This window comes from Vitis vinifera, chromosome 4 (assembly GCF_030704535.1).
Source record: "Vitis vinifera cultivar Pinot Noir 40024 chromosome 4, ASM3070453v1".
Lineage (NCBI taxonomy): Eukaryota > Viridiplantae > Streptophyta > Magnoliopsida > Vitales > Vitaceae > Vitis > Vitis vinifera.
Genome location: NC_081808.1, coordinates 22,064,709 through 22,206,521, shown reverse-complemented (window position 1 = coordinate 22,206,521; position 141,813 = coordinate 22,064,709). Strand labels below are relative to the sequence as shown.

General features: G+C 35.8%; 14 protein-coding genes and 1 long non-coding RNA gene across 26 annotated transcripts in view; 6 read left to right on the top strand and 9 right to left on the bottom strand.

The window, feature by feature from the left end:
* LOC100259157 (thiosulfate sulfurtransferase 16, chloroplastic) overlaps window positions 1-1,837 on the top strand; it is a 2,845-nt gene extending 1,008 nt beyond the window's left edge. Inside the window, exons 5-7 of the mRNA XM_002271037.4 lie at window positions 1,034-1,104; window positions 1,212-1,265; window positions 1,562-1,837. Coding sequence (XP_002271073.4) covers window positions 1,034-1,104; window positions 1,212-1,265; window positions 1,562-1,636 — 200 coding nt within the window. The 3' untranslated portion in view covers window positions 1,637-1,837. The remainder of the gene's footprint in view (window positions 1-1,033; window positions 1,105-1,211; window positions 1,266-1,561) is intronic.
* A 104-nt stretch (window positions 1,838-1,941) lies between these two features.
* Window positions 1,942-3,226, top strand: LOC100854442 (protein IQ-DOMAIN 20). Its single transcript, XM_003635408.4, has 2 exons — window positions 1,942-2,660; window positions 2,756-3,226. The coding sequence occupies exons 1-2, from the start codon at window positions 2,412-2,414 to the stop codon at window positions 2,918-2,920; spliced, it is 414 nt and encodes a 137-aa protein (XP_003635456.1). The 5' UTR covers window positions 1,942-2,411; the 3' UTR covers window positions 2,921-3,226.
* Window positions 3,227-3,743: 517 nt separating this feature from the next.
* Window positions 3,744-41,704, bottom strand: LOC100260791 (serine/threonine-protein kinase STY8). Of its 2 annotated transcripts, XM_059736482.1 has the most exons (17): window positions 41,535-41,704; window positions 41,155-41,361; window positions 40,676-40,790; window positions 39,940-40,040; window positions 39,655-39,774; window positions 38,965-39,019; window positions 37,637-37,747; window positions 36,212-36,262; window positions 28,067-28,248; window positions 27,568-27,675; window positions 9,622-9,695; window positions 9,115-9,290; window positions 7,581-7,676; window positions 4,622-4,702; window positions 4,455-4,508; window positions 4,232-4,366; window positions 3,744-4,149 (listed from the first exon to the last, which is right to left on the bottom strand). In XM_059736482.1, exons 1-17 carry the CDS (start codon window positions 41,675-41,677, stop codon window positions 4,069-4,071), a joined length of 1,890 nt encoding a protein of 629 aa, XP_059592465.1. In that variant the 5' UTR covers window positions 41,678-41,704; the 3' UTR covers window positions 3,744-4,068. The 2 variants fall into 2 exon arrangements, 1 of the variants encoding a protein (XP_059592465.1); XR_009465562.1 differs by lacking the exons at window positions 3,744-4,149; window positions 4,232-4,366; window positions 4,455-4,508 and adding an exon at window positions 7,346-7,453.
* Window positions 41,705-57,936: 16,232 nt separating this feature from the next.
* Window positions 57,937-59,374, bottom strand: LOC109122081 (uncharacterized). Its single transcript, XR_002029518.2, has 2 exons — window positions 58,472-59,374; window positions 57,937-58,376 (listed from the first exon to the last, which is right to left on the bottom strand). It is a non-coding gene; the product is annotated as an uncharacterized LOC109122081 (long non-coding RNA).
* A 14,494-nt stretch (window positions 59,375-73,868) lies between these two features.
* LOC132253595 (ammonium transporter 2 member 3-like) lies at window positions 73,869-75,943 on the top strand. Its single transcript, XM_059736089.1, has 3 exons — window positions 73,869-74,511; window positions 74,657-74,942; window positions 75,038-75,943. Exons 1-3 carry the CDS (start codon window positions 73,909-73,911, stop codon window positions 75,526-75,528), a joined length of 1,380 nt encoding a protein of 459 aa, XP_059592072.1. The 5' UTR covers window positions 73,869-73,908; the 3' UTR covers window positions 75,529-75,943.
* Window positions 75,944-78,483: 2,540 nt separating this feature from the next.
* LOC100259049 (ammonium transporter 2 member 3) lies at window positions 78,484-80,303 on the top strand. The gene is made up of 3 exons (XM_002270470.5): window positions 78,484-79,128; window positions 79,297-79,582; window positions 79,678-80,303. The coding sequence occupies exons 1-3, from the start codon at window positions 78,526-78,528 to the stop codon at window positions 80,193-80,195; spliced, it is 1,407 nt and encodes a 468-aa protein (XP_002270506.5). The 5' UTR covers window positions 78,484-78,525; the 3' UTR covers window positions 80,196-80,303.
* A 171-nt stretch (window positions 80,304-80,474) lies between these two features.
* On the bottom strand, window positions 80,475-85,125 carry LOC100855204 (bifunctional nuclease 2). 4 transcript variants are annotated; one of them, XR_009465561.1, is made up of 10 exons: window positions 84,327-85,124; window positions 83,283-83,495; window positions 83,120-83,172; window positions 82,984-83,040; window positions 82,178-82,243; window positions 82,003-82,074; window positions 81,480-81,589; window positions 81,299-81,390; window positions 80,965-81,108; window positions 80,475-80,873 (listed from the first exon to the last, which is right to left on the bottom strand). XR_009465561.1 is itself a non-coding variant. In XM_059736481.1 (10 exons), the coding sequence occupies exons 1-9, from the start codon at window positions 84,589-84,591 to the stop codon at window positions 81,056-81,058; spliced, it is 981 nt and encodes a 326-aa protein (XP_059592464.1). In that variant the 5' UTR covers window positions 84,592-85,125; the 3' UTR covers window positions 80,475-80,873; window positions 81,037-81,055. The 4 variants fall into 4 exon arrangements, 3 of the variants coding, with proteins under 3 accessions (XP_059592464.1, XP_059592463.1, XP_059592462.1); XM_059736481.1 differs by having other exon boundaries at window positions 81,037-81,108; window positions 84,327-85,125; XM_059736480.1 differs by having other exon boundaries at window positions 81,050-81,108; window positions 84,327-85,123.
* A 1,541-nt stretch (window positions 85,126-86,666) lies between these two features.
* Window positions 86,667-91,431, bottom strand: LOC100241946 (ankyrin repeat domain-containing protein, chloroplastic). Of its 4 annotated transcripts, XM_019218275.2 has the most exons (8): window positions 91,314-91,426; window positions 89,783-90,524; window positions 89,058-89,134; window positions 88,798-88,896; window positions 88,470-88,568; window positions 87,920-88,018; window positions 87,733-87,831; window positions 86,667-86,869 (listed from the first exon to the last, which is right to left on the bottom strand). In XM_019218275.2, exons 2-8 carry the CDS (start codon window positions 90,507-90,509, stop codon window positions 86,735-86,737), a joined length of 1,335 nt encoding a protein of 444 aa, XP_019073820.2. In that variant the 5' UTR covers window positions 90,510-90,524; window positions 91,314-91,426; the 3' UTR covers window positions 86,667-86,734. The 4 variants fall into 4 exon arrangements, with proteins under 4 accessions (XP_019073820.2, XP_019073819.2, XP_059592461.1 ...); XM_019218274.2 differs by having other exon boundaries at window positions 89,783-91,429; XM_059736478.1 differs by lacking the exon at window positions 87,920-88,018 and having other exon boundaries at window positions 91,314-91,428.
* Window positions 91,432-93,168: 1,737 nt separating this feature from the next.
* Window positions 93,169-96,647, bottom strand: LOC109122082 (serine/arginine-rich splicing factor SR45a). Of its 2 annotated transcripts, none has more exons than XM_019218273.2 (7): window positions 96,362-96,647; window positions 96,226-96,245; window positions 95,236-95,364; window positions 94,968-95,067; window positions 94,526-94,675; window positions 93,833-93,902; window positions 93,169-93,726 (listed from the first exon to the last, which is right to left on the bottom strand). In XM_019218273.2, the coding sequence occupies exons 1-7, from the start codon at window positions 96,362-96,364 to the stop codon at window positions 93,512-93,514; spliced, it is 687 nt and encodes a 228-aa protein (XP_019073818.2). In that variant the 5' UTR covers window positions 96,365-96,647; the 3' UTR covers window positions 93,169-93,511. The 2 variants fall into 2 exon arrangements, with proteins under 2 accessions (XP_019073818.2, XP_019073817.2); XM_019218272.2 differs by having other exon boundaries at window positions 93,169-93,762; window positions 96,362-96,580.
* Window positions 96,648-105,237: 8,590 nt separating this feature from the next.
* LOC104878266 (pentatricopeptide repeat-containing protein At3g12770) lies at window positions 105,238-108,177 on the top strand. The gene is made up of 3 exons (XM_010648348.3): window positions 105,238-107,299; window positions 107,393-107,438; window positions 107,715-108,177. Exon 1 carries the CDS (start codon window positions 105,447-105,449, stop codon window positions 107,055-107,057), a length of 1,611 nt encoding a protein of 536 aa, XP_010646650.2. The 5' UTR covers window positions 105,238-105,446; the 3' UTR covers window positions 107,058-107,299; window positions 107,393-107,438; window positions 107,715-108,177.
* A 267-nt stretch (window positions 108,178-108,444) lies between these two features.
* LOC100252422 (phospholipase D delta) lies at window positions 108,445-124,213 on the bottom strand. 4 transcript variants are annotated; one of them, XM_059736474.1, is made up of 11 exons: window positions 123,544-124,213; window positions 122,341-123,360; window positions 121,923-122,039; window positions 115,715-115,909; window positions 114,327-114,632; window positions 114,165-114,233; window positions 113,831-113,981; window positions 113,282-113,430; window positions 112,895-113,065; window positions 109,432-109,632; window positions 108,445-108,995 (listed from the first exon to the last, which is right to left on the bottom strand). In XM_059736474.1, exons 2-11 carry the CDS (start codon window positions 123,304-123,306, stop codon window positions 108,699-108,701), a joined length of 2,622 nt encoding a protein of 873 aa, XP_059592457.1. In that variant the 5' UTR covers window positions 123,307-123,360; window positions 123,544-124,213; the 3' UTR covers window positions 108,445-108,698. The 4 variants fall into 4 exon arrangements, with proteins under 4 accessions (XP_059592457.1, XP_059592459.1, XP_059592458.1 ...); XM_059736476.1 differs by having other exon boundaries at window positions 113,831-113,978; XM_059736475.1 differs by having other exon boundaries at window positions 113,831-113,978; window positions 122,341-124,169.
* Window positions 124,214-125,670: 1,457 nt separating this feature from the next.
* LOC104878268 (phospholipase D delta) lies at window positions 125,671-126,931 on the bottom strand. The gene has a single exon (XM_019218270.2). The coding sequence runs from the start codon at window positions 126,619-126,621 to the stop codon at window positions 125,671-125,673; it is 951 nt and encodes a 316-aa protein (XP_019073815.2). The 5' UTR covers window positions 126,622-126,931.
* A 363-nt stretch (window positions 126,932-127,294) lies between these two features.
* On the bottom strand, window positions 127,295-128,396 carry LOC104878265 (uncharacterized protein At1g76070-like). Its single transcript, XM_010648347.3, has one exon. The coding sequence runs from the start codon at window positions 128,394-128,396 to the stop codon at window positions 127,563-127,565; it is 834 nt and encodes a 277-aa protein (XP_010646649.2). The 3' UTR covers window positions 127,295-127,562.
* Window positions 128,397-128,959: 563 nt separating this feature from the next.
* Window positions 128,960-137,667, bottom strand: LOC104878267 (DNA-directed RNA polymerase II subunit RPB1). The gene is given in 16 exon segments (XM_059736477.1): window positions 128,960-129,069; window positions 129,171-129,224; window positions 129,738-129,809; window positions 129,948-131,660; window positions 131,662-132,937; window positions 133,023-133,223; window positions 133,226-133,278; window positions 133,641-133,927; window positions 134,028-134,363; window positions 134,474-134,615; window positions 134,723-134,943; window positions 135,031-135,198; window positions 135,332-135,493; window positions 135,603-135,902; window positions 136,988-137,251; window positions 137,384-137,667. Coding segments are annotated over 16 exon segments (5,436 nt in total). The 5' UTR covers window positions 137,468-137,667; the 3' UTR covers window positions 128,960-128,966.
* Window positions 137,668-139,942: 2,275 nt separating this feature from the next.
* LOC100250649 (uncharacterized) lies at window positions 139,943-140,628 on the top strand. Its single transcript, XM_002278034.5, has one exon. It carries the CDS (start codon window positions 140,057-140,059, stop codon window positions 140,435-140,437), a length of 381 nt encoding a protein of 126 aa, XP_002278070.1. The 5' UTR covers window positions 139,943-140,056; the 3' UTR covers window positions 140,438-140,628.
* The last annotated feature ends 1,185 nt before the right edge of the window (window positions 140,629-141,813 follow it).

Sequence of the window (141,813 nt, the reverse complement as noted above, 5' to 3'; positions counted from 1 at the left end):
TAGTTACAAAGTTTCACAAAGTTCATTGAGATCTCAATTGCCTTTTCAGATATGAAAAAATTCAGCTATTCAATCTGATTATGGTTTTGTTTGGATAAGAATCATTATAGAAGGGGTGCCTTTTTAGACAAATTCTGATTGGTAGTATTTCTATGATCTTTAGCTATGATTGCTACTCGCCATTGATGTATAGAGACTCGAGGAAGATATATTCCAATACCTTAGTAGGCTTTGCTATGTGATACTTTATAATCTTTTTTTAATTAATTTCTCTTTTTGAGAACCAATTTTTCTTTAATTAAAATTTGTTGTTTCCCATCTTTGATTAATTTTTGTACAAATGGGATAAAGTTGATAAGAAGAAGAATTTATGATCCATGGAATTTCCATGGGATTATTAAATTTCGAGCAATGATAACATGATAAACAAGCTATTCTATCCCGCGATGAAACATCATATTCTATCTCATGCTTGGTTAATAATAGAATAAAAAAAGTTATCCGGTCAAGTCCGTGCTATATTTAATCAATCAAATAAATCCAAAATCTCTTGGCATTTATATTATCTGTCCATTTGGGAAAACAAATTTACCATTCTTTTCAGGATGAATAGCCTCTACTAAAAATTATCTTTTAACTTGGACCTTAGTTCAACTTTGCTACCCAATGGAGTTAACTGCTGCATTAGTAAACCAAATGTTGATAGCAGCAGCTAGTGTAAACATGGTATCCTCAATCTTTCTTCTTTGGGATGGATTCAATAATAGTGGTTGAGTAGGAGTAGAAGGTAAAATCAGCAATTTCAACTGCAATTAACCGCTAATGAAACTGGATGTAGAATTTATCCGAGTCCAATCAGAAACTAAGATTAGGTATAGTATTGCAGTGGATAAGAAGTTTATTTCATTCTTAAGTTGTTGCTTAATATGTTAATATGTTAATATGTGCGTTGGTATTGTGTCAGCGTTTTGCATTGCTTTTAGCGAATTATCATTATTATTTCACTTGTTCATCTCTTGTTTCTTGATCTTAGGGATGGCAAAGAACCCTAAATTTCTGGTGGAAGTTTCATCACATTTCCGGAAAGATGATGAAATCATTGTTGTATGTCTTCAATATCCAAAGTCTTATCGCTCTTATTGACTTGAAATCAACTTTGAGATTTGGCATTTGAGTTCTCTTCCTCATATTCCACTTCCTGCCTTTTACAGGGATGCCAGAAAGGGAAAAGGTCACTCATGGCTGTGAATGATCTTTTGGCTGCTGTAAGCACATTCTTTAAACCTTCAAATTGGTTTTACAGCCCCTATTCCTATAATCTCATTCAGGGCTGCCTCTGATAATTTTTCCATTTTATTATTTATTTTCTTCTGCTTGGTTGGTAGTATTGTAGTAGTGCGTCACCTCAACCTTGAATCTGTCAGTTTGTTTAAAGGTTGTTGAAAGGGTTTCAAAATAAACAAACTTAGTGCTTGTTTGGATACACTCCATATTTTTTTGATTAAAAATAAAAATAGTAGTAATTCATTAATAATAATAGTAGTTCAATTTCTCTCTGCAGGGTTTTACAGCCATTACTGACATAGCTGGTGGGTATGATGCTTGGTCACAGAATGGACTTCCGACAGACTCTTGAACTTGAAGTATGCACATGGGCGCCATACTTGCTGATACCGTAACTGTTCTAGATAATAAGGTTATGTGCAGAAAAGAATTACAAATGTAGTAATAGCAAGGACAAGGTATACAGGGATCTGTAAATAAAAATGTTGCAGAAGCGGGTAAGCTCTGTATCTGTATCTTGCACGCAATAAAAGATCGATGGTTACCTTGCCAACGCTGCCTCTCAGTTCCCATTTTTTTACCTGGTCATTATCTCTTACCAAATTTATTTAATAATTTTATTTCATCCACGTGGAAAATATGTGATTTGTGTAGCCAATTAACCTTAATGTAAGTGATTAAGATAAAATGTCATTTTCTTAAAGGTAAATTATTTAACTTTCAATCGAGGAAAGATCTGTTCAGAGTTAGAGGTGAGTTAATGGGTAAAATGGGTACACCCTTCCATCCATCTGGTGAGGGCTAGGGTAAAGCGAGCAGAAAATCAAGTAGTTGATGGACCGCTTTGATTTATTATTATATTATTGTTAACGAAAAAAAAAGATCTATTTCTGAGTCTGCTTTGGAGAAAGGGGTGGAATGCTTCAAAATAGCAAAGGAATTCATGCTGCCACGTTAGCAATAGCAGTCCTGACAGACACGAGATGAACAAAATCTCTACCTCCAAGCAAACATGGTGCGCACATACCTTCCCTTTACGCCACCTTCTCCAGACCTTTTTATTTGAGTGAAGCAACACATTAAAATCTGAAACAAGAAGCAGGAGACAAGTGAGATAGGCAATATTCATGGGAACGTCTCGGAATTGGTTCGGCATTGTTCGAACAAAGTTCTTCACATCATCCAAAACCATCACTGTTCGCCACATCGCCACCAGCCCCAGCTACAACGAAGAACCAGACGTTACAGAAGGAGGAGCAATATACTCTGAAGAACCCAATGATGGAGCCCCATGCTTGCCATCACCCCGAAAGAAAGATCTCACCAAGGAGGACATCGCGGCCATCAAAATCCAAGCAATTTTCAGGGGTCATCTTGTAATAATCCCAACCCATTCCCCATAATCTCTTTTTTCAACGATTCTCCGCATGGCCAGTGTCTTTTAGCAGTGGTTTAATTGCAACTTTAACAGGCACGACGGGCATATCGAGCGCTCAGGAGCCTTGTGAAGCTACAAGCGTTGGTTCGTGGGGTGTGCGTGAGGAGACAGACACGTATAGCCTTGCATTGCATGCACGCACTTGTCCGGTTACAGGTCAGGGTTCGCACACGCCAGCTGCTCCAGCTGGACTCATGATTCATCAATTGCCATTAACCTCTTCACTAAACCACGCTCGCTCTCATTTTCCATATTTTACTTTACGTATAACATCCAATTCCAGTTTGTGTTACACATTTGGGCTTTCTAGTAACAGCCTACTCTAATTTGAATATTCACCTGGTATGACATTCACTTTAATTGCGCCCATTTAGAGATATTTGGCGGCTTAAAGTCTTAAAAGATAACCAGAAATGAACCTAATCAATTGGTAGCTTTAGTTCCACCAAAACGATAATGGATCCTGTAGGTGACTTTGACGAGTCATACTCATACAGAGTATATGGGAGCCAATGTTGGTAGAAACCATTTCAAATAAGGAGAGGTTGCTCCGTTTTATGTCTCCACCTTCTGGAATTATTATCACACAACCACATTTCTGGATTTCAGCAACCGTATCCCTATATTGAAACAACTAGTTGCTAGTTGCTAGTTGCAGTGGCAGCTGAAAGCCCAATATCTGGTAACAAAATTTTCCTTTCAAGGTTTTCAGTAAAAGCTATCTCGTTTATATTGATCTATCGAATCAGTGATAACTAGCCCTCCGTATGGATTTTAGATTTTAAAACACCAGGCAGAGAATGGGCATATTCCTTGGTCTTGCTTCCGTGCTTTATCCACAATTTCCTAATTATACTTTCACCAGAGATACAAAAGTACCCCCAGTGATCCACCGTTGTCACTGTGTCAGTGCTACTTGGAATTGTGGGCTAAAAGAGCAGGTGCCTGGGACAATTGTTCATAGCCAAGATGTTTGAGACTAAAAAAATCATCCACCCCCTACCCACCCAAAAAAAAGAAAGAAAGAACGAACAGTAATTTAACCAAAACGCAAGGCCACAAGAATTTTGTACCAAGTTGAAGCAGTTCTCCAACCTAGCCCAACACACATATTGCAATCATCAGAGGCAATTATTAGAAAAAAAAAAAACAGCCAAGAAAAATAAACAGGAAGAAGAAAGTTCCCAGTGCACCTGAACCAGAAATCTTCTATGGGGTTAAAATAAAAAAAACTAGAACTCCGCTAATCATGGACAAAGTAATGTACATGGCAATATGTATGATGAAAAATGGCCCACGCGTTGAGATCTACATACATTATGAACAGCATCCTCTCCTCCCCAACCTCAGTGATGACCTCGTCTAAGTGCAGATAAGAATCTGCCAGATGATTTATCCTTGCGCCTACTGTCTCCCTCACCCCCAACCTGTTTCAAATTCACAAAAGTTAAAACCCAACTTGTAGAATTGTTTAATGAGAACAAACTCTGGTTTGAAGCAGTGTCATACCTCATTGGCTAATTGATGCAGGATTTCTAGAATTGTAGAGAAATCAGGTCTCAGAGTTGGGTCTTGCCACCAGCATCTCTCAAGAAGTCCTGCAATCTTTGGATGAGTATGCTTGGGAACAGTAGGACGTAGACCCTGCTTGTCATGTGAGTTGAAGTTAAGTCAGTCACTGAGAAGAAAATTTCATGGTAAAACCTGGTGTTAAAATGGAAAGAAGGAATACCTTTTGGACCACACCAACTGCAGCTTGTAAGGGGGTTAAGAATGAGTATGGAAGCTGGCACATCAACCATGAACATGATGATTGGAGCAGTTACATTTATGCATTATGGCCAAACAGAAGAGACAGAAGAAAGAAAAAGAAAAATTCTTAAGAGAAAACAAGCTTACTTCTCCAGTCAGAAGCTCCCATAGTACTATTCCAAAACTGAAAACATCAGCCTTGTGATTATATGGTCTGTGCTCAATTACCTTCAGAGCATTAAAAACTACTGTAAGAAAATGCTAGGAAATAACAGTCTAGTAGAATGTAGACGGCATGTTAAATGCAAACTATGTTATGAAATGAGATGAATGCATGTTGCTCATAACAAAATGAGAGAAGTGTAAAGCTAATGAATAAACTAAATAATGCATGAACCTTAGAGTTGATTATTAAGCATCATATTATGGCTGTGAAAATTTAGATGGCAATTATTATCGTTGCAACATTGTTCACAGAGAGAGAGAGAGAGAGATGGTGTGTAGCGTGGTTTCTAATTCTCAAAATGCCTTTGTAGAGGGTAGGCAAATACTGGAAGTGGTGCTTCTTGAAAACAAGGTAATAGACTCAAGGTTGAATAGCTCCATAGGCAGAGTAGTCTATAAACTAGATATCAAGAAGGCCTACAACAATATTAATTGGGATTTCCTTTTAGCAGTGTCAGAAAATGAGATTCAACCTAAGGTGGGAGGTTATATTAAATGGTGCATCTCTACAGCTAGGTTCTAGATGCTAGTGAATGGCACTCCTAAAGACTTCTTTTAGAATGCCAGGGGCATGAGGCAAGGAGAGAGCTTCTGTCTCCTTACTTATTTGTCCCAGCAATGGAAGGCACTCAGTCGTATTTTAAAAAGGGCAGAGGAAGGTGGTTTCAGTTCAGGCTTTAAGGTGGGAGAGAGGATAGAAGAATCCAACCTGTTGTTGGCAGCTGACATGTTTTCTGTGATACTTGTGAGGAGCAGTTGAAGTACTTGAGCTGGTCACTCGTGTAGTTTAAGGCAATATTTAGGTTAAAGATTAATTTGAAGAAGAGTGTGTTAATTCCTGTAAGGGGGGTGCCTAATGTGGAGGGGGTGGCGACTTTCTTGAGAAGTGGGCATGGACACTCCTACTACCTACCTTGGACTACCATTGGGGCCCTCTGTGAAGTCAGTGGTGGCTTGGGATGTGATAGAAGAAATGTTTCTACAAAGGCTCACTACGTTGGAGCATCAGGCAGCTTATATTGATCAAAAATCACTTAGTCAAGTTTGCCAATTACTCATGTATTTGTTTGTCATTCCAAAAAAGGTGAGTTGGAAACTTGAGAAGATTCAAAAAGACTTCCTCTGACCAGGTGGAGCCCTCCAGAAAAAGTCTCACTTGGTGAATTAGTCAATTGTGTGCATGAAAAAGAATGAAGGATGGATGGGTATCAGAGACTTATCTACATTAAATAAGGCATTGCTTAGCAAATGGGAAGGAAGGTTTCCTGTTGAAAGGGAGTAGGCAGGTTATGTGCTCCAGCATTGTGAGGGAAGGTTATGGGCTAGGTTGTGGAAGGCTATTAGAGGTTGGAATTTTATAAAAAGTTGGACCAGTTTAGCGGTGGGTGATGGAAAAAAAAAATAGAGTTTTGAAAGGATTGTTGGTGTGGGCATTTTGCCTTGAGTGATGCATTCCCAGCTTTGGATGCCTTAGCCAGTTCAAAGGATGCTTGGGTGGTGGAGGAATGGGAGGACTTAGAAGGGGGAGGTCATTGGGGACCTTTTCTTCATATAGTTCCATGATTGGGAATTGGAAGTGGTTGGAGATTTTCTTACAAGGATCCAAAAGCATCCAATGAAGCAAAATGGAGAGGATAGTCTGGTTTGGAAGGACTCAAAGGAAGGAAACTTTTCAGTTAAATCTTTCTATACTTTTCTTAAGCTGGAGGGAGAAAGGGATTTCTCTATGAAAGTGATTTGGAATTCTTGGATTCCTACAAAAATGAAATTCTTTGCATGGGAGGCAGTATGGGATAGGATTTTGACCTTGAATCATTGAAAAAGGAGTGATGGACTTTGGCAAATCATTGCTTTCTCTACAAAATGGAAGAAGAAACAACTAATCAAATCCTCCTTCATTACATTAAAAGAGGATTTTGTGACACTAGCTATTTTTACTTTTTGGAGCAGAACCCATATTGTCATCTTCAATGAAAGAAACTCTACTAAGTTGGCAAGGGAGGTTTGTGGAGACAATGCAGAGGGAGCTGTGAAGGGCTGCCCCATTGTGCTTATTTGGATCATATGGAAAGAGAAGTTAGTCCTTTGAAAATTGGGAACAGCCCAACCAGGCCCCAAAATGTTGTTTTTGTACTCCCCTATTGTGCGCACTAAAAGGTCCATCAATCTGAATGACATGCCTCTTCTGGATTTAGTTAACCAGTTCGGATCTAGATAAGGTGAAGGAAGATTGTTTGTTTCTTTCTCCTCTATATCACTACAACAGCGTTCAGAGAGAGTAGAATGCGAATAGACATTAGCTTTCTGCACATGAAAACAGATTGGAAAAAAATGCCAGATTGGATCTGAATACCAAATCTTGGGCTAAATATGTTAAAGAGTTTTGACAGCATTCATGACATAACCAAAGAAAAAAAAAGTGGTAAGTGGAATAATAAAGTAACTGACACCCAATCAGATCAGAGAAGTTATAATTGCTGACAACTGGGGCTGTAAGGTGTGATACATACAGCAAAAAAGAAAAAAATAAAAATTAAGTTTGGTAAAGGCATAGCAACATACATGACACCTGATCCAACCAAAGAAGTTACAATTGTAGTCAACTAGGACTGTAAGCCAATAATATATACAGCTATTGGTGCATACCTCAAAATTATGATCTGAACTTGCGCAAAAATAGTACACATACTATCATCACCAAAAGGAAAATGTCACGTATAAAAATTAAAGGTGCACGATTGCTGAGAGGCATAACTACATATCATGGAATAACTTGGCATTAAATTTCTATAAAGGAAGATTTAGTACCACATTTATATTGAAAATTACTGTTATGTAAAGAGAACAACCAAGAAATTAGAAAATACATAAAAATGCACACCTCAGGAGCCATCCAACGGTATGTTCCAGTTTCCGCAGTCATTACTCCAGATTGAGTTTGCACTCTTGCTACTCCAAAATCAGCAACCTTAACAACCTGTCCAGGAAAGTTTTAGAATTTTTAGACAAACTATATATTGTTACAAGCAGCATCCTCCTAACTCCTAAGAGGGTTGAATCTATAATTAGGCAGCATAAATTCAAAAAAAGGATTTCATCAAAAGCTAAGGTTCAATTTAGATACAGTTTTGTATTTACTATTTCTAGACTTAAAATATAAGGATTTTTTCAGTTATGGATTCGATTTTTATAAATATTAAACTCGTGACAATTCTAATTTTGATTTTATGTATTTTATAAATGGAAAAGTGTTTGGCAATCATATAACAAGTCAAAAAAAAAAAAATCTTTTTAGATGATTTAAGTCGTAGCTTGAAATTTTTCATTATAAAATTTATTTAAAAAATTTTGCAAATTAAAAGATTTTTTATATCCCTATTTATTTATCTAGTTTTTAAAAATTGTTGTTATCAAAATGTGAAAACAAAAGGTAAAAACAGATTACCAAACATGATTTTAAAAATTGCTTTCCAATTTTTCATTTTAAAACCAGAAATTGAAAAATAAAAATCAACCAAACATACCCCAAGCAACAGAAGACGGGATTTTGATTAAGAAAACAAATAAGCAAGAAAATAGATATGAATGGCATTGAAAATGGAAAATGCAACTGAACTTTAGGAAGGGAAACAAGCTATGTCTACCAAGCCATACTCAACTAGCTCCAGCCTTATTTATGAAACTATGCCCAATACACTAGTAGGGATAGTCAGTCATCACAATCAAATAAGCAGCCTGGTTTTTTTTCCTCCAAGTGCTATAAAAATCTGTACAAATGTGAGTATCCTACCACAGCTTATATCTGACACTCAGTTATATTAGATACACACCATTAGTGACTGGTTTATAATCTTAATGTTATTTATTTTATTGTGCATTTGAAAAAAAAGAAAATGCCAACATGGATTCAGATTGTGATATAATTACGGATGTTGGACAAATACAGTAGAAATGAAATTATCAATAACTAGGAAGAAAACAACATTGAATAGATTGCTTGAAAATCAAAAGCAGTCAAAGTGGAAATATGAGAGACTATCAAATCAAAGAATTGTGGTTATATAAAGATGGAAATTCAACAAACACCAATACATTGGAAAGAGGGAAGGGGAAAAAAAAACCAAAACAACATGCAAGTACCACAAACTAGAAAAGAATACATTGAAAACATAAAACAGCATCAATAGGCAGTTAGAAATTAAAAATGAAATTATCAAGATGAGAAAGCATCATATCCGCAAAAGGGATAGAATTGTGGTTTTGCATATTATGGGAAATTTTCCAGAGACAAAAATTAAGAAAAACTAAATCAGAAAAGTTAAAAGGTTTAAAGTCACATGGATATTGTATGAAAATATAATTAACAAAGGATAAAAGATCAGACACATATGGTTTTAAAAAGAAATACCACGTACATCATTTTCATCCATCAAAAGATTGGCAGTTTTCAGATCCCTGTGGATTATATTATTCTCGTGCAAATAGTTCATTCCTTTGGCAACATCAATCGCTACTTTGAGTAGAGATGGTAGCTTAAATGCACCCCGTTGTTTATGCAGAAAGTCGTAGACACTTCCTCTAGACATGAACTCTGGTAAAATAGAAACATAACCATCAGAATTAATTATCTTCTTTAAAAAGAGAGCAAATTGATATTACAACGTCCCAAAGGGCCATGTAATCTTACAGAATGATAAATTTGTATAAGAGGATAGTTACCATAAAAACTAAGTTCCTATACTTTCTGTAAATCCCACATATAGCTGCTATATAGGCAGTAGTTCCCTTCTATTAACCTAATGAATTATATGTTACCATGTTGAAAAACAGCACCCAAGCAGCAGCCCAATCTTGAATATAGAAGTAACAAATGTATCTCAAGCATACACTAAAATAGGTATAGAAAATTCATTGGAATTTACCAGTTATAATGCACAAATTTGGAGGTCGGGTACATGCACCTATGAATTGTACAACATTCCTGTGCCGAATTTTTCTACAATGCCAATAAAAATCATATGAGAAAAGATGGGAATGTTAAGAAAGATGCAGAAAGAGATATCTATCCTTCTTACCAAAGGGATGGGCAAGTGGAATAACATTAGTTGACATCAGAAAAAACTCCAATACAAATTATTACATGCACAAAACAAAACATATTGCTAGGACACTGCACTACAGCTTTCTAAAGATACAGTGAATGAAAAATGCACTATAATTTTAATGAGTGACTTGAAACTTTTTTCCTTTTTTTTTTTTTTTTTTTTTTTGTTAGGCAAAAAGAGGGCATGTATTCGAAGCACCTTAGAGAAGATGAAGCAAGCACACACTAAGTGGTACAATCAAAGCCTAGTATAGGCGAAAAGGTAAGGAGCAAAAAGAACTTTTTCCTTACTAAGAACTCAACCAATCTAGAAAATCTAACATAGATAGCGTGTGGTCCTTTGTATACACCTTAACCCAATTCACAAAAGTATATAAAAAGTAGATTTAATCGCTTGGTTTGATTGCTCAACATCATTAAAAGTCCTTTTGTTCCTTTCCTTCCAAATAGTCTACCACAAGCACAAGGGAGCAACCCTCCATGCTTTCTTCCATCTTTTACCCACGAAAGAGTTATGCCAACCCAACAGATTCCCTCTGGAATGTAAAACCCACTCCATTCCAAAAAGGGAGTAAATCAAATTCCACAACATTCTTGTTATGGAGCAAAAAAGAAGCAAGTGACTTGTAGTTTCCTCCTCTCTTTTGCACAAATAGCACCTATTCGGGAGATTCCAACCCCTCTTTTTGAGTCAGTTAAGAGTTAAAATTCTTCCCTAAGATGTTTCCTAGGCAAAAAAATTGACCTTCATTGGAGCCCAGGTCCTCTACACTATACTAAACAGAAAAGGATCTCTAGGTCCCTTAGAAGAGGAACAATAAAGAGATCTAATAGAAAACTTGTCGTTCTTAGTTTCATTCCATCTTAGATTGTCCTCCACATCCCTTTTAACTTCCAAAGGTTGTAGTTTCTAAAACAAAGTTTTCACTTCACCTAGCTCCCAATCATTAAAAATGTCTTGAAAAACAAGGGCTCCAACTGCCCCCTTCCCCATCCTCCTCCCAAGCTTCTGCCATCCATCCATTTTTGTTGGCCACACAAGAAAATAAGTTTGGGAATGCTTCTTCCAAAGTTTGATTCTCACACCATAAGTCTTTCCAAAATTTAGCCCTTCTCCCATTCACAACTAAAAAAGCGAGATCTACTTCTCCTACCCTCCCATTCATTTTTTATGGCCTTTCACACCCCAACTCCATAACCTTCTCTCACTTCTCTCAAACACCACTCCCTTTCCTCTTCTTCATACTTCCTTATTATGAGTTGTGTTGAGCTGTAAATAAAATAGGAGAATTATTTTCCTATTATGTTAGTTTTCTATTTCTGTAAATAGATAGTTTTGTTAGTTTCCTATTTTTGTAAATAGATAGTTTTATTAGTTTCCTATTTCTGTAAATAGATAGTTTTATGATTTAGGAATAAGTTAGTTTCCTATTATGTCTCTTGTTTCCTATTTCTTCTCTCGTAATCTCCTATATAAATTGTGTGTATAATCAATCTAATAGACAATTTATTATTTTTCATCCCATATTTCGTGTCATGGTATCAGAGTTGTAGGTTTTTAAGACCTGGGCATCATTCTAGCCTTCATCGTCATTTTTCTAGCCTTCATAGCTGGATTTTTTTTTTATTCACGTGTTCTTTTACCAGCCTTCATTGCTACTGATTTTTTTGTTTCGCGGTCTACCTTAATTCTAAGAGATCAGGTTTTTTCATGGAAGATGTTGGAAAATTCAGGTACACCTTCACTATCTTTTTACATAAATGCCTTACACAGAGTTTATGATGACTCTTGGATAATAGACTTCGGTGCCACAAACTATATGACCTCCAAATCTCAACTTTTCAATACCTATACCCCAAACCCAAGTAATAAGAAAATTGTAGTGGCCGGTGGCTCTTTAGCTACCGTTGCAGGTTTCGGAGACATATACATCACACCTACCCTTATTCTTAAAAATGTCCTCTATGTATCAAAATTGTCAGCCAACCTTGTTTCCATTCAAAAACTTACCCATGATCTTAAATGTTATGTTATTTTTTTCCCTTCTTATTGTGTTCTTCAAAAACAAGGCCTGGGGAGGAGGATTGGACTTGCTAAGGAAAGGAGCGGTCTTTACCACCTTGAATCATCTCAGAAAACTAGTAATAATTTGTCATTGTCTTTTCTCAGTTTCTCAAATAAAGATACCATTTGGTTGTATCACCTACGTCTAGGTCATCCATCTTTTAAGGTTTTAAAGGTCATGTTTCCTCATTTGTTCCAAGGATTAGATATTTTTGAGTTTCATTGTGAAACTTGTGAATTGGAAAAACATACTCGTGTATCTTTTCCTATTAGCAATAAAAGTAGTTCTCATCCTTTTCATTTGATTCAGTGACATATGGGGTCCTTCGACTATACCTAATGTTTCTGGGGCTCGTTGGTTTGTATCCTTAATTGATGACTACACTCGGGTTACATGAATCTTTCTTCTTAAATAAAAATCTGATGTTAGCATTGTTATACCTAATTTCCACTCAATGGTTCAAAACCAATTTGGGGTTAAAATAAAAAACTTTAGGATAGACAATGCTAGAGATTACTTCAACTAGACTTTGTCACCCTATTTTCAATCACAGGGCATTCTCCATGACTCATCATGTGTTAACACAACCCAACAAAATGGGGTAGCCGAGAGGAAAAATGGGCATTTACTCGCAACAACCCGAGTCTTACTCTTTCAAGGGAATGTTCCTAAGTCCTATTGGGGGGAAGCTGTTCTTACTGCCACATACATGATAAATAGAATTCCTCACGAGTGTTAGACAACAAAAGCCCCGTAGAGATACTTAAGAGTTTCTATCAACACTTCAGAACCTCAAATGGGCTCACTCCTAGGGTATTTGGGCGCATTGCATTTGTTCATGTCCACAGCCAACATAGAGATAAGCTAGACCCTCAAGCCATAAAATGTGTCTTCCTTGGTTACTCATCAACTCAAAAAGGATACAAGTGTTACAATCTTTGCAGATGTCACCTTCACAGAAAATAAACCTTTTTTCCCCAAGTCCTCTCTTCATGGGGATATTTCAATGATAGAAGATAGTCCTTATGAGTCCTTTGAACCTCTTGACCTTCCTCATGTCTCAACCCATGGTGATGAAAAACCTGAGTCATCTGAACCTGAGTCATCCGAGTCAATCACACCTAAGACACCCAATTTTACCACTGAACCCGTGTCATCCCTTGTTCCAGCCAGTGTCACTCGCAATTTTCCACAGGTTCCTAAAGTGTAATTCAAGGGAAAAGGCCATTCCAGAACAAAAACAGGTCCAAGAATCCAACTCAAACCCTGGGAATGAAATCACGGTAAGATCGGACCCACCTTTACATACACAACCTGGTGAACTTCCACTGACTCAAGAGACAACCTAGACCTAGACCTTCCTATTGCTGTTAGAAAAGGCACCAGAGAATGCACTAACCGACCACTCTATCCACTATCACACTGTGTCTCTTAAGCACCTATCACTAGCTTACAAGAATTTTATTGTGAGTCTACCACCACTATCATCCCTAACACTGTTTCTGAGGCATTGACAAAAAGGGAATGGAAGGATGCTATGAGAGAGGAGATGAGTGCATTAGAAAAAAATAAAACATGGGAGATTGTTGAAAGACTGAAAGGGAAAAACATTGTTGATTGCAGGTGGATTTTCACACTGAAATATAAGGTTGATGGATCTCTTGAGAGACATAAAGCAAGATTGGTAGCCAAAGGGTACACTCAAACTTATGGAGTTGATTATCAGAAGACTTTTGCTCCAGTTACAAAAATGAATACTGTAAGAATCCTACTGTCACTGGCTGCCCACTACAATTGGCAACTCCTACAGTATGATGTTAAGAATACATTTCTTCATGGTGATTTAGATGAAGAGATTTACATGAACATCCCACTGGGATTTGAGGGAAACACAGGTAACAAGGTGTGCAAGCTGAAAAAGGCTCTTTATGGGCTAAAACAATCTCCTGAGGCTTAGTTTGAGAGATTTGCAAAAGTTATGAAAGAGTTTGGGTACAAACAAAGCCAAGGTGACCACACTCTCTTCATTAAACACTCGGCTTCAGGGGGAGTAACTGCTCTTCTAGATCATAGTGACTGGAAATGATGAGAGAGAAAAACATGAATTGAAACAGAGATTAGCAACAGATTTGAGATAAAGGAACTAGAAAAACTGAAGTACTTCCTCGGTATTGAGGTGGCATATTCCACACAAGGGATCTTCATCTCTCAACAAAAGTATGTGACTGATTTATTGGCAGAAACAGGGAAGATTGGGTGTAAACTAGTCTCTATCCCAATGGATCCAAACCACAAGTTGGGAGAAGCTACAGAAGAACCAGTGGTGGATAAAAGAATGTACCAGAAGCTGGTTGGTAGGCTCATATACTTTGCTCACACTCGGCTAGACATTGCCTACTCAGTGAGCGTGATCAGTCAATTCATGCATGATCCAAGAGAACCTCATCTTCAAGCTGCTTACAGGGTGCTACATTACTTGAAAGGCAACCCTAGGAAAAGAATTTTGTTCAAGAAGAACAATACTCTTGCTCTAGAAGCATACACCGACGCTGACAATGCAGGTTCCCTAGTGGATTGAAGATCAACTACAGGGTATTGTACTTTTCTTTGAGGTAATCTGGTAACATGGAGAAGTAAAAAAGCAAAATGTGGTAGCAAGGTCGTTTGCAGAATCAGAGTTTAAGGTCATTGCTCAAGGGTTGTGTGAACTACTTTGGCTGAAGATTATTCTAGATGATTTGAGAATCAAGTGGGATGGTCCTATGAAACTCTATTGTGACAACAAGTCAGCTATCAATATTGCTCATAACCCTATACAACACGATAGGACAAAACATATTGAGATTGATAGGCATTTCATCAAAGAAAAATTGGAGGAAGGAATAGTGTGTATGTCCTATGTTCCATCAGAACATCAATTAGCTGATATCCTAACAAAAGGGCTGAACAGTTCAATGTTTCACGATCTTGTATTCAAGCTGGGAATGGAAGACATCTATTCCTCAGCTTGAGGGGGAGTGTTGAGCTGTAAATAAAATAGGAGAATTATTTTCCTATTATGTTAGCTTCCTATTTCTGTAAATAGATAGTTTTATGATTTAGGAATAAGTTAGTTTAGGAATAAGTTAGTTTCCTATTATGTCTCTTGTTTCCTATTTCTTCTCTTGTAATCTCCTGTATAAACTGTGTGTATAATCAATCTAATAGACATAATTTATTATTTTTAATCCCATATTTCGTGTCAGTTTCCATAAAGACTCCCTTCATGTAGCAAATCTCCAACTCCACTTCTCTCAAGCTAAGCTTTGTTTAGGAAAACAAGGTTAAGAATTCCGAGGCCCCCCTCCTTTTTACCTAACCCAAATAGATTCCAATTCACTAAATGAGGTTTTTTCTCTAGTGCACCATCTCTCCATAAAAAATCTATTTGGATATTTTTGAGTCTTGAACTAACCTTTCTTGGGATAACAAATAAAGACATGAAGTAAATCAGGAGACTTGATAAAGTGTTTTTTATCAAAGTAAGTCTCCCACCCTTGGAAAGGTATTATCTTTTCCACATCGCAAATCTATTTCCAAATCTCTCTTCCACTGCATCCCATATCCTGGAAGATTTAAAAGAGACTCCTAAAGGTAAACCAAAATAAGATGTGGCTAGCTTACCTATTCTACATCCCAACACCGATGCTAAAATCTCCACATTAGTTACACCCCCTCCCCAACACCCACACACACACAAACAAGAATAACCTCACTCTTATCCAAATTAATTTTTAGTTGAGAGGTTGCCTTAAACCACATAAACACCCTACTCAAATGTCTCAACTAATCATTGTTGGCCTTGCAAAAAATCAAGGTATCGTCAACAAACAAGAGACAAGACACATCCATCCCCTTTCCACTTCTTCTTCCCACATTAAAACCTAAAATGAAGTCTCCACTCTTAGCTTTGCTTAACAATTGACTAAGAGCTTCCATGGCCAAAATGAAAGGTTAGGGGGATAAAGGATTGCCTTGCCTCAAACCCGAAACTATGAAAAAATCCTGAAGGAGTTTCGTAAATGAGAACAAAAAAGCTTGCCATGGAGATACATCATTTTATCCATCTTATCCACTTTTGCACAAACCCCATTTTAGACAAGACCGTTAATAAGAAATCTCAATTGAAATGATCATAAGTCATCTCAATATCCATCTTTAAGATAAGTCCGAGAGTGTTGCTCTTTAACTTAGAGTCAATGACTTCACTAGCAATGGGCACTGCATCAAGAATCTGTCTACCTTTAATAAAAGCACATTGAAAGTCCGAAACCACCTCTCCCATTACTTCCTTGAGTTTGTTTGCCAAAACTTGAGTTAGCAACTTGAACAAACCCCCAACAACGCTAATGGGTCTAAAGTCTTTCAAATTTCCAGCTCCCCCTTTGTTGGGATCAACAATAAGAAAGTGGTGTTTAAGCTTCTTTGAAAAGTGCCTTGAGTGAAAAACTCCCTAAAAGAACCCATGATCTTGCACTAAATGAAATCCCAACAAAATTACTAGAAGCCATAGTGAAACTGTTTGTGCTTGGAGCTTTATCCCCACAAAGGCTATTGAGAGCTTCAAAAACTTCCTCCTCCAAGGAAGGCTCCTCTAAGCTCTTGGAACGATCTCTCCCCAAAACTTCAAAGCATAATCTCCTTATGATTGGTCTCCAATCCCCCATCTCCGAAAGAAGAGCATGAAAAGCTCTACGCACCATTAACTCACTTTGGTCAACAAGTTCTTTTTACTACAAGCCTTGGCCATTTTGTGGAAAACCCTAATGTTCTTATCTCCCTCCCTTAACTAGATTTCTCTAGACCTTTCTCTCCATGAAGTTTCTTCCATTAAAGCCCACTTTTTAAACTCCTCCAAGGCCATCCTTCTAGCCTTTGTCTCCTCAAGGGAGAGAGGAGAAACTCTCTCTTTAGAGTCCCAAAAGTTAATAAGGGAAAGAGCTTTTGCCTTGTTAAAGGAAACATTACCAAAAGCTACTTTATTCCACACCTTAAGGTCTTTTTTGAGGGCCTTTTACTTCACAGCAAGGCAGTGAGCTAGTTCCACTAACATTATACCTCGTCCACCAATTTCTCAAGAGATCTTTGAAACCATCAACCTTAAACCACATATTCTCAAATTTGAAAGGAGTTTTGCCTTTTTTGATCCTTCCCCCTTCAAGAATGATAGGACAATGGTCTGAAATAGTCTTAGGAATAACAAACAGAGAAAGACCCAAAAAGTAGTCCTTCTACTCATCAGAAACTAAGTAGTCAAGCCTCAAGGCTGACCAAGAGTTCAAGCCACCACACCATGTAAATAGGCGAAGTGGCTTGTAACTTATATAGCAAGGATGACATAGGCGAAGATTAAAACCTAGTTAATATGCTTTGACTAACTAGTACAAAATGGGAATGGGTTAATTCATAAGTAAAATTCTTATTAAAAAAAAAGAAAAAAAAAGCTCAAATGGCAGTTTCAAAGAGGAGAGGTATGATCAAGTTATACAGGGTAAAAGAATGTTGATTGCAGTCATATAATATTTTTATGAGCTACCTCATAAGCACAAATAACAATATAAGAAAATTCACTTAGCTAAAAATTTCTTAATCCACAATCACATTTTAATCAAGTCCATGTTGAGTACAAAGAATTATTCATTATCTAAGGGTTTTTTTTTTATTAATGCTTTGCATGTTACATTTTAAAAAAGGGAGCTTGGATAAAAAATCTTCATGTTCTCAATACTGTTCTTCTAGGCAAGTAGATTTGCCTATAAAAAAGTCTCCATGGAAGAGGGTAATTATAGGAGAGTTTTTCTTTTTAGAGGTGGGGGTTTGCTTTAGTGTACTAAGGGAAGGTTATGCAGTACGATTGTGAAAGGCAATTAGGAACAAATGGGAAGGTTTTAAAAGTAGAATTCACTTTGTTATTGGGGATGAGAGAAGAGTAAATTTTGGTTGGATAGGTGGTATGGTTCCATGATTGGGAGTTAGAGATCGTGGAGCTTTTCTACGAAGACTTCAAAAGCAAAAGTGAGGCAAGATGCATAGGATAGGATGACCCAAATGGATCTAAAGAGTGGAAAAGTTCTCAGTTGAGACTTTCTACTCCTTTTTGGTGCAACTAGGATCAACCCCATTTTTAGTTGATGTCGTTTGGAGTCTATGGACTTCGACAAGAGTGGGTTTTTTTTTTTTACATTGGGAAGCAATGTGCAAAAGAACATTGACCTTGGATCAATTGAAAAGGAGAGACATGTCTTTAAGGAACAAATGTTGCATGTGTAAAAAGGAAAAAGAATCCATTTATTGCATTATACACACAAATTTCTTTTCAAGAAAAACTTATTTGTGGTCAAATTATATTTTTATTGATTTGAAGAATGATGTGGTTATAATCTCTATACTCTAATTCTTCATTTTTCCTAGTTGTTAATCAAGGGCTTGAGGAACCTGGTTATCAAATAGCTTCAACTTAATTTGGGCCTTAACTTGATTTAATTTTGAGAGTTGACTTGACTTGAGTCTTGGCATGATTTGCACCTTGTCTTGACTTGGACCTTGGTGTGATTTGGATTTTGGCTTGACTTGGACTTTGGCGTGAATTAGGTATTGGTGTGACTTGAGCTTTGGCTTGATTGCCTTGACATAACTTGAACAATGCCAATTGAGGGCTTGAGCAACTCAATCCTAGATCGAAAGAGTTTTCTTTTATACATTTTAATCTTGAAGCTTGTAACTCGAGGGTTCAAGGATCTTGACAATTTGAAGAAACTTTGAAAAAATTGAAGATTCATCAAGGTGTTTCCTTTGAAGATTTGGATCTCCCTTGAAGAGTTTGTCTCAAGTCTTGTCTTCTGACTTGCCTTGAGAGCTTTAGAATGAGTCTCATTTATAGAGACTGGAAGTACCAAATTTATTTAGTTTTCTAATTCCTTACAAATTTATTGATGGGACTAAAATTAATATTTAGAAAGATTTTAAAGACCATAATTAGAAGTCTTAACTGTTTAATATATTATTCTTTAATTTAAGAGATCTAAAACAACATATTTGGTAGTCTATAATTTATTTCTTAGTAAGACTTGATAATTACTTTTTCAATTATCGAATTTACCATTTTGTTTATTCTAACAATTATATTTAAGATTTTAAAGACCATAATTAGAAGTCTTAACCGTTTAATATATTATTCTTTAATTTAAAATAATATTTAAGGAAATCTAAAACAACATATTTGGTAGTCTTTAATATATTTCTTAGTAAAACTCGATAATTACTTTTTCAATTATCGAATTTACCATTTTGTTTATTCTAACAATCATATTTTAATTTTTAGAATATATATTTTTCTTATTTAAATGGAAAAGAACTTGTCTTTTCTTTTTATATAGCTCATGCTATAGATGACATTATTCATTAGTAGAAAATTTATGACATGTGACAACTTTGAACATGTGATTTTGTTGTTGGTCCATAATTAACTTAATTTAAGTATATGATAGCTTATAAAGGTTAAATTTTGACCTTATAAACACATTCTCTTATATTGTGCCACAACAAGAATATTGTGGTGGCTTCTCTTTTCCATGTTTAGGATAGCTTGGTTGATCCATTCTTTAACAAGACCGATGTTTTTAAGCTACAATGGGTCCTTTGTTGGGAAAAAGTGGAAAAGAGCCTAGCTGATTTTCCCTTAGTGTTTATTTTGGATCATTTGGAGGGACAAAAGTCAGAAGGAACTCAAAATTGTGAAGTAATAGAAGCAAGTGCTCAAATCTTTTTTTGAGTAATTTTTTTGGAGTGTGTTAGCCATTGTAACAATGTTACAGTGAAAGTGTAACCATACAAAGGGCTCCAAGCAAAAAAAACAAAAAAACAAACAAAACAAAAAAACCTTCCCTCTTCTACTTTGAACATAAAAAATGTTACAACTAACCTATTCCAAAGCTTTCTTTATGATCCCTTTGAAGAGGATCACCATGACCAACTTGCAAACTAAATCTACTCTAGAGCTTTTTCTTCCTTGAGTCAATGGTCCCATAATGAAACCCTCATCAAGGATATGTCTCCCCTCACAAAAGCATTCTGATACTCAGACACCACCTTTTCCAATTTACTTGCCCGAATTTTTGCTAGAAGTTTATATAGCTTGCTTACTAGATTGATTGGTCTAAAATCCTTGATATGTCAAATGGAAAGAATTGAAACCTCTCCCACTCGTGCATTGAGCAATTTGATCTCTGATTTAGTTGAAGGAGTGGAACAAGTATGAAGGAAGTTCCAAGGGATGGAAGAAAATGGTTTGCTGTGGAGTCCAAATCTTTTGAACTTTTGATTGATGTTGTAAGAGGTAAGTTAAGAGTGTGCATTTGGGAGAGATGCAGAGGAATAACCTCTTGGATCAGATTTGGGGATGCAAGCCTTAGAAGTTTGTTGACTGGAGTTAAGACTTGCTGTAGAGGTAGAGATGATAGAAGTCAGTCCCTCGTCTGGGAGGAGGAGGGAAGGAAGTACAGGTTGGAGCGTCGTGCAAATGAGGTAGGAAGATTTCTCCTTTGCTTTGTTCGTGATCTAGAGGCAAAACGCTTTTGCTTAATCTTTCCAGAAGGGAAGGGGTTGTCTGGTGGTTGGAATATTTTGGCAGAGAAGTTGAGAGAGGTTGGGGTAGTTCCCATTGGAGGATTAAAGGACCCTCTCTCCATTGAGTTGCTTAAAAAGGAAAAGGAGCTTGAACCAAGGACCTATGCGGATGTAGCAAAATTGAAAACGGGTAGGTTAGGAGATAAGGTCTGGTTGGAGTTGGGAAGGAGGGTGATGCTTGGTAGATTAGAGCAGTTGGATCGCTGTATAGTGGGTAGATGGGAAAATGTTTCAACTCCTTTCCCTAAGTTAGATTTTCTGAAAAATTGGGCTCTTCACGCTTGGCTCCTCAAAGGATGATTGAATATAGTTGTGTTGGGAAGAGGCCTTTTGCTCTTTGAGTTTGAGTTGTTAAGTGAGGCCGAGTGTGTTCTTGCAAGAGGGAAGAGAAGGGTTAAAGACAATGTCTTATTTTTGGAAAAATGGCACCCGGAGGTGGGGTGTTTTTGTAAAGGAGCCAATGTTAACGAGGCTTGGGTGAGAATGGTGGGTCTTCCTCTTCACCTATGGAGCCGCGAGGTGTTTAAATTGATAGGAGATGGTTGCGGTGGTTTCATTGCAGTGGACGAAAATACAGATGCTATGGCAGATTTGCAATGGGCTAGAATGTTGGTGAAGGTGGTCAGTAAGGACTTACCTACCTCTGTCCAGATTGTGGTTGGGTCGGGGTGTTTCTTAGTCCAGCTATGGTGGGAAACCCCGCCTTGGTTTTCTCAAGTGGTGCCAGCGGGAAGTCTTTTCGGGAAAGGGGCTTTAATGGACGAAGAAGAAGTAGGGGGAGGATCACGTGCCATGTGCAAAGGAAGAGTGTTGGAAAAGGAGGTTCAGTACAAGGAGCAGACTAGAGTACAAGTGGTGCCGTCCTGTGGAAGCTCTTCAAAAAGTGTTACAAGCTCCTCCTCTGACTCCGCTGAAAGGGGGCATGGTCCTGAGGTGACTGATGGAGAAAATAGCCTAAGGAATAGGGGTCAAGGTGTAGGGGAAGTAGTTAAAGTGGGTGGCCATGGTTTTGGGCCTAAAGGTCCTAACGTTGGGCCTGTTCTTTGGGAGGCCCAGATTAGAGGCGGGCTTGGGGAGGATAGCCACGAGACTGCCTTAGTGGAGATCCCGTTGCAAGGGTTGGTTAGTGAGTCAAGGCCCATTCGATTAAAAGGATGGCTAATGGGCTGTGATGAGAGGCCTTTTTACCTTAATGGTTCGTTAGTGGGCTGCAAGGGTTTGTCCGGAATGGGCTTTGGGCTTGGGTTAGGGGGGATAAAAGGAGATAGGGCTCATTTCCATTCTAAGGTTGCGGAGATGGAAGTTAAGGCTATAAAGGAGGCATCGCGCACTAAAGTTAGTGAAGATGAGGGGGTCGCCTGCTTTCACGGAGGGGATTTGAGGGATTCAGAGGCTTTCTCGGTGAATGATAGAGCGATGATGACTGATGATGCGTTGGCAGCCGAGGCATCCAGGTACGATTCCTTTCCCGCTATCTTTGGGGAGGATCAGGACATCTTCTCTTCTACTCCTTTATCTGGGTGTGCTTGGGCTTTAGTGGTGGGGGGTGTGTCGGGATCGAAAGGGGTGGACACTATTGAAGGAGTCGGGTTTCAGACTCCATTGTGTGCAATGTTGACTGATGGTAGTCCGTGGGTGATGGACACAGAGAGGGAAAAGTTGTTGGGTGATAAGCCTAAGGTTGTCGAGGCACTGCAGGATAGGGAGGTTTCTGGCAGTAGTTGGGATGAAAGTAGCCTAGTAAAGTTCAGTAAATCTTTGGGGTTCACGACAGAAGGGGTTGAAGGGGAAATCCTAAAATTGCTTCTAAGGTTGAAAAACAGAAGATATCAAGGCAAGAAGAGGGGAACTTTAGGTTTGACTAGGTTTGATCAGGAAGTAAAAAAGTTAGAATGTTCGATTAATTATGATGGAATGAGCAGAAAGAAATATTCGGACAGAAGAGGAGGGGATAGAGCTTTGTGTTTTAAATGAAGATTAAGATTTTATCTTGAAATGTTCGAGGGGTAAATGACAGAAATAAGAGGAAAATAATTAAAGCCTTAATAAGTTCCCAAAAAGTGGATTTGGTCTGTCTGAAGGAGACTAAAATGACAGAGATGTCTTTAGGGGTGGTGCAAAGCCTAGGAGTGGGGAGATTTTTAGAATGGGGAGCCTTGATGCTAGGGGAGCAGCTGGAGGGGTGGTAGTTTTCTAGGATAACAGAGTGTTGGAGCTGGTAGGGATGGAGGTGGGTCTTTTCTCCATTTCCTGTTGGTTCAGGAATTGTGAAGATGGTTTCGGATGGATTTTTTTAGGAGTGTATGGTTCTACTATGAAAAGATACACAATTTTTTTGGGAAGAGTTAGGGGCCATCCGCGAGCTTTGGAATGACCCTTGGTGTATTGGAGGAGATTTCAATATGACCAGAATTCCTAATGAGCATAGAAGAGAAGGGAGGGTGTCTCCTTCAATGAGAAGATTCGTGGAGGTGATTGATGATATGGACTTGAGGGATCTTCCTCTTCAGGGGGGCCCGTTTACCTGGAGTGGAGGGTTGAATAGCCAAGCCATGTCAAGACTGGATTGGTTTTTGGTGTCGGAGGACTAGGAGGGTCATTTTAATGGGGTGGTGCAGTGTACTCTTCCTAGGCCAGTGTCTGATCACTTTCCCATCATGTTGGATGGGGGATGGGGGAGGGGTGAGAAGGGGGCCTGACCCTTTCCGGTTCAAAAACATGTGGTTAAAGGAGGAGAGTTTTAAGTATCTACTGAAGGGGTGGTAGCAAGGTTTAAGCTTCAGTGGATCCTTTAGCTTTGTCCTTGCAGAGAAATTAAAGGCTTTGAAGGCTATCTTAAAAACTTGGAACAAGGATGTTTTTAGGAAGGTGGGAGTGAATAAGAGATTGGCCTTGGACAAAGTGGATTTCTGGGATTCTCAGGAGAAGTTGTGTTCTTTATCATTGGATGAGCTGGAATCTAGAAAGGAAGCAAAGGGGGATTTTGAGAAATGGGTTCTTATGGAGAAGATTTCTTGGAGACAAAAATCAAGAGAAGTGTGGTTGAGGGAGGGTGACAGAAATACAGGCTTGTTTCATAGGATGGCCAATTCCCATAGAAGGAGAAATTGTTTGTCTAAGATTAAAATAAATGGAACCTGGTTAACAGAAGAGCAGGAAATTAAGGGGGGTGTGGTTAGAGCTTTCAAGAACCTTCTGGCAGATCCTCGTGATTGGCACCCAACTATGGAAGGTCTGGACTTTAATAGAATTGATGTTCATGAAGCAACTAGATTGGAGGAGGTATTTACAGAGGAAGAGGTTCTCTCCGCTCTCTTAGATCTGAATAGGGACAAGGCTCCTGGTCCAAATGGATTCCCTCTAAGCTTCTGGCAGTCTTGCTGGGAATTTGTGAAAGAAGAGGTTATGGGTTTTTTGAAAGAGTTCCACGAGCATGACAGATTTGTTAAGAGTCTGAATTCCACTTTCCTGGTCCTAATCCCAAAAAAAGCGGGCACAGAGGATCTTAGAGATTTCAGACCAATTAGTTTGGTGGGAGGATTGTATAAATTGTTGGCAAAAGTGTTAGTTAATAGGCTTAAGAAGGTAGTGGGAAATGTGGTGTCTTCAGCTCAAAATGCATTTGTTGAAGGAAGACAAATTCTTGATGATGCCCTAATTGCCAATGAGGCAATAGACTCTTTGTTAAAGCGGAATGAGAGTGGAGTGTTGTGCAAGCTGGATATAGAGAAGGGATATGATTACTTAAACTGGAATTTTTTGTTGTTCGTGATGCAAAGTATGGGTTTTGGGGAGAAGTGGACTGGTTGGATTTCCTGGTGCATTTCCACAGCAACGTTTTCGGTATTGATCAATGGCACCCTGACGGGTTTCTTCAACAGTTCAAGGGGGCTGCGTCAGGGGGATCCACTTTCTCCCTACCTTTTTGTGATCGGGATGGAGGCTCTTAATAGGCTCATCCTTAGAACAGAGAAAAGAGGGGGGGGGGGGGGGGTTTCTTTCAGGCTGTAGGATAAAAGGAAGTAGTGGAGATGGGGTTTTGGTCTCTCATTTGCTATTCGCTAATGATACTCTAGTTTTTTGTGAAGCTTCCCAAGATCAGATGGCGTACTTAAGCTGGTTGTTGATGTGGTTTGAAGTCATATCAAGTTTGAGAATCAATTTGGATAAGAGTGAAATTTTTTCGGTTGGGAGGGTAGAGAATCTGGAGGTTTTGGTTCTTGAGGTTGGTTGTAAAGTGGGAAGGCTGCCAACTTCTTACTTGGGGCTCCATTTGGGTGCGAATCATAAGTCCGTGGCCATTTGGGATGGGGTGGAAGAGAGATTTCGGAAAAGGCTTGCCATGTGAAAAAAGGCAATTTATCTCCAAAGGAGGGAGAATCACTCTAATTCGTAGCACATTGTCAAGTATGCCCATATATTTGATGTCTTTATTGCGAATGCCAAAAGTGGTTAGTTTAAGATTGGAAAAAATTCAAAGGGATTTTTTGTGGGGAGGGGGAGCTTTGGAGAGGAAGCCTCATCTAGTAAAGTGGGATATCGTTTGTTTGGACAAAAGGAAGGGTGGTTTGGGAGTTTGATGTCTTTCTACTCTCAATAGGGCCCTCTTATGTAAGTGGAACTGGCGCTTTGCGAATGAAAGGGAGACTCTTTGGAAGCATGTCATTAGTAGGAAGTTTGGGGAGGAAGAAGGGGGTTGGTATACTAGAGAAGTTAGGGAGGGATTCGGGGTAGGCTTATGGAAGGAAATAAGGAAGGAAGACTCTCTTTTGAAAACAAAGTTGTTTTTTCTGTGGGGAATGGTAGAAATGTCAAGTTTTGGAAAGATAATTAGTGTGGGAACTTCGTTCCTTGTAACTCTTTTCCTTCATTGTATGCATTTGTGTCTTATAAAGAGGCTTGGTTAGTGGAGTTATGGGATCTTTCGGGAGAGGAAGGGGTTTGGAGCCCTAAGTTCTCTAGGCCCTTCAATGACTGGGAGGTGGAGAGATTACTATTGACAATCCGAGAAAGGAGGCTCAATCCTCTTTTGGAAGATAGAATGTTGTGGAAAGAGACTAAAAATGGGATTTTCTCAGTCAAATCTCTTTATAGTGCTCTAGTTTCAAGAAAAGTTGTTCAATTCCCTAATAGCGTTATTTGGAGTCCATGTGTTCCTACCAAAGTGGGTTTTTTTTTGTTTGGGAAGCCTCTTGGGGTAAGGTGCTAACTTTGGATCAACTTAAAAAGAGGGGACGGATTCTAGCTAATAGATGTTTCCTTTGTTGTGAGGAAGAAGAGTCTATTGATCATATTTTTATTCATTGCACCAGGGCAAGAGTTTTATGAGAGTTATTGTTTGCTATTTTTGGCATTACTTGGGTCCTCCCTCTTTCGGTTGGAGATACCCTTCTTGGATGGCATGGCTTTAATATGGGCAAGAAACGTAGTAAGGTGTGGAAGGCAGCCCCTTTGTGTCTTTTTTGGGCTGTTTGGAAGGAAAGAAATAGGATTGCATTTGATAATGAGGAGCTTTCGATTCATAGGTTGAGAAATTCTTTTGTATGTAATCTTTGGATGTGGACTAAGTTGGTTGTAAATGAAGGTCCTCTTCCTTTATTCAGTTTTTTTTATTGGCTAGGAGCTAGTTGAGGGCTGGTATTTTTGTATCCCCTCTACTTTTGTTTGTGCCTTTTATGCTTTTGGGTCAGCCTTAAGGTGCCCTTTTTCTAATTTATTTCTGTGTGTTTATCTATCAAAACAAAAAAAATATTCAAATGGACAGAAAATCACATCAATCCAAACAATATAAATGGGAAAAGAAAAAGGAGACCAAACAATAAGAAAAGCAAGGAGATGGAAGAAACTAATGTTACAAAAGCTCTAGGCCACCACTCTATGGTTGAAAAGTGGCTCCAAGATCAGTATTTTTCCTGGAAAAAAAAGCCAGAAAGCTGCTTATTATACTTACTAAAACTATTTGTAGGTATTACCCTAAAACAAGTGTAAATCTCAACTGTCAAGATTCTCAAACACCGATTGATAAAATACATAAAGTGGAAAAAAGAAAAACACTAAATTAAACACTGTTCATTACAGACTGTCTACCTTATCTATCGACAGCTTTTGCACACTTTGATTGCTCCCAATAATCTAAGAAATGATCTGTTATCTCCACTACTATATGCAAATTAGTCCCACAATTTTCTCTATTCTTTTCCCTTAGGACATGCATTCTTTAGAACAAGCCCCAAACAAAATGCAATTCCCCAAGAGTGACAGGTCCAAACATCAAGATAGATGCCTTGTCATTGCTACTATAGCAAGCCCCTCGCCCTAACTCAATACACACAAACATTGAATCATAGTTATAAATGAATGCTACTAATTACTCCACTTTAAAAGGACAAAGGACCCTAAAGCTTGCTAAGATTTAAAAACTGTCCTTCTAAAGATTGATTTTCTGAGAGTAACTCCGAAGAAAAATAACCCTCCTGGAAGCAAAATAAAGTCTGCCATTACCACAAGCTTTTGGTAGTAAAATAGAAAACAACTTTGGTTAAGGTTGATGAATGATTATCAAGACTTTTTTATTCACCTAAATATTTGTTTCCCACCAAAATCTTTTGAAGAGTTTGAGTTTGAATGTTTTCTTTCCAAGAGAATAATTTAGGCAACCCAACAATGATCCTGGTCTCTGTGCATAACCTAGATCTAAGGAAAAGTCAAATCTGTCTCAGATTTTTTTATCAAATTACTAGTCTGTGTAAATTATTTACATGACAGGCTAGCAGCAACTTTGGTTGGTGCCAACCTAATATTTTTTATTTAAAAATAAAACAAAAGAAACAAAGACAACTGAAAAGCTCCAGATCAACATGCCATGACAAAATTGAAGCACAATTTCAATAAGCAGATAATGCTCTGCTCAAGATGAGAAAGTGCTAAAGAATGAATTGATTGTAGTTGGGGAAGGAAAAAAATATCAGAAAGAATAAAAAATGAATTCTGTAATGGCCAACCAGTGTCATTATTGAAAACAAATATATGCAAACCTCATAATATAGACTTCCTGAGAAAATTCTCGCAGCATATCTGTATTGACAGACTCCGGCTTTAGGATTTTAATAGCCACTTCCTGACTGCGATAAGTGCCTTTGAACCTGAAGAAGTTAGAATGATAAATCAACTGAGAATTAGCAAATATCAGGAGAGATTTCCAAAATTGCGACTTACAGACAATGGTAGAGCCAAGGCATGCCTGGGGGGTGGGAGGTTTGTGGGCATTTGCACCCCTTGAAATTTTAAAATTTTTTTGCACACAGGGATTTTATCCCTTTCTCAAGGACAAAACATGAACTTCATAGTTACCACTAGGCTATGTAAGCAATTTTTGTTTTTTGTATTTTTTTTTTTTTTTTTTTTTTTTTTTTTTTCTCATTTTCACCCCCTAAAATAAATACCTAAATCTTGCCCCCTGCCCAACTCATTTCCTGGCTCTGCCATTGCTTACAGATCACATATCACAATAGGTTTCCAAAATTACTAACTTACAGATCACCATATGACCCTGATGCAACTTTGTTTTCAAGAGTCAGCAGATCGGCATCAATTTCCCAGACATCAGTTTCATCAGTAGGTATTTTTACATAATCATTGAAGGATTCAATCCTTGTGTGGCTAGGCTTGGCAGCAGCAGATGGTGAATGTTGTTTCAACCAAGATTGCTCCTGCATCTGAGTTGAAAATTATCTTATACAAACATATGCAAAGCACATGTTAAAATAGAGGTATAGATATAAAAGACAGGCCAACAACACAAGTATGTACTGTTAAGTGAACTGAATCTGTAGAAGAGGAAACACCACAACTGGTACCTATTTGAAAATTCAACAACTACATTGAATAAAAAAGAATATAAACTGAAATGGATGCATGCTTTGCAAGGTTGGGGATAGCATCAATTCATAATAAGACAAGAAAGTAAGCTACAATTCAATCATTTTCTATAAACAACAAATACACCAGTAAGGTGAGATTGGTTCAAATTGGAAGACACTAGAAAGACAATGTACAGGCTAAAAAATGCAGGTTGTGATAACAAGAATGTGATCAACTAAAATTTTGTGGGACATAATGCTTTTTTCATTGAAAGTAAAATTCCAATATTTGAAATACAAGTTTTGCTGAGTTCAATTTGGACTAATTCCCACCTTTCTTATATAAGCATCACAGGAAATGTATCAGCCTGATAATTGAAGAGAATAAGCCATCAAAATTCAAAGTGCAAAGCATGCACAATAATTTTTTGTGTGCAACATAAAATTAATAGACTTGATATCCATATCTTTTCAGTGCCAAATGGTGATATGATTTTTAGTTAGATACAATTTTCTCCTTACATAATATTCTGCATTGAGCAAAAACCAAATTTTAAGTGACATAAAGTAACAGAAAGTTTACACAGCCAACCTAAAATAGTTGGGCCATGGCTGATTATATCAAAACTCAATCAGTAATTAAACCATGCACAACATGCTTGGACAATTTTCATGTGTGATATGCCTTTATAGATTTGCGAGCCAAATGGTGAAATAGAAATGGAGCATCCAACCATGAAAGCCCAAGTTTTCCTTAAGGTAATATTCATCTTTGTTTGCCTCTCGTCAAAAGGCTCAGGTTCATTCTAGAGGTATTTCTTAAGAGATCACTAATGTGAAAGCATGCAAAACATGTTCCATCATGAAATTGGCCAAACATATTGAGCTGTCTTGCAATTCCAAATATATCTTCTACCAAATAATAATGGCAAAAAAATATGAATTGATGGGTGCCCAATGTACTCTATCATTTTTGATAAGTGAGCGCAAATATATTAAACGAGGCAAAAAGCCACAAAGCATACAGGACGTGTACATAGTAGCCAAAACAAAAACCAACACTCACCACCCCTTAGGGAACAGCGAGCCATTCCAAAAAACCTAAAAGCGAAGAGGACTCCTCTCCCATATACACCCTAGCCCAACTCCACAAGTTACAAACAAAAGAATTCTTTAGCTTCTGAATAGCTAGAGAGCCCCCCCCCTGAAAGCTAATCTATTTCTCTCCTTCCAGACCGTCCAAAAAATAGACAACGGAATGGAAGTCCAAATCCTTTTCCTCTTTCTCCCCACAAAAGGGCCCCTCCAACTGACTAACATCTCTTTGACTTTCTCTGGGAACACCCAATTAGCCCCAAACAAGGCCAAGACAATCTCCCAGAGAGCCCTTACAACTGTACAGTGTAAAAGAATATGATTTACATTTTCCTCTTCACAACCACACAAAAAACACCGGTTTGGAAGCTGCCATCCCCGTCTTTGAAGCTTGTCCAAAGTTAGGACTTTCTCCCAAGAAGCCTCCCAAGCAAAAAAAGCAACTTTGGTTGGGACCTTGTCCACCCAAATGCTCTTTTTCGGGAAGGTAATGACATTAGACCCTGACAACAGCTTGTAAGCATCTCTAATCCGAAAGCGGCCGCGTCCCTCTTCTTTCCAAATCACTGCGTCCTCTTCAAGAGAAATCCTCAAATCCCTCAACAAATGCAGCAACTCTCCCAAAGCGTCCAACTCCCAATCATTAAAGTTTCTAGAGAGTCTTATATTCCAACCTCCTTGACCGAGGCTAGAATCCCACATCTCATTTACCGAGGCGTTCCTTTGGACCGCCAACGCAAACAACTGGGGAAAAGCTTGGGACAGCACCTCATTTCCGCACCAATGGTCAGTCCAAAAACTCACCTTAGTCCCCTTTCCCACTTTGAACTCTATATTGTCCCAACACCAAGACGAATCCTTCAAGATATCCCTCCAAACCCCCACCCCAAACGTTCCGCGGGCCTCCTTTGTTCTCCAACCAAAACCCAACTGGCCATACTTCACCCCAACCACCTTCCTCCAGAAAAAATTTTCCTCAAAGGCGAACCGCCAAATCCATTTCCCCAACAGAGCCTTATTCAAAAGATCAATTTTCCGAATACCTAGACCCCCACTCTCCTTTTGGGTACACACCACCTCCCAATTGATTAGATGGATCTTTCTTTCCATACTTCCCCCTCCCCAAAGAAAATCCCTTTGAAGTTTTTCAAGTCTTTTTACAACTAGCTTAGGCATGCGAAAAAAAGACAATTGGTAAATCGGCAGGCTGGCCAAAGTGCTTTTGATGAGGGTAATCCTCCCACCCTTTGACAAATATTGTCTTTTCCACAATGCAAGCCTTCTTCTCATTCTTGCTTCAACCCCATCCCACATAGCCATGGCCTTGTGCTTGGCTCCCAAGGGCAGCCCCAAATAAACCGAAGGGAGGGTCCCCACTTTACACCCTAACTCCACCGCCAACATCTCAATGTCTTCCACCTCTCCAACCGGGATTACTTCACTTTTAGCAAGATTTATTCTAAGACCAGAGGCTGCCTCAAACCACACCAAAATCCAGCTTAGGTAGGTAATGTGATCTTGCCTTGCTTCACAAAAAATGATCGTATCATCAGCAAATAATAAATGGGAGACATTTATCTCCAATCCCCCCCTCCCTTGAATGTTACAACCTGAAATGAAGCCCCCATCAACAGCCCTTCTTAACATAGCGCTTAGAACTTCCATACCCAACACAAAGAGGTAGGGGGAGAGTGGATCTCCTTGTCGTAACCCCCTAGAATTGGGGAAATAACCAGCTGGCACCCCATTGACCAGAATAGAGAAGTTTGCCGTTGAAATACACCACCAAATCCATTTCATCCACCGGTCCCCAAAGCCCATCTTTCGCATGACCTTCATGAGGAAGTTCCAATTAATACTATCATAGGCTTTTTCAATATCCAGTTTACATATCAGCCCTTTCTCTTTGCGTTTAAACCAATAGTCAATCACCTCATTGGCTATGAGCGAGGCATCTAAAATCTGTCTTCCCTTCACAAAGGCATTTTGGTCCGGCAAGACCACCTTGTCTAGCACCTCCTTAATTCTGTTGGCTAGCACTTTGGCCAAGAGCTTATACACACCCCCAAGCAGGCTGATGGGTCTGAAATCCCCCAAGTCCTCAGCCCCTCCTTTCTTAGGAATGAGGACAAGGAAAGTAGAGTTAAGGCTCTTAGCAAACGACTTGTCTTCAAAAAACTCCTTGAACACGTCCACAATTTCCTCTTTCATGAACTCCCAACAGAATTGCCAAAAGGCCACTGTGAACCCATCTGGGCCTGGGGCCTTATCACCATTCATCCCCATCAGAGCCGAATGAATCTCTGCCTCAGTAAATGGTTGTTCCAAACCTTCAGCTTCAGCATGGCTTAACCTTTGGAGCTGCAGCCCTTCTATATCAGATTTCCATGATTGGTCCTCTGACAACAACTGCTGAAAGGCATTCACAACCCCCTCTCTCACCTCCCTCTCCTCCTCCAGCCACCTCCCATTGATTTTAATCTTATCCATGGAGTTATTTCTTCTATGAGCATTAGCCATCCGGTGAAAGAAGCCCGTATTCTTATCACCTTCCCTCAGCCACAACTCCCTAGAGGATTGTCTCCAATGCGTTTCTTCCAAAAGAACCCAATTCTTAAAGACCTCCTTAGCCTCTATTTTCAACTCTGACTCTCTTTCTGTTAGACTCCTGTCACTTTCCACCCTATCCCAAAATTCTACTTGTTGCAAAGCTAGGTTTTTGTTGACTTCCACCCTACCAAACACATCCCTGTTCCAAGTTTTGATTTTATCCTTCAGAATCTTCAATTTTGTAGCCAATCTGAAGCTAGCCCTCCCCCTCCCCCCCGCCTCCTGCCACCATCCCCGAAGGAGATCCTTAAACCCCTCAACTTTGAGCCACATGTTTTCAAACCTAAAAGGAGAGGGGCCCTTTCTGACCCCTCCACCTTTCAGTAAAATTGGAAAGTGGTCAGAGATGGGTCTGGGCAGCCTGCACTGAAAGACCCCACTGAAATAGTCCAGCCAATCTTGGGTCACTATAAACCGGTCCAGTCTAGCCCAAGCTTGGTTATTCCTTCCCCCACTCCAAGAAGCCACCCCCCCTTGCAAAGGAATGTCCAGGAGCTCTAGATCATCCACCACTTGGGCAAATCTTCTCATGGCGCCAGTCAGCCTCCCCTGATTACTCCTTTCCCCAAGGTTTAGAGTGACATTGAAATCACCCCCTACGCACCAAGGATCATCCCAGATTCCCCTAATCGCCCCAAGCTCCCCCCAGAGGGTCTCCCTGTCTTCTTTGGAAAACGGACCATACACACCTGTAAAAATCCAGGTCTTCCCATCCTCTACATTCCTAAGTCTGCAAGAAATTGTGAATTGACTCATTTCCATCTCAAGGATTTCCAGGGTTCTTTTGTCCCAGCAAATCAGAATCCCTCCTGCGGCTCCCTGAGCATCCAAAGCACCCCAATCCAGGAACCTCCCTGAACCCAAACTCCTCACCAGACCCTCATTCATGGACTGAATTTTCGTTTCCTGAATACAAAACAAATCAACTTTCTGGTTTCTAATCATAGCTTTAATCACTTTCCTCTTGGAGCTATCATTGACCCCGCGCACATTCCAGCTCAAGAGCCTTATTTTCATTGGACTTCCATAATTTGGCACCCTCTTCCTTGCACAGTACCCTTTTTCTTCTTCCCCCCCTCATAATTGACTGAACATTCAAGTCTTCTCAACTCTCTTTCAAATTTCGATTTCTCCAACATAGCTTTACTGTGAATTCTTTCTCTTCTCTTCCTAATTTTAACCATGAACTCCAAAATATCTTTCTCTAAGCCCTCCGTTGAAAATCCCAGGAATTGACTGAACCTAGCCAAATCACTTTCTTCCCATCTCTCTTCCACCCATCCACCCTCTTCTTGAGATATAGGTCGGGCTAGGCACAAAGCCTTTCTATTAACCTCCATATTATCGTTACTGATCTCTACCAAATCCCAACACTTCCCTACAAACAGCTCTGAATACCCAGTTCCATTGCAAAGACTATCCCCCTTGGTTGAGTCCACAAGAACCCCAGAACGGTCGAAAGACTCCTTCAATGGAGTCCGACCAAAAGAAGAAAAGAAAGGAGAAGAAGGGTCCAGAGCCACCATTCCAGAGGAGGACAGAGCGTTATCATACCTTGCGTCTTCCTCCAACAAGGCACAGTCGGTCCTGGAGATCCCCCCCCCCCCCCCCCCATTGAGTCTCATCTCCGCAGAGCCCCCACTGACCATCCTTCACCCAGAAAGTGGAGATAGCCGCGTCTGGGCCCTTCAATGGGCTTTGGTTGCGCACCGCAGCAAAAAGGCCCTTCTCCGCCTGGGCCCTAAAAGAATCAGGAGAAGATGGGCTTTGAAATTCAGGCCCATCCCCTTTAAGCAAACTCGAAGGCCCGGCCTTTTCCTTGGGCTTCCCACTCCCAGAAAGCACCGGCCCAGGCGGACTTGGCCCAGGGGATTTAGAGGCCTTAGACCCGCAAGAAAGCATTGCTTGGCCCAACAATCCCAACCCACCCGATGCATGGGGCCCGCCTGGAGGCCCGTCTTCGCTCCGAGATGGATCCGAGGGTTGGCCCGACCTGCTGGACTAACGCTGCGTCCCATCAGCAGGAAGTCCTCGAGCCCTCCATCTCCACCGTCACGCGCTCCCCCGCGCGTGCACTCGCATCACCCCCTTCCTCCACAACTGAAGCGACGACCTTCCCTCTCTTTTCAGTCGTCGGAAATTTCATGACTGGCCTGATTTCCCACCATAAAGTTACCGTGTAGCAAGACCCTTCAACCCAAACCTCCACTAAGCTGGGAGGAGACTCACCGTTCCGCTTCACCAAGAGGCGTGCCCACTGTCACTCCTCCATTTTTTCCGTTTGATGGTCAATCGCAAGGAGTCTCCCACACGCATCCCCAATCTTCCTTAGAATATCCCGCTCCCACAGGGAAACAGGTAACCCTACTACCCGCACCCAAGCTTCATTGCTCCTTTCCTCTTCCTTCAGACATCCCGTCTCCGGACACCACTTCTCTAAACGGAGAAATAACCCCCCAAGCGAAATGCTTCCCATCTTAGAGACTTGCTCAGCCTCTGCTAGGAGCTCAAACTCCATTAAAACCTTACCCCTCTCCATTTTTGCAAGCCCTAGATTTCCTTTTAACCTCCAGATGCTCGCTAACTGGGTTCCCCACCCTCTGAGATCGTCCCCCTTTGCTGCATTATGATTCCAAGTCCCAACAATACAGTGATCAAGTTTGGATAGATTCCGACCCACCTCCTCCTTGGTGACCTCTACCCTAACTGTTGTTCTCTCCTTTTCCTTCGCCACTTTGGTCGCTTCCATATATGTCTTCGCCATGTTTGGCTTCGACCGAGACACGTCTTCCTTCTGCTTATTAATACTTCCTTCTTCGCAACCCAAACTCCGCAATATTTCCACCATTGAAACCCAGCCGCCCTTTGCTCCTCTTCCTTTGGGAATAAAAACGCTAAACCTCTTTCTCTCCAAGTCCGCAACCCCCAAACGGAGAAAGCAACCCCCTCTGTTATAGTCGCGCATCAGAGAGTACACCCTCCCATTCTCCTTCCACTCTCTTACCCACCTACCCATCCTTACATCCTCAATATTCAGAATCAGACATTCGAGGACTATCCCAAGGCTCACCGGACCTAGTCTGACCCACGACGAGATCCCTCCTTTCCTTTCCACAATCGTGGCATGCAATCTGCCTCTCCTCTCCTCCACCTCAACCTTGAACCTTTTCGATTCCACGCCGAATCCACCCTTCTTGACATTCTTCCCAGGCCTCGCATGGCTCACGCCCTCTGCGATTTCTGTCGATCCCTCATCGCCACCACTCTCTCTCTCTCTCGCGATCTTTCTCTCTCTAACCCTCTCTCTCTCTAAACTTTGTTTTTTAAACTCATGAGTTTTCTAAAGCTGGCAATAAAATTTAAGTTATTTCAAGCAGAAATCCTAAGAATGGGTGCTTGGCAACCATCCTCAAATGGTCAATGATTTTCCATTTAAAAAATCATTCATCAATATTTCTGAACAAGACTCTTGCCCCTCTTCCCACAACCCAAGTTGTCACAGAATAGAATCCCCTAAGTTCAGTGTCCATGAAAACATTTTATGGTGTCCCTTAAAAACAATGACTTGGCCACCAAATATAGATGGCAATAGAAAGATGTGAAATCTTCTCTGCAAAAACTACAAAAGCAAGCAAATATTTGAAGGTAATTATTAAGTGAGATGCAGAAGTCTTAGTTCTAATATGACTCAAACACTAACCTCCATTAAGGTTTGATATTTTTTCACACAGAATTTTAAGTAGAATAAATCATTAAACCCAACATGTCATTTTGGAGTTCAGGGACCTAGAAAGTAAGGAGTGATGGTGGTTAAATAATACTAAAATTCCATTATCCTTCTAAGCTAATTTATATGATCACACAGCACATCACGAATAAAACAAAGTAGTGGTTCAGATACATGCAGATACATGAAAGGTGTTAATAGACAGTACTTGAAGCAATGCATGGTAAAGAAACGACTTTATCAACATAAGTATTGACAGTTCCTATGGCCTTCACAGCCATCAATACAGAATTCAATTATAAAATGGGTAATTACAGTACTGGTAGTACCAATGAAAAGAAACAACCAAACAATTCATCATTTTATAATAGGATGGAGAAGAACTACCTTGATCTTTTGTATTTCCTTTTCCATAGCAATTCTAAGCTGCTCAGTTTCCTAAAAGTTTCCAAAACATCAATATGTCAAGAAGTGTACAGTGATGTGAAAGAGAGATAAAAAGATTCTAAAGCCTAGCCATCATACCTCTAAAGGCAAAAGGATTAGACAAAACATAAAACTGATCTGTTTGTGAGTTACTGATATGTCAAGAAGTGTACAGTGATGTGAAAGAGAGATAAAAAGATTCTAAAGCCTAGCCACCATACCTCTGAAGGCAAAAGGAATAGATAAAACATAAAACTGATCTGTTTGTGAGTCACTGATATGATTTTAAATTGAATTCAAAGCAAATACTTCCCATAATAAAATAAGATTTTGCACTCAGAAAAGGTAAAAAGACCAAGAACGTCATACAACCAGTTCACATCTAAAGCACAAACAAAGAACTTTTTTTTTTTTTTTTGATAAATATCACAAATATATTAAAAGGCAAAGGCCACCAAGCATACAGGACGTATACAAATCTGCCTCAAAACGAGAACACAAAAACAAAGACCCTTACCCTCCCTTAAGTGGCCGCTAGCCACTCAAAAAAACCTAAGAGTGAAGAGGACTCCTCTCCGATATACACAAACAAAGAACATTTAATGATCTATTTCACAAGATAACACATATCATCATTTGCTTTCCATGAACATAAGCATTTAACAATCAGTTTCACAAGACAATGCATATTTGATATTGCTTCTCAATGAACGTAGATGATGTGCAAGACAATCTAGAAAGCATATTCCTTAAGGAACAACCATTCAGATGCATACTTCATTTGAAAGGTAACTGCCAATCTCTCATTGTTTAAATAGATATGCTGGAATCTATAGTTATAAGTATGAAGCAGTCAAGTAATTATCCAATTGTTGCTTCCAAAGCTACCTTTGTAATTTGAAAGCGCATAAACTTTGCAGATTATTTTGAAGAATACTTTGAATATCTGGATGCTTATATATGTAGTCATTAGTATTTATTTCCGGGTGCAGTGCTCAAGATCCTGAGAGAAAGGGAAAAAGACCTATTTATAATGAAAAGAATATGAGAACCTTAATTGAAGGTGCTTTTATTGGTTCACAAAGACTATAAAGGAAATTGAGAATGAACTACAGTCCCACAACAACTACACCAAATAAAAGCAGGGTAAACAGAAAATATCAAAAACAAAAAAATAGTTATATCACTCAAGATGGTGAATCAAACATATTATGCAGAATCCATCAAATTACACAAATAGGAAAAGTTATGCATGTCAAAAGGAATTTTTGAAACTTTAATCAAGGTAGCATTTGCTCTGCCATGGATTAAGAATGCTGTAAATTTTCTGGGTGACTAATAAACATAAAAGTAAACAACCATGTGCTTCAAATGACAAGACCATACCTCATAAGGCCAACCATCAACAACAAAGACATCTAAGGAGAAGCCATCAACAGTGGAAAAGGCATGAGCTTCTTGAATATTTAGTCCAACCTCAGCAAGTATGGAAGTCAACTGGAAAATAACATAAAAGTAATTGTATTTTAGCAACAATATTAAGTGAGAAGCATTAACAGATATAAATGGATAGTTTCTTGTATAACAGAAACAACAGAGAATTTCAAGGGATCTTTATAGAAATATGAATGACAATAGTTTTAAGTAGAAGAGTTAAAAAAGATATATGTCTCAAAGAAATGAACTAAAAGTTAGGAATTTATAAATGTAACAAAATCACTGTATCAAATGTTGTATTTAAAAGTTGCCCTTCACATCAAAATTCCATATTCCAATTTTGCTCCTTGACCTTATATGAGAACAAACACCCTTAGAGAAAGAAACAAAAAGCCCAAAAACCCAAACCAACACCCCATCACCAGTCAGTCTTGATCCCTCACTTCCACATCCATTTTGGAATTGCATCCTTCAGAGAATACTCTCATGGCTGCTAAAGAAACCTAATGTCTCAAAATCAAAAACCTAAAATTGAAATAAAAATTAAATAAATAAGTGTCTGTTTGGATACACTTTCTATTTTCTATTTTTAAAATAAAAAAATATTTGCAAGTTTTGTATAAGATACAAGAACTCTAACAGGCTTATATTGAAAAAGTAATGATTTTAAAGACTATTTACAAAAATTGAGGTATTAAAAAAATTTTAATATATCAAATTTTAAAATTTCTAGAAGTGATTTTTAAAGATACAAGATAAATCTATACTTTTTATAAAAAAGGTTATACTTTCATATAGAAGTTTCCAATTCTAAAAACAAAAAACCAGAAGTGTATCCAAATGTATACCAAACATCTCAACACTGACTCTCAAATCTGTATTGGAATTATGTCCTTCAAGGAACATTCTCACGACTGATGGTTCTAGAGCACTCCCAACCCTCCATTTTCAAATCTATTTTGGAGTTCCATCCTTCAAAGAAGACTCTCATGACTGATGCTTCAAGAACCCTGATTTCCCAAAACCAAAGGGCCCAATCATCTAGCACTCCTATCCCCCATTCTAAAATTCATTTTGGAATTCCATTCTTCATGGGCCATTCTCAGGATTGCTGCTTCAAGAAACCTAACTTCTCAAAAACAAAAAACCCACAAAAAGCACTTTCAATACAACCTTATCCATAGGAGAACATAAATCCTTCAAAACCCCTCATGGAATACAACAAGCATATATGAATATAGATGTTGTGTTCTTGGGTAAATGAATTAGTCAACTACCTGACTAAGGAGTTTTGGCTTATCAACTGTTGAAAAGGTGATCTCGTGCATAGTCCTGCATGATTTTTGTTTACAAAAAAACACCAAGTAGAAACAAAAGTAATTTCAGCAGTCAATAAAAATATCAATAGTTTCTGAACATGAGGAGATTTCTGTCTTTTTGCTTTTTTTTTTTAATAGGCAAAGAAAGATTTATCAGAAAAGCACCTAACATAAAAAAAAAAAAGGGTGCAGCCCATGTACACAAGTAGTACAAAAAGGACACTGATGGGCAAGAAAAAAATACCCACAAGGCTCACAAACACTGAGGATTCTGAAAATGAGGATATACCATGAGCAACTTTGAAAACGTATAAATTGGTACGAAAACATGATAACTATTGAGTAAAAAAAATTGCAAAGACATGCTTAAATAACAAGTAGGCTATGCATTGGAAAGGCAGTTCCTTGTCCCAAAGATTCAGGCAGAATTTTTCCTTGGATTCACTTGATGACATGTGTACGGTAGGCTGCCTAGGTAGCACATTTAGTTCCTTTTACTCTGTTACATCCTTGTATATTCTGTATGCACTTGGGTTGCACCCTATTGGTGTATTTGAGCATTTTTGCTTGGGATTCTACAAAGGTGTTCAGGCTTCTTAACATAGTGATTAATCTCATGATAATGCTCAACTTTTAAAAATTTTTTACCTCACCAAAGCTGAAGTAGAATTCACAGTGCTATCACCATCTTCAACATGAATTCTATTAGCTTGGAGTGCAAGCACTTCAAGATTCGGAGATGAACCAAATGTGGGTGGTGGATGGATTCTGGGAGAGTGAGAGAGGGAGAGAGATGGTTAAATCAATGAAAATGAAGTATAAAAAAGTTGACAAGAAAAAAGGAAAAAAAATTCAAAATTAAAGCATACAACATGGGTGAATACTGAACAAGATTGAATATATACAATACATACACACACAGAGAGAGTATACCCTTGTCTGCTAGAGTAATTAGAATAACTTTGGGGATCTTCTTTCATTGGACTCTTTGAATAAGCAGAATCAACTGAATCTTCATAAGAGGCAGAATGAACCTGAATAAAAAAGTCACAAATAAACAATTATGCATGCACTAAAGCTCTGAACCATTAATATTCAGTTTGTGATAAAATCGGCAAACAAATATTTAACTTCCACAAAAGCCGCCTAGCCTTTTAAAAAAACCAAGAGTACAAATATTTTATAAAATGAAAAAAAAAAAGAAAAAAGCATCCAACAGAATCCAGTATAAATAGAGAATATCATAATGAGAAGGATAAAGAATAAATATTCACACAATTTTCCTGAAGCAAAGATAGGGATCTTCTTTCAGGTTCTTTAAACATTTTATATAAATTTCACAAAGAAATAAACAATCTTCCCTCCCCTTTTTACATTCCTTGTTCCCTTAACTAATTTAATGTGACCAAACTCCTTAAAACCAGTTTGGAACCTCATATCAATATGCATGGATCTATAGGTTGAAGAGCCTTAGTGCAAGGTTCCAAGGCATAATCTAATATACTCCCAGTGCTTCTACTCTGCTAGACAGGGATTGTTACAACTTCAATTCAAGTGTGGGTGCAAGAATACCTAATTATAAACCAAACCGATCATATGATCTTTTTCACAGTATGGATTAGCAGTTTAATACAATTAGAAGATAAATGTAAATAAGATCATCAAGTACCTGCACAAGGCGAACTTCAAATACTGGTCTATTAGCAGGATCCTCTGCCAAATGAAGTAGTCTCTGATGTGTGAGTACATCTTCTGCCCTTTCCACATTCACATCCAATACATATCTGCATAGAAGCAATGCACTAACCCTATCAGCATTGGAGATAATCCAATTCTAGCATGAAACTTGAAACTAAAACCGAAAATTGTAAATGCCATTATATATGTTTGCATATGTGCATAACTTTGATCACTGGAGAAGAAGATAATTATAATTGCCAATAGAACTTGAGAATTGAACAAATCATAAAACCATAAAGAAACGCTCCAATTGGTTGCCGCTAATTCTAAGGAAAATGAAAGAGAGTTCGAGGGGACAAAAAAAAAAAACCAGGTTCGGGATCGAGTTTTGTTTTCCTTGTCCTACCATTTCTAGATCAATAAACTTAAAATTCCCTAATCAAAAGTAAAAAACTAGGGTTAGGTCACCTGGCAGGGAGTCGATTGAAATGAAGCCAAAGCTGATCATCGAAATCAGGGAGTTTGGCTTCTTCACAATCGGACTCCTGGATTCGGCGAAGCACTTCGTTGAAGACCTCGAGTTTTTGCCTATGATGTCGAGGCTGCGCATGCGACGAATCAACGGCTCTACTACTGCAACTCTCGGTGTCATCCATCGCCATTGAGACGAACAAACTGCAACCGAAATGGAAAAAAAACTAATATGAATTACTGAGAAAAACCGCCGCTGCAGAAACAGCAAGTATAGTCGGAGACGAAGCGGCGAAGAGAAGATAACAGGTCATGACAATCTGTGGCTTTGAAGAGAGAGGGTGAAGGAGGCGAAGAAAAGGCATCGGATGACTGACGAGTGCTGACTGTGAGAGAGAGAGAGAGAGCGCGCGCGCGCGAGCGTGAGTGTGGAGGGGGGTTGTGTCTGCGTGGCTCGGTGCAGTACGGAACGTGTAGTACGAAGGATGCCCAAGACCCCCAAGTTACCAAGCCGGCCCATGGAGAGTGGGTCCACTTCATATGCGAGGAGGAGTTCTACTTTTGGTTTATTTCTTTAAATGGCCCCCCATTTATAGTGGGTCCTTTTCACGTGACATATCCGAAATGGAGGGTTTGCTCGTTTTGTTTATTATAATTTATTACCGAACATGTGTCCAAAACCATCCCCATAGTTTTACTGATGACGTCACATAAGGTTTTCGAAAATTAGAATAATCCTTAAATATAATTTTTTAAAATAAAAATTCAACGACGAACATAAATATGAAAATTATTCTTTTTAAAGGTATTCTAAAATATATTTTTTTTGTATTTTTAGTTGTTTTTACATGATTAATAAAATTTATTAATTAAAAAATGAGTTTTTTTGTAATTGTACTCGAAACCGTTTAAGTGGGCCCGGAAGGACTTGGGCACCAAGCCAATGACACAGCCATGGACCCATGTCTCAGAGGATGCTCCAAAAACAAATAAACAATCAAAATTCAAACCAACAAACCCATAAATGAAAAAGACATCATAAGGATCTAATTACTCATATTTAAATTATGCAATCTGCATTTAGTGGATGGAATCTTGTGTCTTGGATTATGCGGCCTCCCCCACTGGGGCACTTCCACATTATCCAAATAGCTGAGGTGGAATCCACATCAAAACAACGTGGAATAGTCTGACGTGGCGAAAAGATGGGTTTTCAAAACCATTATTTTTACATCAAGGGCAAGTGGGTACAGCTCCAAAGTAGCCGTCTCTTGAATATTTTGACTTTAAAAAATCTTATCCACAGTACAGTATTATAAAAAGGAAAATTAAAAATAATGTCGGTTTACCTATATGTATCATGTATGTATATATTGCACAGCAGCAGCGGAGCATTGGTTTGACCTTGGGCGAGAAGGTGGGAGGATCTTTGAGGGCCAGGCCCAAATGTGAAGCAAATATTTGGGCGTGAACGCTAAAGAGATTTTATGGGCCACAAATCGCTATAATGTCTCCAAAAGAGAGAACAAAACGGCGTGCTTTGTTCCTTTGAGAAGTTTGGCTTAATTATAAACGGAATTGTTACTAAAATTGATGTTGTTAAGGTTTAATATGTTCATGGGAGGAACAATAAAGTTGACGGTGATGGCTTTGGGGTTCGCCATGTTCATTATATTACATGGAGACAAATATGGGCCCATTCAAGCCTAAGTTTGAGGCGGAAAACCCTTGGCTTGGCCGCCCATTAGCACATCTTTACCCTTCAACTTTTTATATGTGAAAATTTTAAAAGAAAAAAAAGCATATTTAAAAAAGAATTTAAATCGGACATATCATTAGTTTATGCATAAGGTGGATGGCCATTGTGATAATGGCTACCAACTTGGCTAAGAAGTACTAATGACTCGTACAAGTAATATTACCTAACTCAAAACTTTGATTGGAGAATGATATTTTAAGAGAAGAATTTTCATTTTTTTAGATGGTGTTTGTTTTTTTACTTAATTTTAAATAAAAATTTAATGTTTAATAGTATTAAATATTAGGTTATTTGTTTTTGTAGTATTTTATTTATATTAAGTAATAAAAAGTAAAAAAAACCAATATGTTATTTTTTTTATTTAGAAAAAGTTATATATTTTGGTTTTTTTATTTTATTTAGGTGGTATTTGTTTTTTTGGCTTTTTGCTGAAAACAATTTGTTTTAAGAATTTAGGTTATTTGTTTTTCTACTTTTTCATGACTTATTATAAACTTTTTACTAAATAAAAAAAATCAAAATATACAACTTTTTCTAAATATAAAAAATAATATATTGGTTTTTCTTTACTTTTTAATAATTAACAGAAATAAAATACTATAAAAACAAACAACTTAATATTTAACACTATTAAGTATTAAGGTTCTATTTAGAATTAAGTAAAAAAACAAACACTACCAGTAAAAGTTTATAATAAGTCATGAAAAAATAGAAAAATAAATAATATAATTCTGAAAATAAATTGCTTTCAATAAAAAAACCAAAAAAACAAACACCACCTTAGTCTTCGTTTATTTATAGTTTTATTAATTACAATTATTATTTAATCTTTCATATGTGGGTAAGGTTAGAACATGTAACAAGTCCAAGGTTCAAATATAGTAGAAAGTAGCAAGTACAAGTTGCAAGAATAGTGAAAGAGTGCTAAGATATAGTTTCCATTCCATTAGCTATGCTACTTTCATGAATCATTGAAACCACTCTCTATTCAACAACTTGTGGATGTGGATGGATGACAACAGAGATTTTTTGAAAGAAAAGAGTGATAAAAAATCTACCTCCGCCTCAATTGTAAGGGGGAAGGATTTATCTTTTTTAACTTTTTTTTTTATATACATTTATTTTCTAATATAGTGTTTAGTTTTTATTTAAAGGCATAAATGCATCTTTGTTCTCATTATTATTTGTCATATTAAAATTTTATTGTTGACTTTAGAGTTTGAAAGGAAGATCATCTATCTATCTATCTATCTATATATATATATTAAATACATTTACATCATTATTGATTTAGAAGGAAAATCTAAAGTTCAATATGAAAATTGACTTATAAAAAATCTAATAAAGGCTCGATCTAAATAATGATTGAGAAATAACTCAAAAAGAAATCTTACAAAAAAAATATAATATAAAAGAATACTTAAGTAAACTAAATTTATTTTAGCAGAGAATTCAACAAGAAGTTGCATATTTAAATGCAAAGGCTCAAAGCCTAACTTCAAGAAATAGATAAGAAGATTGATCAAAGAAGATTAACAGTTAGAAGACTCCAAAAGATTGTCACCTATTACAATTAGAGTTCCTTGTCGACTATAACAATGAGAGCAACATGAAAGATAGAAAAACATACTCATAAGAAAAAGAACACATTCTCATAAGGAAAAGAACATATCACTAAATGAACCAATGGGTATATCATATATGAAATGTAAAAGGCTATAAAAAATTAGACTCTCAACATGGATCATAAACTGCAACACTAGACAAAGATTAGACTCGACAAAAACAAAGACAACTCTGATGACGAACATGTTGGGAATCCCGGATTACTTTGTTTTCATGCATTGGATCGTGTAGAGTGTATGCAAATCTATTCTACGCTCTCTAAATCTATCGCAACAGATAAACAACTATTCAAAAACAATAAGAATACCATAGAAAACATAGGTTTAGAGAATAAAACCACATACTTTTGATTTGAATGTTCTTGGATTGATTTTAATTGATGTAGATTACTCCAAAGTCATAGTAGATTTTGTAAACCCATGATCTTCTGTCCAATGACTCGAACCTTGATCTTGGCACACTTCCGGTGGGAAGGAAAAAATGGTGGAGGTTATGGCTTTCAATACCTTTGGATAGTGGAAAACCAAAGTTATAGAAACCCTAACTCCTATGGGGTATTTATAGGGTTCCTAAGTGGACTTAAGTGACTTGAGCCCACATGGGTTTGAGTCACTTAATCTCGCCCAAAATGGGTTTTAATTGATTAATTAACCTAATAAGGCTTACTAATTAATCAATTAGCCTAATCCAGATACCTTGTTCACTTACCCTTATACAACATTGCGTAATTACCAAAACACCCTTAGGCATAAAAGTGAACCTACAACCAATCCAACCCTCATAATCCGTGCCAACAAGGTATATGAGCTCAAAGTGGCAACCATAGGGACCCATGAGGATACTGGCTCCTTCAGAATTCAATTCTAAAGTTGATTCAACATCCCACTATAGAGAATCAACTGAACTCCGATATCCTATGTAAATAACAACGAGACACCAAGTGCTCGGGTCCGTGACCTGTTATCCATTCACTATAAGAAAAAACGTTAACCATGACGCTTTTTAAGTGTCAAGAAATACATTCAATGGCGCTTCCCCAAAGCGTCATCTACTAGCCTATCATAATAAGTATTTGCCTATAATGACGCTTCTAGAAAGCGCTATTGAAGAGAACCTTGACGCTTAAAAAAAGTGTCATCATTAGTCATATCAAACTGCATTGACACTTTTATAAGCGCCATTGTTGAGTAGAAGAAACCTTGACACTTTCTATAAGTGTCACTATTTAGCAGTTTCAAATATCGAACTATAAGAACACTTCTAGAAATCACCATTGAAGAGAACCTTGACACTTAAAAAGTGTCATTGTTAGTTATTCACACTACATTGACACATTTATTAGTGCCATTATTGGGTTGTATAAATGTTACTGGTGGTTACTCTCATTCCTTGACACTTAGTAAAAGTATCAAGGAAGATAATTGTTTAATTTTAAATTTAGTTTTAATCTAATAATTGTTGCACCTAATTTTTCACTTGCTATTGAAATAATGCATACACATAAGAAAAAAAATTATGTACCAATGAAATTAGTTGTTGCACCTAATTTTTCACCTGGTAATACATTTCCAAATTGCAGTATTTAATCACAAATAGAGAACTTGTATTTCATAAGTAAGAAACACAAAAAAGCTAAAATATATTAAAATAACAAAAAAAAAAGTCATAACTTTAATGTTTACTCCCTTAACATAGTCCATTTTTTCTTTACATGCAACCCAATTGTGCTTTGGTATTCAACATACTCCTTCATGCTAGCTTATCCAACTACAAGGTTAATTTCCCAAAAAGATGACCTACATGCACAAAAAACTAAAATCAATTACAATTTCAGAAAAAGATATATAAATGAATACTTCTAGAAATAGAGAGAAAGAAATGACAATGAAAATATAATAGGAAAACAAATGTGTATACCAATTGACATATGTGACCCTAAGAATAATTACAACAAAATTATTTATAGTTTTATTAATAGGAAAACAAATTGCTTCCAGCAAAAAGCCAAAAAACAAACACTACCTTAGTCTTCATTTATTTATAGTTTTATTAATTATAATTGTTATTTAATCTTTCATATGTGGGTAAGGTTAGAACACGTAACAAGTTCAAGGTTCAAATATAGTAGAAAGTAGCAAGTACAAGTTGCAAGAATAGTGAAAGACTGCTAAGATAAAGTTTCCATTCCATTAGCTATGATATTTTCATGAAATCATTGAAACCACTCTCTATTAAACAACTTGTGGATGTGGATGGATGATAATTGAGATTTTTTGAAAGAAAAGTCAAGAGTAATAAAAAATCTACCCCTGCCTCAATTGTTAGGGGGAAGGATTTATCTTTTTTAACTTTTTTATTTACATTTATTTTCTAATATAATGTTTAGTTTTTATTTAAAGGCATAAATGCTATCTTTGCTCTCATTATTATTTTTCATATTAAAATTTTATTGTTGATTTTAGAGTTTGAAAGGAAGATCATCTATATATATATTAAATACATTTACATCATTATTGATTTAGAAGGAAAATCTAAAGTTCAATATGAAAATTGACTTATAAAAAATCTGATAAAGGCTCGATCTAAAAAATATTGAGAAATAACTTTAAAAGAAATCTTATAAAAAAAAAATATAATATAAAAGAGTACTTAAGTAAACTGAATTTATTTTAGTAAAGAATTCAACAAGAAGTTGTGAATTTAAATGCAAAGGCTCAAAGCCTAACTTTAAGAAATAGATAAGATTGATCCAAGAAGATTAATAGTTAGAAGACTCCAACAGATTGTCACCTATTACAATTAGTGTTCCTTGTCAACTATAACAATGAGAGCAACACGGGAGATAGAAAAACATACTCATAAGAAAAAGAACATATCACTAAATGAACTAATGAGTATATCATATATGAAATGTAAAATGTTATAAAAAAAAATTAGACTTTTAACATGGACCATAAATTGCAACACTAGACAAAAATTAAACTCGACAAAAACAAAGACAACTTTGATGATGAACATGTTGGGAACCTCGGATTACTTTGTTTTCATGTTCTGGATCATGTAGGGTGCATGCAAATCTATCCTAGGCTCTCTAAATCTATCGTAACAAATAAACAACTATTCAAAAACAATAAGTATATCATAGAAAACATAGATCTAGAGAATAAAACCACATACTTTTGATTCGAATGTTCCCAGATTGATTCTAATTGATGTAGATTACTCCAAAGTTGTAATAGATCTTGTAAACCCACGATCTTCTGCCCAATGACTCGAACCTTAATCTTTACACATTTTCGGTGAAGAGAAAAAAACGGTGGAGGTTATGGCTCTCAATATCTCTAGATGGTGGAAGACTAAAGCTATAGAAACCCTAACCCCTAGGAAGTATTTATAAGGTTCCTAAATGGACTTAAGTGACTTAAGCCGACATGGGCGCTTGAGTCACTTAATTTAGCCCAAAATGGGTTTTAATTGGTTAATTGACCTAATAGGGCCTAATAATTAATCAATTAGTCTAATCCAAATACCTTGTTCACTTACCCTTATGCAACATTGTGTAATTACTAAAACACTCTTAGGCATAAAAGTGAACCTAGAGCCAATCCAACTCTCATAATATGTGCCAACAAAGTATATGAGCCTAGAGTGAGGACCATAGGGACCCAAAAGGATACTGGTTTCCTCATAATCCAATTCTAAAATTGATTCAACATTCCACTATAGGAATGGCAATGGGGCGGGTTTTTTCGGGTACCCGCCCTGCCCCGCTCCTAATGGGACAATGTTCAATTTTAGTAAGCGAGTTTAGTACAGGTTTGAGAATTTTCTTTAAAACCTGGGGCGGGTTCAGGTATTGCCCTGTCCCGCCCCTCTGATCGAACTTCTCTATGATACGAATAATGAGCCAACCTCTAATGCTGACAACTAATGGCACTAGCTTCTCTAGACCTCCTAAGTGACCTAAAAGGCTTCTTCCATGAAGAAGAAATAATGTTTGTCCACAAACCTCTAGCAATGTTTTTTTTCATATTAAAGACAACCTGAACAAAGCTCTTGAAATGTATGAATACCCATGAGACGTCTAACAAACCTCAATTGAAGTGTAGACCCTCCATTTTGTCCTCCTAGCACATGTTCTAGTAGGTATTGGTTCTGTATTTTACAGCAATTCCCTAGTGGCCCATTACTACTCGTGTAGCCTATCTTTTCTAAGCCACATTGAAAACTTTGGTTGAAGGATTTATCTAACTCCATTGTGACTTTTGGCAGCCTTATTTAGACTTAGGATCACTTAGGTGCCCTAGGCCCACTTAGGCACCCTATACCCATTTGAGCACCCTAAGCCCACTTAGGCACCCTAGACCCATTTAGGCACTTTGGCCCCATTTAGGCACCTTGAGCACATTTAGACACCCTCTACCCATTTAGGCACCTTAAGCCTAGGCCCACTCATGCACCCAATGCCCATTCAGGCACCCTAGGCACATTCAGACACCCTAAGCCCATTTAGATACACTTGACCCACTTAGGCTCACTTAGGCCCACTTAGGTCACTTTTCAGGTAATTTTTTCATGTTTGCATGATTGCCTTTTTTGTATGGCTTGCATGACTTGCATGACTTGACTTTTTATTATTTTATTTTTATTTATTTTATTTATTATCTTGTCTATTTCTTCATCTATTTTATTTTCTTATTATTTTGTCACTTTTTCCGTAATGCTTGTCCTTACTTATCTATTTTAATTTAATAATGTTGTGTAAATGTTTTTTATTTTATTTTATTTTATTTTTTAGTACTATTATTATTATTATTATTATTATTATTATTATTATTATTTTATTACTTGTCCTTATTTATTTGAAATTTTGTAGGAAATGTATGGAAGGTGTGCACGGTATTGATATTTAGAATGTGGGATTTCCTTGGATGCATGATCATTGGAGATGGAATGGATACCATATTGAGATTGGAAGATACGTTTTGGGAGAGTTTAAGGAATTGTGGCTCTAGGAGATAAGGAAACAATTGAAGACTGACACGACTTGGAGAAGGAGATTAGAGTTTGAGGAAAAAAAAAAAAAAAAGACTACCACTTTGGTTTTGGAGGAATTATAAGGTTGTGCGTTTAATGAAGAAAGTGAGAGGGTTCTTTAGAGGAAAGTGAGATTTTTCCTTAGAAGAAAATAAAAGTCAACACTTTTTTTTTAAAAGCTTGAGACCACACTTGGGAGGGTTTTTCAGCACATTTTTGGGTGAGAATTTTGGTAGAGAGAACATGCGGAGAAATTTTTGAGAGAAAATACGCGTAGAACTTAGGAGGAGCAGCAGGACTCTTTGGACAGCTGATTCGGCTACACACAAGAGCCACATATTCGGGAGAGGTATCAGTGACACGAGGTAGGTAAGTTCCCGTCTTTAATCTCGATTTAATTTAGTTTTAATTTTATTTTTTAATTTGAATGTGTTAGTGATTTTAATTCATTAGTTTAAATAATCTTGTGAGATAAAGTTTATATTTTTAATTCCGGATTAATTTAGTTTTATTTTATGTTTTAGTTTGAATGTGTTTGTGATTTTAATTCATTAGCTTAAATAATCTTGTGATATAAAGTTTATATTTTTAATCCCAAATTAGTTTATGTTTTAGTGATTTTAATTCATTAGTTTAAATAATTTTGTGAGATAAAATTTATATTTTTAATTTCGGATTAGTTTAGTTTTAGTTTATGTTTTAGTTTGAATGTGTTTGTGATTTTAATTCATTAGTTTAAATAATCTTGTGAGATAAAATTTATATTTTTAATTCCGGATTAGTTTAGTTTTAGTTTATGTTTTAGTTTGAATGTATAAGTGATTTTAATTCATCAATTTAAATAATCTTGTGAGATAAAGTTTATATTTTTTTTAATTTCGGATTAGTTTAGTTTTAGTTTATGTTTTAGTTTGAATGTGTTAGTGATTTTAATTCATTAGTTTAAATAATTTTATTAGATAAAGTTTATGTTTTTAATTCCGATTTAGTTTTGTTATAATTTATTTTTTAGCTTGGATTTATTTGTGGTTGTAATTCGATAGTTTAATTAATCTAACTAAATAAAATTCATGTTTTTAATTATAATTTAGTTTAGTTTTAATTTGTTTTTTTACTTTGAGTATGTTTATGATTTTAATCAAATAGTTTAATTAATCTCATTACATAAAGTTAATGTTTTTTTTTTAATTCTAATTGAGTATAGTTTCAATTTATTTTTATTTTTTTAATCTAGGTGTACTTGTGTGTTTAGCCAATCTTATGTTAATTCTTGATTGTTATGCTCGATTTATGTGCTTCTTGAATACTAGTCTTTAATTTTTTGTGAATGTCTCATTAGCTTATTTGATCTAAATTTGAATAATTTATTACTTTGATGGTCTCTCGTAAAATTTACTTTTCAAAGGCCATCGGAAAATAGTGATCAAGATTGACCTCCATTCTCACCACTTTAGTTTGCTCGGATTGTCTAAATCTTTATTTTGTGAATTCGTTTTCTTCTGTTTTGCTCGGTATTTTATTTCTTATGTTTTGTTATTTTCACAAATTAATTCCTTTTATTTTAAAATCAAATATTTTTCTCAAAATATGCTTTTGAAAATTTTATGTTAAACAATTCATTTAGAATTCTCAAGATCAAAATCTTTTTCTTTTTTTTTTAAATATATGCAACCATATCTTGATTGGTTTGCATCCTTCTCGGCTTCTAATGAAATTTTTGATTTTGAACAAAACACGAATCAAAGTTTGTGGTCCCAAATAAATAGGACAATTCTAGGCTAAATTTGTGTATATCGATTGGGGAATTAGTGAAACCCCTACATAAGAAAATCTTTTCAAAACTTATTTTTGCTACCACCCTTGTCATTTGTCGTAATCATATATATCTATTTTTTTAGGAATTGTATACAAGATGTGTGTGATAATTGATTATTTCCTATATTTTGATCATTTTTGCTATACTAATTAGATATGCATGTTAGGATTTCCTGTTTTATTATTTATTATCTAACCCCCCATGTCTTGAGGAAGCGTATTAAGAGTCATTTATGCTATCCAGGTATGACCCCTATCACTTACTTTCTAAATTCTGTAAATATGATTGTCATTATGAACTATGTCTATGTTTGATAGTGCTTGGGTGTCTTGATATTTGTTACATTGTCTTATCATTTATGATAAAATGCATGCTGGATGATATATTATCTAAACTAATCATTGATGTTTTATGATAGCGCTTAAGAAGTGGTCCAAGTACGTACCCTAAATCTTCTTTATGATTTGTGATTGGTTTTCTTGTTTAACATGCTATTTTTTGAAATCACATAGCCTACTTAGGTATCTATAATCAACCAATTAATTGATATATTTCTCTCAACTTAGTCAATAGAGACTTTTATAGGGCTTACAGGGGTACTACCTTCTAGAAGTACCTTCCTAATAAGTAACATGATCCCCGGATTTAGACTCGGGTTTTTCAAAGACATGCTTTTCCAAAAACTATAGAGTCATTTTTTTAGGGTTTTATTTCTTGTTTTATTTTCCCTTTAAAATAAAATAAAATAAGCGGCAACTCCGACTTTTCTAAAATTAATTTTTCATAAATAAAAGCGAGTCTCATCGATCGAGTGGGGGTACACGTGAAAAATACGAGTCCACATGAAGGTTCTAAATAACCATGTCGATTTGATCTTGCTCTTTGGGTCGATTTATCCTACCAACCACTCTTACCCTTAATTGACTAACAAATGAATAAATAGTCTCCTCTAACCTTTACTTCGTAACATCTAATTCTCATCTAGAAACATCAATATCGACATTGAAAGCAAACCATGTCATAAACTCATAGGCTATATCCTCCCAATAATGAATTCTTGAAGGCTCAATGGATGCAAACAACCTTTATACGACTCTACTAAGTGGCATGGAGAAAAATACAATTAACTATGCATCATTTAGTCCATGTACTCTTATAACTGTGCTATAAAGCCTCAAATGAATCTCTAGGTAGCCTACCGTATTATAACACTATGTCTAGCATATGGAATTTGGTAGGTAAGCTAGTTGCTAGTATACCATCATTATCATCCAAGGTCATAAGCCCTTCTCATAACATTATCTATCTCATCCTATACTCGAGTCTCTTTACTCTAGCCTCATGCTCAATTAATATTACAACAAGGATAATAAGTAATGGTGCTAAGGTAATACGCAGTGGAACAATCTCATAATGATCTGATAAGTTAAATAGAGTACCATACGAAACCTTAGGTGATGGAATTTATGCTATTAGTGATGTAGGTAGAGTCATTTCATCTATAACCATACTGTGAAACCAAGGTTTGGTTAATCTTGATTTTGATGATAACAAAACAAGGTTTAGAACTAATGATCATATTTCAAGTGTGATTAGGCAAGACGACTTCCAAAGTGGCAATCCAAAGACAAATCAAGTCAAGGAGAAATCATGAAGAAGAAGACCACCTCAAAGAGAAGAGTTTTTCAATACCAAAGCTTCTTAAGATCTCTTTGTAAGGTTGTTGGTGCACTAGGACTTTCATGCATTCCATTCTTTATTTATGCACCAAAATCATCCAAGAGTAATATTGTTTTAAATATCTTAAGAATTGGATGATTTCATGTTTTCAACTAAAACCTTGTATTAAATGATTTTGAAACTTGTGTTAAAAGGTTTTAAGTTGAAAAAGGTTGAGTGTTGAGCCAAAAAAATGGCTCAACCGGTTCAACCGGTCGACCGGTTGTGCTCGTCCGATCGATGACCGGTTGATGGAGGCCAAAAAGTTTCTCTCTCTCCCAGTGACCTTCTCTTCCCGGTCAAGGTTGAACCTCAACCAGTTAAGGTCTGGTCGAGGTCTGGTTGAGGCCCAACGGTCATTTTTCCTAACGGCTAGTCAACTTGTCGACCCCTAACTCGACCGGTCGAACCCCCAACGGCTAGTTTGAATTTTTTTTTCTATAAAAAGGCTCCAATCTTCATTGTTTCATAAGTTTAACCTTCTCAAATCATTCTTGATTATATTTGAGCATTGGAAGAGTATTTTTTAGTGCACCATTATTCCAAAACTTGCATATCTTAAGTGCACCATTCAATCCTAGTTTCTCTTGTATCATTTGAGCTTAAAGTTCTTGTGCTAGGATTTTTGAGAGATCATTTTATTTGTAAACCTTTGAAAGGAAGTTTATCAAGTGTGAGGTATCACTTGAGGGGTTGTTCAAGAGAGGGATATCTCTTGAGAAGTATAAAGGGTGCTTGGAGCCAAAAGTCCAAGATGGTGAATTGGAACCATAATCCAATTGTAAAGAGATTGGAAGCTTGGTTGAAGCTTCAAGATAGTGGAACCCTCACTCGGTTAGGAGGTTGAGGAGAGTGGACGTTTTTAGGCTACTTATCCTTTAGGTTTCTATTTGAGGACCTTTGTTTGTTAATCGGTATTCTCCAATTGGCCTCTGAGCCTTATGTTTTCCTACTTTATCATTTCATTCCTTTTTGCTAGTTCTTCTAGCCTTCAAATATTTTCTTCTCTCATCATCATTTATTGTCGTTATTTATTCTTAGAGTTGCGCGCATTGAAAGTGACAAATTCTTCCAAGGTCACTTTCTACTTACGTATATCCATGCTTATCGTTCTAGGCTTCTTATTGTGTTTCCTAAAAATGGTGCTAAATTTATTATGTTGCCCTTCCCCACACTTTAACAAGTGGCAATGACTACAAGCTTGCTCATGTGTTTTTTTCTACTAAATTAATAAGGATCGATTAAAGTTAAGTGAACTATTTGGTCAATCCTTTTATTAAGGTGAAATTCACTTGGTGCCTAGGAGGTAGACAATATAGATTAAAAAAAATATGAATGAGTGAAGGAATCTAATTACCCTTTTGTGCATATTTGGATTGAACTTACAAAGAGAAGATATTAGGTTGGCTAAAAGCAGTGACCATGCTAATGGTTGAATGGCATACATATACCTATATCTCATTAATACTAGCTCTTTTTTATAATGATTATAGGTCCCTTAATTTAGGACCAAGGTCTCATATATATGTCGTAACAATAAGGAAAGCATCCAATCATATTAAATGTGCATCCTATCACATTAAATACATCATACATTTCTTGAGGAGTCGTCCTACATAAGGTTGGTTTTGCAATCATCATTTCTATCTTGTTCCAAATCACCCTTACTTGAGTGAACACATGCATCCCTTATCTTTCTCTCTCTCTCTCTCTCTCCAAATCGCCCTTACCTAAGTGAACACATGCCTTTCCAATGACATGTGGTTTACATACCTTGATTGCCCCTATACACTAAACAATAACATAGTAAACCTTTAGAGGATTTGATCAATAAAATGTGAGATAGCAATTGAGGTTTACTTGAAATTTATGTGATATGGTTCTAATAAGTTGGGCAAACGAATAAGCCTTAACCTATTTTTGTTGTTGGCCACATAATTATGGGCTAGCAACTTGGTTTCCTACTTTTGCATTGTTCTCTTCAACTGATCATAACTTCTTCATTTCAACTTCAATTCATGAACCATTTAAAGAGTTGGATTCTTGACTTCCTAATATTTGAATTGATATGTGACTTGCTCCAAAATAATCTCAAGAATGCTTCAAAATTCAAGTTAAAATCAAGATTGGCTTCATTTAATCTTCAACTATCTTACAACTTTTCTTGAATTTTGCCTAAACTTTTTCTTGCATGAATTCATTTTCTCCAAACTCTTTCTACTTAAACTTTTTCTTGCATGAATTCATCTTCTCCAAACTCTTTCATAGATCACATCTCACAATCATGACAAGTCCTTTTTATCTTTGCTTGGCTCTCCTCATGCTTTTTAAGTCTTGAGTTTCTTTTTAAGTATATTTGACTCCCTCCTTCCCATGACTAAAAATCTTCTTTGCAACTTATATTCTTTTCATCCTCTAAACTTGAGATTTAGCTTAATAAATATGTTAGATTCATGGTTAAGGTCCTAACAACAATTCAAGTTAACTTAGGGAAGTTGAACCTTTTTGATATATAATTCACTTTATATATGTCTCCTTGAAACACACATTTTGGCTCAAATCATATCCTTGAACCTGAACTTTGCTAGTTGTAGGAAATAAAAAAAGTAAAAAGAATGGAATAAGCACAATGAGGTTCATAAACCATAGTGACTCTACTAATAATTTTTGCACATGGTATTCAAGCAATCAAATTTCCTTGAAATTAATTGAGAAAAGAGTAAACAAATGATGATTTCTTAGTTTGTTCACCTTACCATCTTATATTTAGACATGCATCCATGTTTAGCATCTCCCATAGTATCTCTTAAACTCCTTTTGATTAGGTATTTCTACTTAACTCTCATGTGTTTAAATTTGGTGTCCCCTCTTAGTATTCTTCTTAAGACTCTTCCTTTCAACTCAAAATTTCATCACTCAATAGGAAGAGAACTTATTATTATTATTTTTGTGTGTTTCAAAAATCTCCTTTTATATGGCTTAATAGGGATCCATAAGCAACCCCTAAGAGTTTTCAGGTACTAGGTAGTGAGGACCTTTTTAGGCTACTTATCCCTTAGGCTACTATTTGAGGACCTTTGTTTGTTAACCAATATAATCCAATTGGCCTTTGAGCTTTATTTTTTTCCTACTTTATCATTTCATTCATTTTTGCTAATTCTTCTAGCCTTCAAAGAGCCTCTATTGTTGTTATTTATTCCTAGAGTCACATTAAGGCCAACAAGTCTTCCTAGGTCACCTTCTACTTGTGTATAACCATGCTTATCGTTCTAGGCTTGCTCATGTGTTCTTTCCTACAAAAGTAATAAGGACCAATTAAAGTCACTTGACCTATTTGGTCAATCCCTATATGAAGGTGAAGTTCACTATAGTGCCTTCGAAGTGGACAATATAGATAAAAAGATGAATGAGTGAAGGAATCTAATTACCCCTTTGTGCATATTTGGCCACTTGCAAAGGGAAGAGATTAGGTTGGTAAAATCGTAGTGACCATGCTAGTGGTTGAATGGCATACACATACCCATATCTCATTAATATTGACTGTATTTGATAATGATTATAGGTTCCTTAATTTAGGACCAGGGTTATATATATATATGTCATAACAATAAGGAAAACGTCCAATCATATCAAACGTGCATCCTATCACATCAAATACATCATACATTTCTTGAAGGGTCCTCCTACATATGGGTTGGTTTTATGATCATTCCTTCTCTCTTGTTCCAAATCACCCTTACTTGAATGAACACATGCATCCGTTCTCTATCTCTCTTGTTCCAAATCGTCCTTTCCTGGTGAACACATGCCCTTCCAATACCTTGGTTGCTGAGGATTTGATCAATAAAACGAGAGATAGTAGTTGAGGTCTACTTGAACTCTATGCAATACGGTTCTAAAAAGTATGGCAGAAGAATAAGCCTCAACCTATTTTTGTTGTTGGCCACATCACATCATTATGGGGTCCAACCTTCATGTCATCAATAAATTGGCATGCAGCAGGCAATTAAAAACCAACAAGATACAAAAATAAAAATAAAAAAAGGGTGCGTAAATGATAAAATATTCACTGCAACATATTTATGATAAATACCCAAAAAGCAAAGAATTCCATTGACTCCACTAGAAACAAGAAATGGTGCCTCTGACTCAGATTTAAACTTCTCATAAACTAACCCAACCAAATATCAGATAAGACAAGTAAGAGTGGGCAAAAAGATGCATTTCTCTAAACGCAAAAACAATCATAGAAATAGCAAGATAGGTTAGGCCTCATAAGCTCATACTCATTGCCAAAATAATTATAAAATTCCAAAAAAAAAAAAGAAAGGAAGGAAGGAAGGTCATTTCCTGTCGACCATGTCACTCAACTCCTAATAATCATAACTAAACCTTACTAGAGTTGCTGATAGCAACAACAATTAATGTGGTACTGCAGCCTCTCCTCCATTTCTATGCAATCAATGAAGGCCATTAAAAGTGATCTGACTTTTCACGCATGGCCTTTCAAAAGGGCATCTACAGACACAGGCTGCGTACATACGACATAGTTTATCATAAAGTATTTAAGAACACCACACGAAACATCGAGTGCTGTTAAATGAGGGCATTTATGTGGCATATGGTAGTTACAAACTTACATATAGATTCATGACATGGCATCTGGTTACGCTGGGAATTAGAATGCAACTCCTTGGACAATTGCTTTAAGGTTTTGAAAGCTTTAATTCAAAAAAAGTCATTCTCATATGAGTACAGCCATCAAATTATTAATTGCTACACCGGTGGGTTGTTATTTGTTAATCGTTGAACGGTTGGACCATTTAAAATTGATATGTAAAGATATATCATAAGCTGCCGAATCATGTCATTGCTTAAGCCATAAGCTTTTATTGGCAAGAGTTCTGTTCTTACAAGTTAAGTTAAAGTTCAAATAAAGATCTAGAAGCCATGTCCTTGTAAGCAAGGTTTCTGATGAATAATCATGGCCAAAGCTTCGAGCTGGTAATACATGAGTCAATATCCAGCCTTCAGGCTTCAACTGAGGAGAATTAATTTAGGAAAGAGAAATTATTATAAGCACTATATGTTTGATCCAAATGAACCGAACCCAAAGGCCATGTATTGCAAGGATCTTAGATATATGAGTCGTCTTCACCCACTTGCAATACAGGAAATAAAACAACCCTAGAGTTGCACCATCTCCATTTTCTCCGTTTCAAGATGCTGCAGGTCCTTCTGAGTGGCAGTCACCCTTATGGCCTGAAACAATGAATATTAGCTTCTCAAGAAAAACGGAATCAGCAGTGGCAGTATGTTTGGCAGGAAGAAGACAGGTCAGGAAAGACAAAACTTACTCGCAATCGTATATGGCCATCGAGAATGTTGGTACAAGACGAATCTTCAAACTTGATCGGAATGGTAGAAATGAAAGGGAACTCAGATATTGGCACGGCTCAATCAAATCAAAAGTACACCTTTTTTCTTTTTCTTTGGAAGTGTAGGTGTATCCTGTATCTGAGTGAACCGGGCCAATATCGCAGCAGCCATTTCATGCAGTTGATACGTGAACTCATACTTTAGGTTGTTCAGCTCTCACTTGCCGTTTGAGGAGGGAAACAAAAGGGATTTGAGAAGGTGAAACAACTCCAAACAGAAAGTAATGGAAACACCCCACTCCCACCCCCACCCACACCCACAACCAGTCAGTTTCTTTGTGTGTGTGGTGACTTGTGAGAGAGAGGCACCTAACTGGGAATTGTGAGGAGAGGTGGGAATGTCTTGGCCCAATTAAATAGGGTAGAGACGCCTGCAAATGCATTTAAGACCGAGGCTACCAAAGCAGAAAAACGGGCCATTGCATTTAAACCCATTATTCTCCGTCCATCCATCCATCTCTCTCTCCCACAAGTTGATAGGCCCGTTAGTTTAGGGGAGTGACATGCAATACCAGGGGAAAAAAACCCATAAAGACCTTTAAAGAATGAGGAAGTTTAGAAATTTAGTAAGGACAAAAGTGTCTCCTTCTGCAAAATGGGTGCCCTAGGAAGGGATTGGGCATGAGCATCAAAGGCAGCAGTAGGGTAGCCACCCAGAAAGGTGACAACATTTATGAGGGAATCTCTCTGACGGAGGGACAGGCCATAACATTAATAGCGAATCAAGTCCTTGAACATATATACATATATATGTGTACAGGAGCCGTTAATTGGAACGGGGCTGATTTGTTAAAGTTGGTTTCTCCGTTTCCCTATAAGAGTTTAAATTGATATTTTTGTTATCTTCATTGTTTTAATAGGAAATGGCTGATCTCTGATTCTTCCATTTGATAGTGGGAAATAATAAGCACTTTGTTAGAAATTGATTGTGGGAATAATTTCTTAACTTCTTATGAATAACAGTGCTTTTGTTGGGCAGAGACCTAATTTTGCATAATTTACATTTCCCCCTACCTTCATAGTGTGAGAAAATTATGATAATTTAAGGATATATTTGGTTGATAGAAAATATTAGAAAAAGAAAAAAAAATGTGAAGATATATATTTTTTTCATATTTGATTTATTTTTAAAATTAAGGAAAAAAAATTAAATATGTTTAAAATTAGTTAAAATTTTACGTATTTTAAAATTATTTAATCCTTATATAAAAGAATTAGAAAGTTTTCAATCCTTCGATGAAGGTCTTATATTTTGTTGCTGAATTATTTTTTTTAAATGTTGTTAAAAACAATCGGACTATATTACGGTGAGCTAAACCACATGATTAGCCTCTATTTTCTTAATTTTCTTTTTCTTTTTTAAGAAAAGTAAAATAACTTTCTTCTTGTCATATCATGTCACTTTAATAAGGGATAGCAACAAGGGGTTGAGAATGAGTTATCCCTATCTCAATCCTTTCATGTTATTTATATCTATTTTCGTTCTTATCTAAAAGAAATTTAAGTAGGACAAAGACAAGAAAGGGCAAGCCTATCGTCCCATTTAAAATTTTTTAAATTTTTTAAATTTTTAATTTTTAAAATTTAAAAATAAATATAATTTATAAATAAAAATTACAAATATTTATATTTTATTTTTATGAAAATTAATATTTTATATACATTTAAAAAGTTGAAAAATAAAAAAAATAATTAAAATAGTTTTTTATTTAAAATTATATATAATAGGGACAACATCACAAAATCATACCTATATCCACTCCGGATTTTTAAAAACTTTCTAAGCCCACTCAAACCAATTTATCTTTATACCAAATCCTTCCGATTGGAGGTGGAGCGGAACGTGTACCCAAAAAATCCCGCCTCCGTTACAATCCTTACCTCTAGTGACATGAAGTCTTAAAAAGAGTTATTCACATAAATAAATAATTTTATATATATATATATATATATATATATATATATATATATATATATATATATATATATATATATATATATAATCATTTAGGATAGAAAATGTGAGATGCTAAAATAATATGCAATCTAATTGGTTTTGGCATATATGGATGGTGGATTTTTTTTTTTTTTTTTTTTTTTAACTGTAACCAACCACTATTAATTCAAAAGCAAAATGGCAGTGTATGTATGTCTCCTGTCTGTATTATTACTTCAATACTTGAACAGTTGCTCATAATTGTGTGCCTACTACCTCCATGCCATATTACCTACTTAGATCTGTTTGTCTTTTTTGGATTTTCTTTTATCTATATTTTTTTTATTAAGCGTAACTTTTATCATTTTTGTTAACGCTTTTTCAATCATATATTTATCTTAAAATTTTTTAATTTCTTGGAACAATTTATAAAATTTACGGAATTGCCTTACAAATAAATATATCTATAAAAAAAATTATTTATATAATATCTATTATATAAACAACTATATGTTAATATAACCCATCTTTTGAGTTTTTCTTGATGTATATTTTTTTATAAAAAAAATTAAGAACATGTTTGATAATAGGAAATAGTTCAAAAAAACAGTTTTAGAGAACAATTTTTGAAAATCATTTTTTGATGCTTTATAAAATAAAAGTCTGTTAGGAAACTTAAAATATTTATAACCTATATTTAATATTTTTAAATATGTTTTAAAAATAATTTTTATGTTTAGTATTTTCTTTTTAATCATTTTATATATTTGTATAATTATTTTTTAAAACAACTTTTAAAAAATAAGTGAAAATAATGGAAAACAACTAAAAAATATTCTCTCTAAATCTCATATTTTCTATTCTTAAAAACATAAAATATAAAATAATTTTTAGTTACCAAACATATTTTCCTAGTTTTTCTGTTTTAGAGAACAAAAAACTATTCTAAAAAACAATTACCAAACAAACCCTAAGCTATTTATCTTTTTTTTTTTTTTTTTGACCTTTTTTGGTTTTTCTTCACACACACACAGAGACACACACACAGACGGAGATATATATACACACACAGACACACACACACAAATGGAGATATATATATATATATATATATATATTAAGGATAACTTTTAATATTTTATATAAAAGCTTAATTATTTACTTCTTATATATGTCATTATAATTACTAATTTAAAATGTTATAAAATTAAAAGTGCGTTAGACAATGATTATAGGAAGTATTTTTAACACTTCAAAAATTTGATCTTTCAAGTATTAGAAATGTTTTCTAAAACTATTATCAAATGCACTCTAAATTTTAATGCTGAAACATAATTTTTCATTATCGAACATTATGATTATACCGTGAAAATTTATGAGTTTGGATTTTAGGTGCAGTGCACAAATTTAAAAGTTTTACCATTATTGTTTTAAGTAAATTTAAAGGTTTTCAATCCTTCGATGAAGGTCGTAGAATTTTTTTTAAATGTTGCTTTTATACGAAAATTTTTAAATTTTTAAACAAATTAAATTGAAGTTTGATTCTTAAATATACTTAGTAAATAAAAAATATTTCTTCATCAAATTTGTTAAAAACAATCGGACTATATTACTATGAGCTAAACCACATGGTTAGCCTCTATTTTTTTTTTTCTTTATGAAAAGTAAAATAACTTTCTTCTTGTCATCAACAATAATCATGTTACGCTAATTAGAGATAACAATAAGAGGGTTCAAAATGAGTCATCCCTACCTCAATCCTATCATGTTATTTATATCTATTTTCATCATTATTTTAAAAAAAAATTAAATAGAACAAAACAAGACAGACAAGTATAAGAAATTCTCATACTTGCCCCATCTCATTTAAATTTTTTTCAAATTTTCAATTTTTAAAATTTATTAAAAATATATATAATTTATAAATAAAAACTATAAATATTTATATTTTATTTTTATAAAAATTAATATTTTATTTATATATTAAAAAGTTGAAAAATAAAAAAAATTAATTAAAATATTTTTTTTTTATTTAAAATGATATGTAATAGGGACATCATGAGAAAATCATACCTATATCCATACGACTTTTGAAAACTTTCTAAGCCCACTCAAACCAATTTATTTTTATCCCAAATCCTTCAAATTGGAGGTGGAGCGGAAAAATTTTCGCCTCCGTAGCCATTTTTACCTCTAGTGGCATGAAGTCGATTCACATAAATAAATAATTAAATGAGTATATATATAATCCTTTAAGATAGAAAATGTGATATTCTAAAATAATATGCAATCTAATTGGATGTGGCATATATGGATGGTGGATTTTTTTTTTTTTTTTTTTTTTTTTAACTGCAACCAACCACTATTAATTCAAAAGCAAAATGGCAGTGTATGTATGTCTCCTGTCTGTATTATTACTTCAATACTTAAACAGTTGCTCATAATTGTGTCTGTCTACCTACTTCGATCTGTTCGTCTCTTTTGGATTTTCTTTTATCTATATTTTTTTTTATTAAACGTAACTTTTATCATTTTTGTTAACCCTTTTTCAATCATAGATTTATCTTTCTTTTTCTTTTTCTTTTTAAATTTCTTGGAACAATTTATTATTATAAATTTACGGAATTGCGTTACAAATAAATATATCTATAAAAAAAATTATTTATATAATATCTATTATATAAACAACTATATGTTAATATAACCCTTTGAGTTTTTCTTGATGTATATTTAAAAAAAAAAAAAATAAGAACATATTTTATAGTTGGAAACAATTTTAAAAAACAGTTTTTGAGAATAATTTTTGAAAATAATTTTTTGATGCTTTATAAAACAAAAATCTATTTGAAAAGTTAAAATATTTGTAACTTATATTTAATATTTTTGAATATGTTTTAAAAATTATTTTTATGTTTAATGCTTTATTTTTAATCATTTTACATATTTATATAATTATTTTTTAAAACAGCTCTTAAAAAATAAATGAAAACAGTGGAAAACAATTAAAAAAATGTTCTTTCTAAATACCATATTTTCTATTCTTAAAAACATAAAATAGAAAAAAAAAATTAATTACCAAACATATTTTCCTAGTTTTTTTGTTATAGAGAACAAAAAAACTGTTTTTGAAAACAATTACCAAACAAGCCCTAAACTATTTCTCTCTTTTTTACCTTCTTTGGTTTTTCTTCATCTATATATATATATATATAGATATTTTATTAAGGATAAATTTTAATATTTTATATAAAAGCTTAATTATTTACTTCTTATATATGTCATTATAATTGCAAATTTAAAAGGTCATAGAATTAAGAGTGTGTTAGACAATGATTATCGGAAGTTTTTCTAATCTTTTTAACACTTTAAAATTTTTATCTTTTAAGTATTAGAAATGTTATAAACGTTTTCTAAAATTACTATCAAATACACTCTAAATTTTAATGCTGAAACATAATTTTTCATTATCAAATCTTATGATTATACCGTGAAAATTTATGAGTTTGGATTTTAGTGCACTGCACAAATTTAAAAGTTTTACCATTATTGTTTTAAGCAAATTTTATTAATATAATTTGGTAACTTGACAAATAAGATAAAAATCATATTAAATGTAATACTTCTATATTATTTATTTCTGCAACATAATATTATATTTTTTATTATTTTATTTTATTTTGTAATACTTCTTCTTAAGTTAATATTTTTATTATACTTTTTACTACACTCACATTATGTCTACTAAGTTTCAACTTTTAGAATTCAATATTTTTCTCAAATTTATCATACCTCAATCACATTTTGTGCATCCTAATTACATTATGCATAATTTAATCTTATTTTCATATCTTAGTCATATTATTTGTACTTATATTACAAATTTTGTACCTTAGTATCTCTTTTCACATTTTTATTTTCTAGTCACATTCTTTATATTTGAGTAATTACATTTTTTATACCTCAAACATATATATATAAATATGGGCTTGACATTCTCCACCTGCCATATTTATAAGATTCTTATTGTCAAGTAATGGGGTGGAAATCCTAATCTTTCAAGGGAATTTTCTGAACCATCAAAGCCAAGGTTTTTTAATTATTGGGATCAGAAAGTATGGTTTAATGCTTTTCTGATCCAGAATAGGGACTTCCATCATTCATGGATGTTCTATTTTCCATCTAAGAATCAACTTTCCTCTTTCCCATTTTGGTTCTACAGTTAGTGAACTTATTATGGTCCGACTATTAAGATTCTTCCTAAGCCCATCCTGGATGGCTTTGAGCTATTCAGAAGTTCTTTTAATATCCCCAGAGAACTTTCAGCTTTTCCCCATTTACTATTCTTTTTCAGCAAATTTGGTCTTACTTGGATAGTCCAGTGGGACTATATTATCATTACAGATGAATCAGCAGCCTTTCCATCTCTAGGAAGGACTTTTAAAACTAAATGGTGGGATGCCTTGAAAAATGATGCATCTATTGATGCAGTTAAGCAGTATTTCCTCAAGAACCCCACACAAGTCTCAGCCAGTAATGATATGTCTCAGTTTCTCCTCAAAAAGCAACAGTTACAAGTCATGCTCGCAGCAGCTAAGACCCCTTAAGATTTCTAGAAAATCTTTGAAGAAGGAAGCTCAAGCTTCTCCCAAGAAAATTCTTATGCAGAATCTGATGATTCAACAAGCTACCTTCCAGACAATGGTGACGACTGTGAAGGAATCCTTCTTCCAATAAGAAGATTTAAGTAATCATCAGCCTTATGTCTTCCATCAAGAATATTTTACAAGCTTGCAGTTTCTACACCAAAAGCAGCAAGCATGTGACTACACAGTATAAAGCAGTCTGTCAGAAGTCTTCTCAGCCGAAAGTGGGTTTTTCGGTGGAATTCGGTGGAAAAGTGAATTTTGCTATTCACTATTCACTATTCATGCACGAGATTACTATTCATGACAGTTAGTCAAAAAGCACACAGTGCTAAGAAACAAAACGGTATAAGAACATACAAATTTACATGAAAAAACCTTAAATAAAAAAAATCAGATATATATATATATTGTGGTATGTATCGAGGAGAGTAATAAATAAAATTGGTCCATAGGGCAAATCTTTGTATCCCTAATAGGGTCAATGGTGCACTAACAGTAGCTCCTCTTCGGCCATGTTAGGTATCTCAAGCATAAGCCACCATCCAAGGGTAACTAGGCCAAAGGTGGGGAAGACAAGAGGTCGCAAGGCCACACTTCTAAGGAATCTCATAATTTTATCTTCACCACATATATTATGCCACAAGCTTCTTGGGTTAGATCAAATAGTTGTCAAACTCTAACACACACACACACACATATAGATTTTCTCATATTTGATTTCACAATTGAAAATATAAAAAAAATATATATATCAAATATAATTAAAATTGATTAAAAATTTATATATTTTAAAATTATTTAATCTTTATAAAATGAAAAAATATAAATGAATTGAATTTAAAGAAACATAAAAATAATTTATTGATTTTAAATGCATTTTTTTATCTCTATTTTTTCTCTCTCATATTTTCCAAAAAAATTAAAGTATGAGTTGACCCACCGACTAAAGTCATTTGAGTGGAGAGACCGATCTCTGCAGAACTTAATGTTGTCAAAGAAACACAGCATGTGGTAGGTTTGAGTTTGTGTCATATGCTTGTAGACAGAGACTGCATTTTAATGAAACAACCCATGCTGGCAAGGGAATGTACGTAACATACATAATTGCCACTCTTGATGGCCTTCAATGAGAATTGGATTTCTACATATATTGAGCTAGGCGTAGAGCTTGGTTTCAAGTCATGTGTCATTTCATATGATCACTAGATAAAGCTGAAAGATATATCCAGATCATTATATGCGTAAGGTGTCCAAATGCAAGGGGCTATGAAGTTGATTCATTCAAACCCACATGACAGGGTCTTGTCTTGACAAATATATGTGGGTCAAGTTTCATTAATGTAGCCAAACCTATTCATATGCCTAGCTTCCTATAAAATGCCCAAGTCTTTATGGCCTAATAAGATATATAGCTGACCAATTGCCAAATTTTCCCACACCTTTAAAACCAATATAATGCATCATGGACTGCACCAACAAGCCTGAAATGATTACATAAAGCTCAATAATTCACTGGATTATATCTTAAAGAGGTTTTCAGACTCTCTTTGTTGGAGACTAATGGCATGTAACACATTGACAAACTACAATATTGTGTTTGGTTGGTATGATACATATTATATCATTTCTTGTTGGAGTTGGGTATATGGGTGCTTAAGTGGGATCTGACTTGCTCCGATTCAACAAAACAAGAGTTAAGGATGAACTGTTTTTAAGAGTTGAAATTGTCGAAAAACTTCCCCAATATATATAATTAAAAACAAAAATAAAAGAGGATATATCTCTCTAGCTCCTACCCTCTCTCTATAAAAAAAAAATGAAAGAATGCTCTGCAAAAAAGTTTTCTTCTAAATTTCATCTAATTTTTTTTCTTCTTCGTGAAAATAAGGTTAAAAGCATTTGTGCTGTGAAAAATAGTGTTTCTCAAAATTTGTAATTCCATTCACGACATAGGACTGAGAATTCATCGATAAAACAACTAATCTAAGATTTTAGGCATTTTAGAAGGTAATTCGAAATTTTTTTTTTTAAATATTTCTAATGAAATATAATATCTTCGGGTATTATGTGTAATGAGAATATATTGTGTATCATGTTTATATTTGATTTATATAAAATAAAATAAAATAAAAACATATTGTACTTCAATGTGTGAAGTTTGTTTAAAATTAAAATTATATTACATCATAATATTTACTATTAAAAAAATATGAAATATCTTTCATATTTAATATTATCTTCAAATTGTTTACAACTATCATTTAATGAGTATTTTTTATTTTTACTAATAAAATTGTCATTAAAAAAATATTATACTATATTGTTAAATATATATAAACATGCAATATGAAAAATAATAAGATATTTATTGTATTTTATCGTCAACCACATATATAAAATAAGATATGCAATTTATCTTTTATTATTATATCATATCAACCAAACATAGATTAAGTACATCCATCTATTCTACTGATGATTTCTTCCAATTGTTTATCATATCATTTACCTCAATACTCTAACATTTAATTGATACCAATAATCATTAAAAAAAATTAAGTTATATAGATGTGCATTTAAAAGAAAACCAATATCGATAATCATTAAAAAGTAAATTTAAGTTCAGAAATATCTTGCTTACGTATCATTGAAAGTGCATTAACATAAATAAATAAATGAAAGAGTTTCTTTTAATGTTGGTTTGTAATAAATGAAATTTCAAGGGGACAAATCTAGAAGTGTTTGGCACAACAATGCATCTTTGTCATACATGTATCTTGGTTTCAATATTAATCCATAATATTCATTATATTGATTGAATAAATGAATGTTATATCCATATACTAATTTAAAAAAGATTCTACTTAAATGGATGTTACATCATTTTATTAAATCATATTGTAATAAAATGAATGTGTAAATGTAACCTTAATTTTTTTGGTTTCTTACACTTGATTCAAATTTTCTATTATTAATTTTTTTTAATGTGCCTCAAATATAAGTTTCTATATGTAAGTTGATTAATGTAATTAATAATTTAATAATTATTTTCTTTATTAAAGAGAAGTAAAATTTATTTATTTGTTTTTTGCTTCTTAAATATTCTTCAAGTGATCATAATCCTGTGGTTTTCAACTATTGAAACCATTTTCTTTCATGGTTCTAAGAACTCGGAAGGTAACAAATATATCATTGTTGATCAATAACAATAATAGATTTTTCATCCTCCTTAATTTCTTTAATATGTTTTTTTCTATTTAAGAGATGTTGGAGAACATCGATGCTACAAACTAAGGGGATAGATTGATTTTGTCATAGTGGGAAATTTGTAGTGTAGAACACTGATACTACAAAATAAGTGGTCGATTTGAAAAGACTAGGAATTAAGAATATGGATAGAAGGCTAGAATATGATGACGAGCCTCCTCCACTAATTTTAATACCATGTCTAATAACATGAAAAGTTTAATAATTTAGTAATGAAAATGTTGAATTTTATTATTTCTTTTTTTAAATTTATACTTTGGATTATTTAAAGAAAGATATAATAAATATCAAAGAAAATAAATATTATTTCCTAAACTAAGGGAAACAAATATTATTAATATTCAATGTCTTTTTTTATTCTTGATTTTATTTTATTTAATTTAATATTTTTTTATATAAAAGATTAAATAATTTATATAAATAAATAAGTTTCTAACGTACTTTAATTGTTATACTTGACTTTTTTTTTTTACTATTTTCAACGGCAAAATAAAAAATAAAAAAAATTATTTTCTTTGATATTTACTCTTTCATTTGTATGCTTCAATAATTTAAATTATGAGGTGAATAGAATAAAAAAAATAATTTTAATGAAAACAAAATTTTACTTATAAGTAAGATTTGAATTCATCGTAATTATGAGGTATTTTAATTCCTAGTATAAGTTATTTTTAAAAGCACTTTCCTAAAATTTAAAAACTAAAAACTTTTCTAGATAATTTGCTTCTAAAAATAATTTTCTATTTTGGTTTTGTAAAAAAAAAAAAATCATTTTATATAATGTAAATTAAATTAAATTCATATCTTATTAAAAATAAAAATAAGTTTATAATTATAAATAAATAGTTTTTAATAAATTATGAATATTAATAATATAATAAAATCATAAATTACATTTTTATAAATATTATAAAAATATGGATATTAACATTAATTGATTTTAAAAAATAAATAAATAATAATAATTTAAAATTAATAATTTCTAATATTGTTTTATATGATATTAACATCTTATAAAAACATAATTAATTTATTTTGTTTAAAATAAAGAATAATTATTCAAAATTAATAATTTCTAATACAATTCTATTTTAAATGAATTTAAAAACAAATAAAATTTAATGTTTTAACTTAAAAAATGGGCCAATTTTTTTATTATATACATACATTTATTACTCAACTATGGAGATGACATTCTAAATTATTTAATTTAATCTATAATTAATTAATTAATTTTTTGAATTTCAAATTATTCTTAAAACTTTTAGAAGATTTATTAAAGAATTTAAAACATTAATTTTTTTTTATAGTTATTATATATATTTTTTGAGTTTTAAGTTATTTTTTAAAATTATTAATAAATTCAATACAAAATTTCACTTGATTTGAAATTCATTCTTCCAATGTAAAAATATTCTCTATTTTACTTTGTTTTTAAAACTTATTAACAACCAAACAATGATATAATTTTTAAAAACAATTTTATTTTAAATTATGTAATGAGAGGTCTTTTTAATAAAATAAAAAAATATTTTAAACTATATCTACAAAAATTATTGATAATTTATTTCCTTTTTTGCTTTTATTTCCATTTTTACTTGACATTGAAATGCAAACAAATTATTATTTTAATCTTACTTTTTTATATATATTAAAAAAATGAATTAAAATTACCAAATTCATTCCTATTCAAAGAGAAATAAAAATGGAACAAAATATTTATTTTCATTCCTTATTCCACTAGACACGACTTTAACTGAATTAGATTATTACTATAAAATATTATACCAAATACGATGATTTTTTTTTTTTTTAAATTTCCTATTAAATATTATGTGTATATGTTAACAAAGTATAAGGTTTAAATTTATTGTGATACTATAAGGTGGGATATCCATGTAATTATGCATATTGAGACTTATGAAATTCCTTTAAAATTAATTTTTCTTATTAAATGGGATTTAAAATGTTGAAAATAATATTTGGAAAAATATTAAGTTGTTATTTTTTTTATTTTTTTTGCTTTAGACTTTGAAATATGGATTCCATAAAAAATAAAAAAATAATGAGGTTGGTCAATCGTGTGTGTAACGGCGGAGGTAGGTTCCCACCAATGAAAAAATGAAACGTGGAGTCAGAAAATAAAAGAGACGTAAGCGAGTAGTCAGAACCGTGCAAAGGTGGACCAGCCCTTGATGACAAAGAAACGGTTGCTTAATGGTTATGAGAAATGGCTTATGACAACACAAAGAGACGATTGCACGCACACGGATGATATGAAGAAAGACTCAAGGATTACACCATAAAATTAAGTCTCGCATCTGGGTTTCGTTTTGGAGCTTCTGCTTCTGGGTTTTTCTGGGTGGAAAATGGGTCAATGTGTTTCCCGGTCGATGGGGTCTGCTGCAAAGGAGAGGAGTGTTGGGTTGATGGCAATGGCCAAGGAGAAGAGGTCCAGATTTTATATTGCTAGGAGATGTGTGGTGATGCTGCTCTGTTGGCATAAACATGGCAAGTATTGATCTCCCTCCCTCTCTCTCTCTCTCTCTCTCCCCTTCTTTGTTTCAGTTTTCTGGAAGTAAATGTAATTGGGGAGGGATTTACAAGCACATGACTCGATCATTCTCCTGAACAAAGAAAAAGAGATTGTGGGGAAAATTATTTCATTCTTCTGTTCTTGTTCTTGTCCCGTGTTCAATTATTCATGCTTGGCCGTGAAGAAATGGCACCTTCGTTTGAATAAGCACTTGAACTCGTTTCTCCAGCAACGTATCTTTTAAAATATTTACGTACAGGATTTTATCTAAGAAAAAATCGATAATCAAATCTGAGACAGTCGCATCTGAGCATGAAAGGTCAAAGGTCGATCATTTTGTGATAAATCCAGATTTATGCAAGGATCCTATTTTGTTGTTCTTGGGTCAATAGTCAATAGTCCAAACCAGCTTTTGATTCTCTCTTGTGGCAAATCCAACCAATTTTCCTGGCTTTATTTTCTGGCCACAAGCTAGTCTTTTCAACGAAACCGAAAACAACACATTGAGTACTTAACCCTTGTTTAATTAAGTTAAATACCCTTTATGTATGGTCAAATCAAAATAGAATTTCTATGCCAAACAATTCTTTCTTGACTTTCGTACTAAGCTCTTATATAAGTTATAAGTTTTTTGAATCCGTCAGGTAGCTCGATTGGTAAGGACGAACATTGAAAAGTGATATAGTTTTTGGTTCACTAATCATATGTTGAATTTACCTAATATTAGTTATTACAAGACGGTCAATGCCTAAGGTTTGAGTCCTCATAAAATGTCATTAGAGTCTTGCCATGAAAGGTTATTTGAATATTAAAAAGAAAAAAAAAGTTATTAAATTGCTCGAACAAAATTAATCAAACAAGCATATAAACTCTTATTAAATTTAAAAATGAGTTTTTGGTTACTCATATTCCACACTTTAAGGTTTTAGTAATTCAAGTTTAATGTTTTGAATTTTTTGTATAATGTCAATATGATATTACAAATATAAATTTATATATTATTAAAATTAATTATAAAATTTTAATATATATATATTTCATGTTTTTTGTTTTTAAAAATAAAAAATAGGAACAATTTTTATATAAAATATAATAACTCTTATATAAAAAACGTAAATTTAAAATATTTTTTAAAATTATTAACTTTTTTATGAGAAGTTAAGAAGAATTCTTATATTTTATATAAAAATTATTTTTTCTATTTTTAAAAAATAAAAAACAAAAGGCAGATCCAAATGACACTTCAGTCAATTGCTTAAGATTAACAAACTCACAATAAGATGTAATTTTATGTTGAACTTTTTAGTAAGAATTCTGAATTACAATGTCAAGTTTGAGTTGATTAATAAGATTTTGTAACAAGACTTCAGTGTCATTATTAATGAGGAATTAAGCTCCTCTCATTTTGGTTCACTTTAAGTGTTTTATTTACTTCTAGAAATTAGGAAGGATGATGGATAAATAAAATAAAATAAAGATACCAATTTAGCTAGCAATAACTTTCTAGGAATCCTCCATTGATGGATATCTAAGTTAACAAACTCATGAAAATTACTAAGGTAATGTTTGGTTGTCAGAAAATTTGAGGGAAAATGCAAAGAACAGAAAATAAAGAGGAAAAGTAAAAGGAAAGAAAAAATAAAAAAAAATAAAAAATAGAGTTAAAGATGATAAATTATTTTTATTTGTTACTTTAAACTCATTTTATTTATTTTAATTCATCAATATAAAAATTAAATAATTTTAAAATACATAAGTTTTTAACTAATTTTAATTATATTTAATTTTCTTTGGAATATTTTGTAGGACAACCAAACATGATAAAATCATTTTTCTTAACATTTTTTTTATTTCATTTGTATTTTCCGGAACCAAACATAACCTAAGAAACATGAAGACTTCACAAGGAAGAAGTGGAAATCCCTAGGAGCCTCCTTTCCCTTTCTAAGTTTACAACCCATGAAATTCACTAAGAAAAAAATAAAGACTTGACAAGGAAGAACTAGAAATCCCTAATGGCCTCCTTTTCCCCAACAAAAGTCTTAGTAAAAATTCCGTCTAGCCTTCTCAAATTGATGAAAAATCCTAAGAATTTGGGACAAGTGTTTAGACAACTTTAACCACTAGGAAGGAAGAGGTAATGGCGCACCAAACAAAGGGGGTGTGCCATTCCATGGCTAAGGCAATGGGTATGCTGTACCCCTTTAAGGGGATGTGTCATTCGACTCATTCCCCTGGCCAAGACAATGGGTTTGTCTTACCCTAAGGGTTACGGCATTGGTGCATACCCTTTTCTTATTGTCGTAAGAATCGGTGACAGCAACTTCTTCAGCAGCCTCTAAAACACAGGTCCACGACGCCCCCGGCCGTCGGACCTCCGCCTCCAACAATAATTTTATAACGTTGTTGTACTGCAGTAGTTCAACAACATTATTTCATAGATGCACTACTTCAAAGTTGTGATATTTTAAAGGAGCATTGTTCCAAAATAAAATTATACAAGTATCAGGCTTCAAAAGTATAGTAAACAGATGCACTGGCACGGTATTTCAGCTATTGCAACAATCCCATCGGCACTGGCCACCCATGTCGGATTCCGAATATACAGGCACCGACGATTCACTTTTAATATTAAAATTTGCCAGAAGCACCTGTTGACTATACATCAAACAAACCTACTCGCCTGCTCAAGCTCACACCACCCATTTTGCAAAGCCGACTTTAGAAACCAGACAAAACACTAATAAGCGATTGTGTCCCACGCAACTCCCTTTCTGAAATCCCAAAATGAATCTATAAAGTAAGCAACAGCTATGATCCTGTGCATATATTTAAGATCAACAAACGATATCTCCAATGCTCTCCCCTTCATGAATACCTCCAAAATTGTGTCACTTTATATTGCAATGCCCACCACCATTCTCTAAAATTCTTTTTCGTTTCTTCCTCTGTTTTTGTCTCTCCTCCTTTTATGAGTTGGCCGCAACTTGAGGGGCCTCTTCCTTCGGGACTTCGGCCGGATGAGGGGTCTCCGGAATGGATGAACAAAGGGGACAATGCATGGGAGCTGACAGCAGCAGCTTTGGTGGCCATACAGAGCGTTCCTGGGCTTGTAATCTTGTATGGTAGCATGGTGAAGAAGAAATGGGCAGTGAATTCTTCCTTCATGGCCCTTTACGCCTTTGCGGTGGTGCTCATATGTTGGGTGCTTTGGGCCCATGAGATGTCCTTCGGGGAAAAGATGTGTCCTATCCTGGGAAAGCCCAACTTTGCATTGGGCCAGAAGTATCTGCTGAAGAGGGCAAAAATTTGGTACATCCCGACCGCCACTTACGTGTTCTATCAATTTGCATTTGCTGCCATCACTGTCATATTGCTTGGTGGGTCGGTGCTTGGGCGGATGAATTTCTATGCTTGGATGTCCTTTGTTCCTCTGTGGCTCACCTTTTCTTACACCATTGGAGCCTTTAACATTTGGGGCAGTGGGCTTCTTCAAAACCGTATCATAGATTTCTCGGGTGGTTATGTCATTCATCTTTCGTCCGGGGTGGCTGGTTTCACAGCGGCTTATTGGGTAAGAAAAATGATATTAAGGTTTTGGTTTTTTTTTTTTTTTTTTTTTGTGTGTGGTTAGACAATGGGTGGACGATGTTATAGTGTGTGCATGATTGAATTGATGAATTGATTGTGGGATTTTATGGTGGCGTGGGTGAGAATAGGTAGGACCAAGGCTTTCACATGACAGGCAACACTTTCCACCAAACAACATAATTCACATGTTGGGAGGAGCAGGCTTCCTATGGGTGGGTTGGACAGGTTTCAACGGCGGGTCTCCATTTGCAGCGAATGAGATCACTTCACTAGCTATTCTCAACACCCATATCTGCACAGCCACCAGCCTCTTCGTGTGGCTGTCAATGGACATGTTGGTTTATAAGAAAAGCTCTGCCATTGGGGCTGTGCAGGGGATGATCACTGGTCTCGTCTGCATCACTCCTGCTGCAGGTTTGTCCTTAGTTTATCTCTTTGCCCAACTCTACATTCTACTCTTGTTTCTCATTCAAACATTTGGCTTCTCCTCTTGATCTACACGTGGGCAGGGATAGTGGAACCATGGGCAGCAGGGTTGATGGGAGCAATGTCTGGTTCAATACCCTGGTACACCATGATGGTTTTGCACAGGAAATCAGCTTTCTTCCAGAAGGTTGATGACACCTTGGGTGCCTTCCACACACACGCAGTGGCTGGCACTTTGGGAGGACTCCTCTCTGGAATATTAGCCAAACCCAGCCTTTTGAAGCTATACTACACGGAGACAACGTATGGACCAGGCTTATTTTATGGTCTAATTCAGGGTAGATTAATGGACAGTCTAAAACAAATGGGCTTCCAGATTCTAGGAGTTGTTTTTGTGGCTGCATGGAATGTGGTTGTGACAAGCTTGATCTGTATATTCTTAAGCCGCTTTCTTAATCTCAGAATGACAAAGAAACGGTTGCTTAATGGTTATGAGAAATGGCTTATGACAACACAAAGAGACGATTGCACGCACGCGGATGATATGAAGAAAGACTCAAGGATTACACCATAAAATTAAGTCTCGCATCTGGGTTTCGTTTTGGAGCTTCTGCTTCTGGGTTTCTCTGGGTGGAAAATGGGTCAATGTGTTTCCCGGTCGATGGGGTCTGCTGCAAAGGAGAGGAGTGTTGGGTTGATGGCAATGGCCAAGGAGAAGAGGTCCAGATTTTATATTGCTAGGAGATGTGTGGTGATGCTGCTCTGTTGGCATAAACATGGCAAGTATTAATCTCCTTCTCTCTCTCTCTCTCTCTCTCCCCTTCTTTGTTTCAGTTTTCTGGAAGTAAATGTAATTGGGGAGGGATGTACAGGGCACATGACTCGATCATTCTCCGGAACAAAGAAAAAGAGATTGTGGGGAAAATTATTTCATGTCTTCTGTTCTTGTCCTTGTCCCGTGTTCAATTATTCATTCTTGGCCGTGAAGAAATGGCACCTTCGTTTGAATAAGCACTTGAACTCGTTTCTCCAGCAACGTATCTTTTAATTCCATACATAATTAAGAAAATATTTCCGTAAGGGATTTTATCTAAGGAAAAATCGATAATCAAATCTGGGACTGTAGCATCATCCGAGCATGAATGGTCAAAGGTCGATCATTTTGTGATAAATCCAGATTTATGCAAGGATCCTATTTTTTGGGTCTTGGGTCGATAGTCAATAGTCCAAACCAGCTTTTGATTCTCTCTTGTGGCAAATCCAACCAATTTGCCTGGCTTTATTTTCTGGCCACAAGCTAGTCTTTTCAACGAAACCGAAAACAACACATTAGGTACTTAACCTTTGTTTAATTAAGTTAAATACCCTTATGTATGGTCAAATCAAAATAGAATTTCTATGCGAAACAATTCTTTCTTGACTTTCGTGGCAAGCTCTTATGTAAGTTATAAGTTCTTTGAATCTGTCAAGTAGCCCAATTGGTAAGGGCGAACATTGAAAAGTGACATAGTTTTCGGTTCACTAATCATATGTTGAATTACCTAATATTAGTTATTGTGAGAGCTCCCAAGGCTTGAGTCCTCATAAAATGTCATAAGAGTGACCATGAAAGGTTCTTTGAATATTAAAAAGAAAAAAAAAGGTTATGAAATTGCTTGAACAAAATTAATCAAACAAGCATATAAACTCTTATTAAATTTAAAAATGAGTTTTTGGTTACTCATATTCCACTTAAGTAATTCAAGTTTAATGTTTTTGTATAATGTCAATATGATATTACAAATATGAATTTATATATTATTAAAATTAATTATAAAATTTTAATATATATATATATATATATATATATATTTCATGTTTTTTGTTTTTAAAAATAAAAAATGGGAACAATTTTTATATAAAATATAATAACTCTTATATAAAAAAACGTAAATTTAAAATAATTTTTAAAAATTATTAACTTTTTTTTAGAAGTTAAGAAGAATTCTTATATTTTATATAAAAATTATTTTTTCTATTTTAAAAAAATAAAAAACAAAAGGCAGATCCAAATGACACTTCAGTCAATTGCTAAAGATTAACAAACTCACAATAAGATGTAATTTTATGTTGGATTTTTTAGTAAGAATTCTGAATTACAATGTCAAGTTTGAGTTGATTAATAAGATTTTGTAACAAGACTTCAGTGTCATTATTAATGAGGAATTAAACTCCTCTCATTTTGGTTCACTTTGAGTGTTTTATTTACTTCTAGAAATCAGGAAGGATGATGGATAAATAAAATAAAATAAAATAAAATAAAATAAAGATACCAATTTAACTAGCAATAACTTTCTAGGAATCCTCCATTGATGGATATCTAAGTTAACAAACTCATGACAACCACAAAGGCTATGTTTGATTTTTAGAAAATTTAAGGGAAAATGCAAAGAAAAGAAAATAAAAAGGAAAAGTAAAAGGAAAGAAAACTTTTCTTGAAAAAAAATAAAAAATAAAATTAAAGATGATAAATTATTTTTACTTGCTATTTTGAACTCATTTTATTTATTTTAATTCATCAATATAAAGATTAAATAATTTTAAAATACATAAGTTTCCAACTAATTTTAATTATATTTAATTTTTTGGACAAGGAAGAACTAGAAATCCCTTGTGGCAAAAGTCTTAGTAAAAAATCCGTTTAGCCTTCTCAAATTAATGAAAAATCCTAAGAATTTGGGACAAGTGTTTAGACAACTTTAACCACTAGGAAGGAAGAGCTAATGGCGCACCAAACAAAGGGGGTGTGCCATTCCATGGCTAAGGCAATGGGTATGCTGTACCCCTTTAAGGGGATGTGTCATTCGACTCATTCCCATGGCCAAGACAATGGGTTTGTCTTAGCATACCCTTTTCTTATTGTCGTAAGAATCGGTGACAGCAACTTCTTCAGCAGCCTCTAAAACACAGGCCCACGACGCCCCCGGCCGTCGGACCTCCGCCTCCAACAATAATTTTATAACGTTGTTGTGCTGCAGTAGTACAACAACATTATTTCATAGATGCACTACTTCAAAGTTGTAATATTTTAAAGGAGCATTGTTCCAAAATAAAATTATACAAGTATCAGGCTTCGAAAGTATAGTAAACCGATGCACTGGCACGGTATTTCAGCTATTGCAACAATCCCATCGGCATTGGCCACCCATGTCGGATTCTGAATATACAGGCACCGACGATTCACTTTTAATATTAAAATTTGCCAGAAGCACCTGTTGACTATACATCAAACAAACCTACTCGCCTGCTCAAGCTCACACCACCCATTTTGCAAAGCCGACGTTAGAAACCGGACAAAACACTAATAAGCGATTGTGTCCCACGCAACTCCCTTTCTGAAATCCCAAAATGAATCTATAAAGTAAGCAACAGCTATGATCCTGTGCATATATTTAAGATCAACAAACGATATCTCCAATGCTCTCCCCTTCATGAATACCTCCAAAATTGTGTCACTTTATATTGCAATGCCCACCGCCATTCTCTAAAATTATTTTTCGTTTCTTCCTCCGTTTTTGTCTCTCCTCCTTTTATGAGTTGGCCGCAACTTGAGGGGCCTCTTCCTTCGGGACTTCTGCCGGATGAGGGGTCTCCGGAATGGATGAACAAAGGGGACAATGCATGGGAGCTGACAGCAGCAGCTTTGGTGGCCATACAGAGCGTTCCTGGGCTTGTAATCTTGTATGGTAGCATGGTGAAGAAGAAATGGGCAGTGAATTCTTCCTTCATGGCCCTTTACGCCTTTGCGGTGGTGCTCATATGTTGGGTGCTCTGGGCCCATGAGATGTCCTTCGGGGAAAGGATGTGTCCTATCCTGGGAAAGCCCAACTTTGCATTGGGCCAGAAGTATCTGCTGGAGAGGGCAAAAAATTGGTACATCCCGACCGCCACTTACGTGTTCTATCAATTTGCATTTGCTGCCATCACTGTCATATTGCTTGGTGGGTCGGTGCTTGGGCGGATGAATTTCTATGCTTGGATGTCCTTTGTTCCTCTGTGGCTCACCTTTTCTTACACCATTGGAGCCTTTAACATTTGGGGCAGTGGGCTTCTTCAAAACCGTATCATAGATTTCTCGGGTGGTTATGTCATTCATCTTTCGTCCGGGGTGGCTGGTTTCACAGCGGCTTATTGGGTAAGAAAAATGATATTAAGGTTTTGGTTTTGGGTTTTTATTTTATTTTATTTTATTTTATTTTATTTTTTGTGTGTGGTTAGACAATGGATGGACGATGTTATAGTGTGTGCATGATTGAATTGATGAATTGATTGTGGGATTTTATGGTGGCGTGGGTGAGAATAGGTAGGACCAAGGCTTTCACATGACAGGCAACACTTTCCACCAAACAACATAATTCACATGTTGGGAGGAGCAGGGTTCCTATGGGTGGGTTGGACAGGTTTCAACGGCGGGTCTCCATTTGCAGCGAATGAGATCACTTCACTAGCTATTCTCAACACCCATATCTGCACAGCCACCAGCCTCTTCGTGTGGCTGTCAATGGACATGTTGGTTTATAAGAAAAGCTCTGCCATTGGGGCTGTGCAGGGGATGATCACTGGTCTCGTCTGCATCACTCCTGCTGCAGGTTTGTCCTTGGTTTATCTCTTTGCCCAACTCTACATTCTACTCTTGTTTCTCATTCAAACATTTGGCTTCTCCTCTTGATCTTCACGTGGGCAGGGATAGTGGAACCATGGGCAGCAGGGTTGATGGGAGCAATGTCTGGTTCAATACCCTGGTACACCATGATGGTTTTGCACAGGAAATCAGCTTTCTTCCAGAAGGTTGATGACACCTTGGGTGCCTTCCACACACACGCAGTGGCTGGCACTTTGGGAGGACTCCTCTCTGGAATATTGGCCAAACCCAGCCTTTTGAAGCTATACTACACGGAGACACCGTATGGACCAGGCTTATTTTATGGTCTAATTCAGGGTAGATTAATGGACAGTCTAAAACAAATGGGCTTCCAGATTCTAGGAGCTGTTTTTGTGGCTTCATGGAATGTGGTTGTGACAAGCTTGATCTGTATATTCTTAAGCCGCTTTCTTAATCTCAGAATGGACGAAAGAGACCTTGAGATAGGTGATGATGCAGCGCATGGAGAGGAAGCGTATGCCCTATGGGGAGACGGAGAGAGGAGGCCAACACACCCACATCGTCGCCTCACAATTCCTTCCATGTGCCGTCATTGTTAACTGCAAGTTTAAGTTCTTTTTAAACTTGCTAATAAGTTGGTTTTCCCTGTCCCTCAACTGTATTTTTATAATTACTTCAGTTTATTTGGATGCAAAATATTCTTTATTCAAGCGAAACTAGGGAAATAAGAATGCCCAGTTTCTCTGACCTCCTAAAAAATGGACCAAAAGAATTACCAACTGAAAAGTAAAATTCAAAGTCAGAAGCCAGTGCACGCATTCCCTTTTTAACATGATATTTTGTTTGAAAAATAAAGAAGAATGTGGACAAAGCAAGAGTGCAACCAATAGAAATACTCTTCCACTGCTATTCAACGGGAGGTGTTTGACATTAGCAAGGAGAGATGATGCATCTGTTTCTTGCTATACTAACCTACCAAGGGCTAGGTACAAGCATTGGGAACTTATCTGTTCTGATTGATATTAGGTTGATATAATTGAATACATTATTTTGCATTTACATTCATGGGCCAACATTTGGTGGAAAGTTAAAAAGCTGTACATATCATTATTTGGGAAGTTTCTTCTGTCATTAGCCCTTTCCCACGAATTGCTGGGGGTACTCAGTCATTTCTCAAGCATCGGATACTATGGTGTGTTCCCCTCTCACTTAAATAGTCCTACAGAAATGCTGTATATGAAAAGACTCCATGCTTTCTTCCCCGACGAACACCGATCCTGTCATCAATGATAAATCGGTGACACTGTTCAACCAAATATGAAATGGCATCCAGCCACTAACACCAAACCAGAAACCAACCCCATAAACCTTTTCCCAAGCTTGATGAAAATGCTATTCAAAGAAGAGAATCAAGCTCTAAATGGCGATAGATAAGCATACAAAGGGTACACACCATCAGCTATAGCTCATGTCTTGACTCCCGCAGCTTCATGAGTTTGTCTCTCCACAAAGCTGCAGAAACCACTGATCAGTCAAGATGAATCTATATTATAGTAGCATCCATATATGAGCATTATTTTATCCATCACTTATTAAATGGAGATGGGCATATTAGAAGACAAAAAAAGAGAGGGAGAATCTACAGTATAATTTATAACAGCGTTCATATAAGAGGCCTGTTATTGCTTTATCTAAAATATACCTGCATCATTGTACCTTTCCTCCTTAATAGCTAAACTCATATTCCTCACCAGATCAAGTTCCTCAGCAAGTAAATCTGGACCGTCAGCAGCACTGGAAAAGATACCACTCATGCTTAGTGGCACGGTACAATAAAAACTCATGACATGAAAACAAGGCCTCTAGAGCAAGCACAGTAATACCTGTCTAAGACAACATCATAAACAGATTTTGTATCACGAGCTCTTCCCATCCCATAAACAATTCTAATGGCATCTGTCAAGATAATCTGTTTATTTACATATATTGGCACCTGCAGACACAATAAATTGCACAACTCAATCCAAACTATTTGAATTATAAGCAATAGGGGGGCGCACACATGCACACAAAGAGGGCTTCCCTGACTATTTGACTAATCCAGTTTGTATGTCAATTGTATCTTTTTTTAGCTTGTTATCTGTATACTTTTTTATTTTACTGTCAGTAATAAACAATTCCTTTCAAGGTGTATGACAGCATAGTCAGAATTGGACACCAGAACTTCAATTTAGCAAGTTCAAGACAGCCTTGGTGAGCAACAGGGTGCTAATAAGAATAATAAGCTGTGAAAGACACTCAAAATTGCAGAATGATTTAAAACCTAAGCTCACAATGCATAGCCTTTTCTTTTGGGTTAACAAATATTAATAGCAGTTTGGCTGCCAAGGTGTGGAAAGTAAATACCTTGCATAGTTTTGCTACATTTATGGCATCTGAAGGACGTGCATCAACACTTTGAATATTATTCTCCCCTGGCTGCATGATATAAAAACCTCAAGATGAACATAAAAAGAAATTACATGAAGCTGTTGTATTTTCAGCAATGCATAATGCATATGCTTCGCAAGTTTATGCCTACCTTACTAAAATATATTCTGGCAAAGTAAGTATTAACGATTCTTTCTGTGATCTTCACCATGTTTACCTGCAATTAAAATTATGATTTTGTTAAAGGAATTCAGGGAAACGGGAATAGTTTAGTCAATAAATGTACCATAATGTTTAGAAAGTGAAATGTAATAATTAACTATGATATGATGTAAAATTTTGTAACATGGTAGTTAAAGGTTACAGGCATTACACTACTGAAAAATCATGTCAGATGAAGTAATAATCAATATAATCACTTCATATATACTCCTATGATTCTAAATAAATGCATCAACAAAAAGTTGCAGGACATGCTTTAAGTAGAAAGATAGACAATTAGTAAATTTCACATGTCAAATTAGAGCCAAATAGATAGACCAGCTATTGTGTGAGAGAGTCAAAGGGGCATCAAAGGGGTGTTAGATGTTTCTAGTTGCAAGTTTCTTCTCCAGATATGGAAGAGTAGTACCAGCTTACTGTGTTTTCACTCAAGTAAATGATGCAAAGTTAAAAAAGGAGAACCCATCCTATTACTTCCTTTATATCCCTTCTCTTTTTTGGATTTCTCCCTCTCTTTCTCCAACAACTACTAGACACAATTGTTTAGTCACTTGCATAGAACTTATGAAAATCCAATATAAGCAATGAGGCTAGGCAAATGAGAAATCATGTTAATAAAAATCTAAAACTAGTATCTTTATTAAAAAATGCAATGAAAAATAGCCACTATAGTAGGAAAATGACTAACAATACAAGCATATGCATGTATTAATACATGAAAAATAAGCACCGTACTTTGTAGCCAAGTTTCCCCACAAGATCTCTCACAAACTGAAACTGATTAGGGCAATCCTGCAGCAATATCTTATCCAATCATTGATATGAAAATAGACAAACAATAGGTTCCATGAAAATTAATTCAAATGGTTACCACAATTGCATCCTCCCGTAAGGTATCAATAAGTTTTTCAACAGAAAACTCCCCTGCAATAGGAGAAAACTAAAGTTACTTCTTTGCAAAACTGTCCATCAAATGACAATGGAATAACTGAAGATAGTAACACATTGATTACTGAAGAAATTCATCAATATACCTACAATAATTGGTAGTAAGAAGTCTCCATCACAAGAAAGCTTAAGAAAAATTGTGGGACTCTGAAAACGACGAAGAAATCCTTGTCCAATTGAACTGACATCAGCTCTTAAATCCTTTGTTTGAGCAGAAAAAGGATGCAGTTGGCCCCAAGATTGCCATTTATTCCCTTCCAGAAATCCTTGTTTACGCATCTGGTGGTGGCTGATAGTTTCTTCAATAGTTTAAATAGTGGAAGTTAGGGAGGCATTGGAATGGATTAAAAAAAAACACACACACACACAAAAAGAAGTAACTACTCAAAACTTGTCATGATGCATTCTTAGCAACTGCAAACAATGAACATGGTAGTGCTTTTTTTTGTTTTTTCAATTGTTGTAGAGCGTGCGTTTTTGTAAAACACAAGGTAAAATTTTAAGGTTTTCTAAAGAGGGCACAGGAAATTCTTTTTTAAATCTGTTTTTGAAAGTGCATTAATAAACATGTATTTCAGTGTTGTTCCATTTTCCTTTTCCAATGTTGAAAACAGGACATAGTTACAGTTCCAAGATTTTCCCTAGCTGCATTTCGCAAACAAGGTATCCACCAGGAACCTTCTCTCACCAAAGGTATAGGTTCTACAATAAATTTGCAGCCAATAAATTCCTTTTCTCCAGCCAATTTTAGAATTTTCAACTCTTGATTCAGATGCTTTACGTACTGCATTTCCCCATAAGCAAAATTGCAGTGAGATAAATTTACAGGATAGGGCATTCAAAACCACATGATCAAACTAGTATTTCTATATATACCTATAAACTAGACCTTCTTTTGCTGTATTTTCTTTATATTCAACAGTTTCTAGGAAAATTAGGATCAATTCATGCTAATAGCACATTCTCTTACTAAGAAAAACCATCAAACGCCCGCGCATTTGATTTTCTAATAACTCCAATTTATACCGCGTCAAAGAAAAAAAAAAGGCGAAAATCCCAAAGAATTCGGAAATAAATTCATCCTTTCTGTAATAAGAAAAAAAAGAAAGAAAAAAAAAACGAATGGAAACCTGAAATGAGAACGAAGGCTTCGAGATAATCTTGATCGCGATCTTCGCCATTGGCCGATCTGTCACCGGAGCTTCCGCGAGAAGCTCTACAAGAAATGATGACGGATTTGGATCCGCGACTGTGTCTGCCTCTGAAACCTAATTGGAATGAGAACCGCGAGGAGAATGAAACCAGCGAATTGGAGACCAAACGGCTGCCGTCGAATTGCTGCGCGACAAGTCCAGCACCGGAGACTGTAGGCAGGCATAAATGAGCTCGGAGCATATTAATTGGGTAGACGGCAGACGCAAAGCTCAACCAATCAGGAAGAGTCGAAACTGAGAAGTGGGAGAGAAAAATGACGGAAGATGGCTTCGTATCGAAGTCACTGAAAACCACTTTGTTAATGCAGCCCACCCCCACCCCTACCTTTTTTCTGAAGGATCTGTTTTCCTCCTTAATTTCTAAAATATCCTCCTAAAGAATCCAAATAACTGGTCTGTGAATTTACACACAGTAAAAGTTACGAATCACGTGGTAATATTTGAATAAGTATGAGAAAAAAGTGTCTAGTCATTTCTCGAATCCTGGCAATACCGCAAACGAAGAGTCTTGTTAAGGTCGGGAGGTGGGAGCCAAATTGGTCGAATTAACGAAAGAAATGAGAAGAGAGGCTGAGAAAAAGAGAAGAGTCCCTTGGACGGTTAGAGGCGACGCTGACTTCTCATCGGAAGATTCAACACGGTTGGAACGTGCTATTAGGCTGAGAGGTCCAAGTGGGTGGATATGAGACGCACGTTGTTTGGCTGTTGGGGGCTAGATGGAATGAGATAATATGAATGTCTTCTCCAAAAGCCGACAGAGAGGGGTGACACAGCCTGACAGGGATGACCCATTAAAGACCAAGTGGTGTAGGAACTAGGAACCGTTTGAGCATGACCAAGTGGTTGGAGCACGATAGGGTTTGGGGTTGGTGAGAATATGCTGAATTTTACCATTTGGCACACCCACTTCATATATTTTTTTCCCTGTAACTATTTCATTTCATTTGTGGGAAAAAATTGTATGATTTAACAACTTTGCATTATAAAACATGCCATGAAGTATTTATCGATACTTATTTTAATTTGTATCTAAAAAAAAGATTTAGATACATTTTTCATTTTAATACTTTGAAAAAGTCCATAACCAAAGAAAAGGGAGTTGAAAGGGTCATTAATAGAAGGGTCCATTATGGTCGTATAAGACGACATTTAGTAGTTCTGTTCGTGATGAATAAAAGAAAAATCTCGATCAATTTACTCCAACCAAAAAAAGAAAAAAAGTGATCAAATTGATCAAATCATCGTTATTTTAGTTAGATTTAAATCTAATGAAAATAATATTCTACAACTAACAATTCCATTATTTTCAATCCTATTCAATTACTATCAATTATTCGATTGACTAATCCTTTAGTTTTGACAATTTCTCCTGAGGATAAATAAAGAAAATTTTGAATCAAAGCTTTGAATTTCTAATGACGACAAATCCTTTAGTTTTGACAAGTTTTAAATACATTTTTCATTTTAATACTTTGAAGAAGTCCATAACCAAAGAAAAGGGAGTTGAAAGGGTCATTAATAGAAAGGTCCGTTATGTTCGTACTCATGTTCTTGATAAATGAGAGAAAAATCTTTAACCCTTATCATAGGTCAATTTACTTCAACCTAAAAAAGAAAAAAGGTGGTCAAATTGATCAAACCTTATTTTAGTTAGACTTAAATCTAACAAAAATAATGTTCTATAACTAGCAATTCATTTTATTTAGCAATCGTGTTCTTGATAAATGGAAGAAAAATCTCTAACCCTTTGCCATAAGCCAATTCACTTAGACGGAAAAAGAAAAAAAGTGGTCAAATTAATCAAACCATTGTTATTTTAGTTAGACTTAAATCTAACAAAAAATAATATTCTACAACTAGCAATTCATTTATTTTCAATCCGACCGATTACTATCTATCATTTGATTGTCTAATCCTTTAAATTTAAATTAGAATAGGTGAAAATTCAAATGTTTTGACAATTCCTAATCAGAGCTTTGGATTTTTGTAATCGAGCCGTGTTCACAAAAAACACGAATTAAATATAAGTGTTCGCTCCAACCAAAAAACGCAATAATTAAAGCACATGATGAAAATGTGATTTCCCTAAATGGAATAAAAAATGAACGCAAAGGCAACTAGAAGTTTGAAGGTATCTTAGGCACGCATACGCGACGCCAACCAGCAATAAAAAATTAAAAATTCTACGTTGGGCCTCTATGGTATAATATTTGATCCCATCACTTTAATAAATGATAACAGCTTCTGGCCATGGCGGACCCAAAAATTTTGTGTCTTATAATAATCATTGCAAAATTTTACAAGTAGTTAATGATATCCTATTGTTATTTAACAGTCAGGCAGGCAATGTAGGGGCTTGGAGAGCGTTGCTGAGGAAGCTGCTTCAACAGTTTAATGAGTTCGTAAGTCCTTGTGTCTTGGCCAGAATACAGGCAAAGTTCAAGTGGTGACAAGCCATCCTGAGACAGACAGTGTTCAAGGGAAAAATAAATGAACCAGTGGCTATTAGCAACTAAATTCTAATACAACATTGAATGCAAGTGAAACAGTTGATATACAAAATCTAGAATGTCATACTGGATAACAAAGAAAAGAATTACTGTCAAGGCTACCCTTTTTTATGATTGAAAATGTTCAAACTTCATAGAAGGATTCTTTCAACTTTCAAGCACAAATCCCTCAACTATTTTAGAATAAATGCTTTTGTTTTAGGGGGTGAGTTCCTGCTCAAAATTGATGTGTGGACACTTGTTAAGGTGACACACACGAGGCTATCTGGTCAATCATAGAGCAGCTACCTTAATTCAATAAGGTAAAGAAGTACACATGCGTTATTCCTTTATGTTAGATAAACTACTCTTAGGCTATTACTTTCATCATTATTTAACTCTTCATGGTTCCTCTACACAATAAACACACATACAATGTGCCTAGTGTTTAGATACTGGGGAGTTCCCAGGTCTGAAAGGTTGTCTGAGTCAAAACACAACACTCATGACAGTGCCAACACTTCATAGCATAAAAGCAGATTTGTCAACAACTTTTAAAACAATAAAAGTCAGGGGATGTTCAAGTTATTATATGGTTATACTATGCAGTCATCTTGATAGAATGCACACAAAGTAGTAATGTTAAATGTCAACTTTTTTTTTTTCCTAGAATGAATTTCTCGGTGTGTGATGGAGGAATAGAGAGTGGGTGAGGTGGGAGATGATTGGTGGTGGTAGTGTTTAGTTGTTACATAAATCCTTAAGCATCAACGTGAGAACAAAAACATGAAGCAACCAGTGAACAAAGTACAAAAGTGTTCATGCATATTTACCTGGTTCTTTAATGTCCTATCAGCTCCTTTAATCAATAAAAGCCTCACTAAATCCGTTCTTCGGGTTTGAACAGCAAGATGTAGCGGTGTCCACCCATCCTGGAAATGGAAAACAAGGGCATTCTCAAATACATCAACGGCATGCATAAGAAAAAAGTAAAGCACATATGGGCAGTATTAGACATACATTATCCTGCAGGTTTATATCAACGTTATACAACAGAAGAATCTTAATTGCATGACTTGATGCTGTTTGGACAGCATAATGCATTAATGTAGCGCCCTCCTGCCATTGGCCAAAAATAGAAGAAAGAAAAGGGTAACAATGAACATGTCAAGCCACTAAATAAAGAAGAGAAATACAATACCATACATCTCCAATAGAGAAGTAAACTATCAACATAATAGGCAGATAATATCTGCCAATGTCGTTCAGATGAAATGATTACATATAAGAAGAAAATGCATCTATTACTGTAATGACAGAAAACACTAGAAACTTAGACAAAGCCTAACCATACAACAGAATGAAGAATAAAGATGTACAAAGGCAGCTTCTATAAACAGGCCTTTCCAAATTTTTTAAGTTGGCGCTTAGCATGCATATGTAAAGGATAACAATTGTATAGGAGAGCAGGTCTTGTCTAACATCAATGGTAATGTGAATAGTAGATGATACTCTTTGGTTGTTAACAAATATAATTAAAGCGAGGTCTACTTTCTAAATTGCTACTCACTTTATCACGAACAAAAGGATTTGCAGATTCTCTCAAAAGATAGTTTGTAATGGCCTGCTTTTTGCCAATAATTGCCTTGTGCAGTGCAGTTAAACCATCCTGGGAGATATGCATAAAGTAGATATCAACAAACCAGAGCTTGATTCAAGGTTCAAAAGGAAAAAAACAGAAAAAAAAGAAAAAACCAGGAAGTGAATGAGAAGATTTCTCAGTATTCTACCCAAAACACAAAAAGCTTCCCTTCAAAAAAATAAAAGAATAAACAAGTACACGAAAGGGCAACAAATAGCAGTACTCTCTGCAGCTAGTAACCATTCTTTCCATCTACCTTGTCCACAGCATTGATATCAACGTTGTGTTTCAAGAAAGCATCCATGAGGTAAAATTCCCCTGATGCAGCAAGAGTGTGCAGAGGGAGCCATTTGCCCTGAAATATGATTTCATAAGTATTCATTGATGGATTAAAAGCCTTAATCTCATCAGTTAATTCAACAGCATCGGTTGAAGAACTCTACTGAAAATTCAAAAACACTAGGTCAATATAAATACTGGCAAAGAACAGGGTACAATCTCACAGGTGTAACTTACAGAGGTAGCAGCTACCAGATCAGGTATCCGCTTATTCAGCAGAAGTTTTTCCTCCTTTGTGAACAATTTACGGGGTCCTATTAGATCATAATATAAACGAATTTGACATTGGTATTTCAAGTTATAGACATCAACTATAAAACAGCCTTATTCCAACTTAATAGAAAATCACAAGCAACTTTATACATACAATTTGAGTTTATCACATGCGCTATCCGTGGCACATTCACTATCTTAAGCATTTCAAAAGGGCACATTAGAGGGTCAACTTCCTTGATCATTTAGACATATGTTATGTGAAACCCACATGTAACCTAAATAAATGCTATGTTTAACCACACCCACAATGATCAAACTACATGTAAAACCCACTCTCAATCTTAATTGGCAGATTGGAAGCAAGAACTTTTCCTATTCTCATTACCCTAAGTTGGGAGCATGGATCGAAGGCAATCTTCCATGTTATACATATGTGTAAATGTAAATATTTATAAGTAACATTCCTCTCTGTCCAACAACCATTATTAGATGGAAAATGGTTGCTTCACATATATATACCAAGATAAAGAGACATGAATCCCTATAAGCATAATATAATGAACTCCTTCCTCTATTCCAGTCCTGCTCCTACTCAATACTCTTGTTACTTAGTTCCAAACAGAAAGAAATCTCTGATTTTTAAAATTTTTAAGTAGACCGCTCAATATGCATACACGCATACACACCTTGAGTTGCAGCATTACCACCTGGTTGATAGGTTCCACTGTTAAAGAACTCGGAAATATCCTCCAAAGTGCCGCCATAAACTGCTCGCCGAGGGTTCCTTGGCACCACTCGACTACTAGTAGGTTCATTGGGGTTCCCCTCCACAGGCGCCGCCCCCGCCGCCTCCTCTTTCACAGGAAAACTTGTGGGTTTATCAAGAACAAGGGGCTTCAACTGGGCCAACTTAGTCTCTCTATACGATGAGTAATCCTCCTGACTTATAGGTACTAAACCCTGCTTCCTCTTCTCGACGCGACTACCATACTCCAATTGCTGAGCAATCTTGCGTCTCTCTTTCTTTGTAATATTGATTTGTTCCTGAACCTCCTTCCATTTTTCGGGAACCAAGTTCTCAGGTTCAATTTCTAAATTAGGTTTCTTGTGTTTAGGATTTGGGGCATTGAAATCGAAGTTATCTTGAAGGTACGGGTCTTCAAATACGCCTTCTTCGAACACCAAGCAGTCGCCAATTGGGACTTCTTCTTCTTCCACTAAGCCTTCCTCTTGTTGGTAAGGGGATTGAAAGGAGGACGAGGGAGTAGCAAGGGCGAGAGAGGAAGATTTTCTAAAGAAAGTTAGGGTTTGGAATGAGTAAAGCCTACGAGGAGTGTGAAGAGAAAGGGAAGAGGAGGAGAGAAGAGAGAAGATTTTGGGGTTTTGGGGGTTCAGAAGAGTTTGGGGTAGCATTGCGACTCCTCCCTCCTGCACACAAATGAGACAAGGTTTCATTTATCCAGCCACCTTCCAAAATTTTAAGTTAATCGTTTCAAGAACGACGTCGTTTGAACTACGATTTTCCGACAACTGCTCCGATGGGATGATGGCGCGCCAAAGTTCGGCTAAGCCCATTGAATTGGGAGATCTTAAAAGTTGAGTTTGAATTACGATTTTTCGCCGATTTTAACCGAAAGTTTCCATTTTTCGCCGAAATTTCGGTGGCCGGCGATACGAAAGAAGGGGGCGAAATGTCGATGGGAGAAATTTCGGTTAAAATCGGCGAAAAATTGCTGCAGGCGAAAAATCGGCGAAATCTTCAAAAAATCGCCGGCGGCTGCAATTTATCGGAGAAATTTCGGTTTGTATCGCCGATTTTTCGGGAAATTTCCCCATATTTCCTACCAGTCCAGCCCGCGCACAGGATAAAAATCTGTCTATTTTTTTTTCAAAAGAAAAAAAACATAAGATGTTATTTGGTAATCTGATCATGATTTGCAGGCAAAGGTTGTGTTTCTCAGCCTGGCTCAAAAATCGTGGATTTAGGGTTCGTGAAATTTAAATCCAATGGCACAAAAGCAAAGCGACCCCTAGAACAGATCCAGAAAACAGAGGGAGCAAATAAAAAAAAAAGCAATCTTTTTGGTTTTCCTTGGGGGTTTGGCATGGATTTTCTCGGAAATCAAAGGATGAATTTTCCCGGAAATCGAATGGGGGATGGATTTTCTTGGGAATCAAACGGGGGTTGCAAGAAAAAAAAAATGATTAGATTAGAACCTGCGAGGATTGAGAGTGGAAGAGGAAAGTAGGGCCTTTTTAGGGATTCTCTCGTCTGGAAATCTTCAGAAAAGGGGTTCGTGATGCCGACTGAGAGAAGTGGGTGACCTTTTTGTTTTTTAGATTTAGTATAGATAAAAAATTAAAATAAAAAGGGGAAACAAATCATGACATAGCATAGTTCAAATTGAAGCCGAATGTGATCCAACGTTCAGAATTGAATCTATACAAATTATTGATGTTTAATTAAATAAGTCTTTCATGAATCAGTGTATAATTACAAAATTCACATTTTTTATCGACGGATATAAAGTAATTACATTTAATATCACAAATCATATTTTATATATATATATATATATATATATCAAATTCTTCAACAAAATAACATTAAATTATTTATTATACTTCTAATTATATTATTACGAGAGTTTTTTTTTACATTTTTATGAGTTTTAATCAATTTTTTGCTAATCAAAATTTTTTTCCAAAATATCTGTCGATATTTTTTCGATATATCCATAGAATCAAATTACCGATATATCCGTTATTACTAATATTTTTATCAATGCTTTTACGCCCATTTGATATTCCAACTATGCCTATATGCCATTTCAAATGGCCAGCCAGGATGCGTATGACCAATGTGTTGAGTGCATGCTCAACTTCAAATTCAAATCAAACTTTATGCCATGACAGGAAATAAAAATAATTTTCTTCAAAGTATTTTTATTTTTATTTTAGAAAAGAAATTTACACTTTTAATTTGTAAACCTACAATAAAAAAATATATTATAAATATAAAATAATACATCTTATATCACAAAGTCAAACAAACGATTTATACCACCGATGTCACTGCATGCTTCCACTAGAGTTTTTTTAGGTTTCGTCTTACTCATGAATAGTTCTATCAAATAAAACTAAAGATTAGATGCATCAAGAACATAATATCTTTAAGGATTTTTGGCATCATACTTAAGGATTATTGTTTGGAAGAGAGATTATTAAGGTGAAATAATACCGCTCTTAAATATGGGATAAAAAACTATAAAATGCTTAAAGTACCCTCACTTATCAAATGATGACAATAGTTCTGTTTAATGTTATATAAATATAATAAGGTATCAATTATACTTAAATGGTTGTAAGAGTAAAATAAGTATCACATCTTTTTTGTTTTTGGCTTTCATCATCCTTTATATATAGGTATATCATAAGAAACTCATGTTTTCACTTTTCTCTTACTTGCTATCTTTTAGCTGATAGGAGTAATGGAAGGTTGTAATGAGACCATATCTCGGTCCAAGAAGTATGTGGAGTACATACTGAGTGATTAGCTTTTTCACACTTGGGACGATCAAGCTCCCCAATTCTAGCACCAACCTTTTTTGGCTTCTTTAATATCATAGAACACAAAAATTTGTGTAGTTTCCAACATGCCCAACTGTCTCTTCTGCTTTTGACCAAAGTTTTTCTATTCATCGCGAGTCAAGTAAATGATTTAATGATTTGAGGGAAGAACCAAATGGCATATGCATATAAAAGGAATGATAAGATAATGCTTACCTCATTGGTAAGATAGAAAACACCTTACTTTCCACCTTGTAGGTTGCTGTCCTACTTGAGTTTGAGCAATATGCTGGCATTCCGCACTGATAATACACCATTACATCAAGGCAACAATTCTACAATAACTCTTAATTAACTCTATTATCTAATTTTAAACTATTTCAATCCTTTGGGGTTTCTCATAACAATAATATCCAGTCACACCAGAAATTTCATTTTGCAACGTGGATTTCAACACAACCAGTAGGAGTCTTATCATTACCACTGCATTTCAACACTCCTCTAGAAATAGCACTGTTCAAATTAATTAAAGCAAGAATAATTGAAACAAACCCTTATTAGGGCTTGGAACACAGCAGCAAGCATTACAATTAGATAAACAAGGATCACCACTCAAACCATACATAAGCTGTCAATGACATAGATGGAAAGAAAATAAAGCAACCTTCCAAATGAACATGAACCAGCTGCCAGGTCTAGTTTTAACTGAAGATCTTAGCTCAGAACTTCACCACAATGTGTCCCAACAAAATGTCAATATCATCCCCTACGCATCACCATAATTTGTCTTTAACAAAAAGTCGATATCATCCCCTAACATGGATTACTGAAACCTAACAAGAACCTCATCTAGCACGGTGGCCATAGCCCCTTTCTGGGCTAGCATAAGGAGAGTACGGAATCGACCTTGACCTGTCCCTTCTTGATCTTCCCCTTGGAGGTGATCGCCTGGGAGAATAATCACGGCCTCCTCTATAAGGTGAGGGCCTGGGAGATCTCCGAGATCCATAGTCATCTCGGCCAGAACCACCACGAAATCTACCACGGTCACCACGATAGCCTTTCACCAATACAAATGGTATAGATGCAGAAACCTCTGTTAGGATGCCAGAACCACAGGTTGAATGATGAGAACCTTTATAATAAATAAACATTTAAAAACTCACCAGAATCCCTAGTATTTTTCAGCCCAAGATAGTGTCCAGGCGTTGGAGTCCTTGCACGTTTCCTCCGTGACTGAAAGATAAATAAATCACCTCAATGGTATGAATTTCCACTATTAAATTTACCTTTCCTATAAATACAGGATATATTTCGTCCTTGCAAATGATGCCAATAGTAACAACAAAATCAGAGCAAAAACACACAGCATGAGATAACATATATTCCATTTTATATCATTTCAAAAAATGAGTATGTCATGAGAAACTTTCATGAGAAGAACCTCAAAAGGGGAAAAGAATGATGTGGCCATTATAAGAGGCATATAATATCTAGGCACATACGACTAGTATCCATTAAATGAATGCCAGATATGCGGTACCATAAAAGCCTGATTAGAAAGTTGTTGATAATGTCCGTTGATTAGTTGAATGTTGAAAGTGAATGCCTGAGGTTGTATAGTTGTTGGGCAATATAGTTGCTATGTTTAGTTGATCAGATGCGTTTCAAAAGCTGTTTAATCTGGCCACTGATCAAGCTGTTTCACTTAAGTTGATATGGATGAACTGATCATCTTTGATTGCTGCCAATATAGCTGATGCAAGGTGTTCTGAATATAACCAGAAAACCTCCAAGTCAAGATGAAAGTAACAAGCAAAACACTTCATTGTACACCACTAAATGTACAATCACATTACCTTCTCCACAGTTATGTATCGACCTTCTAGAACCGATTGATTGAGGTGCTTGATGCAGCGGTTGGCATCTTCAACAGTTTCCATTGTAACAAAGGCAAATCCACGAGAAATGCGCGTGCGAGGCTCCATGACCAGAAAACATGAAGCCACCTAAAAATGGGAGAAGAATAACAATAATTAGAAAATTGAACTGTACATCAGTATAATGAAAAGCATACATACAAAATGATTGCAGAAATCCCAAAATCTTCTTAATTTCAAGAATGTTGGACAAGGAAATTAGAGACAATAACAATTATGCTACTACAGTGATGGGGGTGCTAATCAACCATTCCGATCATAAAATCCATGACCAGCTTAAAAACAAAGGGCCAATGAACCTCATTACTTACACCAAAAAACAAACAAATTGTACTTTCATGCCTAGGTTAGAAACACTAACCTTTCCCTCCCTGGAGAAGTGATCTTCAAGGGCCCTCTCTGTAACCCTAGTAGATAGGCCAGTCACATAAAGGGTATTTCCAGGATTTGAAGTATCAGTCCTGCATAATCATCCCAACCATTAGACATGAGTTTTTGGAAGATCAGATATCCATGTAAACAATAACATAAACAAAGGTGTCAGGTTCAAACATGGCAAAGTAAGGTAAAATAGAAGTGCAATTGTCACAGACTAGTCCATCTAAGGCAAAGCCAAAGTTACAAAATACCTGCCACGGCTCCTAGACCTTGATCTGGACCTGGACCTGTGCCTTGGTCTGGACCAGGATCTGGATCTTGACCTTGACCTGGATCTTGACCGGGATTGCTCTCTCCATGGGGAAGGAGATTTTGAATACCTGAAATACATCCAGAGCATTTACCATCGATATGGAAAGAGGAAAAACAACCCAAAAATGTTGAAAGGATTAACAATGCAAATAAAGCTCAAGAACCGGCCAGTGCAACTGAATTTTCAGTATCAATGGAAGATAAGCATCAATTACATGGAATAATCCATTGACCATAAGAAACTATAGGATCAAGGACTATGAAAACATCCCTTGGCAAGATACTGAATTACAACTTTTAAACTCATTCTATCATGTACAAAACAAGCATTATTAACTTTTCCCAGCATTCATGCTCCACTAAATCAAATCAAAGTTTTCAGTATTATTTTAAACATTTACATTTTATTCACTCCATACCACCCCTTTGTGTTGAAAGATTCTGTTGACCCAGCAATAAAAAACCATACATTAATCAGATTGTCTTGTCCATAAGAGCGACCACAAGAGGATACATCTATATCCTCACATGTGTGATGAACTTAATTTTTTAAAAACCTAAACAGAAGAAACATAAAATTCAAAATCTTATTCCATAGTTTTCCCCCCTTTTCTCAACAACCAAACTTAGGGCAAATGTTCAACAGACCCCAAATAGAGAAAAATCCAGCCCAAACCCTAATGAGCTCGCCCATCCCATCATCCGTACGTCTAGGGTTCGCTATCATTCAATTGTTGTTTTAGCTAATTCCTCCAAAGATCAAATGAAAAACAAACCCAAAAAAAAAAAAATTAAAAACAAAGAAAAAGAACATCGAACACCATTAACCAGAAGAAGAAAAAGAAAAAGAAAAAAAAAAAGAAACCCTACACATTGCATACGAAAATAAAAAGGGAAACGATGCAATACGATTCAGCACCAGGGTTTACCTTTTGCGAGGAGAATCCGCCTGAAAACAATTTTAAGTTTGACAAAAAAAATTAGAATAAAAATACTCCAATAATTCAAAAAAAAAGGGGGGGGGGGGGGGAGGGGAGGAAGAGAGAAACGGAGGAGATAGCTTACCATTTTCAAGCAGAGATTAAGAAGCCTTAAAACAAGAGATGAAAAAGACGGGTTTTGGGCAGTGAGGCTTGAGAAAGCCCCTCGGTGGTCTGGGATCGAAACTTAGGGCAGATTGTTTGCTTCCTTCTCTTCCCTTTTCCGAAAAGGGGAAAATAGCGCCACAGCAGAACTGCAGAACAAGATACGACGCGGCCGGGCTTATTCTATTTATTGCTCTAAAGACTCGAAGGGCATGTGAGGTTGCGTAGCAGAGAGATCAGGACCGTCGATGGCCATGATCAATTCGTCCAGAATTTGACTTTTCAAGTGTGGGGTCGATAAAAGTCAGAAGTTTTTTACTTTAAATAATAATGTAGTAGCTTCTAAAAATATCTGCTAACAAAAGCCCCACTTTATTAACAAGGTTGCGTGTATAATTTTGGTAATTAAGAGGACATATATGAAATAAAATCACCCAAAAAAATATTCCTTACTATGCATTTTATTATGAATTCTCTGAGTAAAAGAATATTGTAAAGTGAAGAAATTGAAATACTGAGAAAATTTAAAATATTCTTATAAAAAATATGCATATTTTCCTTTTCTTTTTCTTTATTGAAATCAACCTATTAGCTACTTCTTATTAAATAGTTAGAGTTACTTGTATTTTTTGATATATAAATAACTGTAATTCAATTATAATGAAAATATACAAGAAAGATTCATTTGTTTTCAACTTTATGTTATCTTTTTTCAATTCTCTGTTATTTTTGCTTTCATATTTTGATATGATATCAAAGCTTTGAAGCTCAATCATGGTAGAAATCTCTTCCATGGAAACAAAGCTATCTTCGATTGTTCCAATTCTTCAAATAGCTAATCCTCTCAATCAACTTGTTACAATGAGGTTGACTGATGTAAACTATCTTTCTTAGAAACATTAGGTTCTTGATGCAATCAAAGGTTATGGATGAGCAAATTTTATTTCAAAATCAAGTTTCCTTTCAGAAATTTATCGAGGAATGTGAAACCAAAGTAATCAATCTTACATATACTATTTTCAAAAGACAAGATAATCTTCTTATTCCTTGGTTGTTAGCCTCAATGAGCTCTAAAATGTTGCCTCAACTCATTGGATGTGACACTACTAAAGAAGTTTGGAAAATAATAGAACCGATTTTTGCTTACCAATCAAAGGCAAAGGTAATGCAATACAAATTCAAGTTGTAAAGTCAAAAGAAATATGGTTTACCAATGAAAGATTGCTTGATTAAAATAAAAACCTATTCAAACATATTAGCTTCATCTAGACACAATATTTTTTAGAATGATCAGATTTTGGCAATTTTAGTTAGCTTTGGTCTAGAATATGATTTTATTGTTGTTTGTGATTACTTTCTGTGAAGATTACTATTCCTTGAAAGTTGTTTCATCTTTATTGTTTGCTCAAGAGATAGGATTGAACAAAATTCATCATCTTTTACACAAAAAAAAAAAATAATCAGTCATCTGTAAGTTTATCTACACAAGGTGGTTGAGGAAAAAATCAAAGTATCTAAGAAGGTCGAGGTGGAAACCAATATTTTCAAAGTAGTTGTGGTGGTAACTAAGATCGTGGTGATATTCATGGTAGAGAATGCACCTGGGGGAATTCGAAACCACCATGCCAACTATGCAAAAAGTTTGGATATATAGTACACAAATGATACTATCGTTTCAACACATTGTTTATTAGACTGAACAACCACCATGCTTTTGAATCTAACTCAATGACAACAATGGTTGCTACTCCTAATACTATAAATGATGGGAACAACATTCTAATTTGGGTGCAACAAATCACATTATCAATGACCTAAATAATATGAACTTTAGAAGTGAGTACCATGGTTAAAACAAGTTACATGTAAGGAATGACACAAGTATTTATATTAAACATATAGGTCATTTTATAGTTCCATTTTCAACATCTTCTCCTAACTAATTTCATCTTAAAAACCACTTGCATGCTCCTTTAATCGCCAAAAACCTTTTTAGTGTTTCACAATTTGCTAAAGATAACAATGTTTTCTTCGAATTTCACGTTTTGTTTTTGTGTTGTGAAAGATCATGTAATAGGAACAACACTTCTCAAAAGAAATTTGCATGAAAGATTGTATAGATTCAATCTCACGACTCAACACACTGGAAAGGTTCTCCCTCATTTTGAAGCTAACCTGATGACATTCAACCTTTTACAACTAATTATTCTATAAAGTTTAAGACCTCAAACCTAAATCAAAATTCAATTTTCCCTTAATGTGATAACTGTGTGATTGATTTGTGGCACAAAAGGCTTGGACACCCTGCTTAAAAAGTAATACAAGAAGTGTTAACTCTTCATAACATACCTCATCATTTCAATAACATTCCTTCAGTTTGTTTAGCTTGCCAAATAGGAACAAGTCACAAACTCCCTTTTCTTAAATTTTGCACCAAATATACTCTACTTCTTCAATTAGTTGTTGATGTGTAGAGTGTAATCTCTATTCTTTCTTTGAATGGTTTTAGATATTATATGTCATTTGTTAATGCTTACTCTTGATACACATGTATATATTTTCTTAGATGCAAATATGATGTATATAAATCTTTCCTTTATTTTAAAACTTGGGTTGAACTATAACTAAATAAAAAAGTCAAGTTTTACAAATCGACATGGGATGTGAGTTTAAAGCTCTCACCCATTTCCTTAACCCTTGTGGTATCATTCAAAGGTATTCTTGTCCTCATACTTTTGAGTAAAATGGTCTAGTTGAATGTAAACATCATCATATAGTTGAATTGGGACTTATACTTCTTGTTCAAGCTTCCTTACCTTTGAAGTTTTGGTCATTTTTTTAAATTACTGTTGTGTTCCTTATTAATAGGTTGCCAAACACAATCTTGCAATAAAGATCACCATTGAAAGTTGTGAAACAAGGCTAATTAGTTTTAAAAAAAACACCCAAGAGGGTGGGGGTGGGGGTGGGGTGGGTCTTTAAAAACTTTTCAAAAAATTATTCTCAAACAACAATGAAATAACAGTACAAATAAAGAGATAAAGGATAAAGAGATTGTAAATACTGATTAGATAGTGGTTCTGTCAATTCCACCTACATTCACTCTCTTTAAGCTCCTTTCAAGTGAGGGTTCCACTAATTTGAAGTTTCAATCAAGCTCCCAAGTCTTTACAATTGGATTTCTAGCTCTAATGGGCTCTACAATCCTTCAAGTCTATCTATTTTCAACTTGAAAACTAAGCACTCAACCTTACTTGAAGAATGAAGTTTTAGAATACTTAACTTAGCATAACTAATGAGCAAATACAAGAGAAGTTAGGATGAACACAAAAATGCATTAGAAGTAGGTTGAAAATGAGATTTTAATGTACCAAAGAGAGAAGAGAGTTTTGAATGTGAGAAACAAGTAGTTTTAGAGTTAAATGCATGTGTTCACTTCTTAATAAATGAAAAATAATTCTCTATTTATAGATTTCCAACCTCGAACACCCAAAAAAAACACTAACTAGTCTTTCCTAGTTAAGCTCCAATTTGATCGATTGATCAATCGTTGAGTATTTAATGTGTTATAGGTGATTGTTAGGGTTTATTCGAACCTCGACTAGGAAAGAGGCACCTTTGATCGAGAAAAGGTTTCCTTGACTGAGAAAACCCCCTACTAGATGAAAAAAAAGATTTTTATGCACCTTTGATTGGTCTTGAACCGAGAAAGGTAATTAGTTCGACTAGTTCCCAATCGGTTCAGCCAATTTCTTCCACCATTGACTAGTTAGACCTTTTCAACTCAAAAAACAATCTTTTTCAATTCTAAAAACTTCTTCCACTTAGGCAATAACCTTAATCACCTTTTAAAAAATAATTTGGAGTAGTTTTGCCTAACGTTTTTAAAACTACACACGAGTTTACATAAAATACAATCTTTAAAGCTTAAAATTAATGAGTATGAAAGGAATACATGAGAAAAATAATACTCCTAACTGCACCCAAGTATCCATCTTACATTGAGTTTTTAGACGTGAACGACCTTCATGCATACTTGATCTTGTATTTTTATCATTTGATGAATAGCTTAATTTTCTAATTGAATTTCACAATTAACACTTGAAACTCATCTTGATTTTAACTCATTAGCAAATTAACCATGATTTCTTATCATCAAAACCCACTTAAAAGAAACCTTGAGTTAAAAGAAATGTTGTTTCACACTCAACTTAACTATAACTTCTTGAAGGTATTTGGTTGTACTCGTTATTCTTACTTAAGACCTTATAATAATCATAAATTACAATACTGTTTTTTCTCTTACACATTTCTTAGTTATAGCGATGTCCACAAAGGTTATTGATGCTTAGGTCTTGATGTAAGAATCTACATCTCATGACATGTTGTGTTTGATGAATTTACATCTCCTTTTACTTTGAAACCACCTAACCAAACTTTTTCCTTATCTATCATTGACAACATAATACATCCTCTTCCATCTCCTATAGTGCAACCTTTATATAATGACTCATATAGTCACCAACCTAGCCACCATCCTGTTGAGTCTCTTACTATAGCGTTCATTACTTCTTTATTGTATGTGCCAACTCTTAAACCTAATTCTTTATCACCCCCTACACATAATTTTATCTAAGTTTATCCTTGATTGTTGTAATGCTTCACTACCTACTAACTTACATTTTATCACTCTAAAAAAGGAATTGTTAAGCCTAAAGCCTATATTGCAACTGATCTATCTACAAGTGAACCCACCTCTATTAATGAGGCCTTAAGTTGTGATTATTGGAAGACTACTATATATATTAGATGAATATGATGTCTTGTTTAAGAATAAAACTTAGTCTCTTGTAGATTTACCTCTAAATAGGAAAGTCATTGATTGCAAATGGGTCTTCAAAATCAAAAGAAATCCTGATGGTTCAATTTTTAGATATAAAGCTTGTTTAGTAACTAAGTGATTTCACCAACAAGTTGATTTTAATTTCACTAAAACATTTAGCCCAATAGTTAAACCAATAACAATCAAAGTGATTTTTACACTTGTTTTAACTAGAAGATGGGAGATTAGGTAGATTGATGTTAATAATGCATTTCTCAATGAGGTTTTACAAGAAAATGTGTTTATACAACTATCAACTGGTTTTGAATAAAACAAACCACAAGTGTGCAAGTTACATAAAGCATTATATGGCTTGAAACAAGACCTTCAAGCTTTTTTGAAAAGTTAAATTTTTTTTTTTGCTTCAACTTGGTTTTACATCCTTTAAAGCAGATCACTCATTATTTATTTGATTTACTACTCTATTTGGATGATATTATTATCCAAGAAGTGATAGTTCAAAATTAACCCAGTTGATCTCTCATCTCAATGTTATTTTCTTTCTTAAGGATCTTGGCAAATTAGTTATTTTCTTGGTATAGAAGTCCAACACATTGATTATGGGTTTTGTTTTTGCCAAAAAAAGTACATTACTAACCTCCTAAAGAAAGTTCATATTTTAAATGTCAAGCTTCTATTCACACCTATGACATTTAGTTTAAAACTCTCTTCTCTAGTGGGTGATCCTATTTCAAATGCTTGTGAGCATAGAATCATGGTAGAAACATTGCAATACATAACTATAACATGATTTGAACTATCTTATAGTGTTAATAAAGTTTGTCGATTAATGCAACAACCATTAAACACTCATTAGAAAGTTGTCAAAAGGATTTTAAGATACCTTAAAGAAACTATTGAATTTGGTCTCTCATTTACAAGATATGGTAGCTTAGGATTGATTGGATATTCAAATGTAGATTGGGGAAGTGACCTAGATGATAGAAGGTCAACCACTAGATTTTGTGTATACTTTGGTAACAACATTGTTTCGTGGTCCTTGAAGAAGCAACATACTATTTCGAGGTCTAGCAATGAAGAGGGGTACAGAAGTCTTGCTATTGCTACCTTCGAAATTTTATGATTACAATCATTATTATTAAAACTTAAAATTCTTCAACCAAGGAGTCTAGTGGTTTAGTGTGACAATTTAAGCACAATAGCAATGTTTGAAAATCATATACTTCATTCTAAAACAAAACATAGAGTTATATATCTATTTTGTGTGTGAAAAGGTCTTAACAAAGACGTTGTCAGTCCAACATGTTCCTACCATAGATCAAACTGCTGATGTATTGACTAAACCAATTTCTATAGCTTATTTTGTGAGATAACAAGAAAAACTTAGTGTGAAGAATTCTACCATGAGCTTGAAAGGGAATGTTGAAGCTAACCACTTAGCTACTAGTTGTTAATTAGTTAGAACTACCTATATTTTTTATGCGAATCAACAAGCAGTCAAGGATCCATTGCATGTTCCAGTTGGGCCTATTACTAAAGCAAGATCTAAGAAGATCAAAGAAGCACTTAATGGGCTAATTCAAGTGATTTGGGCTGATTCTAACGCAGGACATTCCAAGTTTGGCCCAAAGGAAGATGAAGGTGTAATAAATTTAATCCAAGCTATTGAGGGCTAATCTGGCTTGATTAGACATGATTTATGGTATGGATTAATGACTGATTGACTTTCCAGCTTCATATTAGTTATTTCCTATTCTAGAGTTTCTAAATTCAGGCTAAATTTACCTTAATTTTAGGCTTTTATTATTTAGAACGTTTTTTAGCTATTTTCCTATTTTGGATCTGCTAATTTCAGACCAAATCAACCTTTATTTAGGGTTTTAATATTTAGTAAGTTTTTTTTCATGACATATAACGCACTCATTGTAATAGGGGATAATTTTTTATTGAATAAAACAATCAGAAAAGGTGAGGTTTTGCTCTTCTTTTGGTTCTTCAAGAACTGTGAACTTATTAGGGATTCTTCCTTGTGGCGTTTAAATTTTATACCTTTGGTTCATGATTCCATTGTAATCATTGGGTCAAGGTTTGTTACTTATACTTTTGGTTCAAGTTTCACTTATAAAAGTTGGGTCAGGGTTCTATCAAAAATCTGTATTTTAGCTTTCTTGGGCAATTATTCAAATACTGTTTGTTGGGTCTCAAATCGTGTCGAATATGGTTCGCATCAATTTTCCTAATAATCAAGGTTGTTGTAATTATTATAAACAACCTATTATAGAAACATAAATAACCTAGCTATTTATGTAATTCAATCAGAATGAAAGTATGCAAGAAATATTCCAAAAAATCATCTTTGTTTTAACTCTTTGTTATCTTTTCAATTCTAGTCTACTTTTATATTTTGATACTCTTGTATGAATCTTTTAATAACCCTAATCTTTTATTTTTAAGAAGGAAGAAAAATGTGAAAAAATGATATTTTAGGTACATTGAAAATAATTAAGTAAATATATTATTAAGATTTATGTTTGGAATTTTCTTTTGTTGATTTAGGAATTTTAGAAAATCGAAAAAATAATGCAAGTTTGCCCTCTCTAAAAAACTAGTTTTGTGTGTGAAAAAAAATTAAATAAGTATGAATATTGAATAGATTTTATAAAATATTTGTTTGTTTGCATTTTTAAATTTATTTAATGTTAATAAAATTAAATTTATTTAAATCCTAATATACATAAAATAAATCTAGCAAAATTATTTTTTTATAATTTTGTATTTGATATTTTATTACATTTTTTTTTGTTGTGTGCTATGTTTTGTTTAATTTTGAGACTTTTTTAAATGTTAAAATTTTAGGTTTAATCAAGCAGTTGCTAATTCATAAGTATGTACACAATTATTCAAATAAATGTTATTTAATTGTTGATAAAATTTAATTTTGTTTAAATATTTGATATTTTATCGAATGTCCTTTTTACTAGTAGGTTATTTTTAGTTTAATTTAAAGATTTATGATTGCCAACAAAATTTAATTTTGTTTAAATATTTGATATTTTATCAAATATGTTTTTTTATTGGTAGGTTATTTTTAGTTTAATTTAAATATTTTTATAATATTTAGAGTTTTAGGTTTAATCAAGAATTTAGTAATTTAGAGTTGACCACCTAAATTTTAATACTGACATTATATTAGATTACTTTTAATAAAAATTTGTATCACTATCAAGTGATTTATATTTAATTATTTAAGAAATCCAAAAAATATTATTTGTGAAATTATTAAATTTTTCTAAAAGTTCTTCAACGAAATATTTCTAAAAATTATTACAAAATGTTTTGGTCAAATTTCTTACTATCTTAAAAGAAAAATCTTAAATATTATATGAATTTTTTAATAAAATCCAAAACTCCTTTGCCAATGTTTTTAGTATTTTTGTTATTTATCATATTATAAATTCTTCTTTTCTTTTTATAACTAATATCAATAATTACTTATTTTATCTACTATTTCTAAATTATGAAAATTTATCTATATTTATTATAATACATAAATTTTTTATTTTGTCTCATCCACCAAAAGACATTGGATGTAGGGATGACAATGTAACGGGTTATTCTAAGTACCCATCTCACCATAGAAGGGTTTAGAGGATATGACTTTGTGTAACCTCATTTCAATTATACATAATATTAAATAAAAATTATTTTAGTTTTTTTTTTCATTTTTAACTTTTTAAACATGCATAAAATATTACTTTTTATAAAAATAAATTATAAATATTTAAAATATTTATTTATTTATAAATTAATCTTATTTTTAATAATATTTCAAAATTATAAAAATTAAATAGAGTGGGATGGATATGAGAATTTTCTACACTGTCCCGGGTTTAATTTTTTATTTAGATAAAGATGGGAATAGGGATGGATAGACGGGTCGGGTTGGGTGGGGTTCACCCGATGCAAATTTCAAGGATGGATGGGTGAATAAAATGGGTGGGCCGAGAGTTTTGGGAGATCCAAATATAAATTCTCAATTTAAAAATGAGAAAAATGCTGTTGTGTTTGGCAGAAATGATTAGCCTTGAAATTTGTTGTTAAAAAATTGCTAGACTTGAATCATCAACTCAAACCCTATTCTTGAATTCAACTGTCAATGAAGTAACTGCATTCTATTGATTTGGTTGTTTGTGGGGTTTAATGGAGAATTGAAACAGAGGAAATGCTTCCTTTGAGAACTCAGATGCTTGGGTTCCTCGTCAAACCAAAGCTTCTTCTTTTAACAAGAATGATATTCACTTCAATTAGATGTTTTGTGGGCATGGCATCTCAGAGAAATTCATACGATTATACATACTTGTTACAGCGTTGTAAAGGCACCAAAACCATCAAAAGCATACATGCCCAGATAATTATTGGAGGGTTTGAGGAGAACCCATTTCTTGGTGCAAAGCTTGTGGGCAAGTACGCCCAGTGCTATGAATCAAACATCGAAGATGCAAGGAAGGTGTTCGACTGTTTGCCTGACAGAGATGTTTTTGTGTGGAATACGATCATTCAGGGTTATGCAAATCTGGGTCCTTTTATGGAAGCATTGAATATTTATGAATATATGCGATGCAGTGGAGTTGCTGCAAACAGGTATACCTTCCCTTTTGTGTTAAAGGCTTGTGGTGCAATGAAAGATGGGAAGAAGGGTCAGGCTATTCATGGGCATGTTGTGAAACATGGACTTGATTTGGATCTGTTTGTTGGAAATGCTCTTGTGGCATTTTATGCCAAATGTAACGAAATTGGGGCATCGAGGAGGGTGTTTGATATGATCTCTGAGAAAGATATTGTAACTTGGAATTCAATGATTTCGGGCTATGCCATTAATGGATGTGCAGATGATGCTCTTGTGCTTTTCCATAATATGCTGCAAGTGCAAGGTGATACTGTGTATGCACCTGATAGTGCTACTCTTGTTGCTATTCTTCCTGCTTGTGCACAAGCAACAGCCATCCAAGAGGGCCTGTGGATTCATTCTTATGTAATAAAGTCAGGCATTGAACTTGATGCCGCTTTAGGCAGCGGTCTTATTGCAATGTATGCAAACTGTGGCCTTTTGAACAGTGCCCGGGATGTATTTGATCGGATCGATGATAAAAATATTGTGGTCTGGAATGCAATAATAAGGTGTTATGGTATGCATGGCCATGCAGATGAAGCTCTCAAAATGTTCTCTGGGCTAATTGATAGTGGTTTACATCCAGATGGAGTCATATTCTTATGTTTGTTGTCTGCATTTAGTCATGCAGGGATGGTTGCAGAAGGAATGGAACTTTTTGAGAAAATGGGGGATTATGGAGTTGAGAAAAGTTCTGAGCATTATGCTAGCGTGGTAGATATCTTGGGTCGAGCTGGGTTTCTTCATGAGGCAGTCGAGTTTGTTAAAAACATGCCCATGCAGCCAGGGAAGGATGTCTATGGTGCCTTGCTTGGTGCTTGTAGAATACATAATAATATAGAACTTGCAGAAGAAATAGCAGAGAAGTTATTTGTTCTTGACCCTGACAATGCTGGGCGGTACATAATTCTTGTTAAGATGTATGAAGATGCAGGTAAGTGGGAGAATGCAGCAAGACTGAGGAAGGCGCTGAAAGAGAAGAATATCAGGAAGCCACTTGGATGTAGTGCAATTGAGTTGGGTTGTGTTCTCCACACATTTGGAGTGGAAGATAAATCTCATCCATTTAAAGATCAGATTTTTGACACATTGGAAAGGTTGGATAATATAATGGAGGAAGAGGCCGGATTGTTTGATAGGTTCCCTTTGGTAGAAACCATCTAATGCTGTCCACACCCCATCCATTGCCATCCACATCCCATTGTAACAACAACAAACAACTAGCTGCCATTGTTCAAGACATTCTCAATAGATTTAACTTACTGGAATCTTACATAAAATATCAAAAAACATGTACCTTAACAGCATGGGAACTGATGGATTCGCAGTCTAGATGACTTTCTATGTGCTGTAGAGGTTGCGGCTTGGTGTATTTTTAAGGCTGTCCATGGCAACTTTCTGAAGGGGTAAGAACCTTACCCAAATATTTACTGATGTTGTGTTTGAAACCATTCAAAGTGTGTTTTTCCTGACTTGGTTGATGCTTCTTTGTTGGCTAGGTAGAGGTGTGGGAATTGTTTTGTGCAGAGAGTATTGTGACTGCAGGTGATCGTTATTAACTTTTCTAGTTGATTTTCCAACATGCCTCTTTTTGGTTGGTCCTTGCAATGTTAATATATGAATTAGTCCTCAAACAATAAGGGAAAGGAAAGGAAAGGGTGAGCCATGTCTAGTAATAATTGAAATCTTTGGAGAAGTTCCAGAATTTAGGAGCATTACCAATTGGAAGTGTAAAACATTAACCCTTGCCAAGTCTCTTTCTATGTTGATATTTAGTTTCTTGAATGAATTATGTCTTCCTAACCTTGTTGTCCTTTTCAGGGTCACCATTTTCAATGAACTAACAAGACTAGAGGAAGATGGTTTTGTGTACACCAATCAACCACAGTGGATCATCTTCCATCTTTTGCTATTCCATCCTGTGAAACGAAGATGTGGTGGCTTCCTTCTGGATTTTAGAGGAATTGACCAATTTTTGTTCACAGCCATGCATCAAAAAAGTTTTCATCACTCAATGAAATACGGCGCCTTGGCCTTAAACATCCATATACACGCTAGAACATTGAAACTTCTCAATGGTCTTACTACAACTGACGTCAAAGTGGATGATGCTTCAGAATTTTTTCCTTTCATTATATTTGTTGTTGAATTTGGAGGTGTCTTGTTGTATTCATAGCATTTTTTTTATCAAAATGAATTGGTTGCAAGATACTAGATTGACAAATGATTTGGAGCATCGTCTTATGGTCTAAAGAACTATGCATCCCTTATGGGGTAAGAGCTAGCATTCTCTCATGCCACTACTACAAACACTTAAAAAGGAAGCTACAGTTTTTCAGGGCACGGCACTCATGACCACAACCTGCCAGGATCTAACCTGCAAAATCGCTAGGAGTAAAGCACAGTTATAAGGCACTTTTCATATATGCAATTGATGCGTCAAACTCATGCTTGATGCGACAGTGAAAGTCTCTAGTCAAATTGCAAACTCTATTTGAAGACAAAGGAAAACAAAAAGGGAACTAATGCAAGAAACAGCAACACACGAACAGTCTGGGAACTGATGAGTATTCACACTGTAATTGTTACGAGATCTCAACAAGGATGAGCAAGATATGCACAACAAATCAATCTATCCAAAGTGTGTACACTTGATAAACACAGAATTTACAAGCACTAATTCCCATCCCAACCCAACCCCTCTGCGATAAGGAACACAGTAACACAGAGGGATCTCTAGAATGTCACTGCCAGTTTTCTTTTGCTGCTGCCATATTTAAATATGAACACAAAAACAGGAAGAGCTTATGTAGTTAGAGAATCAGGTAGTGTGGTGGAATGACAACCAAGTGCATATCCGCCAACATCTGGGAAATTCTCATGTCCAGGCTTGGAGCTCACCTTCCCATCGGCGTCTACCTGCATAGGATACTTGAGAAGGTGGCCCTGCAATGGAGTAAACTCCTCAGCTGTGAATCTCTTCCAGTTTTCTTCAGCCATCTCATTCACAGTCCTCACACATTCCAAATTCTCTGGCTCCTTGAACAGTTTATTTACCATCCCCAGATGCTCGGCCCACAGTGACATTCTGTATCCATAGACCTGCACATACATATTGGCAATGACAGAAACTCCAAGAACAAAGAAAATCTACCACTAGAATGAAAAAGAAGTAATATGTTCAGGTTTACTACTGGAAAGTGGTGTTTTTCTGAAGAAGGGGAAACTGAAGAAAAATGTACTTCAATGTCGTCAAGATACTCATGGCCCACAAACTTCAACTAGAAAAACATCAGGATTTTGCATTCTTTGTTTTAAAGCATTTTATTTAATTTTTGGATGAAAAAGCAAATCATATGAAAACCAGACATTTAGCAGCATCAATCATGCACATAAGTGCATATCTAAAGGCTGCAGTGTGCCAAGAACCAAGTGTTATTTTAAACTGTTCAGTTATTCTTGCTTGCCTCCAAAAAAGAAGCCTCCAAATCATCTATAGCTAAAAAAAGATGCATTAAAAGAGATCAAGTTTACAGACCTGGCCATGTGGATGTTTCTTCTTCTCAGCCCAAGTGTGATGGCGCTGATACGCACCCATAGCTATCTCAGTGTCTTTTGTACCAGCCATAGATCTTTGGTTAATATTGGCAGAGCCCATTATCAAATATTCATCGTCCACAATCATTCCCTTGGCATGTACATAAATCATAAATCTCCGAAATTTTGCTGAAGCTAAGACCTGATAAAAAAATTTAATTACAACCAAACTTCGATGAGCTTCATGCAGGTTATAAATGAATATTGTGTGCATAGATAAATCTCCTGCTTGTCCAAATATAGGATGTTGAAATATGAGGTGCTAATGCATGTACTATAATCTCAACAACCAATACCAGGGTAAGAATTACAGGATGAACATGGTGCAACAGGTAGATAGATAGATGCTGGAAATGGTAAGAACAACATCCAGATGTAAGATTTTTCAAACACCATGTGCTAATGAATGTAGGAAAATCACAATCAACGAAGTGTATTAAATTCAATAACTTGGAACATATGATGAAACAAGCAGATAAACATTAGAAATATTATGAACAACAATTTTTATAGGCCATTACAAAATGAAAATACAAATTTAATGGGTAAAATTTGTGATGTGTATTACTGCAACAGTTCTTTGTTGGAGGAGGTTAGCCATGTGAACCGTCAGATGTCCAAGCTTGAGAGAACAATGTGGAGGGCCGAGAGGTAGGAGAGGGCTGGAGAACATAGCAGTAGATCAAAGGAAATATCTTGAGAGAAGGCAACTCAGGAATCTTAGAGAGTTCTGAAAATGAGCTTGATGCTTGACCATTTGAGAGTGTGTAAATTGTAGTCCCTTGCAATGTAGATTGGGCCTTTAATCATCCCACATACTCCATGGATAGGGTCATATCCATCATTGAGATGCACCAGGTCCATAATCAGCTTCTCTAGTCCTGCTCTCAACTTGTGCAAGCAACAGAGCATCTAGGTGCTATGCCATGAAGCATCCTCAAATAGTGTCAAGGAAAGGGTTGATCCTCAAGTATGGACAAGAGACGCAAGTGGGGAAACACCCCTCATAGGAGATGCCTTTCTATGCTATATAGTGGAATACATTGCTACAACTAAGCAAATCAAGACTCAAGATTATTTACATGAAGACCAAGAGAGGTGCTTTAAAGGCCATAGAAAACAGCTATCAGTTGCCTGGTGGCCTAGTAGTATCTAGCCGCCTCCTCATCTGTGAAGTGGTGATCAATGAATTTTCTTCCTTGAGAAGCTTTAAGGGGTTCAAACCACTTGAACAGTCCATGGGCATTAGTGTGCTTATTGTGAGGTTTGTTCATAGAGAGGCAGAACACGATGAAGTACATACAGAGAATAGAAGGAAAATTTTAATGTTTACCAGGTCCTTTGTTTAAGGCAGTGTATTATAGCCTGTTCAAGAGAGCTTCAACTTCTAGGGACACTTAAATGGAACTTCCAGATGTGGGCCCCACATTTTCCTACCTGATTTATCTATGTTTTGGAAAAGTTAGGAAGCCCCTATTTTTTCTCAAATGGGCATATTTCTGTTTAGTGAATTTTTTCAAATTTTCAATTTTCTGCCAAAGATCATGAGAACTGACAAAAAACAAGGAAAAAAATTGGAACTCAGTTTGGGTTTTAAACAGAAATTGAAATTCCAAAGGGGCTCCACTCATATGATATGAACTAGATAGCACCTGCACATATTAAATGTATTTTAATCTAAAGCTGGACTAATGCAAAAATTAGAGAATTCAATTTGAAACCATCAGATTATCTTAGATGGATTTGTATTCAATTTAAAAACAGCAACATTATGGAGTTTACCATGTCTCAAAGACAAACTTTGACTGGAGAGGAGATCAACCAATGCCATTGACCATGGTACACCAAGTTTTAGTAATTAAGCACCAAAACCCTTTAGATTTGTTTATACTTAAAGGCTATGATACCTAGATCCTTTAATTTCACCGAACATACTACATCAACACAACATGACATGGGTGGGTACAAGCAAGGATGAAAATATCGATAATCACGGATATATCGGTACTTCGATTTTACGGATATATCAGATATATCGGATATATATCGGAAAAAAATATCAATAAGCCTAAAATTGATCAAAATTTATAAAAATACAAGAAAAACTTCATAAAAATGCAATTAGAAGTATAATAGATATTTTAAAGTTATTTTATTAAAGAATTTGATATATGTATAATATGATTTATCATATTTGATAATAATATTGTATGCATCGATAAAAATATGAATTTTATAAGTGTACATTTATTATTAAATTACATCAAATATTATTTCATAATAATATTATGATATTTGATTATAATATGTCTAACTTAAAAATATATTTTAATATTAAAATTATGATCCATTTAATTCAATTGTATCAAATGATATAAAATAAATTATGATATATGTACAATTTTTTAATATTTAATTAATTTATTAATGATATTAAAAACACTATGAAGAAAATTATTATGATAATTTTTATATTTTTGTTAATCAATTAAAAGAAATTTTTGTATTTAATTATAAAATAATTATAATTAATTTGCTCTCTAAAATTTTCTTTTAAAATTTTCTTTACATGATGACTTTGAATATATATTTTTAGTGCAATACATTTAACAAAGGGCAAGCTTCCCTTGGTGGTCTGATGAGTTGAACCCCAAACCTTTGGTTGGGGTTCAAATCCCCTCAGCGGCACAACAAATAGGCATTTTTGAGAGTGCACTATAGCGGTGCACTGTAGCTACTGTAGCGGTGCACTGTAGCGCATTGACCCACGTTGACTGATCGAAATATCGGTGATTTTCTTCCCTTTAGGCCATTTTTTTCCATTAAATCGGCGATTTATCGCCTGATGCCAATATATCAACGATTTTTCTCCTCTCCGATTTTTCTCCACAAAATATCGTGTCATCGTCTCCCGATACACAATATATCGACGATATATCGCCGATATATCCCGACATTTTCCTCCTTGGGTACAAGAACCTTGTTGGACACTCTTATTTTTCTTTTGGTGCAATGATTAGATTTTTTTATTGATATCCTTTTATTCTTTCAACTTTCTTAGTAATAATTATATTTGAGGAAATGAAGAGTTAGCTGAAAAGTGAACTTTTGTAAAAAAGGAAAAATTGCAGTATAAGAGGAAAAAAAAAAGGGATTAGAGGGAAAAGATGAAAACTTTTAAAAAGGATATCTTCACTTAATTAATTTTCTTCTATTACACCGTATGCTAGTACCCATGCCCCTCTTTTTGATCCTTTTTCACCCCGTGTCCTAAAATTTGAGTTGTGAAGAATCACTCCTGGATACATACCCACATCCGACACTCATACCTGAACCCATGCAATAAAACTTAAAAGGCATTGTAAACTAAACCAGCAGAAAATAAATTTCTTATTAAATATTACCGCATCAGCATTTGCAGGTGTTGGACTAGCTTTCTCTGACATTTCTTTGGTCACTCCTTCCCGGTTACCCAGGCAGTAAAAATTTAAGTAGTCTAGAGGATGCGAGTCCTCCAGCTGCATGGATTTTAGTTCCTTTGCAATAACCTCATACATCATTTGCATTGTCTGGGCCTGTAAGCAAATTCATAAAGTAAAAATATTAATTGTGTCAAACCATCAATATAATCACCACTACTTGTGCTGTTACTATGGTTACTTTAATATAACATTTTCAGTACTTGTTGGTTAGTATCTCACCATATGGTGTTATAAACTTGAGTCATCTGATATGTCTGTGGAAGCATAGTGATAAAAGCCCATTAGATTTAGGAATTAGAAATACAATACCTGCCAGAAGAGTATCTCTTGCACAGTATTAGATTTTGGATCGCCTTCAGGCCACATTGGTATGACAATGTATACAGCAAATCTCTCCTTAGCTTTAATTTTACTTGCGATTTTCAGTGCCAACTCCATCGGGATTAGATTATCAGCTCCTGACCATACCACCAAAGCAATTAAATTCAAAAAGATGAAGGAAAAAGCATTGAATCAGACATAAGTTCATGAAAATACCATAAATTAGTTGAGGAAAACCTAAAAACAACTAAGGAGAGCTGTAAATTCCAAGTATTCACAAATATGATAAGGACGAAATCTGATTGTCCCACCAAAATCACAAAGGACAATCTTACTTAAGTAAATACAAACGATATAAAGGCTCATTTGCAAGTAAAAAAATGTTTAAATCCAAATTTTTTTTTGCATAGCTTGTACACAAACTTTTTCACAATTCATGCAGCAGAAAATTTGAAACATTAGAGGCATCCACAATGAAAATAATTTCCCAAAAAGTATTACAGATGCTACATCATAATCTAAAAATGTGATTCTCACCTGCATCTTTGTAGGATGGCCATGCATATGATGATCCAAGGAAATACTGATTTTCAATATATATGAAATGCTGAGCAGATCTTATTGCCTGGATGTATGCTGTTTGGATGCTTTTATCTATCACCAGATTTTTTGCACAAATAAGGTTCTGCTGTAGAAGAATGTCATTAGGAACCAGGAACTAAAATATTATGCATGATTGAGTGTTGAGACAAATTAAAATGTCAATGTGAAACTCAGTAAGGGTTGTGAACTTTAGTCAATATTAACTGCTTTCTCTACATAAATATAAAAGGTGGAAACACCAAGAAGAAAAATAACTTTGAATGTGAACCTGATTCTCAGCGGTATCCACAGTTTTGGGAAATCCTTTCAGTGATCCTGAGTCAATGGAACGAAAAACCTACAGAAATAGAGAAACCCAATTAAGGTTGAATAAAAATAATAGAATCAAACAAGTGATGTTTTATTGAACCAAATAGTTGCATTGTGTAACCTGAACATGCCAGTTTTCAGGATCATCTTCCTTGGTAACCCATAATGAAGGATCATCCTTCGGAACAGATGTAACATCATCACCATCTGAACCAGATGGAGGACTAAGTATCCATGAGATGCGGTCTATTTTTATCAAAGCATCATCATGCCAGTGAGATATTTTCTTCAAATGTAGTCCAAATTCTGTCCACTTTGTAGCCTTTTTCCAACGCTGCTCAAAGTTTATAAGGACATCATATGCAGCAGGCCCTTCAATTTTGCAATGCAAATCATGCCATGGTTGCCTTGGAGCCTTGCTTCCTGCCTAATAAACAAGAAAGAACAAGGGGAAAAAATATAATAATTTCCTGTATGACAAGAACATAAAAAGGTATTGAATTTGGCATATAGGCCAAACGATAAAGGAAAACTTGTTCCACACTTCAAGCACATGTATCTAGCCTCATGCTAACTTCACCCTGTGATAAGATAACAGGACTGGATTGTTGTCATCTCAAAATAGCATTTAAAAGTTCATTATATTCCCACTGGTACTAACTATAGACAAGAAATTGATAAGAGAATAAGAAATTGATACGAGCATATAGCAAGTCAAGATTGCATTTGTGCATGAATATATGAGTCATTCACTTGAACATATATTGAGCTTGAAGCCTACGATATTTGCATTCGTAAGTGCTAAGTTGATAACTTCTAACAAATGAATGGCTTTGTGTTCTTTTAGATGTAGCAGTAGATTTAAATTGCTATATTCAAATATAATCAAAACTCAAGCATTTCAACTCATACAGTTCTTAAATTTTATTGCACAAGATTGACAAGCAAATGTTGTTAATCAATCTTTCATGACATGATAGAATTTGTTTGAAACAATCCAATTGCAGCAATAAAGTGTTTAATTTCACCTTAATCTTATAAACATAATTCAATTATACTCAGGCTGACTTAAGCTATTCAGTCACAAAATAGCATGTGCATGTAAATGTAATTCAATTAGACTCCGGTTTAAGTTATTCAGTCACAAAATGGTGGGTGTGGGTGCAGAGACATATGTGTGTAAGAACTCAGAGGTTTAATCAAGTAGTTCAATCAAAGTTATTCACTATGACCAACAATACAATATGGAAAATCTTGAGAGAAAAAATGTTATTCAAGAATTCAGAGGCTTAATCAAGTAGTTTAAAATGTGATTGTAGTAATAAACTATTTTGAAAACAAAACAAAATCATCATGAGAATATATACACTATCCCCTAAGTTACATAATCAACAGCAGAATATGGAAAATTCTTGATAGACAATTTATTTTTAATCATATTCAAAATCAGACACAAGTTGCAAAAGGATGCTGGAAATAAAATGCAGGAATACAGTGTCAAGAACTCACAGGAAATGTAGGATTATGAAAATCCTCATTAAATACAGTGTCAAGATCCTTAAATAGCCGATGCTCAGGTGTATCATAACGACCATCGCACAGGTCAATACCTCCCAAAAAAGCAGTTATCTTCCGATTATTTCCATGTGCCTGGGAATCTACAAGCACACATTTTTGATGGTGCGTAAAGATGGTACCAACAACCTGGCCAACCATCACAAAAACAATTTCAGCAACTGGTTCAGTTTAGAGAAAACTACACAATCCCACAAACTCAAAGAAACTATCTTAAAAGAAGTAAAATACAAAGATTAGTAAATCAATAACTTCATGAAAAAAAGGCTGTGAATGGGGCGGTGTTGGTTTGCAGTGGAGTCCAAGTCCTTTGACATTCCTGTTGAGGAGCTTGGAAAGAGACTGAGAGGGGTCATTGTGGAGCGTGGAAGAGGTTTTTCCAGTTGGGTCAGGTTTGGGGAGTTCAGTCTGGGTTGCATTCTGGCAGGGGTGGAAGCTTGTTGTAGAGATGTTTGGCTGTCAAGGTGGAACAAAGGGTGGGAGGAGGGAGGAAGGAAAGTCAAGCTGGAATGTCGGGAGAATGGGGCTGGGAGGTTCATATTCTGCAAGGCGGTCACGGCGGTCATGGCAGAATCAAAGAGTTTCTCTCTGGTTTTCCCAGAAGGGAGGGGTAACCATGGGGGTTGGCTCATTTTGGCCGAGAAACTGCGGTCACTTGGGGTTGCTCCCATTTTTGAGGAAAAGAAAGTGGAATCTTCTGTTGAGAATGGGGGCAGTTGGAAGGCTGGAAGTGGGAGTATGTCCTATGTGAATGCAGTAAGAAATAATGAGGGTTTGGTGGAGGAGACAGCTTGGCTCCAAATTGGGGAGGGAGATGTGCAAGACAGGGAGGGAGGAGAAGCTTAGGAGGTGGTTGGGAAGTTTGGTGAGGGACCCTTTTCGGTCTCAGAGCTTCAGGCATTAAATATTTGGGCGAGGGGAACATGGTACTGGAGACATGGGCTGCAGGCGTCTGTTTTTGGGGGTTCTTTACTTTTGTTCGAGTTCGAGGATCGAATGGAGGCAGAAAGGGTGTTGGTCAGAGGTTCTAGGAGGTTCAACGAGAGACTCCTTAGTTTGGAAAGGTGGCAACATGAGACTGGGTGTGAGGTGAAGAAGGGGTCTTGCAAGGAGGCGTGGGTGAGAGTCTTGGGTCTTCCTTTGCATTTGTGGAGCCTTGAAGTCTTTAAGAAAGTTGGGGACTGTTGCGGAGGGTTCATTGCAGTGGATGAGGCTTTCCAGGGTGAAGCGACAAGGTACACCTCTCGCTCCTCTTATTCTTTGGTGCTTTGGGGACTACGGGGTTTCTCTTCTTCTTCTCCTTCTTGTCGGAAAAGGGTTGCGAAAGGGGACTGCAGTTTTGTTTGTGGCTAGGGGGCGGAGATTGTTGAAGCAGTTGTGAGAATTTGTCCTCTAAATGTGGTTTTGGCTGACAGGAGCTCTATGGCGACCTCTTTTGGGGAGGAAAGGGCTCTAGTTGTAGTAAGAGAGGTGAGCCTTGAGGAAAGAGACAATTCAATGGGCCACTTGAGTGTGGAGTGGAGTCAGCTGAGGAGTGGAAATCGTGTTGTCTTGCCCAGTTTAGTGACTTTCTAGGCATGTTGACTACGGGTTTTGAGGAGGAAATTCTAACTTTGCTCAAGAAATGGAAATTCAGGAAAGAACAAAAGGATCAGTGGTATGGGCCTAAAAGGGTAAAGGTTGAATCCTCAAGGTTTGAAAGGGAACTTAGAAGGTTGGAGTATTCCATTCATTTTAAAAGTTTAGGATGTGGAAAAGCTCTCTCCCAAGAGAATGGGGGTTTAGTTTATGTGGGTAAATGAAGTTAAGAATCCTCTCTTGGAATGTGAGAGAGGCAAATGATGGTGATAAAAAAAAAATCATCAAATCTGTAGTCAAAGCTCAGAAAGCGGATTTGGTTTGCCTCTAGGCAACCAAATTCCAAAATCTGTCATGTGGTTTGGTTCGGTCTTTGGGGGTGGGTAGGTTCTTGGAGTGGGGCACTCTTAATTCTTAGGGTATGGCAAGGGGGGGTGTTAGTCTTTTGGGATAGTAGGGTGTTAAAGCTAATAAGAATGGAAATTGGAGATTTTTCAGTTTCCTGTTGGTTTAAGAATGTGGAGGATGACTTCTACTAGGTTTTTACAAGTGTGTATGGCCCTTCTGTTGAGAGGCTTAGAGAAGATTTCTAAGAGGAGTTGGGGACTATTATGGGTTTGTGGCAAGATCTATAGTGCATAGGAGGAGATTTTAATGTTCTTAGATTCTTGAGAAAGAGGAACAAAGATTCAAGACTGTCTTCAGTAATGAAAAGATTCTCGACGGTCATTGAGGATTTGGAATTGTGGGATCTCCCATTGTAGGGGGTTTTTTCATGTGGAGGGGCAGTTTGAATAATCAATTACAATCAAGGTTGGATAGATTTCTAGTTTTCGAGGATTGGGAGTGCTATTTCAGCGAGGCAGTTCAGTGTCTTCTTCCCAAACCTGTTTCTGACCACTGCACAATTTTGTTAGACGGCGAAGGTGCGAGGAAGGGACCTTCCCCATTCAGATTTGAGAATAGGTGGTTGAAGGAAGACAATTTTAAGGATTTGCTAAGGAGTTGGTGGATGGGTTTCCAGTTCAGAGGGTCTTTCAATTTCACTCTGTCTAAAAAACTTAAAGCGCTTAAGGCTAGCTTGAAGACTTCGAATAGATAAGTGTTTGGAAATACCTCTGCTAGAAAGGAATTAGCCTTGAAGCAGATGGTGTTTTGGGATTCTGTAGAAGGAGACAGGGTGTTGTTTGTAAAAGAACAAAGTCTTAGGAAGCAGACTTTGGAGGAGTACCAAGAAATGGGTGTTGATGGCAGAGACCTCTTGGAGGTAAACGTTTAGAGAGTTATGGTTGAGGAAGAGAGACAGAAAAACTGGCTTTTTCCACAAAATGGCTACTACTCATAAGAGAGGTAACTCTATAGTGAAGATTAAGATCAATGGGACTTGGGTAACAGAAGAGCGAGACATAATAAGAGTGGTTCAAGTTTAACACTTTCTTTTGTCTGAAACAGAGGACTGGAGGCCCAAATGCAATGAGCTATAGGTTGGGGTCCTTGGAAGGGAAGATGCAACAATGTTAGAGGTCCCTTTCTTTGAGAAAGAGGTTTTTGGTGCTCTCTCGGACCTCAATGGAGATAAAGCTCCTGCTCCCGATGGTTTCTCAATGGCATTTTAGCTGGAGTTTTCTGAAGGAGGAAGTTATGGGGTTTTTTAAGGATTTTCATGATTGAGGCAGGTTTGTGAAGAGCATTAATGCCTTTTTTTTGGTTTTAATTCCTAAGAAAGGGAGAGCTGAAGATCTGAAGGACTTTAGGTCTATAACCGTGGTGGGCAACCTTTACAAGTTATTAGCAAAGCTGCTAGCTAATAGGCTTAAAAAGGTGGCGGGAAAGATAGTTTCCAAGTCCCAAAATGCTTTTGTGGAGAGGAGGCAAATTCTGGATGCTTCGCTGATTTCTAATGAGGCTATTGATTCAATGCAGAAAGGTGGGGATGGTGGCATCCTTTGTAAGCTAGATATTGAGAAGGCATACGGCCATGTAAACTGGAGTTTTCTTCTTTGGTTGTTGGAAAGGATGGGTTTTGGAGCTAAGTGGATCAACTGGATCTAGTGGTATATTGGCACAATCAACTTCTCTATCCTTATTAACAGAACCCCCTTCGGTTTCTTCCAAAGTTCTTGAGGCTTGAGACAGGGGGATCCCTTATCCCCTTACCTTTTTGTGATTGTCATGTAGGCTCTCAATTGCTTGTTGAAGAGAGCTATGGAGGGAGGGTTTTTGCCGAGGTGGAGGTTCAATGGTAGAGGAGGTGCGGGAATGGAGATCTCTCATTTGTTGTTCGCAAATGACACTTTAGTCTTCTATGAGCCTTCTCTAGATCAGATGTCCTACTTGAGTTGGCTCCTTATGTGGTTTAAAGCCATGTCAAGGTTAAAGGTGAATTTGGACAAAAGTGAGCTCATTTCGATGGGGAAAGTGGAGAATGTAGAGGAGTTGACTATTGAGTTTGGTTGCAAGTTTAGCACACTCCCGTATTCTTACTTGGGTCTTCCTTTGGGTGCTCGTTTCAAGGATATGGCAGTTTGGGATGGGGCAGAGGAGAGGCTGAGGAAAAGGCTTTCGATTTGGAAAAGGCAATATATTTCCAAAGGGGGCAGGCTGACCTTGATTCGGAGCACTCTATCTAGTATGCCTATCCATTGTATGTCCCTGTTTTACATGCCAAGGAGTGTGAGACTGAGGTTGGAGCGGATCCAAAGGAATTTTCTTTGGGGTGGTGGCACCCTGGAAAGGAAGCCCCATTTAGTAGATCGATTTATTGTTTGCTCAGATAAACGAAAGGATGGTTTGGGTGTGAGGAATTCGGCGTTGTTGAATAAGGCTCTTTTATGCAAATGGAATTGGCATTTTACAGTGGAGAGAGAGGCTTTGTGGAGATAGGTTATTTGTGGGAAGTATGGGGAAGAAGCGAGCAGTTGGCAGTCTTGTGAAGTGAGAGGAAGTTTTGGGATTGGTTTGTGGAAAGCCACTAGGAGAGATTGGGATGTGATAGGCAACAATATGGTTTATTCTATGGGGAATGGAAGGAGGGTTAGATTTTGGAAGGACGGGTGGTGTGGAGACGATCCTTTGTGTATTTATTTTCCCTCCTTTATTGTTATTTCCTTGGCTAAGGAGGCTTGGGTGAAGGATGTGTGGAGCCACTCTAGAGGGGGAGTGTGGGTTCCTTGATTCTCTAAGCGGCTTAACAATTAGGAGGTGTTCAATGTGGAGCGTTTTCTCTTGAGACTGCAGGGTTGGAGGGTTTATAGTGATGTGGAAGATCGAGTAGTTTGGACAAAGTCAAAAGACGGTAGATTTTCTGTCAAGTCTCTCTATAAGGCTTTGGAACCAGAAAGACAAGGGGATTTTCCTGCAAGAGTAATTTGGAACTCTTTGGTGCCTTCGAGAGTGAGTTTTTTTTGCTTGAGAGGCTACATGGAAAAAGGTCTTAACCTTCGATCAAATTTAAAGTTGAGGGTGTCCTTTGGCTAACAGATATTACTTGTGTTTTTCAGAGGAAGAGTCTATTGATCACATCCTCTTGCATTGTTAGCTGGCAAGAAGTTTATGGAACTTACTATTTTCCCTTTTTGGGGTGTCGTAAGTGCTCCCATATTCAGTTAGAGAGGTGTTATTGGGGTGACTTGGGTCTTGTGTGGGAAAGAAGAGGAAGAAAGTGTGGCTTTTAGCTCCCTTGTGTCTTTTTTGGATAGTTTGGAAGGAAAGAAACAGTAGGGCTTTTGAAAATGAGGGACATTCGATTCAAGGGTGTAAATCTTTTTTCCTTTGTAACCTATGGGCATGGGCCAAGGGGTTTGTAAACTTCGACCCCCCTTTCATTGTGGATTTTATAGATTGGTTAGGCTCTGTTCAAGGGGGTGTTATTTTGTGTTGATCCCCTGTTTCTCTTTGAGGCGTTCTTTAGCCTTTTTGTATACATCCTGTATACTTTGGGGCGCTTCCTTGATGTGCCTTTTATATTTAATATACTGTTGTTTATTCATCAAAAAAATAAAAAATAAAATAACTGCATGAAAAAAGATTGCATATAAAGATCATTATGGAAGTAGAAAAGTAATTTTAAACCAACACGGACCCTATAGCCTATTTCATATGAACTCTTGGTTAATGCTTAAATATATGATGGGAGATAATGTGCATAAACATGAGTTTCCTGTCTATATCTTGTTCATGCTTGTCAAAAAGTGAGCATGAAAGAAAGAAAGAAAGAAAGAAAGATTACAGTGTTTTCAAGAATATTAACATAGCTAAAATAGGGTCTAAAGGGAGGAAGAGTTCAAATGGTTTGGCTGTGTAATAGATTGGAACATATGTCTGCACAGATACATGGACAAGGATTACACAATGTGAAGCAGCATTATACACAGGACAAGGCCAAATAATGTAGTGTGACCAGCATAATTAGATGAAATTTGGACAACAATTGCCATATGCTTTTCTCTTTAGAACTAGTATAGTCAATGAAGCACATCTTAACCAGAAGAATGAACCAAATTTAATATGTAAAATACCTTCACAGAAATGGTAGATAAATTATCTCAATATCGTAAAGCCTTACCTGTTGTTTGATAAAGCTAAGCTTGCTGCTAGCATAGCGAGGAGAGAGGACACAGATGACAGATGAATGCTTGAAAAACTTCCGGGTTTCTTCATCATGTGTTTCCATGACTCCTTTCTGCATTAAAAAACATGATACAATGTGAGTTAAATTACATATCAATCAGAAACTAGCAGAAACAGCATATAAAGGAAACATTCATGGACCCTAATAGAAGTGTCATAAAATGAAAATTGAATATATTTTTTCGGTTTATCTATAGAATTTCAATCAGAAACATCAAAGTTAGGAAATAACAGACTCCATCAAATGTCCCTGACTTCCCATATTTCATCAAGCCAATAACTGGACTAAAGCACACATGTAACATTCTATTATTATCACAAATTTAAACCACATTGGCAGTTGGATTTCTCACCGTGTTGATGAAGAACTTATCATGGGAAGTCCTATCATCCCAAACCAACATCAAAACTCGAACCCCTTCTTCTGACTTATACTTAAGCAAGTCACCAAGAGTGAGATCACCACCCCTGGGCAACGGCCGAGTTGGCTCTCTAATGAGCTTCACCTTATGGTAAATCGACCAACCAACAATATATACCATATGATGAGCCTCTACTATGGCATGACATATATCCTCCCAGCACGTTTCATGTCTATAAACCTGTCCTCCATCCACTTCAATGTCAGGTAACAATCCTTCAGGAACATGGGCATCTTGATACAGTGTCGCCAACCCACCTTTCCTAAGTGGAAAATAAGTGTGCCGAACACCCAAGTGCTCCGGATCGCCGGCAATGCCGGTGCGGTAGAATGGGTTCTGCTCGAAGGGTGTGAACTTTATTTCAATCTGAAGAGCTGTGGTGGGCTTCGGCTGCTTCCCATTTGCGCCAATCACTGGAAACCATCCGCTGATGTGCTCCCCGGTGGCGATCCTCTCCGCCGGAATCCGAGCAACTCCGATAACCTCGGCGCCAAATAAGTCATTATCCTTCACCTGAAACTCCAAATTGGCGACTGGGTGTGCCAATGAGATGTAGAAGTTTTCATTCCAGTAAGGGTTTTGGGTGTTGGAGATGACACGTGTCCGTGCGACGGTGGCTTGGGGGACGCAGACGGTAACGTAAGGGTCACTGGTGATGATTTTGCGGTGGTGGTCAAGTCGCTTGTCGCCGGGCTTATGCCTGGCGGGGCGGTCATCAGTGTCGGGGGTAGAGACATCCTTCCCGGCAGAGGGGGTTTTGCAAGCGTCACAGAGAGTAAAGCAACGGCGGACATGCTCGGTGACTAAATCCATGTTGGGAAGGTCCCGGGCCTTGAGAATCTTCAGGTCTAGGTCACCATGAAGGTAAATCACACGCTGGGAAGCAGTGTCGGCCATAGAATCAAAGCTCTAAACTTGCCCAAACACCTGCGTGCGTTTTACACAGCAGAACTGAGAAAGAAAATCGCAGAGAGTAGAATGAGAGGAAGCCGGAAAGGATACGCCGGTCGGATAATCCAAGAAAGAGATTGCTTAGAATACTTTTGTGAATATTTTAATAAACTCGAAATAAATGATTTGAAATAAAATAGGAAATTATTTGACAATTAGAGGAAAGAGAACGACAAGTGACACCTATAATGAGATGGGGAAAGGGGGGCAAGAAGTAGTTGGGAATAGACAACAGGCCACGTTCATGATTGAAATGGGTGAGAGAGCATCTCCTGACCGGCATTCACCCTGCTTTCATCCCTCGCCCTTTTTCGACCGTCACAGCTTAAAAAGAAGGGTCAAGTACTGCTCACACCTTGTTCACTGTCAGACTTGTTGCATCCAAGGAATTTCAAAATTCAAATATGATACTTAAGCTTTTAACTCATCCATGGAATATCACAAGTTTCTGAGAAAAAAGCGTGGGCCAAGATTTGCTTCCAAGTTTGGGCATGGACATCTCCCCACCTGCCAAATTAAAGTTAAGACTGGGGAGTGATCTCCACCTCACGTTCTTCTCTCCTCATCTTTTTAAGGATCCCTTTCTTGCAACAGCAATGTTCTTCTCTCCTCATCTTTTTAAGGATCCCTCTCTTGCAACAGCAAGTTTCATTGCTGGTAACCTTTCCCTTTCGGCTTCTTCCTTTCCTTCTTGGCTTTCTTTTACTTTCCTCCCTCTTTTGAGATTGAACCTCTAATTGATTTGGGCTTCAGACTCAGCTTGAACATTGTACAGAGAGATTCAAGGATTGTTTATGATTTGTGAGGAAGAAACAAATGACAAGCTGAGAGGTGTTTTTTTTTTATAAAAAAAAAAAATTAAAATTTTTATTATTATTAAAAAAAGAAAAAGAAATTAAGCTCGTATTTGTTTAAACATTTTTTTAGAGTATGATACCATTTTTAGTTTTTAGAAAATTGAGATTGAAAATTGAAAAATAAAAATGCCAATTGATATTTTAAAAAATAAAATAAAAAAGAATTAAATCGCATAAAAATCTTCATATGTCCTATGATATAAAAAGAATACAAAGTTGGAAATATAAAAGAAATATGATAATATATATATTTAAAGTCAATTATTATCTTATAATTATTTTATTTATTATTAAACTTAGATATATTTTATATTATAAATTAAAATACAAATAATAATTAACATATGCAACATAATAATATCACGAATTTATTAAAAGCTTAAAATGTAAATTGATATAAACACTTAATGATATATATAATTAAGTGTTTGTATCAATTTATATTTTAAGCTTTTATATATAATTAAGCGTTTGTATCAATTTATATGTTAAGCTTTTAAGCTTAACATGTGAAATAATCATTATGATCTTAGAGTGGTTTTAGAGCTCGGTATTAAAATCAATCACAACTCTTTAATGTAAGGGTTTGTTTGACTTGTAAAAAATGTTTATTTATTTAACCTATATTTAATATCTTATATTAGATATAAAAGAAAATTTATTACACTTTATAAATATCAATTTCTCTTAATCTTGTAAATATATTTTAAAATTATAAGGGTCCTTTGAACCAATATCTATCATTCAATATATATAAATTATTTTTAAAAAGTGAAACTAAAAAATAAAAATAAAAAAATGTTTTTTCGAATCACAAGCAACTCAAGATTTCATTCTTAAATAAATAAACATTTTCCAAATAAATATCTTCCAAACAAGCATGAATCTTAAGGACTTCATTTATACAAGATATTTTGGATGGAATTTGGCATAGACAAAAGAAGAATATCTTCAGGTATGTGTCACTTTGACTTCTTTGGCAAGAAATATAAGACAATAACACGTGTTGGTGTTTTGTAAGATCATTTTGTTTTCAAAATAATTTTTAAATTAGTCTGTCTTATCCACATAAATATTTACATTATTAAAATAATTTTAAATTTATTTTAAAATGATCAAACTTAACCACAAGTTTAAATTTAAGGTTAAAATCATAATCAATAAATAACTACGATTTTATGTTTAAAAATATTTTAAAATCGTAGTTATTAATTATAGCTTTATGATAAAAACAAATAAATAAATAATTCTCAACTCACATGAATGTCTAAGTAACCGACATGCATTAGTTTGAAAATTATTACGACTCGGGTCTTGTTTTTGGAATTTTTATTTTTAAAGACATTAAATTAAAGTTGGAGATTATTTTATTTAATTTTTTCCAGCAACAAGAATCCGTATCATGATATCTAAGTTCTGCTTCATATAATCCAACTTTCAAATTACTTGGTGCTTAAATCTTAACAAGTCTTACCTTAAAGATATGGAGCTTATCAGAGAACCTGTCATCCCAAACCAACATCAGAACTCGAACCCCTTCTTCTGACTTATACTTGAGCAATTCACCCAGACTCAGTTCACCGCCTCTGGGCAACGGCCGTGTGTGCTCTCTGATCAGCTTCACTTTGTGAAAAATCGACCAACCAACTAGATATATCATATGATGGGCCTCTACTATGGCGTGGCATATATCTTCCCAACACTGCCCGCGTTTGTACACTATACCTCCATCCAGTTCAATCTCCGGTGACAGTGCTTCTCCAGGAGAATGAGCGTCTTGGTACAGAGCCACTGACCCACCTCTCCTCAATGGAAAGTAAGTTTGGTGGACACCCATGTGCTCCGGATGGCCGGCAATGCCGCGTTGATAATGAGGGTTTTTTTCGCAAGGTGTGAATTGCATCTCGATCCGAAGTGCTGTGTTGGGCTTTGGTGGCTTTCCTAATGGGCCAATCACTGGGAACCATCCGGAGATGGGGTCGCCGGATGCGAACTTCTCTGCCGGAATGAGAACAGTTCCCATGAGCTCGGCGCCCAGGAGGTCGTTTTCCTTCACCTCAAACTTCAAATTGGCGAGTGGGTGGGCGAGTGGGATGCTGAAGCGTTCGTTCCAGTAGGGGTTTTGGGTGTTGGAGATGACGCGTGTTCGAGCGAGAGTGGCCTGGGGGACGCATACTTTGACGTAGGGGTCACTGGTGATGATGTTGGTGTGACGGTCCTTCCGGTCGCCGGGCCTTTGTCTGTCGGGGGACGATGGACGTTTACGAGCTTCACAAGAAGCGAAGCAACGGCTGAGATTCAAGGCGAGCAAATCCATGTTGGGTAGATGGCGAGCCTCGAGAATCTTCAGGTCTAGGTCACCGTTAAGGTAGACCATTTGCTCAGAATCAGGAGTATCCGCCATGGAAGCCGAGGTACCAGGTTTTCACTACAGACACCATAATTTATAGAAATGCTGAAGCGCAGAGACCCTCAGAGAGGAAGGACTAAAAACATAAGGCGACAGCGAAAGCATGATGAGTAATGGGAAATGAATAGAGGCCACGTTTGGTTAGTGCTTGAGAGGACTGACGTTGATATTTTTACTGAGCTTCCGCAGTGCCTGCGGTCAATGGAGTTTGATTTTTTGGGCGACTGGTTGTGGTTGGTGACAAGGCCCCACATTAGAGAAGCTTATCTTCTCAACCCATTTCCTCACTTTCTCTTTTCAATTGTCATTGTCAATAAAAATTAATTCAAACTGAAGTCATAATTTCTCAATGCAAATTTAAAAGTTGCAATTTCTTCTTCCTATTAATGATAGTACAGAGATGACTTACACAAAATGACATTCAAAAGAAAGAAAAAAAAAACCACCCAACATGACACACGACATAAGAATTTGGTAGAAGACTTATTTCGAAGCCTGAGGCCAGCTATAGCAATTTCAGACTACAGTGCCGGCTTTGGAAAGAAAATAAGCATCAGGCTCAGCCAATGTGTCTAGAAAATATATTTTAAAGCTATATAATAAAATAGGTGCAATTGACCAAGCCAAAGTGTATGACAGATTAACTTGCTGATATTTTCTGTGGTCTCCTTGCTCTCATCTTTTCTCCACTCCCAAAAGATTTACAGACATTCTCAGAGTTGGTTAAATGGTGATGGATGTGGCAGACAACTTCAATGGACAGATCACTCCAATACATGCATGGCATAACCATATCAGATCTCACAGTGAATAAAATTATTACAGGTCCTGAAGGACTTTTTGAGGAACTGGCTCAAGAAAATGAAATATTTTCCTCATTTATCAGTTTGATGAAATAGTTGGAAGTGATGCTTACATAGTTGGCTCACTCCTTTTTACAGCTGAAGAGCGGGAGGAGGAGGCACGGTTCTTCTCTTCCACAAATCGATTGCTTTCTTCGGCCCTACAGCCACTGCTCCACCCACCGCTATGGGTGCAGAAAATGAAATGATCGCCTTCTCTTCTCCTTCTTCCTTGCCATCAGCACAATGGTTTTGGTTGTCAGGGGCAACAGCAGCACCGTGAACCCTCCAATCAAAATTCATAAACGCATCACGCCCGCTCGCAAACCCCTTCATCTGACTCAGAGAAGGAGTTCTATCTGGAGCTGGTTGCTTAACATCAATATGGCCCGATTTTCTACAATGATTTGAGCCCTGAAAGATCCTATGAATCGCAAATGGATTCTTCTTAGATTTTCCAGGAGATGGGACAGGCTTAGATTTTTCAGTTGGAAGCAGAACCGTCTTACTTTTGTTCTTCTTCTTCTTGATGTTGATTTGTCCCATGCATGAAACCTTGGGTGAGGTTGGTTCTCGAGTGTCAAAGCTCCCGTTCTTCGACTTTCTTCTAGCTTCCGGTGGAACCATTGAAACATTTGGACCAGAGTATCCTTTGGTGATGGCCTTGAGCTTAGTTGTATTCTCAATTCTTCTGTCACCAACAGGACTGAGAGGTGGGCTTAGGAAGATGACAGGAGAGGCAGCCTTTGGTAGAAGCTTCAGGAACGTCCTCTTCATTCTGGTGGAACGTTTCTCCATTAGATCAGATTGTTGCTCTTTGGTTATCCTGGTCAATGATATATATAAAGAGAGAGCAGAGGGAAGAGAACTTGGACGTTGTGATGGTCCTGGAAAGTATATGAGGAATGAGTCAGTTGACCTTGTCATAGAATGTGTACAGGATGAGAGTAGAACTGGAATGACGATGAAGGCATTTGTTTATCAGAATAATGCCTTTAACAAACACTTGCAGGCCGGCCAGGATTTTAATACTTGGTCATCCCAAGCCTGCATCATCTTGGAGGGCTACGACAGCAGAATCACCACACCTCTCCACAAGCCAGGCTCACAGCTCCACAACACCTGCTCAATTTTCGTCTTGGGCGGCTTTCCTATATATATAATGTGAGCTTTGAAATATTATAATCGAAGATCAGAAGAGTAGAAATGACTGTCGAATGTAAGATTCTATGTCAAGAACTGAAATTAATGAATACATGATACAGAATCAGAAACAAGCAACCGGTTAGAAGGGAGATGAAGCCGGTATGAAATAAGGTGTCTCCTCAACAGCTGAAACAGAACAGAATTCACAATACTTGTCTAAATTTCGGGAGTCAACTATGCGGTTGGTTGCCTTTGGACCATTCAGATGAGACTTTTCCCTATGGCAACGTTTGCACAATAGTTTGAAGAAGTAAACCTAGCTTTTATCAAGTTCTTGAAATATCATATGCCTCAATGAGTGCTCTCGTCGCCCTTGTTGCTCTCATTTGACGTGTTCTGGCTGGCAGATATTGGAGAATAACCGGGTAAGCTTGGAGAGTATGCTGCAATTGAACTGCATGGGGGCAAAACACAAGGAAGATTTAAGAGCTAAACAGGTGCATTTTTGTCTCTAGAGGCTCTCTCAAAGAACTAGGCTTTATAGTCTGAGCTCACCTGTATTGTGAAGAACGTGGGCTATAGTTCAAGTTCTCTCCTGAATTGAATAGGCTGGAAAGGGAATAATTTAAACAACCTCATCAGAATTCAATATGAATACAATATTCCATTGAAGAAATCAACATCTACCCCTCTTCTGCAGCTATGCTACTTAGAGGTTGTTAAACAGGGGAAAATTTTGAAGGACAAAATCAATTAAATGGGTTTATGCCATAGTTATGAGTTTAAGTTAAGGTCTGATTTGTGCTGGATGGTTTATACATCCAACCCCTGTAGCCATGTCGGAACCCAAATTGCCACCAAAAGAAACAGGCACCAGCTAATTATTGAATACTTTGTACAACTCATAAAGTTTGAGCTGCAGCTCCAATGCATGACAAAATGAAAAAAAAAAAAAAAACATATTTCAAAAAGAGATGACAAAAGAAGAAATTTTGTTGAACTGGACAATCGAGAAAACACAAAGCAATGTGCAATTAATAGTGATTGGAGTTAGTGAGAACAAAAAAAATTGATATCTATAAAACACAATTACAAGCTGCAAAAGAAACAAATAAACCTTACCTGCTGGGACTGTATTTGGGGTTTGAAAGGGAATAGGATGGAGAGGTAGGTGAATATGATGGTGATGTTGGGCTGCAACAGGTTCAGGCATATCAGATGGAGTGAAGATAAGTCAAAACCAAAGTCATGGGAAAATATGCTTATAAACCAACTGGCTCTAATAATGGAAAATTGAGACACAAAATTAAGGAATGCCGTTTCAAGTCTAACCTGTAGTTTGGAGATGAAGGACTATACGGACTAGATGGCAATTTTGGACTGCTTAGTGAGTATGCTGCAGACGGGCTGTATTGTGTTGATGTAGAGTTGTAACTTGGTGATGTAGGGCTATAACTTGGTGAGGTTGGGCTGTAAGTTGGTGATGTTGGACTATAACTAGGAGAGGTGGGGTTGTAGGAGGAAGAGGTTGGGCTGTAGGAGGGTGATGTTAGGCTGTATGAAGGAGATGCTGGGCTGTATGCAGGTGAAGTGGGGCTGTATGCAGTTGAAGTGGGGCTATAGGTGGGTGAAGTGGGGCTATAGGCGGGTGAAGTGGGGCTATAACTTGGAGAAGTAGGACTGTAGCTGGGCGAGGTGGGTGAGTAGGATGGACTTGGAGGGGAGTACGCAGGACTGAATGGACTATATCCAGGAGAGCTAGGACTGTATGTTGAGGAAGTGGGGCTGTAACCAGGGGAGGAGGAACCGTATCCAGGAGAAGCAGGACTGTATCCAGAAGATGCAGGAATATTACCAGAGGAGATAGGACTATGTGGGGGAGATGATGGACTGTAGCCTGCAGATAATGGGCTAAAGCATGGAGCTGAAGAATCAGAGAAGAGCATTCTGCTTATATGAGGAGAAAACCGAGCATCCATGGACGGTGATGAACGACCAACTGGGCTCTGCAAATAACTTGGAGACACCAAGCCCTCGCAAAATGGAGTTGCAGAGACAGGCGAAGAGGAAGATGACATGCCAGAATCCTGACCTTCCATATAACTAGGTAGCTGGAGTTCAATGGCAGACTCTAACATCTCCTCATTAATATACAATGCAGAGTCTCCTGTGCCAATGGGCGCAAGCTGACCTAACATAATATTTTCACTTACACCCCTCAGATAATCAGTTTCAGCATATACCGCAGCATCAAGAAGAATGTCCACAGTTTCTTCAAACGAGCATCTCATCATGGGCCCGGTATCATTACGGTTAATTCCATGACGGGTGATGGCCATCAAGTAGCCACGATAGGTCATCGTATCACACAAGATAGCCAGATGTCGGTAATTCACATAAGAGCCATCGAAAGATATAACAACGCGCAGCTCATCAAGCAGAGCACAGCGAACTGCCTCAATTCCAAGAACTTCGATAACTTCAACCAAGTGATTGCTTCTTGTCCTTCTTGCATCAACATCTTCATGGCACATCACAGCTAGAAGATTTACCCCGTCTGTATCCAGCATCCACTCAACTTTTGCTTTAAATCCTTCATTTTCATCAAAACTGTTTGCCTTGCTAGATTCGATAAAGACCTTGTTGATTTCTGGGATACCTCGAAGACACATTTCTGTCAGCAGATTACTCCCAATCTTATTCAGGAAAAGCTCGTCTTCTTCCAAATGTAGTCCACGCATAGAAACTTCATGGTTCATTACACGTATACGAATGATCAGTTTTTCAGCATTGTCGTCATTAAATATACAGCTTAAATCCTCACCATATTCTTCATTGATCTTCTCTGCAATATCAGCCATGCTTATCTTCTTATCCACCATCATTTCCCGATTCAACTCTATGCGAAGCAACCAGGGAGAGATTTTTTCAGGGTCGATCTCCTCATCCGGCATTTCATAATAGGCCTTCACAAACTCAAAATCCTCCTCAATCATCGTGCTGGTTGGGTCCGGATCATACCATGCCTCTATAGCTTGAGTCACTCCGGAGAGTAATGTTTTCCAAAGCACATTGGACATTCCTGGCGTTCTCCTTTGTTTTATTGACTTCAGGCTTGAGGTAGACAGAGAGAGAAGGTGTTTTAATTATCTTAGCCACATTGATGATCTCCCTCAACCTAGGGACACCAAGAGTCACATTCTTGGCACTGACGCCGGCGTAGTGAAAGGTATTCAGAGTCATCTGAGTGGCAGGCTCCCCAATGGACTGTGCGGCAATACAACCAATCATTTCCCCCGGTGATACCAGTGACTGCAGGAATCGAGACTCTATCTCTCCGATGACCCAGTCAAATGCTTCACGACTGAGCCTGTATTCATTCAACACCCTTTTACTGGAAAAAGTGCTACGGAGCAAGATATTGAAGAGGAGGGTGGCGTTCTTCTGGGCTTCCATGCTTATCAAGTCATCGCCAGGAACAACCTTTAGCCTCTCCTGAAGCTTATCGACAGCTTCCACAATCTCCATCAGGTGCATATCAGAGGGCCTTCGTAGGTCTATCTTAAAGGTCTTCTGTGCATTCCAGATAAGCCTCTTGAGGTTGACTGGCATGGACCAGAAGCTATCACCCGTGGATGCAATCTCTGTTCCAAGCTGGTTTCTATCTGCTTCAAGTTTCTGGACTTCGGCATCAAACACATTTCGGAACTCCTGGATTGTTTTCAGATCTTCAGCGTGTTCTCGAAACATGTAATTTGGGTTCCAGTTTTCGTCATCGATCTCGTATCTGAAAGCCCTATCAAACTCCATGCCCTTCATTTTCAAGGACTCCAGTTTCTGCGATTCTATCCATACAGCATCCATACCATCTTCCCCATACAGAAATTGAATGACATCTCCCAAAGAGTTCCTAACAGTCCCATCATATTTGACCATGATATCCTCCATAGCCTTCACCAGTCGTCTCTGGATATACCCAGTTTCGGAAGTCTTCACCGCAGTATCTATAAGGCCTTCTCTACCACCCATGGCATGGAAAAAGAACTCCTGTGGGGTCAGTCCTCGCAGATAAGAATTTTCCACAAACCCACGAATTTCTGGGCCATAGTCATCTTTGGTGAAATGTGGCAATGTCCGGCCAATGAATCCATATGGGATTCGCTTACCCTCAACGTTCTGCTGCCCCACACAAGCAGTCATCTGTGATATATTGATGAAACTTCCTTTGGAGCCTGCTGTAACCATTGCCTTGAGATTGTTACTCTCTGATAAACTCTTCTGGGCACTACTTCCAGCATCATCCCGTGCCCTATTCAAAACCTAAAGGACAAAAACATGCATTATAATATATATCAGCCAAAGCAGTCAAAACCGAAAAGGTAGACAAAGCAAATGGATTTGACATCTGGTTCACTCTATTTTCAAATGACTCCATCATAGTCCGCCCAGGTTCAGCCTCCAGCTGCTTATCTTGGGCAGCCTTGATTAGTTCCTTCACTTCATACTTCGCTTTAGAAATGGTTTCATTAATTTTTTCCATGGCTGCTGCATCAGCAATTTGATCACCAATCCCAATACTGAAACCATTCTGCAAAATCCAATAATTACAAGCCACTGTGTGTGTCCTAAAAACTTGCAAGCTGCATCCCGACCAACTTCTTCCCTGAAATAATGAACACAATTTAGAAAGAGAACAAGAAGATACAGGAGCTTCCTTCAGAGCATCAACTCAGCTAAATTTAGATTGTGCAGTTGACTTCTTAATTTGGACAGGAAATTTCAACCATTTTTAACATAAATTTGGCTTTTAAACAAATGGAGAGCCTTTGAACTTGGTTTTCTAGTTTTTAAAATTGGCCATTTTTAATCAATAAAGCGGAATTAGAAAGCATCTGGATCAAACAATTCAGGCATTTCAAAATTTTAGCCGACCAAGTTCTGGGTGCAGTTCAGTAATATAGATCAGCCAACAGTGTTGGGCCTAAAATTCTCTGAAATCATGCTGTCTACAGAATTAATGTTTACCAAATGACATGTATAAGACTTCCAGTTGATGTCCCAAGTGTCTTCTTGCATAGAGTGCCGGAAAGTAGCTCTCCTCTTTCTATTCGAACTTGGGTATCTCCTGGTGTAAGGAATCCTGTTTCGCATTCCGAATGCCAGGCAGAATATCTCAAGAGATTAATCTGTTTTGGTATGATAAGGTTAAAAACTTGTTTCCTAGTCCATAGAGGCCTTGGCTTCAAAATTGCAGGAGCTGGAATTTTCCCATCAAAGTCCTCCCACCACATCAGGATGTTCATAAAGACATCCTGCAAAAATTCATCATAGGTTATAACAATAATTTCAAATGAGAAAATCACAAATATGAAAGCAGGTTTAGTAAGTGGGATGGCTATTTATGGCAATCACCTTCGCTATAAACGTATCCCTTTTGGTGATTTTCCGGCATCCTAGAAGTGTATCCTGGACAATTCCCATTACAGGCCTGTTTGATTGAGGCGAGACGATGCATTTAGTCACCATCATTAGCTCCAGTACTTCAGCCCTGGTCTCAAACGACTGAGGAACATGCATATTCATTTCATCTCCATCAAAAGCAGCGTTGTATGGTGAAGTAACAGAAAGATTCAAACGGAAAGTTGAATATGGCATAATCTTGATCCTGTGCCCCATAATAGACATTTTGTGGAGACTAGGCTGTCTATTAAAGAGAACATAGTCTCCATCATTCAAGTGCCGCTCCACCTGCAACCATGATATATAGCAAAAGTTAATTAAATACCTGTGGTACGTAAAGACTAAAGAGCCATGGCTGAATTAAGAACCAGTTGGAATATCAAAAGGTTATGTTATGCCTTGTATCCAAGCTCCAAATGCTGATCACTGCTTTTCTTCAAATAACGAAGATCAAGCCTTTGTCCATTGTCCCTTATGATATACTTGGCACCAGTTTTACCAGGAGGAGGATAGGGACCATATTCAACAAGCTCCTTCAACCTATATTAAAAGAAGTCCCATGCATTCACAACAGACAAGAAGCAGGTATAGGCGTATAGCTAGATAACAAGGAAGAAACAAACAATATTGGCCTAATTAGACGGGACCTTTCGATGTTATATGGAGTCACAGTTTCTGGGTATGTGAGATTTTAAGCAATACTCCATGGTACTCCAAGTTCATCGATGTTGATATTTGGATCAGGTGTTATGACAGTCCGGGCTGAGAAATCTACTCGTTTCCCCATCAAATTCCCCCTGATCCGACCTTCCTTTGCCTTAAGCCTATTGCATATAGATTTAATGGGTCTCCCCGATCTCTGTGTGGACTGAATAAAGAGGTAGATACTTCAGCTGATATGTATGATAAAAAATCAAAGTATGGATATAACTTAAAAGTAAGCATATGTATATACCCTTGGCTGTCCTGGCAAATCATTATCAAAATATGTAGCTATGTAGAACTGCAATAAATGTGAGTATTCCAAGATGATGTGTGCAGGTGCTCCCTTTCTCTCCTGTGTTCTCAGATTCTCATTGTGTCTTACTCTTATGATCATCGCTAACTGATAAGTCAAATCATCCTGGGACGTACATCAGAAAAGAAAAAGGAAATCAGAATTTGAAACTATCACAGACCATGCAGCAAAATCTCGCATATGCATTAAAAAGAAACTAAGGGCGTATTGAAAAAAGAAAAACAGAAATGCCGCTTGCCTCGCTCTTGCCAGAGCCACCCGTCATTATCACAGAGGGTCTCACGGCAGGCGGAGGAATGGGAAGAACTTGCAGAATCATCCAATCTGGGCGGGCATATTTAGGGTTCAAGCCTAGCAGTAGGCAGTCTTCATCACTGATGCTCTTCAGGACACCAAGAACCTGAAGTGCATCCAACAAAACATCAGCTTCATCACTCATGGCATTATTATGGAGGCCATGTATAATTATTTAGTTCTCATGCATGCTGATCAGATCGAAATTAGGTTACCCTCTCAGCAGAAAGTTGTTTTTTCCTTTCAGCAGGTTCAGGAAGCTGCTCCGGGTCACCTCTCTTCTTTTGAGCCTTGAATTCTGCGATGATTTTCATACCATCAACGGAGAGCTTTGGCTGCTGAGCACCACACCCACCACCACTTCTTCTGCCTGATGATTCTTCAGGATTTTGAGCTCGGACCTCGAACTCCTCACCACCTTCACATTTGGTTTTATTCTTGCAGGCATCCCAAATCTTTGGAAGCCTCTTTTTGGGGTTTCTTATTAGAAGCGCTTGCTTGAACTTAGGATCCTCCTGATGAACAACAGTCAAATATAAACTGCAACAACTAACAGACTGCAGAATTTTTTATTCCAAACTCCCATCGTACAAACAAAGATGTGTTGAAACTCTAAAAACTAAAAACATGGGAGATGAAGTCCGTCTTCCATCTTCGATGCTCTGGTGCTGTGAACTGATCATCACTACTTCAATTTTCCAGCACCATTTTGAATCCTAGTTCCTCTAAATAGTAAAGAAAGCGTTGATTATCTTCATGCCCCATTATCATCTTCATCATGCTTAGGTACTAAATAGACAACAAAAAAAATTAAGGCCGGCTCAGTTTCACAACTATTTCCAAAAACAGTTTTCCAAAAAAAAAAAACATGTTTAGGAATCAAAAACTATTTTCTATTTTTTTAAAAATGAGGGTTTTTCATAGAACATATTTAAATTGTTTGATGTTGTTTTCATTTGTTTTTTGATTGTTTTAAAAAATAATCATATAAACATTTATAATAATAAAAATAAAATATTAGATATAATTTTTTTTAAATATTTTAAGTTTTTAAACATGTTCTTCAAAATATTAAAGAACAATTTACAAAAATTATTTTCAAAACCATTTTCAAAAACAGTTATTGTCTTAAAAACCAAGATTTTATTCTTAAAAATATAAAATTGTTTTTCAAACTAGAAAAGTTTAATGTTTTTGTTTTTTTATTTTGGGATAAAAAATATATTTTAGCTATTGTTTTAAAAAAAGGAATTTTTATAGGGAACATTTTAGGAAAATATTAAAAAATTATTTTTAGAAAATATTTAAACAAATTAAAAACATTTTAAATAAATTTTTTTTCTTAAAAATGATGTCATTTTTCTCGTGTCATGATGATCGCGACTAAAAATATAAAAAAAAGATCATGATAAAAACTATACCTTATCAAAATCCACCTCCTTTATTTTAAAAAGTGAACAAATATTTTTATTCTTTCTCTAATTCTCCTCGTTCCTTCTTTTTCTTACTGTCATCAAATTTCAAGATCCAAACAGACCCTTACTCCCACGTTCCAGACATCATAGTTGAAGCCTTGAAAGAAATTCAAAGTGGGCAATACCTCGTCTGATAGAATTCTAGAGCAACTGAAGCAAACACAGCGCAAAACAGTGAGCACAGTCCTCATGAACCCGGTATGGAACATGGGCTTGGCGAGCTCCAGGTGGCCGAAGTGCCCCGGGCATTCTGCCATACTCCCCATACATGTGTCACACTTCTGCGTTTTATCCATGGCACCCAGCCGAGGATCTGCAAGGCCACCCCTCTTCGGCTTCCCTCTCTCCATTGTTTCACTCTGATCAATCTCTACCACAGACATTTGCCTCTGCGCGCACATACACAAAATCAAGAAACCCTGGAGATAAAGAGGAAAAAAAAAAAGAAAGAAGAAAAAGGAAAATGGGAATCTTGCAGCGAGCAGTTTGGATGAGAGTGGGAAACGATGGAGAAAAATTACGATCTCGTCGGGACTAAGAACGCCGAACTGAACCGCACGGACTTTGGCGAACTCCGCGGGCGAGTAGGGAAAGCGCATATCCATGGCGACTGATCTTAGAAAAGCCTAGGGTTTCAGCGAAATCAGAGCTTGAAACCTGTAGTAGCTTACAGCATTGTTTATCTTGTTTGTTAGTGTTTTTCTTTTCCTTTCTTTTCTTTTCTTTTCTTTTCTTTTTCGTTCATGTTTGGATTTTGTCGGATATTAGAGTGAAACCGTCGCTTCTCTCTTTCTCCACAACCACCTCTGTCTGAAACACCTGAAGAAAAATTATTCTCCAGTCGGATTTATAGATACAGACGTCGTCATAGTAGCAAAACTTCCATGCGCCTGGTGCGTAGTGCGCGCTGATGCCCCATCCCTATGCAAATTTAATAAATGAAAATTTTCCAATCCGGTTCAATTATCTGCCTCTAATTTTATTTGTTACACTAAATGCAATCAAAATTGGAAAAAAATTGATATAAAAATGTAATTAATATCAAAGATAAGTGACCAAAATGGAAAAAAAAAAAAAAAAAATTTGTAGGCCACCAAGCATATGATTAATAGGCATGAATAGTTAGTGACTTAAGGATGAATTGTGTGATTAGCTAGGAAATTGGAAATTAGGTAGGTTGGTAAGAAATTATTAGAAATTTTCTAGGATAAATTTAATTGATTACTTAGATTTGTTTGTATGTGATGCATATTTGAATCTATAAGTTATAATAATAATAATAATAATAATAAATTTTTGGTAGAGTTTTGTAAAAATTGGGGAACTAAATAATAAGAACAAGAGTTTTATAAAAATGGGAATTGATTAATCAAAAAGATATTTATGGGAAACAATATTAAAAAATAATAATAATAATATTTAATATTATTGAAATATTAAATTATAATTCTAGATAAATAGTATACAGAAATAATTATGTTTAATTGTTATGTTTATGTGTGAATTAAGTTCTTTGAAATTTTGAGTATTTTCTTGACCCAAGGGTTAATAATATAGTAAAAAAAAATTAATTCCTTTTAAATTGGTAGAATTCCTTTGTATATTAGTGACTATTAACCGCATAAATTGTTAGCTTTTATAATTCCTTGATGGATAAAGGTGTTATACCATTAATTGAAAATCATCCATTAGTAAGAGGAACATTCGAAGTTAGCTACCCAGTGCAAGTCGACTATTTAGACAAAGTAATTACTATCAATAAATTAGAGTAATATATTTATTTAAATATGCATTATGCAAATTGTATTATACTATTTTTATTTTTGAATTGAGTGAAAAATAAATTTATTTATTTTTATGGGTACCCATCTTTTTAAGAAAGTGAACTATGCTACTAAACTAAATGAGTTAATTGTTTATTGACTTTTACAAAAATATAGAGCTTGGAAACTGTTTTTTAGGCTAATTTTTTTGTTCTCTATAACAAAAAAACATAAAAAAGACGTTTGAAAACCAAAAACCGTTTTTTGTTTTATGATCTTATAAATAAAAAAACAATGTATTTTTAAAAAATATCTTTTAAGTACTTTCAAAAAAAAATATTTTAATTATTTTTTTAGGACTGTTTTAAGAAATAATTATACAAACATACAAAACGCTTAAAAATAAAACATTAAAATTTTCATATTTAAAAGTATTAAAAACAGATTAAAATATTTTAGATTTTCAAACAAATTTTTGTTCAATAAAAAGTAGAAAATATTTTTTATAAATTGTTCTTATAAACTATTTTTAAAAATCATTTTTAAAAACAATTATTAAACAGGCCATAATACTTTATCCCCCATATTTTATTAGTTTTGCTTGTTGAATTATCAAACTCAATGTATTTCATTATTTTGCTTATTAAGTTGTCAAACTCATCCATTTCTATTATACTACAATCAATATTAACAAGAAGTGATCAAATAGAAAGGGTGATTTTGTTAAGACATAATTTGGAATTGATGATCTATAACAACTTAGTTATGACTTTTAGATTTTTTATTTAAAGTGGTAAACATAATTATTCAATTCATCATTGAGAGATTTCAATTAATTAGAAATAAATGTGTAATATCTTTTGAATCACATTATGGATTTAGTTAATCATAACATTCACGTGTTAGACTTTTGAGCTCGACATATAAAATAATTATGATACTCTTGATTTTCGAGTTTGGGGTTAGGGTGATTATAACCAATTATCAATCTTGATATAAGATTTTATCTATCCTAAACCCATGAAAGGTTTTTATCTATCCCCGCAACTCTCGTAATATTCTGATCGGATGGGATGATTGTGACATGTAATATATATATATATATAAAATGAGTTTATTGATAGTGTAAATTTGTTTTAAATTGAAATTAAATAAATAAAATAAAAATAAATTGACAAAAAATTAAAATAAATAAAATTTAAATGGAAAATTTTCGTCCTTTCTATAATTTACAATTTGAAACTTATTTTTGTAGAATAATTTTTACATAATTTATTGGTTATAAATTTGTTTTATTATTTATTATTTATTATTTAGTGCCATTTTTTCAGCTATCTTGGTGTACAGGTCACCAGAACGCGCCTTTAAAACTTCTCACCGTTTGGATGTATCAACCAAACCCCTTCGTTGTGCTGCGATCAACATCTAACAATGGCTTCAGTCTACAGCTGTAGGGAATGCGGAACCAACCTCAACCTCAACGCCACCCACCTCTTCCCATCGGACTTCTACTTCGACGCCGGCAACAAAGGCACCCTCTCCTTCGCATGCGTCGACGCCACTAAGTTCCGATTCGAGAAAGAGGACAAGATCAGGCCCTTTTTCGAGACCCTGGATTACTGGGGAATCCAAAGGAAGAGGACCAAGATCAAGTGCAATAGCTGTGGCCGTCTCGTTGGCTACATCTACGATGATGGTCCTCCTCTCACCGACAGTCCCGGTCAGCTCCATTTCGGCCCCAGTCAGGTCATTCCTCGAGCCCCCAGGTACAGGTTCAAGACCAAGACTCTCCAGATTGCTTCTCAGACTTGATTCATCTTCTCTTTCCTGAGTTGATTTCAGGGTTTCTTTACACACAGAGGATCAATAAGGTTTTTATTTTGGGGTTTCCCCCCCTTTCTTTTGTTGTATACTGGTTGCGTGTTTGTATAGTATGGTAAAACTTTGATTTCCCCATCTTCATGCGGATGTGTTAATTGGAATAAATTTCTATTTTTATTTCCCGATCGTTTTTTTTTTTGAAATTTTCCCTTTCGTTCTCGTTCTTGCTCCTTGATACCTGCTGAAAAAAAGTAGCATTTAGGAACAGATTTCATTGCTTTTGAGGGAAAAATTAGACTACTGTCCCATAATTACTTCTCATTTTTGAACAGTGGCACTCTTTCCTTCTTTGTGGATGTTCTTGTCAATGGGAATAAAAGAAATTGTTTGCTTTTTCTTTTATGATGCCCTTTTGAATGTTTCTAATTTAGATTCTTGACATGTTAAACACTAAGGGTTTGCATCATGTATGTGTGATTGTATCAAGAATTGCATTGTTTCTCATAAAATTTGGTTTTTCATTGTTTGTTGCTTGCAGAACATTTATCTGCATGGGCTAAAATCTTTGGAGTCTTCCAATGTCAAACATGAAAAGCAGATCACCCTATATAGTTAAATCCATCGGATATTAAGAGTCTGTTTGATAACTGTTCTTGAAAATATAGAAAGTTTTCTAGGTTACAAAGCACATATGACAAATTTTTGACATAAATGATTTTTTTTTTTCAGAGTTTGTTCTAAAAATAAGTTGTTTTTTAGAACAAGTTTTAGGTGTCTTAAATTGTTTTTTGTAAAATGTTATAAACACCAATTGAAAAGATGAAAAGTGCTTTGAGAACTTATGCATTAAACATAGTTGCATAAAAACTAATAATAAAGCAATCTTTTTACATTTGAATTTCCAAACAAAATTTTGTTTCTGAAAATATGGCCTAACAAGCCTTAAACCTTTTGAGTTTCTAACATCCTATAACATAGCTTGAGAGATAATTGGAATGTTCCTTTTCTCCCTGTAGTTCATCTGACATGTCATCCTTTCAGGACCTTAATTACCTTATCTTTGTGGAGGTTGTGCTGTTGATTGTTTATGATTGGAATTGAAAGGAGACAAATGGTTCTTAGAGTTCCAAAGTACCTGAACTGGGGAAGGAGGAATTTGTTGGCTCTAATATAGTTTGATTCTTATAAAGTTGAAGCGCAGATGCTGGACAGTATTGATATCATATTTCAAATGTTTCTTCTAGCGGCAACCTACAAAGAGATGCTGAAAGTAGGATTTGTAATTTCCAGAGGGAGATGGTGAGGGAAAATGGACACCATCTTGGTTGAGTCATTTCATGTGCTGAATATTGAGTTGCTTTTTTCAT

Coding starts and splice junctions, on each gene's coding strand:
- LOC100252422 (XM_059736474.1), bottom strand. CDS start 123,306: ATGGCCGACACTGCTTCCCAGCGTGTGATTTACCTTCATGGTGACCTA. Junction 113,431..113,830: donor GCCATCCTACAAAGATGCAG/GTGAGAATCACA, acceptor TGGTATGGTCAG/GAGCTGATAATCTAATCCCG. Junction 108,996..109,431: donor AGAAACATCCACATGGCCAG/GTCTGTAAACTT, acceptor ATGTATGTGCAG/GTCTATGGATACAGAATGTC.
- LOC104878266 (XM_010648348.3), top strand. CDS start 105,447: ATGCTTCCTTTGAGAACTCAGATGCTTGGGTTCCTCGTCAAACCAAAG.
- LOC100259049 (XM_002270470.5), top strand. CDS start 78,526: ATGAGTTGGCCGCAACTTGAGGGGCCTCTTCCTTCGGGACTTCTGCCG. Junction 79,129..79,296: donor GTTTCACAGCGGCTTATTGG/GTAAGAAAAATG, acceptor GGGTGAGAATAG/GTAGGACCAAGGCTTTCACA. Junction 79,583..79,677: donor CTGCATCACTCCTGCTGCAG/GTTTGTCCTTGG, acceptor TCACGTGGGCAG/GGATAGTGGAACCATGGGCA.
- LOC104878265 (XM_010648347.3), bottom strand. CDS start 128,396: ATGACAAGGTCAACTGACTCATTCCTCATATACTTTCCAGGACCATCA.
- LOC104878268 (XM_019218270.2), bottom strand. CDS start 126,621: ATGGCGGATACTCCTGATTCTGAGCAAATGGTCTACCTTAACGGTGAC.
- LOC100854442 (XM_003635408.4), top strand. CDS start 2,412: ATGGGAACGTCTCGGAATTGGTTCGGCATTGTTCGAACAAAGTTCTTC. Junction 2,661..2,755: donor CAATTTTCAGGGGTCATCTT/GTAATAATCCCA, acceptor CAACTTTAACAG/GCACGACGGGCATATCGAGC.
- LOC109122082 (XM_019218272.2), bottom strand. Junction 95,365..96,225: donor GCGGATTCTCCTCGCAAAAG/GTAAACCCTGGT, acceptor GATGTATTTCAG/GTATTCAAAATCTCCTTCCC. Junction 95,068..95,235: donor AGGTCTAGGAGCCGTGGCAG/GTATTTTGTAAC, acceptor ATGATTATGCAG/GACTGATACTTCAAATCCTG.
- LOC132253595 (XM_059736089.1), top strand. CDS start 73,909: ATGAGTTGGCCGCAACTTGAGGGGCCTCTTCCTTCGGGACTTCGGCCG. Junction 74,512..74,656: donor GTTTCACAGCGGCTTATTGG/GTAAGAAAAATG, acceptor GGGTGAGAATAG/GTAGGACCAAGGCTTTCACA. Junction 74,943..75,037: donor CTGCATCACTCCTGCTGCAG/GTTTGTCCTTAG, acceptor ACACGTGGGCAG/GGATAGTGGAACCATGGGCA.
- LOC100855204 (XM_059736481.1), bottom strand. CDS start 84,591: ATGCTCCGAGCTCATTTATGCCTGCCTACAGTCTCCGGTGCTGGACTT. Junction 83,496..84,326: donor AGCCTTCGTTCTCATTTCAG/GTTTCCATTCGT, acceptor AAACTATTGAAG/AAACTATCAGCCACCACCAG. Junction 83,173..83,282: donor CTTACTACCAATTATTGTAG/GTATATTGATGA, acceptor CTCCTATTGCAG/GGGAGTTTTCTGTTGAAAAA.
- LOC100260791 (XM_059736482.1), bottom strand. CDS start 41,677: ATGGGCCGGCTTGGTAACTTGGGGGTCTTGGGCATCCTTCGTACTACA. Junction 40,791..41,154: donor TTCAATCGACTCCCTGCCAG/GTGACCTAACCC, acceptor GCTTCTATGCAG/ATATGTATTGGATGTGAATG. Junction 4,150..4,231: donor TGCATCAATTAGCCAATGAG/GTATGACACTGC, acceptor AATTTGAAACAG/GTTGGGGGTGAGGGAGACAG.
- LOC100250649 (XM_002278034.5), top strand. CDS start 140,057: ATGGCTTCAGTCTACAGCTGTAGGGAATGCGGAACCAACCTCAACCTC.
- LOC100241946 (XM_019218274.2), bottom strand. CDS start 90,551: ATGAAACCTTGTCTCATTTGTGTGCAGGAGGGAGGAGTCGCAATGCTA. Junction 88,569..88,797: donor ATATCAATGCTGTGGACAAG/GTAGATGGAAAG, acceptor CATATCTCCCAG/GATGGTTTAACTGCACTGCA. Junction 86,870..87,732: donor ATAGGACATTAAAGAACCAG/GTAAATATGCAT, acceptor TGTCTGTCTCAG/GATGGCTTGTCACCACTTGA.